The sequence below is a fragment of the Hemibagrus wyckioides genome, linkage group LG20 (assembly GCF_019097595.1).
Source record: "Hemibagrus wyckioides isolate EC202008001 linkage group LG20, SWU_Hwy_1.0, whole genome shotgun sequence".
Taxonomy (NCBI): Eukaryota; Metazoa; Chordata; class Actinopteri; order Siluriformes; family Bagridae; genus Hemibagrus; species Hemibagrus wyckioides.
In genome coordinates, this window is record NC_080729.1 from 12720489 (window position 1) to 12864667 (window position 144179).

A 144179-nucleotide genomic window follows, 5' to 3' on the forward strand; every position below is an offset into this window, starting at 1 on the left:
GGCTCATATCCATGCTGTCTGTCTCAGGTTAGTAAATGAAACAAACTCTTGTGCAGTCCCTGTAATTAAACCTCTCTTGCAGCAAATGTTATACCAGTACAAACAACTGTTTAAAAAAAGCAATTACTGATTGCCAGTATGAGCTCTAGTTTGTGATTAAAATTTTCCCAGGTACTTTTGTAGTATTTGACATTGGATGAATCATGCTGCCCTCCTGATATATCCAGGGTGATCTAACCAGCTGCCGTCTGCCAAAACACAGGCCAAGCTGTCAGTCTGGTAGATATTTGTATCTTTAGCTTGTATGCTACAGTGCATGTCAGCTTTCTAATTAAAGTGATGATCATGTACTGACAGGCACATAGGTGGCATCATATCTGTACACAACATCGAAACAGACGTCCATTTTCAAATTTATCCATATCCAGACTTTAAAAAAAATTACATCAGTTATAGTGGTACTAATCTGATTATATTTAGACATTTCGCATATGGCCAAAGGTTTATAGACACCTGACCATCACACCCATATGTAGTTCTTCCCCAAACTGTTACCACAAAGTTAGAAGTAAACAATTGTCTAGAATGTTTCTGAATGCTGTATCGTTACAATTTACATTCACTGGAACTCAGGGGCACAAACCTGTTCCAGCATGACAATGTCCCTGTGAACAAAGCAAGCTCCATGAAGAGATGATTTGCCAAAGTTGACCTCAACTCCATTGAACACCTGTGGGATAAATTGGTAAACCGACTGCACCCCAAACCCCCTGATCTGACATCAGTGCCTGACCTCAATAATGCCCTTGCAGTCACACTCCAAAATCTAGTGGAAATCCTTCAGTGGAGTGGAGTGGAGGATATTACAACAGCAAAGTGGGACTTAATCTGGAGTGTAAAGTCGGATGTTCGTAAACTTCTGGTCATATAGTTGACCATACAGTTGGTTGGTTCATTCTGGCTGTAGATGTTTAACTGATAAAGACAAACTGCATAATACGGTAAACTCCAGCCAAGCAATCCCTTAACTCAGTGTTCAAAACAAGCAAGTTTTATTCACTGGCTGATGTTTTTTTTTTGCAATCCAAAATAATTCCTCTGGAGCAGAATTTGGCTTTCTCCGTTTCTGAGCCACACTGTTATGTTATGTTGTTCTGAAATCCTAGATTGCTATAGAACAGCAGGTGTCACATCAGCAAATGCCAATTTCACTGCCCAGAAAAATTTACGCATGACACTGGATCTTGTTTTTTCTCTCACTATCCTTCCTTAACACATAAGCCTTAATTCATACACACACACTCACATTAAAATGCATTAAAGCAGAGAGAATATGTAGGTTGCTGTAGGCTGTGTCAAAGCCCAAGCGTTTACAAGGGCAATTCAAAAATAAAGCGAATGTGTGTCTGTGTGTATGTGTGTGTGTGAGTGAGAGAGAGAGAGAGAGAGAGAGAGAGCATCTCCAGTGGCTGTTCATGCACTCTCACTGACTGGGCTGAGAAGAGGGATGAACATTTATACAAACAAATCATCTCGGTGCGAGATTGCTCTCCCCGCACAGACCTGTTCCATTACCGGGTCGTGGCTAGCTGAATAATGCTCAATTACAGTATCATTAAAGTAGAGGAATGGACCTGCAAGGAATAAGGAATGGGGAACAGAGGGAAGTGATTGAAAGGAGAGAAAGCAAAGCCAGATGCTTGATTTAAGTGCCAGTGAGTGGGTTGGAAATACAGGTCTTATGAAACATAATGAGCTTTTTGGTTCAGAAACAACAACTCCTGGAACTGGATCAAGAAAAGGTGTTGGAGAACGTTCATATGATAAGAAATAATGGATTTTTGATTTACTAAACCATTAGTTTATGCCACTGTCATTTTATTCCAAGCACCTTGTGTTCTACATATAGGTCTCCACAAATGATCTTGCTGCACCTGTGCATTTGCTGAAGAGAAAGCTGAATATATACATTAAATATATTGTTGATAAACCATGAGATGGAGAATCTTGAAATTTGTCTACTAAATATCATGTATCTCAGTGGCGACTGAAATCTTAGTGTCTACTTTCACACTTGACTTGGGTTACAGGATTTAGTTGGAGACTATATTTTCACGCAAGGCTGATGATTGGAACATATTGTGGAATTAAGCTAATTTAGTGAAGGTCACTGAGTAACCCTCAACTGCTTGAACCTGTCTCAACTATAAGCCACTTTGGATAAAAGTGTCAGTAAAATCGTCAGGATTGAGACACTTAGGCAGATGCACACAACAACAAATCTAAGATGGCAGGTGAAGGTCAAGAAACATGCACAGGTCAGGCAATTAGCAAATAACACACTGTGGGCTAGACAAGAACTTGGTAACATCTAAAACAAGTGAGCTAAGTTTATACTTCACAGTGAATTCTAAGCATAAGCATATTTTAAATTCTGTGTTTGTGTGTGGATGATTGAACATGGAAATGAATGAGTGCTCTGGGGAGTGTAGTCAATGGTGGCCATGTTTGTAGGCCATGGTGCATGCTGTGAAATGGAGTTTATACCGTAGATAGCCGTGTAGTTAAAAACAAATATTAACATGTTTTGTCTGAGTACAAATAAAGAGGAAGTCATTTATAATATGTAATAATGTCAGTATGAATATGTAAACAGAAGTTCTAGGACCTTGTAGTTTTGCACCATTCTGTTATCCTATGCTGCATACCTGCACTATATTATATTGTATTTTTGCACCTAAACATTGATTGAGATTGAGCTATCGAGCTATCTCTTGCCTTAAGTGTCTAAAGGAATTATGGTGTCAAAACCAATGTTTTTTTTGTTTTTTTTTTAGTATTTGATGAAACTATTTAATGAATCCTACAGATCAGATCAGCTTTAGTATTCTTGAACCACTGCATATATGTTATATCAAATGAATTAAACAAACCCACCTGCTAGGGATTGATGAGATTGACTGATTAATTATTCTGCTATAATTGAAAAAACACTAAAGGGTGTATAGCTCCCACCATCCAGTCCGCCTGTCAATTCAAGGCCAATTCAATGGCCAATGTGGAAGTAGATTTCTGCAATTGACTGGTGCAATATTGCATTCAGGTGGAAAGGAAACACACATCCCTGTCTCCAGTTTCAGAAGTATTTCCTTTGAAAATGAAAGGTAGCTTGGAGTCAGAATGTGGGAGCAAATAAAGAGATTTCTTTTCTTTTTTTTTTCTAACCACTACATGTCTCATTGGCTAATGGAAGGCTCCACTGGAGAAAGGAGGTAAGAAGTGCAACCACTGAACTAAATCCACAAAGATATGAAGTATATAAAATAAGTGAAGTTTGGAAGAAAGGCTATGACTGAATCTCCACCTTCTTCCTAGTTCACTTCCTATGAATTCCCATTTCTTTCTCTTTCCACTACAATTGAAGTTTCTGCATGAGGGGGCTTCATACTGACAGCACTAGAAACAAGCGTTTCTATTCGTACCAAATATCTTCTTGTCTATCTCCAAAAAATACCTGCAAGTTGTAAAGCTTTCCAGTCCCTGCACCCATTTTGTAATTTGATATCATCACGTAGCATTACTATTCAGACTGCAGTAAACAGTTACTGCTCTACAGACGCCTCGGCTCGGTACATCCAATTCAGCAACCACATGCTCAAAAGGAGCAGCTCTGGGGAGTTCATCCAATTCCTCCTTCCAGTGCTTCCTATTTCTTCATGTCTCCTCTAAGGATTTTTAGCTCACACTCTGAGATTTCAGTGGAGGCTTCATTCACAAGCTCACTTATAGCTACATCCAGATCAAGCTATAGGACAATGGGAAAAATGCATAATTATGTTAAGTAGCCTTTATTTGTCACATATACACTATTTCACTGTGAAATTCTTTTTCACATATCAGATTCTTGGGGGTTGGGGTCAGAGCACAGGGTCAGCCATGATGCAGCACCCCTGGAACAGGGGGACATTGGGGGCCTTGCTCAAGGGCCCAACAGTCGTAGCTTGGTGGTGCTGAGGCTTGAACCCTAATCTTCCACTCAACAACCCAGAGCCTTAACCACTTGAGCTACCACAGCATATATCGATATAGAGTTTAATTAAGCAATCACGCCATCAACACAAGGAAAAGAGAGGTTATGGTACAAACCTGAGCAATGTTCTGATTAGATGTGTTTGAAAGGAAAATGATTTGGTGATATTATACCAGAGGTTTGAATGAATGTCTGACACAGTGTTCATGTATTCTCGAATAGATTCAAGAATATTCTTCTCTGAGGATGGACCTTCATCCAGGGTCTCCTGTAGTATCAGTCAGATAATTTTATGCAAGCTTTAATGCTGAAGACATTTATTTTGGAGTCGTTTATGAACATTGCAGCTATCTGGCAGACAGAAAGCAGGATTTTTATAAACAAAATGGATTTTCACAATTTCCCCATGACCTATTTCAAGGAGCAGAATATATATGAATGTATGAAGAAGTCTTGATATTGATAAGTGAACCAGTCATATCTCTGGGGAAGCGATCAATACAGCTGGGGACGAGGAAGCTGAAGCCTAGAGGAAGACTCCATGAACAGAAATTGAAAAATAACACTGCAAGGACATGGACATGGACACGAATCAGTATTCAGGGGATAATGACCTCTGGTGGTGAATGGAAGGGATTGTCAGAGATGCTGTGACGTTTTTTCATTCACATTGTGCATGAAACCAGAGATAAGGTTGCTTTAGGGAGTTGTATCTATTTTTTTAAAGGTATGGTGATTTTCTTTTGCCCAAGGAAGATTCATAGTGGTTAATAATGAGATTAATTCAAGCTTTAAATAATGATTGGATTATGGTGTAAAAATTTTGACTCTCAGGATTAAATTCTGGTGGCTCTGTGGTTATGATTCTAGCATACTGATCAGAGGCTCATGAGCTGAGACTCTGTTGCACCCATCAGCATGCCCTTGAGCAAGGACACTGTGTCAGAGCTAACATAGCACTCTGACCTGCAGGTCTCTAACAAACTAGGGTATGTGGAAATTGGGACGGTTACTGATTGCGGCTGTAATGTATTCGTGATAATAATGTCTGCCGGTATTTTCAGTAAAAAAGCCCAGTAGTAGTCAGTACAGTCACCACATTAGTAATATATGTTTAATAAATTAACATACTAAAGGTCCTTAATGTAAGGTACTCATTATTTTGTTATGATTCCAAATATTATTCCAAATTCTGCTGTGTTCTAGTTAAATTCCTGAAAAAAATGCAACTGTGGCTAACAATAAATTCAAGCTAGTAGTCATCCATATGCATGTATATAGTTTTTATTTTGGTTCCTTTTTTATTTTTTTTATTTGTTTATTTTTCTAAATAAATGGCTTTATTTTGGCATCGTTTTGTTTAAAAAAAATTTCCATTATTTTTGCTTATTAAAAGGAACATTTTTCTGCATCCTGAGTTAACGATGACAATCAAGCTCTCCTGATGACTTCTTGCACTCGCCTGTTGCTCTGCTATTATTACTGTTATCATATACAAATTTTAATACAGAGTTGAAACGTATTTCAACAAAAACAACACTGTTTGAAAAAAAAAATGATGAATAAAAAATATTGTATTGATAAGAACAAAACTCCTCCCACTTATTTAAGTGTTTCACTGTTTTTATTTTATTTTAGCTTTATTTATTTTACAAATGTAATAATTTCTTTGACCCTTTCTAAAATATGCCAAATAAATTACATATAAATAGATTTAAAATTGCAAAAAGTAATGGCATTGATTTCATCTTACAGATTCTTTGATTTTTAGAGCTGTTTTCATATAAACGGTTCATTGCACTCCAAAGGTTCATGGGACATGTACTGTACAGAACCACAGGCTTCTATATAAAACCCCAAGGAACCACTTTTAACAAGAGAGTACTATAGTGCTTCAGCGCATAACCCTGGTCATCCGTGTGTAGCCTGGTGAAACGCCCGTGAAAAAACATTAGTGAACAGCGTGGCACAAAAACAGCCTCTCTGTGCGATGAAGCAGTAATAATTATTAGCCTTGTTCATAGATGAATGATTTTTGCCTATCATCTAGGTGAGCACTCACATACAAAATCAGCTGGTAGCAATATAGCACCAGCTATAACAGTGGAAACACTATCACAATAACACTGTCATCAAGCAGTGACACGCAAAGAGAACGGGTGCCTAGGCTGAAAGCCAACGTGCTGATCTTTTGATGAAATCTGGGATCTTTACCGGTGACTTAACACCCAAACTCACACACTGAGCTGGTTCATCAAAATACACACCCGCTGGCTATCCCCGAATCTGTCTGTTATCGTCTCCATGACAGCAGGCGAAAGAGCCTGGAGACATTCAGACTCAACAGTAAAATGTCAGGGCATGACACTGGCCACCATTTTGCACGCACCAGCTGAAATATTGGGGTCGAGGTGATGTTTGGGATTAGAACTGCTCTGGCTGCCATTTTGATGGATGTTTGGACAATGTGCATTGGCACTTCATGAATAAATTGGAGAATGTCTCCTACCACATGTTTGAAATATTAAATGATATTTATGTTCTGCTCTTTTGGCAGCATTGCTGCAAACTGTTATAAAACTTGAAAAAATGGGATTTTTAAATGCAATTTTTTTTTCTGTCCTGTGCCTTATTTAATAAATCTAATATCTATTTATTCATCTCTATTATTTATATAGGAATTCAAAGAAAGTGATTTGACTAACAATGAAATAAATCTTAACATAACAATAATAACAGTGAAAAGCATCACTGTTCGTAGTTCTACCTAGAATAAATAAAACAGTGGTAGTATCTGTTTCGGCAAAATAAAAATGAACAGAAATAAATAAATAAAATACTGTATTATACAGGACAGTGTGTACATGTGGGTGTTTTTTTTTTCCTTCCTGTCTTTCACATAGTCTTTTCACAGTCTGACTCCTAAAAAAATTACATCAGGATCCTATTACCTGTCAATTTCCTAGTAAATCTTTTTTTTCCCCCCAAGATTCAGTGCTTGTTGAAGGGATAAAACCTAGCCTAGTGTGAACTTGTGTGTTTGTTTGTGCATCTGGGTCTCGAGCAGGGCCAAGGAGTCAGAAAGGGAGCTGGAGAATAGCATGATGTGTGAATGTGTGCTTTCCCACATGTATAGTATGTGCCTGTGTGTGTGCATTTGTTTGTTTGTTTGCATTATGGGCACTCAGTTTTTCTCCCCACAATGTTTATGCTAATTTTAGCGCAGAAGATATTGCTGATGTGTGGCTCAATAATTTTTAGTTGTTTAAGTGTGTGTGTGTGTGTCATGTGATTATGAGCTCTCTTGTAGTCTGGAACTGGCATAACACCCTAAGCCACATTCAGCCACCTTTAAATCCACCTTGCCAGTGCTGGGCCAACATTAGACAGTGTGTTGGGCCACCAAAGCCAACAGATTTTAAGCCACCTCTTTTGATTTTAAGCCACTGAGAGACTTTCATTCCTTTGGGTAAAAAAGAGCTAAACCAAGCTGTATAAAATGGAGGTCTTTGGATATCTAGGATATCTACCTAGAGTAAACATGGAAAAATATAAAATGTATGCATTTTTCATTAGAGATGACTGAAATGCTATTCTTCACATCACCATCCTCTGCTAACCGCCCAGATTTTCTTTGATTTAATGAAAAAGTAAAGAACTTAGAAGGCAGAATTTCTACATTATGTGATTATATGGGGTGATGAACAATATCAGGATTGTTTATTCAAGTGACAGTTTTTCTGGGAAAGAAAAATATAAATGGTTACAACTAGCCCTCTGTACCTTTTTACTTTTAAGTATTGAGCTTGAGAAGAGGTACAAAGTGGAATCATTAATGAAGAATTCGCCTTCAGGTGAGCTCCCACTTCATCCCACATCATGGAGTATTCTCTAAGGTATTACACAACAGTGAGATTTTAACAACCTTCTAGATTTTCTTGACTTTTTTCCTATCCTACTGTTTATCATGGGACTGACCCCGATACCAGAAGCCGGTCAAGGAACCGAACACACCTGCACATCTCAATCACAAGATCAATTTCATAGACCATTTCAACAGCTTCTTCATCCTAACCTTATTGCGGCTTGGAAGCTTGCAGTCGATCTGCTTTATGGCGTCACATATCTGCCTACGTATAACACACACCAGCAATAGAAGTGCCACCAATCGCCTGTCAGATCGATTGTTCACACCCCGAGAAATAAAACTGAGGAGATTAACAAACTCTTGCTCAATTTCTTCTCTGGACTCTGAGACTCCATTTCTCTAGGGCACACAGAGAGAACAGATAACACACAGATTTGACCAGTGGGAAAGCATGTCAACTAAATATCCTGGTTTTAAGCACTTGCTGGTGGCATGGCGATAACACACTGAAAAACTGAAAACGAGATCCTATAGAGAAATTCAGCCACTATTTTGAAAAGTAAAAAGGTAAGGCTACTACTTAATTTGGTAGTCTAGTTAAGAAGCTTTCTCAATTCCATTTGTCTATAATTGGTAGGTGGAGGTGTTATGGCTTAGTGGTTAGAACATGTTACCTCGCACCGCAAGGGTTGGGTGTTTGGTTCCCTCCCTGCAAGTGTAGACTATTTCCTCAGTTAAACTTCAGTTGTTCCCCACCATTCTAAAAACAAAAAAATATAATTAATATTCTAATTATTATTTGTAGATGTACTTAAATCTATTTATATACACACCCATCAGGCATAACATTATGCCCACCTACATAATATTGTGTTGGTCCCCTTTTGCTGCCAAAACAGCCCTGACCCATCATGCACTGTGTATTCTGACACCTTTCTATCAAAACCAGCATTAACTTCTTCAGCAACATGAGCAACAGTAGCTCATCTGTTGGATCAGATCACACGGGCCAGCCTTCGCTCTCCACGTGCATCAATGAGCCTTGGCCACCCATGACCCTGTCGCCGGTTCACCACTGTTCCTTTCTTGGACCACTTTTGATAGATACTGACTACTGTAGACCGGGAACACCCCACAAGAGCTGCAGTTTTGGAGATGATCTGATTATAAGTTAAAAGTCACTCAGATCCTTACACTTGCCCATTTTTCCTGCTTCTAACACATCAACTTTGAGTTGAGGACAAAATCTTCACTTGTTGCTTAATATATCCCACCCACTAACAGGTGCCATGATGAGGAGATAATCAGTCTTATTCACTTCACCTGACAGTGGTCATATATATATATATATATATATATATATATATATATATATATATATATATATATATATATGTGTATATATATATATATATATATATATATATATATATATATATATATATATATATATATATATATATATATACACTATATTGCCAAAAGTATTCGCTCACCCATCCAAATAATCAGAATCAGGTGTTCCAATCGCTCTCAGGAGCTCAGTGAATTCCAGCGTGGAACTGTGATAGGATGCCACCTGTGCAACAAATCCAGTCGTGAAATTTCCTCGCTCCTAAATATTCCACAGTCAACTGTCAGCTGTATTATAAGAACGTGGAAGTGTTTGGGAACGACAGCAACTCAGCCATGAAGTGGTAGGCCACGTAAACTGACGGACCGGGGTCAGCGGATGCTGAGGCGCATAGTGCGAAGAGGTCGCCAACTTTCTGCAGAGTCAATCACTACAGACCTCCAAACTTCATGTGGCCTTCAGATTAGCTCAAGAACAGTGCGCAGAGAGCTTCATGGAATGGGTTTCCATGGCCATGCAGCTGCATCCAAGCCATACATCACCAAGTGCAATGCAAAGCGTCGGATGCAGTGGTGTAAAGCACGCCGCCACTGGACTCTAGAGCAGTTCTCTGGAGTGACGAATCGCGCTTCTCCATCTGGCAATCTGATGGACGAGTCTGGGTTTGGCGGTTGCCAGGAGAACGGTACTTGTCTGACTGCATTGTGCCAAGTGTAAAGTTTGGTGGAGGGGGGATTATGGTGTGGGGTTGTTTTTCAGGAGCTGGGCTTGGCCCCTTAGTTCCAGTGAAAGGAACTCTGAATGCTTCAGCATACCAAGACATTTTGGACAATTCCATGCTCCCAACTTTGTGGGAACAGTTTGGAGCTGGCCCCTTCCTCTTCCAACATGACTGTGCACCAGTGCACAAAGCAAGGTCCATAAAGACATGGATGACAGAGTCTGGTGTGGATGAACTTGACTGGCCTGCACAGAGTCCTGACCTCAACCCGATAGAACACCTTTGGGATGAATTAGAGCGGAGACTGAGAGCCAGGCCTTCTCGTCCAACATCAGTGTGTGACCTCACAAATGCGCTTCTGGAAGAATGGTCAAAAATTCCCATAAACACACTCCTAAACCTTGTGGACAGCCTTCCCAGAAGAGTTGAAGCTGTTATAGCTGCAAAGGGTGGACCGATGTCATATTGAACCCTATGGATTAGGAATGGGATGTCACTTATGACTTGTTCATATGCAAGTCAAGGCAGGTGAGCGAATACTTTTGGCAATATAGTATATATATATATATATATATATATATATATATATATATATATATATATATATATATATATATATATATATATATATATATATATATATATATATATGTGTGTGTGTGTGTGTGTGTGTGTGTGTGTGTGTATGTGTGTGTGCTCTACATGTTCACCATTTTCTCCAGCCTCTTTAGGATTTTGCTGTTTCAGGGCTTTGTGGATTTTGCTAAACACATATTATTATTCTGTACACCCTGTATAATACAGTCACAATCCTATTATATGGACATAACAGTTGATTGCACAAATTTGCATACCTTTAATAAAAATTTGAAAAAATAATAAATCAGCATTTAAACTGAAGTTGTTTTGCACAGCTTATTATTTTACTTTTATTTTATTAGAAATCTAATTTCTTACTATATTTTTTGACATTCTATTACCTTCTAATAATCATTTGAATTCATGTTGTAATTTCTTATAAAGTTATAAAGTCCTGTAAAGTCTTCAAATGAAGTGTAAAGACTTACCTTTTTCTGAAATACTTAAACTAGCAAAAAAAAAAAAAAAAAACCCTCCCGATGGAGTCTTTAGACTGATGGTATTCTTAGTCCATGACCTAGTGAACCAGTATCAGGATGTATTCACTGAAAGAAATTTCAAAAAGCACTTCAAAAGTCACTCTGGGTAAGGGTGTCCACTGAATGCCGTGAATTTTATATTTAATTCATTTTGGGCAAAAATTTATTGTACAGAGTAAAGCAAGTATATTGACTTTACCAGTTTAGCATGACTCTGCTATACCTATATATGCTAGGTGTGGAGCTGTGTGTGTGCACTTTTTGATGTGGGTGTTTGTATGTGTGGTTTTTAGTGTACTCTAATGTATGCATAATTGCATGTGGGAGTGTGCCATGTGTGTTTGTGTGTGAGAGGGAGAAGGGCTAGGGATTGAGAAAGGGAGAATGAAAAAGGATGGTGTGTTCATGCAGGTGTCAATCAGGGTCAGGGATTCAGAAAGGGCTAGAATGGTGTGTTTGTGTGTGTGTGTTTGGGGTTAAAAGCTTGTGCCCTCCTGCACACTGCCGGCTGCTGGGTGCACTGATCCGCGACTGCTAGCTGCTTACACACAATAGGGGAAAGGGAATATTTACATGAAGCTCCAGGAGGCTGGAAAGCAAACAACGGCATTAGAGAATGCAAATCGGATATGCAGAGGTGAAAAATAAGGGCCGTGGAAGGCCAAGTTAACTTTCTGTCTGACGCTTTCAGGAAACGCAAGCTCGAGCTAGAAAATTCTGCCTAACAGCAGTGTTAGGAAATGCCTTGAGGATAAGAAAAGTCAAATAGTTTTGAGCTGACAAGAAGGCCACAGATAATCAAATAACCACTCTTTAAACCGTGGTGAGCAAAAAACCTTTGTCAATCCTTTATACGTCAGCTAAAACTTAGTATTTCCACCACTTGCATCTATGGGTGAAAGCTAAAAGATCATTGGTTGTTCAGAATATATTGTATACATTCATAAATGTTAGCAAATGACTGCATTTCTGCACACAGAGACTCAACACTTTCAGGAGAACCTTTTTAATATAATTAAATCCCAACCATTCGGTCCTCACTGTGACCCTGTGTGGGATGGATGGATTTTGACAAAATTGAACTTTATTTACGACTACTTTGACCTCAATGGCTTACCACACTCTGCACGTTCATCTTTCACAATTTAGTCCACGTTTCCCCTATTATTTTATTTTATTTTATTTTATTTTATTTATTTTTGCTCTTTGCTTCTCCTAAGTCTTTGGCCAAGAGTATTGACAGTATTCAGTCCAAGAAACTTCACTCAACTCAAGAAAATACATACTGCTTATTTGTGCTTTACTGAAATAGTCCGTTATTACGTCATTACCTGCTTGTACACCTGCAAATCCCTCATAAAAAATAAACACACATTTTCTGTGTGTGAAAATAATTGTTTCTTTATTTATCTTTATTTTGTAACTAAAATTTACAAGTCAACCAGCCAACCGACTGTCTATACCGACTGCCCATAACTTATATACGGCGGCGCCGTTCCCATAGTAACGACCTCCGCGTGGCACAAACATCAAGACCAACACGTGGACATCGAGGAACCGTCGAGGAAATAACTTGAATAAAACATCGGTGTCGGCTTGCATGTGAGCTAAATAAACTTAAAATAAATTAGGGTGCTTGCTTTTTGTGACAGTGTTCAGTGAAATAACACAGGGTACAGAGTAAAATAGTAGTTACTCTGAGACTAGTTCAGAGAATACGGGTCTATATGGAAAGCCAGAAGGGTCAACACTAGCGTTTCCTGCTTAAACTAATCTTTTTTTATTTGTTTTCCATATACCTAACTAGCTCTAAACTAACAGCTGAACATAAATACTGTGTTAATTTAACACTTTAGTTGTTTAAATAGTGTATACAGATTATACCATGGAAAAAGGTAGCCAACTTTGTGTAAAAGTTACACAGATGCTAAGGCCTAACAATAACGCTGTACTGGATTTCTTTTGTTAAGTAACAACAATTTGATTTTTTTTTTTTTCTAAAGGTAATTTAAAATATTATTTTTTTTTAGTAATTTATAAAGTGCTTGAATGCACTTTAGTTGTGTTTCGGGGATTTCTTCCAGGTACTCTGGAAGAAACGTGCATTGTAGGCTGATTGGCATCTCTAAATTGTCCGGTGTGTGTGTGTGTGCATGCAAGATTGTGCGATGCGGTGAGCTGGCACCCTGTCTCATGGCGTAGGCTCCAGTTTCCCCGCAAGACTGTGAAGGATTAGTGGTGTAGAAAATGGATGAATGTGATGGATGATTTATAATGTATCACTACTTAGTGATACATTTAGAGATGACACTACATTACCTTGAGACAGAAGGATGTGGATGAAGAAGTGGAATTTAAAAGAGCTTGTTTCCACTCTTGGAAATGTATGGAAAGACAGAAATGATTCAAAGAACATATATAGGTATTCATTTGTGAAAGTAATGACATGTTCATATAGACATTAAGTGCTTTTGACACAAGAAGGCAAATGCTTTTAAAGGAGTTCGAAGCCATTCAAAGATCATGTTATAAGGCAGCTGAAAAAAGTAGATGATGGCTAATAACTAAAGTAGCACGCAGCCATTATATTTTTCATTCTATGTAATGGTGTAATGTAAAAAAGACATAAAAAACCCCTAAGATTCTGAATCTGTGGTGTTTAGTGTTTTATTTATTATCTATAGTATCATTCATTCAGTTAACCATGTCTCTATAGAACTCTGGGAATTTTTGTTTCCTCATGAATGAATCTCATGTATGAATGTATCTTTATAAAAAGACTAATGACTTTGCTTTCATTGCTTTAGGTACCATGTTTGAAGCACAGAACATTGAAGTCAATGTAAACAGAGTGTGTGTGCCTGTCATGTCAGTGTTCCATGACGATGACAGAGAGAACCCCGTGACTGTGAAGCAGAAATGTGAGAGACTTCAGGAGTTATCACGTGCCCATATCCGTATCCTTAAGGAAAGTAAATTAAGATAAAAGTATGAAGTGAGTGCCATGTATGTATGTAAGTGTGTGCATTCATGCATTTGTTGCCATTGTCGTGGATAAATGTAGTTTAGCACAGTTTAGAGCTGAGATTAACCCAGGGTTATTGTCATTTTAAATCCCACATTTAACTCCTAGGTAATTTAGAAGTACTGCTTTTTACCCGGGGTTATGAAACCCTGCTCTGAAGCAAGATTAGCAGTGTTTTTGCAGTATTAAGCCTACATTGCACTGACAAATGCATAAAGTGTAAAATGATGTGGTGTTAGAATGTTAGATCATTAGCTGGATGCTAAATGATCACATGAAAACCAGGACAAAGAAACGCTTACCAAAAGCAGCTTGTTAGTAGCAGGTGGTAAAACACTAAGCTTCACAGAAGTGTGTGCCATGTCGAGGGGAAAATGCCTGACAATGAAAAATTTGTGGAAGCTGCATTGAAACAAATGCCTGGCTAATTAAAAAAATTCCAATAAATAACCAGGATTAATTGCTAACCCTGGGAAAGTATGAGCAGTGCGAAAAATAAAACAAGATAATCTAATATTAGGTTTAACCAGGGTTAAGAATAACCCAATGTTAATTATTTCATGTGTGAAAAGCCTTTTATTACTGTATTAGCACTGTATGCTACTGTTTCATGGATAAAGCGATCTAAATTGATAAATTTTCCTCTGATGTTTTCAATTTGTTTAAAGTTTTTTGGAGTAATGTGGGGCCTGTAAGTCCTGAGGTTTAGCAGGTTAATCCCGAACTGCGCTGGACTTCAGAAGTTTGTTTCCCTGATGATTTGATTTTCCTCAACCCATTTTGTATTAGCATGTTTAGTTGGGACCATGGAGAGTCTAAGTGAGGAAATTTCCCATCTACCTTTGCTGCAGAGACACAGCAGCTCTGTGCAGGTAGCTCAAACATGGTTCACAAATACCAGTAAAGATCACTATTCTGCTATAGTGGAATCAGCACTGGGTTTACCTAGCTTATACACTATCTATTCACTTTAATAGGAACACCTCTCCAGCTGCTCATTTATGCAGTTAGCCAATCATGTTGCAGTGGCACAATGCATAAAATGATGCAGATGCAGGTCAAGAGCTTAATGTCAAAATATCAAAATAACAAATGTGATCTTTGTGACTTTAACTATGGCATATTTCTGAGTATGTCAGGAATTGCTGATCTCCTAGATCTCACCCACAGCATTCTCTATAGTTTACTCAGAATGGTGCGAATAACCAAAAACATGTGCAGAGGGAATGGAAGCTGAAGCACCTTGTTGAAGAGAGAGATCAGAGGAGATTGACCAGACTGCTTTGAGCTGACAGGAAGTCTATAGTAACAGAAATAACACACGATGCATCAAACCCTCTGGAGGAAAGGCAACAACAGCAGGCCACATTAGGGTTCACTCCTGTCAGCCAAGAACAAGACTCTGATGATAGGCTCACAGACAGAACTTTATAAAAAAATCCAGGTGTATGTGAGTTTGGAGATTGGAATTTCCCCTAGTCATGAAGTTAACTAGTTTTTGCTCTGGTTTATTTTTTGCTAGCTAAAGTCATGATTACTCAGAGACTCGTTACGACTTTAGGAGCTGCACTGTATGTGTTGCATATTTATTACCACCATCATAAAAGAGAGTAATGACTATATGCTTTTCTTTGTCATTTAACGACGTTTTTTTTTTTTTTTTTTGCACTTTATTTTTAGGATTTAATTATGTGAAGCATCTGCAATACTAGACTCTGTGAATGAGCTGTTATAGGAACAGATGCAGGCACGTTAATATATACCTACTCTTTAGGTTACAATCACAAACATTCCAATTCATGCTATTATGGAAAATTAACACCCTTTGGTTTGAGAATCTGACCAGACTGTGGTATAATTATTGTAATCAACACACATTCTCTGTCCAAAAATTATTTGATTATCATTCTGGTGTAACGTCATAGCTCACACCACATGTATGCGGCTTAATATTCCAGCAATCTCTTCGTACACCCCTCTGCTCACTGATGCTGAGAGTTTCATAAAGTGGCAGTCCAGCAGATTTGGGTGTGGATCTGATGTTAGTAATAATTAGTAATTCTTCTTCTTCTTCTTCTTCTTCTTCTGCCTCTTCTTCTTCTTATTATTATTACCATCTTTGTACCATCTTGCTTTTAACAAAAACTACTCCTCCACCCACAAATTTAGTCCAATCCTCAACAGATTTGACACACATTGTCTTCCAAAAAAATCAATAGAATTTTAAACAAGTTTGTATATTCCAAACAGTTTGCCTATGATGTTGCATCAAATCTAAGGGCAAAGCTGCCAGTCAAGGAGTAAGGCTTTATCTCAGCATTAACTCTGATAAAATGTGGTAGGCACCCTAAGGGTCATGACCTGAGGACATGCAGCTAATTTATTGACAAAGCCACCTACTAGTAAAAAGTTACTTTACCATGCCAAAAATATTATATCTAACTGACATTATTATTAGTTCTTCTTCAAGTTGTGACCAATCTCACCTGATTTGTCTCACAGCATCTTCAGATCTATCAAATATCAGAGTAGCAACAGGCCCCAAATGTCACAGCAGTAGCTGCAGCTGTAGCAGCAAGATATTCATCTATACCTATTCTCTTACAGTCAGGGAAGTCACCACTGTCTGTAGTCAAAACACACCCATCATGAATGAACTATCACTATCTTAAATATTTAGCCTAAAATTATGGCTCTGTTTTTCTGTGATTGCACAGGCAACTATTTTTAACACATCTGTGAATATGTGGCTCATCATTTCTGGGTGTGTGGTCCCAGCTTATTATTATTATTATTATTATTATTATTATTGTATTTAAATACATAAATTAGAGCAAAGAACTAGTTAAAATAAACTGGGTAGTCTGTCCACTAATATTGCCATGATTAAATTATGAAGCCCTAGTTGGTCACAGCTCCACTGACAGCACTGCCATGGCACACACCATCCCCAGAACCACCAAAGCATCCTCACTCTGTATGCTGCACCATGGACCCATGGAACTACAGAGCTGTGAAAAAAAGTGCTACCCAAAGTGAGCACATATACAATGCCACAGAATGCCAATCAGGCCTGACATTGTTCGGAAACCCAGCAACAAACAGCGCAAACAGAATGTCAAAGGAGCAAAGCTAAGTAAACTTTCTTTCCAACAATGAAAGTAGCACACATGCCAAAAGTGTTCAGGCGCTGCATTTAGTTCATGGCAGGAGGACACACACTGTGCATGGCAGAGCATGGCCAGAGGAATTCTGCTGAACAAGCTCAGGCCTTGTTGGAATCTGGCAGTCCTGCCATGCGGCTTCGAAGGTCACCGGCATGATGCAAATAGGAGATGCACTTTTTGATTTTATTTTAGCTTGACCTTAACACTGCCTCACTGAGCTCCAAAATAAATGCATTAATTAATGAACATAATTAATAGTATAAAACTTGCACTTTCATTGCAAGTTTTTTTTTTCCCCACTGTTAAATGATTCGTTACCCACCATTATTATATGTAAATCTTCTTGGAATAACATAAAGAAACGCTCCTTAAAGGACCCTATTTTTACTCACAGAAGTACTGTGAGTAAATCCCAGATGTAAACTAAATTCTAACAGTGAACCCCTCTGAACTTTCTAGAGTATAACAGAATTTTAGATTGTTTGCACACAGGTCTGTTCACTTACAAAAGGTTTTAGAAAAATAAAATGAACAACAAATAAAAAAAAGATTCAAATTGCAATACTATATCGATTGTAAAAAATAAAATAAAGTAAGAATCAAATACGGCAAACTGATATGCTGGTTGTATATAAAGACTTTTTTATTGTGTTAAGTAAAGCTAAGTATTTCTCCGAAATAAAACTTTAAAAAATTTCAAGTCTTTTGCAGATTACCTCACACACACACACACACACAAACACAAACACCCCTAAGGCTTCACTGCTGTGCTTACTTGGCACTCTAAATGCAGCTCGGTTTCATTTCCCTCTGCATTCACAGCTGGAGAAAATGTCAGGATCCAAAGTAAATAAACACATTTTTTTTTAATTATAGTGAAGGATTTGGTGACAGTATTGGATAAACGGTGAATATGAGGATACCTGGTCTGTAATCACAAAGACCAGTTTCTTATATATATATATATATATATATATATGTATCTATGTACTGTATATATCACGTTTTGTTATACTCTATGGTTGTGTGTTTTTCCACTTGTGTGTTTGTTTCAGAGCAGCCGTGAAAATACGAAAGGCCCCCTGGAGTCTACAGCTAAAGGCAAGTATGAAGAAGCATTTGGCATTAATACTTCACCCAAAGTTATTAGTAAACACTAATACCTAAAATGCCGTCACACTATATGCATCATTCATCAGCCTATCATTCATTTTTGCTGATATTACTGTATCACTCTGTTGAACTCTCAGACCACTACTCTGAGGTAATTGCAATCATTCATCATGTAAAAATCAGCTAGGTATCAAAGAATGCTGCTGATGACAATGGCAGTTGTAGAGGTCCTCGAAGTATTAGAAATAACACACACACTGAAAATTTGTCTCGGTTCAGATGGGACATTCAGTCTGGTCTATACACACTCCTGCACTAAATCTTGAACTGAGTTTGCTTGATTTGTGTGTGTGTGTACTGTATGAGTTCTCGTTACAGAGATGAGAGAGAAGCCCCTCAGTATCCCCTGCTCAATTTCGTGCAAGAGTCACACGGTCACTGAAAAGGTTAGAGAATTGCAGACACTAGGCTCTGCATCAGCATGTGTCTGTGTGTGTGAGGGTGTGTGTGTGGGTCTGAATGCCTAATGCATTTTTTTTTAAATAAGTGGGTTAATAATTTGCAATTTCAGTGTTTTTATTCATTGCATTCATTCATACATTAATCCCTGCTTTTATTTGGTCCAGGGGTGTCCCAGGGGTCCATATTATGGGTCTATATAATGTAATTATACACTTCTCAGTAAAGTGATGTTTTAAATATTACTACTGTAGGGACTGTTACAAAAAATTGCAGCTCTGTTGGCTTTAAAAGTAATCATTAGGCATTATGTAACACTGGTAAAAGATATTTCTTGATTTTATATTTGGTCTGTTTCAATCCCATACTAGCCCTTTAGTATGTCTTCTGTGTGTGTGTGTGTGTGTGTGTGTGTGTGATGAAGGACATACCTAAGATGGTGGAGTTGTACCAGTGTCCACAGTTTAATGATGTTCCAGTACCTCTGCCACACAATACTGCATACAGAGCCATCGTCGCACGTGTCATACAGGCACAGCGCCACCTAGTGCACAAGGTGCTTCTCTGATTATATAACTTTATGAATCATATGTGTTCCAGCACGGAACTCATAAAAGCAATAAAAATGAAAACTAAATGGATCAATGACTATATATTGCAGTCAAGTTTTACAGAATTGTGCTACTATATAGTTTGTGTAGGGATCCAACAGATGACAGTTTTTGGTACAATACCTACTTTTAATATAACTTTTTCAATAGACAGAAGCAAAAAAAATGTAGTAAAGTATTCATTTGGCCAGAAAACTCCAAATAAATTCTTTTAAATGGATTTTTTTAAAAGATGATCATGTTGCCTTCAGAGGGCCACAGTGGCATAGTGGTTAACACATTTGCCTCGGAGGTTAGGGGTTTGGGGTTTGACTCCGTGTGTGGAGCATTTGCATGATCTCCCTCTGCTTCAGGGGTTTTCTTCTGGCACTCTGGTTTCTTTCACCTTTCCAAAGACATGTGCATTATGCTGATTGGCATCTCTAGAATGTCTGTAGTGTGTCTGGGTAATTGTGGCCTAAAATGGACTGGCAACCCATCCAGGGTGTCCAGAACATACTAGCCAGGTGATATATTTTAGCTGTTACCCAATCACCATGCTCTTTGGCATGTCTTTGCCAGTTCACCTTGATTGTGGATCGAGATGACAGCAAGAGCAGGTTCATAATTGGTGCACCGGTGGCAGGAGCTTCAGTCACAAAGCCTTCTCAGCTGGCTGTGTTTCAACGAAAACAGTGAAATCTGTATTTAGATCTACAGCAAATACATCAGTAAATAGACAGCTGCACATGTGAGAGTTCAGAGGTGCAAACACCACAGGAACTGGTTTATAGAGATGTGGAAAACAGTATTTGGTTCAGATTAATTATAATCCTGTGAAGAAAGGTTTCTGTCCTGATGGAAGTCTAATCCAGCATGACCACTCCTACATCCAGAGCCACGGGGCACACTGAATAATGACATATTAGACAGCTCTTCACCACTATCATAATGCAGCATAATGTTAGTGATTTATCTATTTCAGATGTCCTTATCACTGTATGTTTAATGCTGTAGTAAATGTCACAGAAAAAATATCATATAGTGTAGTTTTCAAAGTCCTTACCAGTGGCAGCAATTTCTGTTTATATTGCTCACTTGCTGTGTGTGTGTGTGTGTGTGTGTGTAAAATTGTGTTCTATAGCCCAGCTTAAAGGCTGTCTTCCATAACATTCTCTCTTCCCCCAATGTGGAAAGCTTCGTCATCAATTCGTTTTGGTGGCTCTTCCTGGAGAACTTTCAGGTAAGTTTTTTAAAAAAAAATGTATTTATATTTTTTTTATTTATTGGCTGAGAAAAGTTTGCAAGTATATTTTTAGGTCAAGGTTTTAATTTAAGGCAAGCGTGAGAAGTCAATTTTATGGCTTCCAGATTCTATGATTGGATAAGCATCAGCAATATGGTAATAAATCTTTCCCCACATGCATGTCAGAGCTAGAGGAGGCACCAGGGGACAGATTTCCTGCACTTTAGCTTTCTGCACCATCACCTGCGGCACTGTTTAGGACCGAAATTATCATTCTGAGTGACAGCCTATCTCAATTTCTCTTACTCTCCAATATCTCTCTCTCTCTCTCTCTCTCTCTCTCTCTCTCTTGCTCTTTCTGTTTTTCAGCCCGACAGGAAAGCACAGGATCGACTGTTTGGCTGGATTGCAGAGAATTACATCAGCATTCTGACCCAGCGCTTGTCCTCTAACAGTGGCACCATCTTTCTTCAGGTAGTCTACAGTACTATACTGAGCAAACTGTAATAACATGAATAACATTTACATTGTGCTGGGAGTGTATTTAAAATTGAGACATATTAAACAGTTTATTTGCTATATGGATATGATGTGATGTGTTGTATATGTGTTTTTTGAATGTTGTGTTAAAAAACAAAGTGAATAAAATGTACTGTTTTGAATTCAGTGAAATATGAAACAAGCTTAAAAGGTAAATAGTTCCTTATCGTAATCGTAATAATCGTATTGCCAAAATTATGCAAAATGTGCTTTTTTGTGTATAATTGTATTATTTATTATATAAAAATTGTACATATTGCATATTTTTGTATTTACTATTTATATGTGTAAAGTTTGGACACACCTTTTAATTCAATGATTTTTGTTTAGGGATTTATTTTCTACATTCTAGAACAATACTGGAGATTTCAAAACTATGAAATAACACACATGGACATAAGTAATCCATATGCAACAAAAAACAACAGTCAGTTGTTATTTTAAGACACGAAGGTCAGGTGTTCTGGAATAGTTCTTGTAAGAACAGTATTGTCAAGTGCATTTGCAAAACCCATCAAGCACCATGATGAAACTGGCTCACATGAAGACCATCCCAGTAAAGCAAGACCAAAATTTACCTCTGCTGCAGAGGAGAAGTTCATTTAGAGTTACCAGCCTCAGAAATCACCAATTAACAGCACCTCAGATTAGAGCCGTTATGAAGGCTTTACAGAGCATCAGTAGCAGACATATCTCAATATCAACTGTTCAAAGGACATTATTGTGGATTTCGGCCGCCTTCAGCATTGTTTTACAATGTAGAAAGAAATAAACATCAGGAAAGACCATGGAATTAGAAGATGTGTCCAAACTTTTGACTGGTAGTATATATATATATATATATATATATATATATATATATATATATATATATATATATATATATTATTTTATGGAGGATAAGGCTAAATGTAAAAAATAAAAAGTAAAAAACTATTATTTTCCCCCTTTCTTTTAATAGTAGGATCTGTTCTGACAAACTTATTGTATTAAAAGTGTTTAGCAATCCAGGTTAAATATTATGTACACATGAATTTGCCATTCAGAAAGACTTGGGCACCTTTCATAGATATAGTCAAACTTGATTGATTGGTTTTTCTCTGAATAGACACCTCTGCTCTCCAGGTTAAGGTTGTGTTATTCTGGTGGCACACTCTGGTGATGTAGATAATAGTGAGATGTGAGATGCTTTGTGGTGTTCCATTCTTTAGGATTTTCCCAGCATACTGAGTCAGATGCTGTTCTGCTGCTTCTCCTGCTGCTTTCCTCAGTCCTGCTGTTTCCGTGATCCAGCTTTCCTTACAGCTCTGTGCTCCACTGCCTACCAGTGGACCGGAGGTAAAACCAGAGCAGTTTTTGTTTTGTTTTCACAGTTTTTGTTTGGTAAAAGAATAACTTTTTTAAGTGCACTTTAATTTTTTTTAAATTAAATTAAATTTAATTTAATTTTATTCTCCATGCTCTGCCATTTATTTTCTAACATCAATAAAAAAAAAATCAGGGCAACACGGTGGCTTAGTGGTTCGCACGTTCGCCTCACATCTCCAGCGTCCTGGGTTCGAGTTTCGCTCCTGCTCACTGTGTGTGTGTGGTGTTTGCATGTTCTCCCTGTGCTTGGTGGGTTTCCTCCCTCAGTCCAAAGACATGCTTCTAGGCTTATTGGAGTCTCTAAATTGCCTGTAGTGTGTGTGTGTGTGCGCCCTGTGATGGGTTGGCACTCCATCCAGGGTGTATCTAAATTGCCTGTTGTGTGTGTGCCCTGCGATGGGTTGGCACTCCATCCCGGGTGTATCTAAATTGCCTGTTGTGTGTGTGCCCTGCGATGGGTTGGCACTCCATCCCGGGTGTATCTAAATTGCCTGTTGTGTGTGTGCCCTGCGATGGGTTGGCACTCCGTCCAGGGTGTATCCTGCCTTGATGCCCGATGACTCCTGAGATCCCTGTGACCTGAGTATAGATCAGATAAGCGGTACAGACAATGAAAAAAATTGAGTGTATACATTTATGTAATTTGCCTGGGAAGTGGCTTATATAACCCTAACCCTATGCTCGTTAGCTGTTTTTTAACAAGCTAGTAAGAAAGTAAAAAGTTAGCGTTCCTACTGAGACAGTACTATGTTTCTAAAATGTACACACTAAACAGTAGAGTACATAGTGCATAGGGTATGTGTACAGTATAGTGTTTAGTATGTCATTTGGGACGCAGTTTGAACTCTCGAATGGATAATAGATACATTTTCTTTTGCTACAAAGACAAGGGACAACAAATGCACTTGTGACTATCATTAAAAATCATTCGAAGTGAAACCTTGCATGTTTATTGTAGTGTTATATCTCGTCTTTTCAAGCAGCTGAATGGCTACCGAATATACAGATGTTTGAAAAATCAGTTGGAGAAAAGATTGAAATGTTAATAAAAACATTTGATCACATTTTATTTTCACAGTATATCAGCGACAGAAGAGCAGAGAAAATCGAGCTGTGCTGCTGAATTACTTACTCCCCTTAATTCTAGAATAGTTTCGAAGCAATAAATCAGGCTTAGATTTATCATGCGTGTCGAAAGGAAATGAAACGAGCTGCTGTTGTGTGAACTGTCGCACTGAGTATTGGAGTTCACAAGTATTTAGGTCAAAGGAGCTGTTATAGAATCTAGTGCCGTTTTGTCTCTATAGAGCATTGCATTTTGGTGTCAGTCTCTCACTCTTTCGGTCTCTCTAGGGCTCTGTCCTGCTCCTGAAGTCTATAAGCAATGGGACTTTGAAGCTCTGGAGGCAAATGAGACCAGGAACATTTTACAAAGAGAAAAAAAGAAGAAGGAGAATGGTATGTCATTTGCTCAAATCTGCTTCGACCCTGCAATGGAATAAAATGTCCACATGTTCTTAGGTCTTAAGTCTTAATCTTTATTGAGCTCTCAAAATCCATTGGCAGTGTTCAGCTGATTTCCTTATTAGTGTTTAAACACACAAGAAGTAAACTCTCTCTCTCTCTCTCTACCTCTCTCTCTCTCTCTCTCTCGTTCTAGTTTTTTCTTCTCTCCCTTCAACACAAGGGTGTAATGATACAGTGTTGTCGATCAATACAATATGCATGTAACTAGCACTGTACACATATGTAGCGTATCTTATCTGAAGCAACACTCTCATGTATTACGAGGTTTCTTTGATGAACATCTTTGTTACTCTCAAATGAGTGTTGTGATTATTTCATTGATTTACCAAATACACAAACTAACTACTTAGACTAACTACACAGAAATCTAATGAAATGCTTTCTACAAAAATCGAGCCAATAAACATGAAGGTAAAAAGACTTAAAAAAAAAAAAAAAAATACGTTGAAAAAATAAACCACACCATGCAGGACAATTTAAAAGTCTTTTGCAAGATGTCTTGTCCACTGGAGTGTTGTTGGCCACCTTGAGCATTTTTTCTCATCCAGCATCAGTCACTGGTAGCCCCACCCCTCATCTGTCAAATAAGCAAAGCTGCCAGTGTTGAGTGCATGTTGTCCGACATTTCACACTGTGATTTTTTTTTGGTTGAATAATTTCATCATCCTGATGCTTGAAGTGCACTTCCTCTTGTTGGAATTTTCAGTGTCAACAAACTACTACTACAATATTCTTACTACACTATGCTGTGGAATAGTGTATAAGTATGAGATTTGGGATGTACCTTACATTCTGGGAATTCATTTCAGGTGAAAAATATAGATTAGCTCTCCCTAGTAGAAATGTTATTAATGTGAGTTAAATATGCACATGGGTTGTTGTACATATTTCTAAATGTATTGTCAGTAGGACACACATGCCATACCAAGTCACAGAATCACCCACAGTATGTATATCTCTTTTTTATTAACAGACACATCGCTAAGTTCTATCAACAGTGTGTTTTCTAGCATCTTCTTAATTGAACCCTCCAGCAGCCTCACAGCTGTAAAAAAGAAAAGAATGGTCAGTGTTACACACACACACACACACACACACACACACAATGAGTACCATACATCACAGCAGAGTGTGTATGAGAAATGAATGAGAAATGTGTTTCAGAAGAGTCCGTGTGAGGTGAGTCAGGACAATGTGTTGTATTCCAATAACAAGATCACAACTTCGAGCCGCAGAAGCACCAGAGAAGGTGAGAGCAATGTGTGCACATAGAAACACACACACACACACGTACTGAGCCGTATTGGTAATTATAAGAAATCTAGCAAAGCAGCAACCTTTTATAAGCCATTAGTGTGAACACGCTGCCTCCAGCAGGCTCGCTTCAATACATTTCAATACATTTGTTGTGCTTCACACAATATCCACCAGGTGGCACACAGAACAACATACTGTAGCTCAACATGCAATAGCTAGGCCAAATCAGACTGCCCAGCCTCACATTTGTAATGAATAGTCCTGAATTTAAACATATATGAATTTAATTTTTAAATATACCTAGGCTTAAAGATTATTACATTATATATTTAGGATAGAATTAACAATATTCTGTGATAATTTCTTAACTGAATGTTTAATATCATGATTTCTACCAAAACCCAACAATAAAATATGGATTAAATGGATAAAATGTTTAGTAATACAGACATCGGGAAATCCATTTACATGTGACAGCATGAGTGTAATTTAGTGGATTGTTTATAATGATATTTGGCCGATTCACAGGACTGCTTTTTTTATTTACAATACTGAAAGAGCCAATGGGGTTGAATTCAGGTGTAACACAATATTAATTAGCTCTTCACAAACGTAATACGATTTCCCTGTCTCTGGGTGTGTCTCTGTGTTGTTCTGTATGTGCTTGCTGTTTATAGACTTTCTTAATCTTCAGTCACATTAATCTTGTGTTTCACCAGAGAAAGCAGCTTCACAAAACAACCCAGGCTCCGAGCTAAAAGCTGACCACAAGAACAACACATCAGCCCGAGAGGTAATGACAGTATTCCTAATGTTCACAATAGAAAAAGTACTAAATATCTATTATTATTATCATCACATTATCTCTATTCTCCACTCTACCTGTTTTGACATTCCCTCTCTCTGTTTCCTGCTTTTCGTTTTTTTTCCACTCTCTCTCTATTTTTTATTTTTATTTTAGATCATTAGTGCTAATGCTGCTTTATTAATATTTCTTCCTCAATTAATGAAAAATAATTGATTCTGAGATCAGTGAGCTTGATGGCGTTTTATATTGACTCTGCTGCATTAAATCAACTTCACAGACAAAGCTCCTCATTAACATGGTTCAAGTCTGTGTTAACTGTGATGCCATAATTATTCATTCATTAATTTATTAATTTATCTATAATATAAGATTATTACAAAAAGATGAATGAGTTTCATTATTTTTTTCTATAATATTTGTATTTAATAGAATATTATATTAATAAATATGACATTCATATTTCTTAATATAATATTATATTAAATTAAAATATAATATAAATATAATTAATATAATTTTATTTTGTTTTACTCAGCATTGACAAGATATCAGTGACGTGGGATTAGTCTTATTATTTTTATTCAAAGCAATATCAGGAATGTCTAGAAATAATCGCTTAAACCAGACAAACAAACGATATCTTCCTTGATAACTTCTCACTGTCTCTCTCCAGTCTATTTATTTTAGCTGTTTATAGCATGATAATAAAATGCAATATTACTTATGAATGATCAAAAGGATACATAGAACAACAATAATAATCTTTCTCCCTCTATGCAGTCTCATGCAGTGGATGGACACATTGAGGTGAAGCAGTGTCTGTTTAATGTGTGGGGAAACTCTCCTCTGATGCAGCACTACATGAACACAATGCAACTGCAGAGCAATGTGGGTTATAACGTTCTAGTCAGGAGAACCCAAATCCAAGCGCTGCCTCAATATCCTCATACACATGCCAGAATACCAGGATGCACACATTTATATAGACATAATTAAGTAGACAGACAGACCAGGGTCAAAAGTAGAGGAAGCTAAACAATCTTAGAGTTGTGTCTCAATTGGTGTACTACAAATATTCTCACGTTGATAAGAAAATTTAAACCATTACACTATGCACTCCCACATACACTTTCAACACACACATACACATTCACACCATCACGTTGAACACCTTCATACATTCAGCACTTTAATACAGAAGAAGAAGAAGCCTTTATTATTGCCATATAGCACAGTGGAATTAATTTCTTTAAATATCCCAGCTTTGGAGGTCAGGGTCAGAGCTCAGTAGCTAGACAGTGTTAGAGCTAAAACCCCAATCATCTGATCAACAGCCTAAAGCCTTAAGCACTTGAGACACTGCTGTTGTCTGGAAAACCTAATACACATTCAAAACCTCACACAATTAAAATGCCCACTCTCAGCACCTTAATACACACGGATTACACCCTCATACCAAGACTCCGAACACCTTAATGTATGCTCATGATGGCAGTAGATGCGTTCAAGACATTAATACACACTCAAAACCTCATTACCTCATTACATACGTTTACTGTTAAAAGACACACTCTCAACACATTAATTCATGCTCAAAACCTCATTACACAATCACTGTTGTAAAATACACACTCTCACCACCTTAATACACACTCAAAACCTCATTACACACTCACACCAACACTCTTACACTGTTAGTAGATGCATTCAGCACCTTAATACACTCGAAACCTCATTACACACAGGCACTGTTAAAATAAACAATCTTATTACACACTCAAAACATCATTACCCACTCACACTTAATGCTCACACTTAATGCGCACACTTAATGCACACTCACACTTAATAAACATTCAGAACATCATGGGATGTGGTAGCTTAGTGGTTAAGGTGTTGGCCTACTGTTTGGAAGGTTGTGAGTTTGAATCCCAGGTCCACCAACTCTCAGTTGTATAAAAATGAGATAAAGTGTAAGTCACTCTGTATAAGGGCTTCTGCCAAATGTCAGTGTAAACAGTTTAGTACATGCTCACGTTGTCAGCATACACATTCAGCACCTTAATACACACTCAAAACCTCATTACACTGTTACAATACAAACTCTCTACAGCTTAATACACACTGAAAACCTCCTGGTACATTCAGCACCTTAATAATTAAATAAACTCTCACAACAATAAAAGATCTGTTAACAATGAAATACCTAGACAATATACACACCCAAAACTTCATTATACACTCGCATTTATTAAAATGCAAACTCTGATTACAAAATCTGATTACATAATGGCACCATCAAAACACAAAGCCTTAAAACACACTCAAAACCTACAAAACTTTACAGACTCATTCAGCACCTTAGTAAACACTCAAAACTTCAATATACTGTACCCTCACGCTATCAATACACACACTCTTAACAACTCCTTACACACTATACTGCGCTACCCACACACACTCGCAACATACACACACTCTCAACACTCTTCACATACTACACACACTGGAAACATATACTCTCAACACTCTTCACACACTATACTGCACTATGGACACACACTGGCAACATAGACACACTCTCAAAACTCTTCACACACTATACTGTAGTATGGACACACACTGGCAACATACACACACTCGCAACACTCTTCACATACTATAATGTGCTCCACACACTGGAAACATACACACACTCTCAACACCTCACTACAAATTTAAACTGTCACCACTTCAGTAGACCTGAACACCTCATACACACCCGTCAACCCACACTTAAATCTCAAAGCCTTAATAGCCACTCAGACTCACAAAACACACCATTATTAAAATACAGACACTGGTCTAACCTTATAGCAATCCCAGTGTTAGGTTCACTGAAATTTATAATGAGTATCAGTGGCCAGCTCTTCATCTCCTGAGGATGATTATACATTTTTTCAATGATGCTGAGGCACTAAGTCTTATCTCTTAATAACTGTTGCCTAACTTGTGTGTATGCAGAGTGTGCTGCATGTCTGAATGCCACCTGTCTCTCCATCTTCCTTAACTCACTCACGGCAGACTCACCTACTTTCCGAGATGTTCTGAGGCAGACACGTCAGCGTTCCTCCTGCCAGCGGAGGGAACTGCGCGCTCTCTGGGAACAACATGCTCAGGAAATAAGCAGCATGCAGCAGAAACGGGAAGACGAACAAAATCAGCTTATCAGGTTAGAACTGGAGAGTTACTGAAACTCTAGAAAACCTGCATGTCTTTATACAATCATTAAGGAAGAAGAAAAAAGCAATAGAAGCCTGTCGGGATCTGGCCCTGATGGATAAGAATGGATAAGAACAGTCCGTGAATACGAACTTAAGAGAAAAATGACCTTCTTAGTTTATTAATGCAGTCGAATCCAGGTTGTGATATATTGCTTTCTTTTCAATTTCTTTCTAGAAAGCAAAAGAAAATCCTGTCTCAAAGAAGTGTGGTACATAAACTTTGTCAGCTGCTAGTGCCTCCATTCAAGGTCAGCTTTATTTGAGTTAAAAATGTCACTTTTGTACTTCAGGAGAAATTTTTATACAATGCTGTGAAACTGACCACACTTTTAGTCTTTAGTCAAATACCATGTGACAAAAATGGTAACTGTATTATTATCTAAGTTTGTGTTGCAGTTGTTACTTTCTCTCTCTTTGTGTGTGTGTGTGTGTGTGTGTGTCAGGGTGAAGAGGAAAGCAAAACACGCTCTGAGAAGTTGCTTGCATTTCGCACCATAATAGCTGGATTTGAATAAAATATGTTTCATCCACAGCATCTAATGCATACACATCACACTGGATAAGCTCTTTGAAGGAGAAATTAGCAAAATTTTTATCTCTTGTCTTTAATCAGCATGCTTTAATCCTGATAAATTTGTAAGAATCTAAGCTTTCTCATATAAAATGTATAGGATTATATTCAATGCTCATAGATATTCATTGAATTTGATAGCAGGGCAGCATGAGTAGGACTGTGATATATTGGGCAACCACTAGATGACAGTATAGGCTTTGACTTTAATCTAACTGTTCTCTTTACTGCTCTGCTCTCTTAATAGACTGACATTATATTGAAACACTGCATAGTGAAATCAATCAATTTAACAAACTTACTTATGGTCAAATCAATCTGTTTTATAGTTTAGTGCCATTTGGTTTAGATTTCCCAGGCATCTAGGTAAAACTGGAAAACCGGAATATTTTTGGATTAGTTCTTTAAAAATGGACAGCGGGAAAAATATGAACATGAAACACAGGCTCGAATGGTGTTCTTCAGCTTGCAAGCCTATATTACAGACAACACATTGGTCATTATGGCCAACAACTTGATTTCATGAGACAAAAGAACAATTATCCAAAAAGTTAGATCTCGTCCCCATGTGCACGTGCAATCTGTAGTCTGGAATTTATTTGGCGGATTTGGAGCACTGGCTCCTTACTTGCTGAGCAACCTTTTAGGTTATTGTTTGTGGATATAGATACTTATCTACAGTAGCTGTTTCCTCTAGCTTCTTCACAGGGTCCTTTGCTGTTGTTCTGGGATTGATTTGCACTTACTACTACTTTCATTTCTAGGAGACAGAATCCATCTCTTTCCTGAGCAGTGTGATGGCTGCGTGGTCCCTTGGTGTTTATACTGTTTGTACAGATGAACATGGTAGCTTACGACATTTGGCAATTACTACCAAGGATAAACCAGACGTCTGGATGTCCACATTTATTTTGGAGCTGATTTCTTTTGATTTTCCCATTATGTCAAGCAAAAGTACTTGCCAACGTTATAGTTTGCTAATATCACATCTGTGGAATGATTAAAAAATGAGTTTTAATGACTTTGGCCAAATTGTATGTAAACTTCTGACTTCACCTGGACATCTTACCTAAACTGTTTCCTTAAAGTTGGAGACTCAGTTGTACAGAATTACTAAACATGCTGTATTGCATTAAATAGAGGAACTTTTCATCTAATGCCCTTAAATTGTACCTGATAATAAGGTTTCTATTTTATTAATGGTCTTTAGAGTATTTTTTAGTGCAGCAAATTTTATTTTATAGTATTTATTATTATTATTATTATTATTATTATTATTTTTTTTTTTTTTTTTACAGTAAAGCACCCCTTCCCAAAAAGATTTCTCTAGATACTTCAACACTACATAGTTCTACACTTTAGATTTTTCAGCTGTGTAGTTCTGTTCGAGTTTAACAGTGTCAATTTATTCTCACATTCATTCATTCTCTTACCCTGACTCTTCCTGAAGTCTTTGTGAAGAATAATTGAGGGGTATACATTTTTTATCCTACCAGTGAGGTCAAGGCTTTCATACAGCTTTAAGTGAATCTGTGCGAATAAAAGAAAGCTCAGCTGATGCGAATAACCAGCACCACTGCTGAATTTAGACTGGAGAGGAAATAAAGTCTCAGAATAAGAGAAAGAAAGAGTGGAATGCCTTCCCCAAAGCCAGTGCTTCAACCGCAAATACAATGCAGCCATTTTTGAACTGCTGCCTGCTTGAAAAATGGTACGCTTCTTTTCTTCTTTTAGTCAATGAAACGTTTCCAACATGTGGAAGAAACTGAAATGCGGAATACTTGTGTTGACATTGGACTCCTGTTGGTATTATAACCCCTAATTCATCTCATGGAAGCAGAGAGATGTGCCTCAGTAGTTCCTGTGTTGAAAGGATCTCAGAAAATTAAATAAGAAGGATGATACACACATGCATTGAAATTTGTGGTGAACCGGGCTGTTAATGAAGAAATTTTCTTTAGGGGTTAAATGATGAAATATAGATTAAAACCAAAGTCTACACATCACAGCACAGGTTAAGGTAATAGGTCAATCAGTATTAATAATGCAGCAGCATGACATTATCAACCCAATTTTAAAATCTTGGTGTTATGGTGTTGGATTCTGGATAAAAGTTGTAAGGATGATTCATTCATCATCTGCAATCATTTTCAGTAAACCTGGTTAGAGTCGCTAGGGATCCCAGGAATATGAAATGAAGGGAAGAATACCGCCTGGTTGACCTGAGTACCAGACTATATCAGGGCATCATGCATGCACACACTGATACACACAGCTACATCCTGTGGCAATTTAGTACAACACTTGGGATGTTTCATGTCACAAGCAAGGGTTATCCACATACTGAAGAAAGCTGCTCTGGATCCCTCAGACATCAGCAACTACAGACTGGTATCACTTATCTCGTTTCTATTCTAAAATAGTCTGTCTGACTATCTCTTGCAGAATAACCTCCAAGATCCCAACCAGTCTAGCTTCAAAGCAGCACATTCCACAGAGACTGTCCTTTTGGCTGTCACTGAAAAACTACATGCTGTTAGATCAGCCAAGCTGTCATCTGTCCTCACCCTCCTTAACCATTCTGCAGCATTTGACACAATAACCACAAGACTCTCTCCACCCTCAGGAGTCTTGGTATTCGTGGAACAGAATGGGAATGGTTTGCTTCCTAGCTGGATGATCGCTTAGATCAGGTAACATGGAGGGGATTGACATTTGCTCCACACAGACTCTCCGTGTGTCCCACAAGGCTCAGTACTTAGTCCTCTCTGTTTCGCCCTCTATACTTACTCTCTTGGCAAAGTTATATCCTCACATGGGTTCTCATACCATGGCTTCTGCTCGGATCTCAGCATGTCTGGCAGACATTTCATCTTGGATGATAGCTCATCAGCTGAAACTCAATCCCAGGAAAACTGAACTGCTGGTCATCCCAGGTGATTCATCGCTAGCCCAGGATCTTGCGATATCTCTGAACAACTGATCTGTGTGATCTCCGCTTCGGCCACTGCTTGCAATCTTGGGGTAACTATGGACAATCAACTGTACTTTTCCTCCCATGTTAATAATGTCACACCTCGGTTTCTTCTGTACAACATCAGAAGGATTCTATCTGCACAGGCTGCTCAGGTGCTTGTTCAGTCTCTTGTCATTTTGAGACTGGACTACTGCAACTCTCTACTGGTAGGTCTAGCTCTGCATGCAATCTGTCCCCTACAAATGATGTAAAATGCAGCTTCATGGCTTGTTTTCAACCTGTCTAAGTTCTCCCACACCACCCCACTGCTGCACTCCCTCCACTGACTCCCGGGTAGCTGCACACATCAGATTCAAAACACTGATGCTTGCCTACAAAGCCAAGAATGGACCAGCACCATTTTACCTCAAAGCTCTTATTACTCTTCACACTGCACCTCGCTCCCTCCGATCCACTAGCACTGCGCGACTGGTCCCAACATCTCTCAGGGTAAGAAGTGGGTATACATTTAGACTCTTCTCTGTTGTCACCAAGATGGTAAAATGAACTATCCCTAGATGTCCATACAGCCAAGTCACTGACTGTCTTCAAACGACCGATGAAGACCTACCTCTTCCTGAAGCACTTAAACTATTTTCCCCAGTTTGTTTTATGTATTGTTGTATGTTGTATGTAAAAAAAAAAAACATAAACCAGACTCAGTTTTGTTTATGGTATCTTAAGTCTGTGACCAACTGAACCAGTGTTAATGTATTAATTGATAGAGACTTCAAAGCACTTTTGTACATCACTCTGGATAAGAGAGTCTGCCAAATGCCAGAAATGTAAATGTAAATGTCACAATTGCTGGAATGTCTATACAGCAATATACTACAGTACATTTTACCAAAGGACTATTATAAACATTGCAGCAATCCATGTAATACATGCCTAACTACATCCCCAACCCTTTTTCATTGCATCAGTTAAGCTTATTACAATTCAAGATAGATGTAAAGATATGATGGAGCCCTTGAGCGTTTAATGTAGAGTATATATAATTATATACAAGTTAGCAAATATATTTTGAAAATGGTTCCAGTTACTACATTAAAACTAAAATTAATTTAAATGAATTGTATTCATTTTTTTAAATTTAAATTGTATTTTATATATTTAGTTATTTGTAATTTATTGTTTACTAATTGGTGACTTCACACATTTGCATCCCACCTCTGTGATTCGGGGTTCCATTCCTATCTCCATCCCATGTGCACTCAGAGTTTGCAATATCAGAGGTTATCTCAGGATTCTGATTAAAAATGTGATTGTGCCCTGCAATGGGTTAGCACCCTGCACAGGGTTTTCCTTGAGTACCTGGTATAGGTGCTACAGAATATGAATGGATGTTGACTAAGTGGGTCCTGTCTTTATTAACTATAGGTATTATAAGTTAAGGAACCTTTATTTGTCACATATACATTACTGCACAGTGAAATTCATTTTTTGCAGGGCTGGGGTCAGAGTGCACCCCTGGAGCAGGCAAAGTTGGGGTCCCTGCTCAAGGGCCCAACAGTGGCAGCTTGGCAGTGCTGGGGTTTGAACCCTGATCTTCCATAACCACTTGAGCTACCACCACCTTCAGTACTTTGAAAATTGGTCAGGGACCTTCTTTTCTTGACAAGTTTGTATGCTTTAAGTGCAAATTAGAGGTGCATAATACCACAGGATTTCTTTTCAATCCAATACTGAGGTCAATACTTTGCTAGGTTTTCTTATGCCTATAGAAAGTAAGACCTGACTCTCTTGGCCCAGGAGAAGGGTCTGTAGAATATATCCTCAGTTGCTGAACTGGGAAATGTTCTGTTCACTAATGCTGGCACCATGACCATGAGCTTAAGTCCAAGAGATGAAGCATTGCTAAGGCCCTGACCATTAGCAAGCACCATTGTCTTCGTAGTAAGAAGGTCACTTTTATGAGAGCCAGAAAACAGCCCCAGCTGCAAGCCTGCTCACCACGGCATCAGATTGGCAGCGGGAGTTGAACTGGGCAAGTCGCTCATGTTCCCTTCCAATATTATGGCAACATCTCTGCAGCTCGACATGTTGGTTCTATCAGAGATGTCAAAACAACTGGCAGAGATAGAGTTGACAGTGCCCTGGGAAAACCACATTGAAGAGGTGAATGAGAGGAAGTGTGCCAAATTTCAGGAGCCAGTGGAAGAGTGCCGAAGGCAGGGATGACGGCCTTACTGTAAGCCAATAAAAGTAGGATGTAGAAGCTCACTTTGGAAAGACTTCACACTGTTTGGAATCACTGGGGCTGTTAAAAGAAAAGCCATCAAGTCCATAAGAAAGGTTGCCAAATGAGCCTCTAGATGGTTTTAGATCAGGATGGCTGATCTGTGGTCAAATGCTGCTGGTATGCAATCTGGTGTCTGATCTATCCCAGCTGGGTCAAGTGAGTGAGGGGCTCTGATATCAAAGACCTATAACACCAGATGACTTCAGGAAATTGACGAAAGATCCCAGTGCATCTAAGAATGTATCCGTTCATCAACATAGTTGGTTTTATGACATACCATTGAATGCTTGTTTCATTGTAGCATTATTATGTTCTGTAGAGTAATCAAGTTTAGTATACTTTAGTGAACTTTTTTTTTTCTACCCAATAGGGAGGCTGCATGTGTGTGGGCGTGTGTACTTTTTAGAGTTGAAAGGCTTTTCACTTGAAGACTGAGAGACAGAAAGCAAGAAACGATACCCAACAATAAAGCCATCTGTCAGAGGAACCAGCTTTGCACCTTTCTGAGAAACTAAAGCATTAGATGACAGATAAATAGCAGTCTATTGTGGAGGTGCCAAAGGAAAAAAAAAATAGAGGAAGACGCAGTCATACAGAATAAGGATCTGGCAAAAGGACAGTGCAATGTTAACGACAATAAATAAGATAAAATGAGCAGAAATTTGGAGAAAACAACAAGAAAGTGGAAATGAATAGACCAATTAATGTAAAAGCAATGAGCTCAAACATAGCCGTCTGTTAGACAGCAAAAACAGTAGAGCCTTGGCATCGGTTCTGGCACAGACGGCCCACACCCAGGAGATGGAACAGGTGAGCTCAGTGGGCATCACTCCCAGAAATGCCAAGAGCTATATTTGTCAAATTTGCAAGTGAGAATACTGATCTGGGATCTGTCTGTGTCTTCCATAGCCTAGTGAAATGTGACTGGGAGAACATAGTGTTATAGGGATTGTGAATGCTTTACCGTTAATTGAGAGAGAAATGTAAATGAGTAAATTTACACTTACAGGTCAGGCCTTTTTTCCCCCTCAAAACTGCTTAATATTGAGGCAAAATACAATCTAAGTAGAGAACTGAGCAGTTCAGGGATTTACAGTTTTGTGTCAAAATGGCAAAGTAAGTGTATAAATTGACAAGGTCCTCTAACAAAGTGGGTAAAAAATAACACTTTAATATACTGTATATAACGAGCAAGATAAAAAATGTACTCATATTCAGTAACTGCTTTAAACCTGTCAGGGTTGCAGTGGATCCAGAGTCTATCTCAGGAACACTGGGCTTGATACAGGACTACACCCTAGAGAACACCATGCACACATATGCACAGCTAGTTCATTGGATAACATGATACACACATACACATGCACAGCAAGCTTCAATTTAGCGTGAACAAATAGTTTTGGGAGGTCTTGGGGAATTTAGGGGAAACAAACATGACAGAGTGTATCCCAAAACTCTACATAAGCAGTAACCTGAGCTCAAGTTTCAAGCCGGAGACCCTGGAGCCATGAAACAGCAAACCTACCTACTGTGCATGTAGAATTTCCTCTGTATTTCAGATCACAGGTATTCAAACAGGTTCATATCTGGAGATTGAGATGGTCATTACATTACACTGCTTTAGTGTTGGTTGCATTTCTGTATTGATTTGAAAGTATGTTTGTTCCATGAGCTTGCTGAATGTTGATCTATGTCTGAACCTCTGATTTGAGCCAATGATCACTTTTCTGTGGTAAAATATTCTGGCAGAACGTTTAATAGCAGGCCCCAAAAGATCCCCTGAAACACTGTCAGTGATTGCTGTTTGGTGCAACCCCATGGTTTAGTCATTAGGGTCATTGTTTTTAACCTACTTGTGCGGTTTGTACTAATTCTAAAAAAAATGTAAATTAAATAAAGGTAATAGACATAATGAAAACTAAATTAAGCATCTTACTTTGCATTTAGATGAGCAGATGTGCCCCACAACAAAGTGGTCAGAAATTATGTTTTTAATGAAAGCTGACAATCTACAGCAAAAGGCAAAGTCATCATTGGCAGTGCAATAAAATTCAAGCACAGCAATGCAGCAAGAAGCAATAGAGTGGCAGCCATTGGTATGCTTCTTTTTCCCCTACCATGAAACATTATCTGTTTGTTTTTTTCTAATTCCAGCTTCTAGTTTGTCCTTCTATATTGCACTTGCCAGGTGCTATTAAGAAACTGCTGAAGTTAATTCAAGAGTGCCAGGCCAAAAAAAAATCTCTTCATGGTCTCTGAGTAGGGCTTTTCAAACCAGCTTCAGTCCTTCATGAAATTTAATCACAAGCTATCAAGCAATTCTTCAAGAAGAAAAATCCTGTCATTGCTTGAGAATTAAAAATAATCCACCCTGCAACGGCACTGATGTCTCTTAGTTCCTCCACACCAGCCGACACACCACCTGTTCCCTGTACCCCATCACCTTGCATCTCCTGCAAGCCATTGCTCATCTCTAAACTCACCCACATCAGCAAAACATCACTCGCAAGTTCCCCACCACATTTTTAGGAGCCTCATTCAACTCCTAAAAAGATTGAGGTGCTGAGATGACACTAATTCCCCGCAGTTATGCGTACCACTCTATTATTAATCTGTATTGTCCATCTTTGTCTTGGAAGACTGTATCATTTATATGGTCAGGTCCATAAATATTTAGACAGAGCTGTCTACCATTTTATATTGGAGTCTACCACAGTATGTTGGAGATGGATTGAATTAATGAATATAAGCTCAATGTACAGACTTTCAGCTTTAATTTGAAGATATTTACATTCAGATTCAATGAATAGCAGTTATAGGTCTCCCCTTAAAAAAAATAAAAATAAACATCAATAAGCATAAATTAAATTGAAATGTTCAAAGCTTTTTAAAACTTGTTTGCAGTCAGCGATGGACTGCCACACACTTGCTTCTGGACTTGCTTCTGGACTCTACACAACACACACATTATATATACATATTATATTTATTGATTGATTGATTGATATTCATTTATTTAATTTTTTTTCTATTTTATTGTAATACTACTATGTATATTTTTATTCAAATTGATTCTGTTTGTTTTCATGCCATGGACAGTCGAATTAAGCATTTCGCTACATAATGTGTATGGTTGTGGAAATGACAAATAAAATTTGAATTAGTTTCTTACCTGGCGATGCTCTGCGAGGTCTCCCCATAAGCCTCTACCACCAGGCCTGTACTACAACTGTCTACAGTTACAAATTGGTCCTGGGGCAGTTTTGCCTTCAACAAGTGAAATGCATGCTCAGTTCAGTTCATGTGATTGATCTGGCTGTTGCAGAACACTCCACTTCTTTGCCTTTAAAAAAAGTTTTGGGTTGATTTCAAAGCTTGCTTCAAGTTATTGTACATCTGCACTGTGATCTGAGTTTTGAAACATTTGGCTGAATCTAAACCGATAATATAGATCTATACAATTCAGAATTCATCCTGCTACTGTTATCAGCAGTCATATGAATAAATACAAGGGAAGATTCATTAGCAGCCATACATGCTTACACCATAAAAAGAGCTGGTGCGGTTCAGATCATGATTGTTTTCTTCCCTTCTCCATACTCTTTTCTTCTAATTATTTTGGGTAAAAGCTGAAATTTATCTCAATTTATATAATTTATTTTTTAAAGATGTTTTAGGCAAATTTGAATCTAGTATTTCTGTTTTTGAGGCTTATCAATGGCTAACATCTTGTGGTAAACTCTTTGAATTACTCTCTTGATTGTTGACTTTGACACAGATACACCTACCTCCTGGAGGGTGTTCTTGATTTAGCCAGCTGTTCTGAAGGATTTTTTTCACCAGGGGAAAGATTTCTTCTCTCATTTACCACAGCTATTTTTCATGGTCTTTTTGTTTTGTCTTTTCAGCCTAATAATTGCTTGCTTCATTGGAGGTAACAGCACTTTATATTCAGAGTTAATAGCAACAGATTCCAATGCAAATGTCACACTAGAAATCAACACTAGCCCCTTTATCTGCTTATTTGTAAGTGATATAGTGAGGGAATGACACAGAATTGGTCAAGGAACAGTTGAGCAGCCGATTGTCCAATTACATTTGGTTCCTTAATGGGGGGAATATTACTAGAAGTAGAAAAAGACATGTAATTTCTGTATCATTTAGACTCACATTAAAGCCTTAAAGTCTACACTTTGAGCTTATATTCAATAATAAATTTAAATTCCAATATTTGCAAGTCAATTTATTTGTATTGCGCTTTTAACAACGGGCATTGTCTCAAAGCAGCTTTACAAGAGTATAGAAATGTAGAAAAAATTATAAAGTTTAAAGGTAAGTTACTATTTATCCCTAACCTTTATCCCTAAGCAAGCCTGAGGTGACAGTGGAAAGGGAAAACTCCCTGTGATGATATAAAGAAGAAACCTTGAGAGGAACCAGGCTCAGATGGGAACCCATGCTCATTTGGATGACACTGGGCAGTATGTAACTGTAAATAATGTCCTTTCTTCAACATATATTGTTAGACTGTGAAAATAGCAGTAATTTTGTCAGTGTCTAAATATTTTTGAACTTGACTATAATTCGATTTACTGTTTAGTGACTAGTGTCTTGACTAGTGTTTGTAGCACTCCTAAGTTCTAGCACTTGCTCCATCTGGTGTGTTAGCTGTGCCTCTGAGAAACTACTTTTTGTGAGACTTGTGTTACCATTGGTTCCCTTAACGGCTGTTAATTTTATGGGGACATTATCGACTTGAACTATAAGAACGTCATGAGGGAACAGTGTTTACACTATAAAGTGCACCTGGTCTCATAAAATTGCCACATATTTCTTGTTTGTTATAGTATGCAGTTATACTAATCCGGGCATATGGCTTCTTTAAGATAGCTGCACCTTTATGGATGCACCACCATGTTTCACAAGACATAGACATCAGTTTAAGAGAACTTTAAAGAAGGTTTAAATGATGTTTAAAATATGTTTACAGAATATGAAATATGGCATGTCCACATGAAAGAAGAAATAATACACAAAAGTTGGTCTAAGAACTTCGTTATGAAGAGCATCTTTTAGATAAGCAAACTGGGGAGTGGGGTGGGGTGGGGCTGCTGGGTCTGTTATGGAAGCAGCAGGAATTTATTTTGCTGTACATTTGTCCCTTAACACTAAGAATCCACATTTACCCTGTGTTGAATCAGTTCTATCCTTAAAGATATCCTTATACAGGAATGGTCTCACCCAGCATGACCCTGTACTTGTCTACAGGACACGAGGACTCAGTGAAAGGTGATAGTCATTGCAGTCACCTTATGTCAACTGAACACCCATGGAAGACTTTGGACTTTGGTCAGACAGCACTCTACAATCATCTGCCATCTTCAGAACTCCTTCTGAGGGAATACGTTTTGGAAGAATGGTTTTCATCCCTCCATACTCTTACAGAGACTTGTAGAATCTATGTTAGGATGCACTGAAGCTATTCTAGCAGCTCATGGTGACCCAACAGCTTGTTGGTGTCATCTTTATTTCAGACATACAGTATAATGACTTTTAACATAATATGAAAATAAAAAAGCTTCTTTCTATTTTTTAAAATTCTATTTCCATTTTTTTCCCAAGTATGGCGTTTGTCATACTATTGTTTATCCCCTCTAGGTATTTTAAATACTATTCTTAATATATTTCATATATTTTTAGCACTGATTCCCATAGCGCAACACCTTATGATGGACATGCCACCTCCCACCTCCTTAAATGTACCACATTTACCGGGATAAAGCAGTTGCTAAAGCATTTGATTTAAATTTGGTTTTAATGTAGTTGTAGTAAAAGGAAAGAAGTCTACTTCCAGAATTTCCAGAATTCACCCCATGCATTCTCTTTCTCCTAAATTCATACATTTGAGAGACCACTAAGATATTTGGCATAACAGAATGGCAAATTAGTAAATTTAGAACTTTGATGCTTGTTAGAAGGGAATATATTTACATAGGAATGAATGAATCACCAGGTGTTAAATCTAGCTCTTCAAATAGGACACAAAATAGCGTGTCTGTGGTAGTAGATGTGCTGTATTAGCTAAACTGTATTCCAGGAAGATTTAGTGCACTTCACAATTATTTGCCATATTTACCATTTTCATCCCTGTAAGTTATGCCTTTTATGAAGATTTGATCACTAATTGTAACACAGCTATGCTGTGAATGTTCTTGCTAACTTGGAATGAGTGATCGCCATTTATCAACATACAAAGAAAAACTCATTTTACCAGAGGGTGTTTTGTTGTGTTCATGTTTAGCATTGAGTTTCTTTGTCATGTCACACTATACAGTGGTGGTTAATGACTCATAAAACATTAGCCACACTGGGCTTTAAGAATGTATAGTTCTTCATAACTGCTACCAGGGGCAAAATATACTAATAGAACAAAATGTGTTTTTTTTCTCATACAAATCTTCAAAGTAAATGTTGATATCGAACCATTTTTGCTCTCTGAGATGCCTCTGAACTGTGATTTCCATCTTACTGATGGAACAAAAGGACAGTGTACTGGTAAAAAGAGTTAAATGTGATGGGAATTTTTAGATTCGTTTGGACAAAATGAGTATGACACAGACATCTTCAAAATTGTATGATGTATATAATTGACAAGTTTTTTTTTTTTTTTTTTTCCAGGAACGTAAAACAGCAAATTGACAAATTTGCATCAAGTGTTTTTTTTTTGACACTCCATCCATGAACAGAAACGGTCTATTGGTGTTTATTGAAAAACAAAAAGAGAAATGGAATCACAAAAACAATAAAGCATATATCAGAACATCTTATAGATATTTGCATTTTTTTTTCTAGTTTAAATTTCATTTCACCGATGTCAGTCATATTTAACAATACAAGTGGCTATTTAGGGCCCAGGTTGTTAGAACAGGCATTCATGGGCTAGTGATCTGAATCGGCTGAACCCTTTACTTGACTTCACTGTTCTTAATACATGACATGCAATTATGTAATCCTGCTTTTTGAAAAAAAAGTGTATACATTTTTCTGTACCCATTATCCATGGCACCATTCTGCCATGCACCCCAGTGTGAGCTACTGTCTCCTTCAGTCCTTACTGATAGAATGATGAAGTATCCCAGGAGATCATCCCAGTTATTTGATAATTTTAGTGGTTTACAGGCTGAATATGTACAGTATACTGGTGCAAATGTCATGTCTAAATGAAGGTTAAGGTAGCACTAAAACATGACCATAAATTCACTGTTCTGCATATGACTGCATTTAACCAACAAATTTCTCCTTATATATTGGACCCTATTATCCACAATGCTATCTGATCAAATCCTGTCTTCACTTCGATCTAATTTTTTTCCTATCGGAGGGTTTATTAATACATATTTTTCAACATTTGTGTCCAATCTATCAGCCGCTTTATCACTGATGCTCTGCTACAGATCGTCAATCAAGTCGTGCTGCGGCTGCTGTGTTACTTAAGAGTCAACATGTCACAAAATATGTCACAAAAAGTGCAATATTTAAAAAAAAAAAAAAAAAGCTTTCAGGAAAGGAATGGAGCAACTGAAATGAGAGCTACACAGAGTGACTACACAGAGTTGTGCAAATAAATTTACATTTTTTTTTTGTTTATATTTTTTTTCCTTTACTTATTTTTCATTTCATTCATTTTGGAATGTGTCAGGGCTAGGACAAGAAATGAATAGTGGAGAAAAAAAAAGGGGATGTCCCAGCATGCAGTGGTTCTGAGCACATGGTCACTACAGGCTGCAGTAACTGCAGTATGCACAATCTGAACACAATCACGTCCACTGCTTGTCCTGTAGTGATGTCATCACCCTGCGCCATTATTACTTGTTCCCAGAACAAGGGTGTTCTGTCACAGGCACTGAAAGATGAGCATTCAATTTTATACTCTCTATCACATACACACACACTCACACACACACACCTCCAAGGGCCCTTGAGTACACATGCCCACACTGTCAAAGGCTCACACACACACACACTTCTTAATCTATCTATGTCCACAAACACACAGATCAAACTGAACTAGAGTGACTGTTTAAACCTGCTTGTGCAGTTATTATTTTGTCTTTATTTCAGTTTTGTGATAGTTTTAAACAAATTTGATCCCATTAGTTTTATTGTAGTTGCTTAATACCACTGCCGGACTGATATTAAAGCTGTTGTACATTGTGCAGTGCTGCATGTTCCTATATTGTTTATTTGTCCCGTGAGTTACATCTGACTGCTCACTTGTGCCGGCACAAAAGTAAAAACTTCCTGCTTGTATGACTATTTTGTTGCATCCTACGGGGTCCCAGGCCTGACACACACCTCTAGTATTGAGGTGTGAATACGCACACACACACACACACACACACACACACATTAGTGCTCCTACGAATCATATCATGTTCATATTTGTACCTGTTTAGAACAGATTCAAAACATCAGTTCATTCCAAATAATGAATTCATATTTGGTTACATCCCTAACACATGCATCTGAATATCTATCACCAAGACACACACACACACACACACATTTCAAACATCTACCTGTCCACAAACATTTCACCATCCAAACTGCTCAACCTCCTTCTCAACATTTTGTCTACAGAGTGTCATTCATAGACTTCCATGATCATTAAGGATCACTAACATTGCAGTGAGAGCACTACATAAACACCAACAACATTTTCCAACAGAGAAGTACAGAGGGTTCATGTAGTTCATTACTGAATCCTGCACATTGCTATCTTACTGAAGTACACAACAGTGCAGTGTTCAAAACTCCTTACGAATGCCATCTGTCCAAAAAAAAATAAAACAAAACATAAAAATAAAAAATGCTCAGAGATGATGGGGAAATTTGATTCGATCAAGACATTATCATACAGATTCACGTACAGCTTCTGTGAACTGATCAAACTTCTCGAAAATATTGTCACTTTTATTCTGCTGGTGTGTGAGCTTCAAAGCCAGAATATTGCTCTTTGTGTTTTATTCATAACTGTGGTAAATATAGGTAGTGTTTTATGCAAGCCTGAGCCTTGAAGCTGCAATTGGGGGAGACAAAAAAAAGATAATGACAATGATTATTAAAAGCATGAAAAAAGTGCGTGAGAGAAAAAAAAAGAAATGGTCGCTTATGATAAAAATGGTGCAAATATAAAATATTGCAGGTTTATTATTTGTAGAAGTCTAAAACTTCTCTGTTTTTTGACCTATTTGACATTTCAGGATTAGAGGGAATCCGGTAATAATAAATAAATTATCTAAATTTTTTTGAATGCGAACAAATAAGATACTTCCGCAGCTCTTATAGCACAGACTTTCAAATATATAGTTAAATCCTTACCTAGAGAATCATTTATCAGTTTTGAAATTGCGCAATATTTTTCACCAGAGAACTTCTAGGAGTGCAGGTATTCAAAACAGACATAAAGACCAGAAATAAAAGAATATTCTGTGTAGTGACAAAGAAGACCATTCATTTTGCACATTTTGCTATTGTTTGTAAGTTTCATATGCTTGTTATGATATTATTTTTGGCAACATATCTGCCCCCGCCCCTCCTCAGTCCATCCCCATCCCATACTGAGTCCTGATTGGCTGAAACAACAATTATCGCCTAAGCAGCACTGTGGCCAATGAGAGCAGGTAAATGGCGAAGCAAGGGAGGATCCGTCTTCCATCACCTTTCACTTGTTTCTTGTCCCCAGAAGTGTTGGGATAGACTCTCGGTCTGCGTGTGCTGCGAACCATAATTTGCTGGTTGTGGAAACACTGATCATCGTTACACATCCCACTTCCGGAGCCACTGATGTCATCACCTGGGTTAAATAAGAAAATAAATAAATAAACAAATAAATAAATTGTAAGATACATTGAAAAAGGAGTATGTGGTCAGTCAAATTTAAGACAACAGTTAAAAAAAATCTCATCAAAACTTGATTTCGTTGCTTAATTCCAAATTTTTTTTGATCCAAATACATTGTGAAGTCTCATGTGGATGTTAGCGCTGATGGAAATTATACTTGTGGTATTAAATTTAGGCAATTAAAACATGCATGGTAGAACAGTACAATGTTAATGTGATCAAATCCTGAAAACTAACAAAAACTAATTATATTAATGTTACTCAATTCAATCACGTGGAACAGATGTACACATGTGAATGAATTAAATTCATAGATCCACTGTAGCATCAAGAAGGCTGTCTATGCTATGTATTACAGCCAAAGAAATGATAAGGTTAAAATCAGAATTAGAACAATTTATAAAACATAGGCTGTTTTGATCTGACATACACAAAACACAGGACCATCAAAGCTGAGTTTTCATGCAATGACCTACTTTTCATACTCTCCACCAGTATTGTGTGGTCCAGTGCAAAGCTGCTGGCCCTGAAGACATGGCTTGGAATACAACTAGCTGTGGTCAATTTTTTGCTAGCCCAAGCAGTATTCCAATTGTCTTCAAGACAGCAATTGTGACAGTGCCATCTTTTGTCCTGTTGAGCCTAATACCAGATCAGAGACTGACAGTTTGCCATCTGAAATCCTGCCTGACCTCAACACTGGACCAGTATCAGCTTGCCTACCACCCCAAACAGGTCAACACCATCACCACACCACTCCACACTGACAACATTAACTCCTTCCTACGTTAGGTTACATTTGCTGTATTTGGCAGACCCCATTATCCAGAATGATATACAAAAACGATCTATAAACACACTGGTACTGGTTCACTAGTCATGGACTCATTTACGTTTATGGCATTATCCAGAGCAACTAAGATTTGATGTATTTTTTTTATACAGCTTAGCAGGGATTTTGTTGTGGGTTAAGGGCTTGCTCTTTGAGCTCCCCTTACTCACACATGTGACTTCAGCTCAGCCGTTAACACTGTTAACACTTTCAAACTGAGCTCCAAACTTACTGACCTTGCCATGAGCAACTCCGTCTGTAATTTGACCCCAGTGTTTTGTATCTTGTTTCACTGGGATTGTTAAAGAAGGAATGGATTTAATGCCCTTACTTCAAGATGACACATTGAGACATTGTTTAATAACAGGAAATAGGTAGCTAAGAAGATGAAAGATGCAAGAATGTATTATAGTATTAAATACATTTTGTTTGAAAGCTATATGTAGTCAAAAGACTGCTTTGAGACTGTTGTATCTCTGATATATTATAGAGATGCATCTTTATGATACAATAAAAACTGGAACGCATTTGAACGCATCTTTTCTTGCTGTCAATCTTTGTAAAAAATATTACGGAAAGCATAAACAGAGGATACACAGCATATACAGGCTTTCTCACTAACAGTAGCAGTCTTTTATGGTTGACAATCACATGTCCTCCGCCCTTGTCCTGAACACTTAGCCTTCTCCTCTTGTCTCTTTTAACCAATGACTGTAAACTCATTGATGCCTCAAACTCCATAATCAAGTTTCCAGAGCTAGGCCTGATCAGCGATGATGATGAGACAGCCTACAGAGAGGACATCAAGCAGCTGGCATATGTTGTGCTGACAACAACTCAACTCCCAGAAGGCCAAGGCATGTGTTCTTGGACTACCAGCAGACCAAAAGGAGCGACACACACCACTATCTAGATCAATTACATATATCACAGATGTTATCAACGGAGGGTGAAAGGCAAGATCAAGGTCATATCTCACTCCACCTATATACTGCTCACTCTTCTCTCTTTTGGGAAGTGCTTCAGGAGCCTCTGCTGCCATTTCAGCAGGCTAAGTAAAAGCTTCTTCCACTCAAACATGCTATACTCCTCACAATGCTGTTAATCTCCCATTCTCTTTGTTTACACATCATGCCATTTGCTGTATTTTACCTGCCATCCACCCTATTGGCATGGGGACAGGACGTTTGAGTAATAATAATAATAATAATAATAATAATAATAACAATAATAATAATTATAATAATATATAATAATAATAATAACAATAATAATAAAAATAACAATAATAATAATAATAATAATAATAATAATAATATATTATTATTATTATTATTATTATTATTGTTAATTTTTAAATAATATAATTTTATATCATTATATAATGTAAAATACTTGCTCAGAAAACTTGCCATCAAAGATTGCTGATAATACAGACATACAGTTTTACTGAAAATAACAGTGCTTTCCATCTTTTTGTTGAAAATAAAAATTACTTGAGGAATATTCTAAATGTTTCACAGGAGCAAATGTGTTATGTTTGAGAAACCAGGTTGAATAAATGTTCCAAGGTACAACTAAAATATAATTTTTCATTGTCCGGCATACAGATGACTCAAGCATGAGATGTACATAGATGAGATAAATGGATTCACATATGGCATCACATATAGTTCAACTAATTCACACATTTCATGCAAAAAAAAAAAAAAGATTTCTGATTATATTTCAAGGTAAATTGTAGTTATAGTGGGTGGGGTGGGCACAATGCTGTTTTCTAGGAGTAGATTTGAAGAGTAGGTTTTATTACTGTCTCAAGGTTGCTGTGGAGGACACCTTAGCGATATACATTATGCAGAAGCCAAGGATAACTCTGAAAGAGCTGAAGAGATCCACAGCTTTGATGAGAGAAGCTGTGCACAGGAACATAACATGGACACTACACAAAGCGAGTCTTCACAGAAGACTGGCAGGAATAATGCTAATCCAAAATACTAGTAAACATGTGCAGAAAGGTGCTCTGGTCTGATGAGACCAAAATGGAACTTTTTAAAATTAATACAAAGTGTTATATTTTGCCTGAAAGCATGATAACTTATGACCCTATATTAATCTGAAGCATGGTGTTGGTAGCATCAACAGCATTAATAGTTCTAACATAAACTAGTGACTTGAGTATATATTGTAGATTATTAAACTATATCATGAAATTATATGTATTATAGCTTTTTTTTTCTCCTGAGTTACACTATTTACCAATTCAAACCAACATAAAGTACTCAGTCCTCAGTAGTTTGGGTTGAACTGAACATGTGTGTGCCCTCATACTCACTGGCATCCTGGAATTCCACATCATTGCCGTTGATGGCGTTCTTCATTCGGCTCGTCATGATTTTGAGCTGCATGATCTGTTGTCGTATTATCATGTCGGGTTTGGTGATGTCAATCTCCACTTCAGGGTTGTTGATCTGGTTGGCCAGTCCATCTCCCATCACCTCTGGGAGATACCTAACATGTACAACATACACTATCAGGTTGTCCATTATGTTCTGTTAGCAATGCACATGCTATTGCTTTCAGTCTCTTTGGTATTTTGCAATCTTATAAATAAATGCAAAATCAAGCCAACTATGATCCATGCTATTTGGAAGAGATAGCATATATTCTAAATAAGCACAGATTTTATACAGATTTGGGCCAAGATGTGTCAGGAGATATCATCTTAAAACGCATTCCTCTATAGCCCTCTTCAATTCACGTGTGCTGAACATGAGAACAGCTATCATCGAATGTAATTACAAATGAGTCTACATCCAAGTTCAAAAAAAAAAAAGAATCCTGTGCTCGCAATTTCACTAGTTTAAGTAGTTTTTCACAAAAAAAGCACAAAATATTAAAAAATATTGAAAAATAAATCAAGAAAAATCAAGCATTTCTGTCACAAAAAATTAATAATAAATAAATGAAGGAATGAATGAATAAATAAATAGTTTCAATAGTTATAAAATGAACCAAACTTTCATGCTATGTTGGTAAGAACATACCTATCTACGGCCATTCCGTTCCAGCATTTGTTCTCATCGGTGCCTTTTGCCTCTCGGTCCACACACAGTTTATTGGGCAACTGAATCCAGTACTGCATCATGTTCCTTATCTTGCGGGATATATCTGATAACTGAACAAAACAGAGGAACAAGTAAGAAAGTAATCTAAATGTCTGATTGCTCAAATGCACTCTAGTGTCTCTACTTATACGAGTCTCTCTAGCTTGCTACATATATATATATATATATATATATATATATATATATATATATATATATATATATAGTTGTAGCCTGAATAAACCCTCACCAGTTTTTCCACACTTGTTGCTGAAGTCCTGCTCACGTCATCTACAAAGTTTTCAACTCTCTTTTTTGGCTCCTCTGGGTTGGGGTTCTCTGGAGGTATACCACACGCCTGGAACACCTGACACACAAAATACACAAATCAGGACGTCTTTCAGACAATTACAAAGTTTCTAATAACATTTAATGTTCTAATGATTAATAGTAAGCAATAGTAAAATAAGAATAATAATAATATTATTTAAAAATGTAAAAGATCAAAATGGTGTGATGGTGGTTGAAGAATTGGGGGAATAGAATATAAACAACTCACCATAGTAATATTAAACATCAGCAAAAAATATTTTTATATTTTTTATATACACTTTTTTCTATACTATTCATACTATTTACTTGACAATATTTTTTGTTTACAGACCAAATGTTATGTATACAGACCAAACTATGCTTTAATGACATACAAAAGTTGCAGATTTTACTCACTCGCAAGTCTACTTTTTAGTATTTCTAGTCTTGTTAGTTCTACACTACAAAAAAATGACATCGCAAAAAAAAATTTGTTTAATTTATTTATTTTAGAGCCAAAATTCTAGATGATCTGGACTTATGTGAGGTCAGTGAAAATTAGCTCATTTCCATTCACACAACTTTCTAAAATGTTTTGCATTTGTTGTGTGTATCACTCAGTAGGACCCATACCTTGTTGTTGAAAGTGTTCAGGTTGTCCTGCATGTAAATGATGGCATCAGCAATGCGTTTAGGCAGAGACAAAATGGCTGCATCCAGGTTGTAGGTTCTGCTTAGCCGATCAGCCACCATTAGCATAGCATCTAAACATACACGCACACACAGAACCAACACTTTACTTAAAAACAGCTGCCATTCCACAACTCTCCTATCACCTTAACTACTTATGTGAGTTTACATATTTAGTTTTAAAGTTTCTTTAACTTTTCTTTAACCCACAGTTCATCACTCATTCACTTTTAGTTCGTCAGCAACTCAGACCCCACTCACCTGCAAGGTTTTTCCACTCTGTGTCCAAGTCTGCCTGATTGGCAAGACAGCCTTTCATCACATTTCTGCAGTATGGGGCACATGGTTTAGCCCAGGCCATTTCTCTACAGTGAGGACAGTAGGTCTGCTTCATCAGGGCACGTGCACACTCATGACTGAGAGGCGCCTGAGAGAGAGAGAGAGAGAGAGAGAGAGATGCATCTTAATTTTAATAAATAAATAAATAAAATAAATGTGTTCAGAGTAAATTGAGCAGTGATGAATTAACACAGAAGTTCTATGTCTATTTTAATTTTTTTTTTTACTCACATATAAAACATGTAAAAAAACCTTTACATTTTGTATTCGCAACTTGTCTATATATAGCAAACCTCTATTACCCAAATAACAGGTATTTTAACACATAAGAAAACAAATACATTGCATCTTAAGTACTGTCAGTCTGACAGAGGTTGCATAATTAGGCACAAACGCCTTATGTTCAAAAAGACCTCTTAAATAAGACAAAGCTAATAGTAAACTGCCATCATCATGTGGTCACTCAGCAGGTTCACCTGACTCTTTATGTCCCGGAGTGTCCATATACCCGTTATCTTCTGCTTTCCATTTAGTTTTACTGTCACAGCTAGAATTCCACTCTGATTCCACTCTGATCAAAATCCACAAAAAGAAATAACACACATGACTTCGTTTTGCATCGGACCATATCACACCACCCTGAATTATTTTCGTATAACCGCAGAGTGGTATTCTGTTTATACCACAGTAATTTGCCACTGATTCCAATGTTTCATCTATTAATGAATGACACATGATTCCTTTTTATGGTTTATAGTTAAGATTTAATGTACACAAGTTGCCACTTATGGTACATTAACAATAATCAGTCCTTTATTAGTTATCATCAAAACTACTTTTCTCTTCCTACTAAGCGTTAAAAATCCACCCCACACCACCATCTTTCCTCCTCTCTCTCTCTCTCTCTCTCTCTTATCTCAAAATAATAAAAAATGCTTGTCATATTACTGAGAGTATAATTTAACAAGCAATGCACACGGTAACTTCTTAAATGATAAATAAATGTCTCCTTCACCACATCACTGAATATACATTGCCCTATGTTAAACAAGTTTTTTTTAAATCTCTTAGTTAATATTAGTCTTAGATTAAGTGCAAGTACCTGTATATGAGATGTTACTGCAGCAATAATATTAGTATTAGCAGAAGCCTGTTAATAGGAACTTATTAATACATTGCAATATAAATTGTTCATGTTACAACTGGAATTACTGTCCAATATGTGCTGTTATACTAAAATTATAATCACCTTCTGACAAATCAGATCGAAGAATTCACCTGAGCTGTGGTGTAGACCCTTTGCAGTATAAGAGCATTCCTATTAATATCTTTCTAATAATGTCTCACTCTCTTTTGAGCTGTATGTGCAATTCTGCTGCCTGATGTAATGCCGGTGGCAGATTCTGACACACTTTTACTGCTGAGGTTCATCTTGCACTCCGGACCTGCCTGACTCATGCTGATGCTCTAGTTCTGTTCTGTTTGGAGCCTCTGCACTTGTTCTGAACTGGTTAGAAAGTCAATTGTTAAAAGTGCTATCCAAATAAAATCTACCGAAATGATCTGCATCACAGAGTCACATAAGTAGTGTAATAGAAACTCCTACAGACTGACACATGAAGTGAACAGCACAAAAGATCACAAGATTTGGTGTATTTTCAGTACCAATCAGTCAAAAGAGAAATGTAATTGTATATAATTATAAAAAATGGTGACTTGCCACACTTCCATCATTTAAGGGGGAAGAAAAGAGACTTGATTTGATTGGACAACACCCAACTAATGATGTACTCACTCTTACACAAGCCATTTTTAAAATGACAAGATTACAAGTGTGTGTTATGGTCACAGTTACAGCAGCAGTTTTACTCTGTTACCTAGTGAGCAAAATTCCCCATGCTGAAATATACACTATAATATAATAAACACTGTAAAAGATTTCACACACACACACACACACGTTAATTCAATACTGTAACAAAATATTTAGCAGCGCTCATTTTGTTCGCTCATCCATCCATCCATCCATCCATCCATCCATCCAGCCAGCCATTCTTCCTCTGTATCTGCTATCCTACACAAGGTTGCAGGGAACCTGGGCTCTATCCCAGGGGACTCAGGGCACAAGGCAGGGGTCAGCTGGGACAGTGTGCCAGTCCATCAGAGGGCACAACTGTACACACACTCCTACACCCATTCACACACAACAGACAATTCAGAGTGTTGATTCAGACTACCACAGATGAGTTTGGACTAGAGAAGAACCCGGAGTATGTGGGTGGAGATGGGAATCAAACCTGAATTTATTATTTTATTAGTAGGAATTTAATAATTATTTAAACAAGTAAAGCTGCATGTAAATTATCATTACATGGCCTCATACTTGACTGAAGATGTTGCATGTGGGGAAAGTCATTTTGGCTCTTTTAAGTTTTCACATTGGCAACATTTAGATTAAAAATATTTCTTAAAAGTAAATACAAACATAAAGAAAATAATAATAATAATAATAATAATAATAATAATAATAATAATAATAATAATAATAATAACAATATTACACTACATAGTACAGGAACATATTATACAGGTAAAACATTTATATTTTATTCCGGTAATCATTAGAAGAATTGAAAATAGAACATTATGGTTTTTTCCCCCATCAAACTTAAGAAAACAAGTGTAATTGTTTCAGGAAATGATCTTTTTCTCAACGACCTGGCACTAAATTGTTTTGTAATGGCTGTAATTTCCGTAGTCAAGGCACATCAGTTTCACATCTTCACTTCAGAACAGGCCAGTATCCAGGAACAAAACAACTTTTTAGACCTAAAAGGAGCTAATCAGGAATCCTACAAGCTTCGATACTGACCTTCATTTCCTTCAACAAGAGTCACTCATGCTGTTTAAGTAAAGCTTCTCTGTAACTTTACAGCTAAAGGACAGGCCTCTTATTAGCTGATCACAGTAACAGCTGCGCTCATGTCTATATCTGCTTTTTGATCTGGTTTTTGATGTGATTGTGTTGCACTGAGCAAAGAGAGTTCGACTCTGTCCACAGGCAAGAAATCAGTAAAGCCAGACTTTAATACAAACTTCAAAAAGGTATTGATCGGTCTGTATCTACATGAAAGATACCACAAAAGCCAGCTCATATTAAATGTTATTATTGGTATGTTCTATCCCTCATAATAGACAGAGTTGAGTGTTAGTGTTGTTTAACAAAGAAAAACATGTAATTGTTGATGTAGTGAATTTGTTTTGTTAGGAGACATTTATAGAAGTAGTATACTTTTTAAAGCATTTTGGAAACAACCTCATCCAGAGCGACCTACATTTATCTTATTTATACAATTAAGGATCAAGGGCCTTGCTTAGTGGCTCAGGGTTGGGACGGGATTTGATCTTGGAATCTTCTAAGCAAAGTCTAAGAAGTATTTTTTGTCTCATTAAATTCTAAAATGAAAAATGTAATGTAAAGGGATATGCACATGTAATGTAAGGGATGTAAGGTAATAACTATGACCTTAAATATAGAAATAAAATGGATCACTGAAGCCTGATTAACAGACTTCATAAAGAAACATGGATAACCTAAAGATTTCCACTTCCTGAAAATAATTTATGTTAAGGTTTCATTCTTGTTTCAGTGGATAATCTCACTTAAATACTATCATAAAGATGCTCATCTCAGTACTCTCGTTCACAATTCACTCATACTGAACATCCTGTCAGTACTGTTTAACTTTAGAGTGTACAAAGAAATGATTCCCACTATCTGGTGTCACCTTCCTGAGTCTGGTTTCTCTCAAGGTTTTTCCTCATATCACTCACTATGCCAGTAAAGTTACTCTGTGTTAGTATTTACTGTTAAAAGTGCTATACAAATGCAGTAGAAATGAATATGCATCATAAACTACCCCGGTAAATAAAACTGATTCTTGATTAGCTCTTGATTAGTTCTCGCTAGGAATGTCGATGAGGCATTGAATTCAAATGTAACTGTAACAAATTACACTTTCAGTTGTCAGCCTCAAGAAACTGCATCGCTTATTATCCATCTATTGATTTTGTTCCTGGCATCAGCATCACCCCAACACACTACAGCAAGTTTTTTGGCTATAACATGAGCAAGAATCCAAAAATGCTATGATATGTAAACAACATCAGTTTTCTTTATCAATTTGACCTATTTATCACATCATAACCTCAAAAAGCCACATAGCAACGTCATGGTTATGCTGAAATAGGAACTCGATTACATTACCCAAAAGCCACCACATGTCACATGATTACACCCGTTTTTAAGTTCCTGTGTTTCAGCGTTTCATTGTTTTTTAATTTTTTATGTCACATTCTGTTTGTTGCTCAATGGCCATAGTTGGTTTTTTTTTGACTGTTTAGTTTTGATATTTTATTTTGTGCTTCGCAGTGGGTGTGTTTCTTTTTATTTCTGTCAAAAACATCTGCACTTGCATCCGCTGCCTCTATGAATATCTGACAAGCACAGGTGTTAAAATGATAAGACAAAATGTCTAGATTTCTCTGTCTAATAAACTGATAAGGAAATCGGTATCAGCTTGTAGTGGTTTCTTTCACAAAAAAAAGCTGTTTTATTAATTAAAAACTACACCACCTAGACTACAACTAATTTAAATTTCCTTGTCACTGGATTCCACTGTATTATCATGCACCTGTCACGTAAACTCCACTCCTCTATTCTAGAAACCAGTGTTTCACCTAAAGAGCCTCTTTGTCCCTGTCAAGCCTGACTCATTTCAGAAACTGCCAGCTCTTAAATGTCACATCATTATAGCCATCAGCAAGAACTCATAATGAGCAAAGACTGTGTATGTTGTCCAGAGCCCAGAAGGATACGAACTTTACAGGTGCTACACACATTCATTAGATATTAGACAGGCATAATCTCTGTTTGGATCCAACAAAATGTCCCTCGGAGGCATTCAAACTGTGTAATACTCATGATTTACAACTGCTTTACACAGAAGATGTGCGTCAGCGCCTTCTATTATGTCTGACAGAGGAACAAAAGAGCTGGTTGGCATGCATAAGTACAGGGATCTGATTATGAGTCCTTTGTGAACGGAGCGAGTTGCAAGTCCATATTTTAAAGAGAAGAGTAATAAAGACAGAAAGGAAGTTGTCAGGGAGAAAAAGGATAAGATGCTTGCGAGCAATGTTAGCAGTTAGGGAAAAATGGAAAAAGAAAGAAATGAGGATGGTGTTGCCAGCTGTAATTCTAAATGCAGACTTTTAACAATTAATTATTAACAACTGCTCAATATTAACAATTAACATGCTTATTCTGATGTCATTATTGTTTCCATAGTAACAACCCTTCCCCCAGGATGCAGTGAGGGATGGTACTTAAGTGGGGTATTTAAATACTTGCAAAGTATTTGTTCCTTTATTTAAACCTATTATTTATTATTTCTATTTTTGCAGACTTTATCCAGTTACATCACTATATTTCAAGCAAAATATTCTACTTTCATGCCACTATTTTCTGCAAAATTTCAGTGGTTCCTTATCACACTGATGTAGGAGAAAACTGGACTTTTGATGCTGCTGTAAATAGACAATGAATTAGGAATTAGGATTAGTTCACAAATCTAAGTGCTGTCAGGTTTTGGTCTGCGATCAGATAGGTCACTAAAAACTGATCATCGGAAGAATATAATTTAGACACTTTTGACACTTAAGTCCAATAAATATTGAGTACTTTGGCACTTTAACTCAAATAGAGATATAAATAGAGGACATCTACTTTATTCTAATCTATTTTGTTTTACTTAAGTACAAGATTTTTGTACCACTGGGCAAATAAGGCTAATAATAAATGAATGAAAGAAATATTGTTATTGAATATTTAAAATGTATAGTATTAACTCTGGTAAAGTTTTCTTTAAAGAGACATTAATGCAACATTTTAGGAAGGAGTGTCAGAGCTTTGTACTGGTCAGTTTTCCATCACAAGAATTTTTTGGTAACAAGATGACAAATGCATGTTCTTTTAACTTTTATGAGAGAGATAAAAGAGGGTGATGGGGGGGAAAAACCCTTTATAGATGCTTTAATGTAATTGATAACAGGAACTAACTCATACAGCAATAAAAGTAACTATAAATGGTTAACAAGTGTTGTTAACTTCAATGAATGTAGTATAATAAGAATAAAATACCTCTAACTCAGGACACGCTGTTGTAAGAAAATAATTAACTTGCTGTATAAGCAACACCACATCATGTTAGGCCACATCACACCACCCCATGGTTTAGTTCCAGATATCTCAGTTCATTTGCTTGATTGTTTCTCCTTACAAGGCAGCGTAACGCTCAGAGCAAAGCCCCCTTCTGCAAACATAAGCCCACCAAAATCAGGTGTCTCTAGTGTGATTGATAGGGAAGATTGACCCAGAGACAACAGCCAATTCTGTTCTCATGGATTTTCAGCAACAGATAGCCATGTTATTTGTCTTGATAATTTTGAACTGGCAATCTAAACCTGATAGGTTGAATATTTAGCTTATAAATATTTATAATCATTTTTGTTACTATTTTATTATCATTTTATTACGGCTCTGCCTATTTTCATAATTTTATTCTAATTATGTATTTTATTGTGGTCAGTGGGAACTACCCAAATAAAAATGAGCGTGTTTATACAGAATGAATAAGGAACGATGCAAACTGAGAAAGACAAGAAGTGTAGGAGAAAGAGCAAGAAAGAACATGTTCATCAAGGGAATTTATGCCAAGTGTATCTGACTCAATGGATCCTTGCAAAGCTGGAGGGAAAAAAAAAAAAACAGAAGGTCACACAATACAGACTGATAAATCCAGGGGGCTAGAAATTAAGATGCATTCACCAGGTATACATTGTTTCAGATAACTAGCTTGTGCTGCCATGCTGAAAGGTTGTCAATGGATGAAGTGTAAACAAATCTGCATAACAAGTTACTGAAACAATAAGTAATGTAAATGCTGTTGTATGACTGTTTAAACATTAAGAGTGACTTAGAGAAGTGTTCCTGTATTGTCCAATGTTACTAGAAATTCAGTTATGTGAGTAACATTGAATAGAATACAACAGAATTGTATAAATGATATAAATGTAAGTTGACTTGGATAAGGCCATTTGTCAAATGCTGTAAATATGTGTGTGTGTGTGTGAATATGTACAGTATATGTATACATACACACTCATACATTAGCTTGTGCTCTGTGTTCACACAATTTCCAATTTCTGAAATTCAAGAAATCCTGGGACCATTATTTTTTAATTGATCATTAATTTAATTGTTCTTTCACAACAGCATGACTTCATATTATAGCATCCAGCATGAACACAATGAGCTTAATTGAATTGCTAGTTAGAAGCTTGTCTTGAGGTGTTATGGGTAATGCAGGTTAATTAAGTTATGTGACATGAGACAAGGTGAATGTGATTACAACAAGTGCCACGGGCATAGAGTACACACACACACACCCACACTGATGTCTAAAGATTATGAATATATTTAAACAGCAATTTATCAAAGGCGGATTAATAAATCTGACTGAGAACTCAGAGAAGCCATTTAATACAGCATTTCTGTCAAAGCTTGGAAGCGATTTCTAATTGGTCGTTATAAATGGTAAGACTTTTGTGGATTATAGACTGTAGACTGCAATTCAAATCAGCATCATTGACACTGTCGATGTGAAAAACGCACTGATGAAAATAATCACAGTGACATTTATTTAATACCGACACAATGCGCCTTTAGCAAAATTACTGCTGTTAGAGCACAGTATTGAAATATTTAATTGTCATCGCTCACAAAGAGATGAAAGATGATCAAACCCATTCAGGCAGAGAAATCAATGAGTAACATACTGTAACTGCTTCAGCTGCAGCATTGTTCTGTGTTTCTTCATGATCTTTTCATTTTAGGAAACAAGAACAATTAATCTGTATGTGGTATTCAAGGTAGGGTCGTTCCGTGAGTTTTGGTAAAATTATATATTATTTTTTGATAAAATTGAAATCTTTTTAGTGGTGGTTTTCTAAGTAATGTTTCAGGAAAGCCGCTAACTCTAGCATTCAATATTTTCTGTTTTTTTTTTTTACAAATTGGTTGAAATCACAGATAAGTAAAACAGCTATTGTGTTTTTTCCCCCCAGTTCCCCAGTCTCACAGGAAAAAAATGCTTCTCAACATTCTGGCACAAGCATAAATTACATCAAACTTTCACTTGAATTCTCTACAAGCCACGTTCTGCACCAATGTAATTTAACCAAGCTAACCATCTCCCACTATGCTATTTGAAAAAGATCAATACGCAATTAATACAATGTTAAAATGTGTAAATGTCTTAGGCTGCTCAGAATATAGACTTTCTGCACTCTTTCTTTTTCTCTGTAAGACAGGGCTGGCACTGATATTCAAAAGTAGGGCATCATTTCGACACAAAATAGTACTACAATTATTTGTCACTAGCTAACTAATGTTAACTGCGTCGCACTCAACAAGGGTCATAAGCTATCACTAGTTTATTAGAGCTAATAGAGTAACAGATGAATGCATTCTGTACATGCCCTAAATTTATTTGTATTCAAATTCTTTACATCTTTCGATAATCTTAATGAAAAACAGAGACTAAGTTGGTTCATCAACTGCAAACACTTTGTCCATAAAAACCTTCATTCAATAAGGGTCATGTTGGCAAGCTTGGCAGAGACGTGTCCTCTCTAAAGACATTTGCTATAGTAATTAGAAAGAAATATGAACAAACTCCTCTCTCTCTCTATTGAGAGCATGTGGCCTAGTTACAAGGACATGAAGAAAGCATTGCCTTAAAGAAGAACCAAAGACCTGGGAAGAAAGCAAGGAGAGGCGGATTGCTGTTGGAAGAAGACATCCAGCTGTGCTCTGTCTCCTTTTACTGCTTTTTTTCCTCCTTGAAACTTTTCCTCCTGTCCTTTCCTTTTTGCTACTCTACGGAAGGATTGTCAAAACTTGTCCATTTAATCTTTATCTTATTCCTCCCTTTTGTTTATATCTTTTCACTCATCATCTGACAGATGTGTGAGAGAGCAGATCCTTCCTTCTAATGTGAAACTCATTTAGTGGCTTACTGACTGAAACTGGCATCAAATTAGAGAGAGAGAGGGGAGAAAAGGGTGGGGGTGTAAGAAGGAGAGCGAGAGCGAGAGAGAGAGAGAGAGAGAGAGAGAGAGAGAGAGAGAGAGAGAGAGAGAGAGAGAGGGGATTTGCTTTATGACTGAGAGGAGAAAAACAAGACATGGAAGTATCTACATTTGTATATTAACAATTAACATGATCTTTGGTTGTGTAAAAGCTGTGGTATGTCCTTCATGTCCTTCATCTGACAATTTCACTTTGTTTCACTTTGTTTCCTAGATTACTCACAGTGCAGTTCTAAATATTTTAGACACCTTTAATGACTTTGTTTTGAAATAGAGCCTAGTGAAAAATCTACCAACTTTTTGCAGACATTAGTGACTGTCTACTCTAAATGGTTCTCTAGCTACAGCTGCTGGTTACTTGAGTTAAAAAAGCAGGCTTGTTCAACTCAGCAGGTTAGCGCAATCCACCGATCACCTTTGTTCACCATCAACCAATCACTGAACATTGTTCTCCAATGACTAAGCACTGATCACTTTTGTTCGCCATTGACGAATCACTGATCACTGTTGTTCTTTGTCAACCAATCACTGATCACTGTTGTTCCCCATTAACTAATCACTGATCACCATTGTTCCCATCAATCACTGATCACCATTTTCCCCCACCGACTAATCACTGAACACCATTGTCCCCCATCTAGTAACAGCGTTCAATGTTGTTCCCACTCTTTTTAAATACATTTACATTTAGCAAAAACGAGTTATATAATTCGTAAGAGTTTCCAGAATCTTGCCAGAAGTTGTTTTGTATTTAGTATTTTGTAAATGGTGCTTAGACCAAAGATAATTCATCAAATTACAATTCATTCTTTTCTATTCTGACAAATTTATTCTCTTCTCAGTGTCTTAAGAAAATCTCCTTCAATTTGACATGGAAATGAACCAGATGAACTGATAGTCTAAGATATCATCTGATGATTCCTTCTGACTTCTTTAATCTCTAGCTAAAAAAAGAGTGGTGCGGCAGCACTTTAAGTTTTCCTTTAATGTGTTCAGTTTTCTCACCACTTCTCTCAAATTTTCAGGCTAATACTGCCATCAGTATTATCTCACACAATACGGCTCCACTGTATTCTGGAGTCCAGCTTTAGTAGTATCCATTGTTCTATGTGTGCAGCAGTGGTGTAAGTGTTTAAGGCTCTGGGTTGTTGTTTGGAACGTCAGGGTTCAAGCCCCAGCTCTACGAAGCTGCCACTGTTTGGGCTTTCAGCAAGTCTCACCCTTGCTTTGCCATGGCTTGACCCTGTCCTCTATCCCCATCTTGCTAAGATGGAGTATGCAAAGAAAGGAATTTCATTGTGCTGTAATGTATCTGTGACAAAATAATGGCTTCTTTTTCTTCATAACTGGTTTTCTCATGAGTAGGGCTGTGACTGTGATAGTCTGTGACTTTGGTAGCCAAATCACTGCAGTGGCTGAGCTGCATTACTGGAAGATTCTGCACACTCTGTCATTAAGAGGTGCTTCTTCTCCATTTTAATCTTTATTTTATTTGTTTCTGCTCTTTGTAAGCTACGTATTTATGGATTTCAGAAAAATCAGCTGTGTTGCATATGCACTTTGCATGCATTTATAACACATAAGTACAAATCAAATCAGCACCTGTAATGGTCAGGAGATGCTGCCTGAAGTGAAGCTCAAACCTGGATCTATATGATAGTCTCAATCACCCGCATTACAGAGAACCAGACCCATATGCAGGATAAAACTGATGCGCTGCTTTATTATTAACTAAAAAACTAAAACTTTATTAACTGACAACAAGACTTGAACAAGATACAAAACAAACAAACAAACCATGATTAACAAAAACATGACTACCACATGGATACACAAAAACATCACACCATACTGCACAAACCCAAAACAGTGACTGACAAAGACAGGTACAAAAGGGCTGGTATATATACGGCAGAACATTTCGGTAAATGAGAAATAGGTGACATGGTGGGAAAGTGGAACAATAGGAATAGCGTGACACAGCACACATGGGAATAACACATAAACAAAGAGCAGGCCATGATGAAACACCTGCAAGCACCCCCTGTAGTGGTCTGGCAGGGAACTATCCCAGTAGCTCCTGACAGCATCATGAAAACTTTTCTAGGCCTTTAGTCTGACCTGTGTAAATTTAGCAAATGAGGCTTGGAACACTAAAGCTCTTGTTCATATGCTTTTGTAGTGAACAGCAAAACCTGACCATTATCTCTTATGCTTGAAGACAAAAAAAAAAAAACAGATCTGTTTTAGCACTTCCACATGACATCAGAACAGCAGACATTGAACTTCTCAGTGGTACAAGAAAGACTCAAGACAGAATCACTGATCACAATACAGATACTTCAATATGAACATATATAATGTGCATCAGAGTGGAATTCTGCTTTAACGTGTACACTGTTCATATACTCTATTGTAGTAGTGACTACTTATAAACATTTGCATTCATTTCACACTGATAATTTAATGCAGCATTTCTTCCACACTGAATATTTCATTAAAAGAGGGCACTAGCAATGAGAATATTAAGCATGGTACAGAACACGGAACTAAATTAAAAATATAGGGCATGTGGTTACTCCCTGTGGTGTCTTATTCACATGTGCTGAGGCGAAACACCTACACACTCATTCGCACATTCACACTGTGAAAAGGTGTCATCTCTAATGTATCTTCTTTTCACATTTCTCTCGTGACCTCCGTTTCTGGGTTTATTTGCCTGGGTCACGCAGACAAGAACACAGCCTCGTGCACACCTCTATACAACCAATGGAGTGAGGATTGCTCTCTTGTTCGTTCTCTCTCTCTGAACAAGGCTAACCTTACATTTTAATGGAGGTCATAGTTAAAGCCACTATTCATTCATCACACAGATATCCTCTCATCTTCTTTTGTCTCTTATATAAATTATTTTGCCGCTCCCTGCCCCCCTGCACCACCAACATCCCCATGACCTCAGTGAAAAGACCTGCCTGATTTGCATTTCTTCAGAACGTCACAGTTGAGTAATGAGAAATGGAGCTGATGTCCTGAACTCAGCTGAATTGAGCAGAATATTTTATCAACATACAAGGAAAACAAGACTGAAAATTAAACGCAGGCCAATATAATTGTATCCTGGTACACTAATCAAAAAAATAAAATAAAATAAAAATAAATAAATAAATAAATAAATAAATAAATAAATAATAATAATAATAATAATAATAATAATAATAATAATAATAATAATAATAATAATGAATTAAACATGGTGTTGATATTGTTAACCTGGTAGCAAGTATATTAAAAGAGGTTTATCCTGCTAACACTGGGCCTCATTTATCTGGATAGATCTGTCGAAATATATTTCAATTGTTTGCAGGAGCAAATGTACAACAAAAGCACTCAGAAAAGTCCATGAGAACTCATAAGAGACCTCCTGAGATTCAATAATGACTCACTAATGTGCATCTCGATTGATAGATCTTATAATCAGCATCAGTTGTTGCAAAGAAAGACACAGATTACACTGTCAAGTTTAAATAGGTTTGTGGCAGAGTGGGTGTGGTCAGGTGAGGGCTGTGAATAGGAGGAGGATTTATGGGAAACAAGCATGTTATTAAACGAACAGGAGTGTGACTAATCATTAAGTGCATTTATAGACTCTTTGTGTTACAGCGAGTGTCTTTGTACAATGAGAGTCATCATCTGCTTCGCTCACAAGGTTGTATTCACATAAAAACCACATAAATAGATATCTAGAAATAAAATCAGTGCCACTCTCACCAAAACTGGAAACCAATGACTTACCAAACTGCTCAAAAGTCTCAAAAAGCACAAATTTTGGGGAAATGTGATCATTTTATATTCATGTCTTGAAAGAAATAAATCCAAAACGAATCCATTATTTAAGGCTAATAAATTTAACTTTTTCATGAACACAAAGAAATGAAAAACTACAAGAAACAGGACTAAAAACGGTTCATGTCTTTGGTAGCTGAAGTGCTGAGCTGCATTACTAGAAGATTCAGCACACTCTGTCCTTAAGAGGGGCCACTTCTCCTTTTAGTTTTTGCTTTACTTGTCTCTGTTCTCTGTCTTCATTGCCATTAATAAAAACTAAAAACAAAACTAAACACATGAGTACAAAGCAAATCGACATCAGAGAAACTTTTCTTTCTTTAGTTTGGTTATGTAAATTGATTAAATGGATAATAAGTGAAGCTCTGTGTGAAATCACATCATAGTTCAGTAACAAATCCAGGTATAACAAGCTGATTATATGCGGAATCAAAAAAAACTGTCTGTGAAGGTTTCAAATGTGTGTGTGTGTGTGTTCACCACACACCGGTCCCTAACCTCATCAGGAAAGCAGACTCAGTGACATTTGGATGTTAGGTAACAGCAGCAGTAGTTCTTCTCACATTCTCAGGCTTGCCATTTGACTGTGATTAGCATATTGATTAAAGGCCACGGAATATGCACTGAATATACCACACTAAAGTCTGAATAGTAATGCTTGAGGGAAACTGTATTATACTTCATTATTGTGTCCAAAATGTAACAAATACCGCCTACTCACTACTCAGGCCATATTAAACATAAGGAAGACATCCAATACAGTCTGAATCAAATATCTGTATGTTATACTGTCTGTGAAGATCAGTCAGTCTGCAGGAACACATGGAAAAATTGGTTGCAGTGGAGGAGAGGAAGAATCTGGCGCATAAACATGAGTAGATGTAATTTTCTGCGTTGGCGTATTCACTGAATATTTGCTGTATTAACTCTACCTGGTATGTAATTACTTTAAGCGCTCTAGCATAACTGTATCCACTCTTTCATTAGAACACCACCACCGGTGAGTATTATGCTGTTTCTAAGGTTCACTTAATGCCACTTTTAAGGAAATTGAGTAAAAAATAATGAACATGATATTTGGGAAAGCGTGCAAGCGATATGAAATCAGTTTGCTATTTTGTATTTTCGAACGCAATGAAGTAATCTAACAAGACTCATATGATTAAAATATTATAATAGTACGTAGTATGTATTTCTAAAATGAATATAAATCTATATATAAAAATTTATTTGGCTGTTGTAACAAAGCACATTTACAGAAATAATCAATATATGTACACACACATATATATATATAGACTGAAAACAGAACCCATCCTCACCTGGGTGACATCAGAGTGTGATGCTAGCAGCATTATCCTGCTCCTCCTGGTCTCAACTGCTTTTATAGGAGGGTTAGCATGGATCCCACACAATTTAACTAAAAAGGTTATTTCCATCATGTCAAACTAAATTGTTTTTCCATAACTAAACAAAATTAACCTGACCACAGCATTTACTTTTTCTTTTTTAAGAATAAACATTCCATCTTTGCAATTTAAGAAGAAGAATTTTGATTGAAATTTAATTTTGGCACATACTGTATGCATACAGTATTTTTTTTACGCCTATCCCGGCTTGTTAGGAAGCTGTGGATCAGACCAGATCACAGGGTCAGATATGATATAATGGATACATGGAGCAAAGTATTGCTCAAGGGCCCAACAGTGGCAGCTGGACAGTGCAAGCGTTTGATCCACTGACCGTCACCCAGAGCCTTATCCACTAAGCCACCAATGCCCTGGGAATTTGGTCACTACTGCTGTGGGAATTTGGTCACTTGCCAATTCCCATCCACCAGCCAGCTCTTGTTCTGAGACATGAAGTCGGCCAAATGCATCTTTTCAAGCTGCTGCTCATGCTGCTTCACAGGGCAGTGTAGCACACTTCCACATACATGAGCTCACAGATTCCCATGATTGGCCAGTGTCTCTGTGACTGACAGAAAAGAAAGTATGCCATCACTCCCTCAATGCTCCCTTGCCTTCTGGGCATTCACACTCCCAACAAAAAAAGCATTTGAAAAATGTTAGCAAATTTACATTAACATTAGCTATTTAAAAGTGCAGGCATAGAAAATTTCAAGGACTTTTTAGGAGAACTTCAGAACTGTGGACATCCTGAATGGAATGCAGTGCTGCTAATCACTGTTTTGATGGGTTCTGACTTGAATGAATTCATTATTACTGTCTATACATTTCATGAATTTTCAGATGGCTTACAAATACACTAAGGTCTATCATCAAGTTTGCCCACATTAGCTAGCTAGTCAGTGCTAGCATTGTTGATTGCAATGAAGTGATTAGAGTGTGCTAAAACTGTATGAGCTCAAAATTTACTCAAATGTAATTGTTTATCATCTTTTTGTCTGGTTTAAACAAAATGTTTATCGTACAAGGATCAACGGCAAGGTCATTCACATTTACTGCAGATCAATAATGATAAAGCCTTGGTCTGATCTGGAAAAACATCTTCCGCTCCTCCTCTATTTATATGTTATTAAAGTCATTTGCTTTAAAACAAGAGCTTGGTGACTGGGGACTATTTGAAAAAAATATAAAAAGTAAAAAACAGTAAAATTCCAATTAGGAATAATTAATAGGAAAAACCCTATTACCCACAACCTTGCAATCCTCTTCCAAAATAGATCAATTTAGAGTAAAAGCCACAAACCTGGCAACCTTACTACATAACTGTTCTTAATATAATGAGTATAGATAAACTAAAACAAAAAATACACATGTAGCTCCTGTTATTAAAAGTCATATGCAGCACAGTTGCCTGTAGTTGGAAAATATACAAGAGGACGTTCTTGTCTACAGCGTGCTCTCAAGCCTAAAAATGTCTAGGATGTATGTTCATCTACAGCTTGTTTGAGTGTGTTATGAATACAGCAAAAAACACTGTGAAAGAGGTAAGAGATGGCAGGATGCCAGAGACAAAAAAGGGATTTAAAAGGAATTAAAAGACGGATAAGAGAAGACAAGTCCAGACTGAATGCTCAAGCAGCTGCTCAAGACACACTGAATCAAGAACAAAAAAGAGATCAGGGCAAAAATAATAATATGTGCTCCCAGAGCAAATGAGGACAAAATGGACAGGGAAAGTGAAGACAAAATGAAGGAAAATCCAGCAGGAAGAGAGCAGACAGAGAGTGACAGGAAGAATAAGTGAGGTCTTAGTCTTAGTCCTGTTACTTTGCACATGCGTGTTTGCCCTAATATTCATCTCTTTAACTATTTAACTATGGATGCCCTATTGATCCAGGCTTTAGAATTTATAACAATATAATGATAAGAAATAGCTTTTAGTTATCCAATAACCCATATAACAAGAATAATGTTAAACACATACATACACACACACACACACTCATACACACACACACACACAAAAAGTCACTTGTTATAAGCTGCCCCCTTCCTACAGATGCAGTGCATAGAGAATGAATTGAAAAACCTTATAATGGAAGTCTAAGAGCAGTTGGTGGGGCATTAATTCACCAGCCAAAAGTAATTTAAGCTTTAAATCTGTATAATCTGTGCTTTCAGGAAGTGGAACTTCATTTTTGTGGTTATGTCTAAGTAAATATAGAACAAAGAAATGCCCCATTTTCTGTCTGATCACATGAAAGAAGAAAGCAACTGAGGGAGAATATATACATATATATATATATATATATATATATATATATATATATATATATATATATATATATATATATATATATATATACATATATATATATATATATATATATATTTCAGGCATAACATTATGACCACCTGCCTAATATTGTGTTGGTCCCCCTTTTGCTGCCAAAACAGCCCTGATCTGTCATGCACTGTGTATTCTGACACCTTTCTATCAGAACCAGCATTAACCTCTTCAGCAATTTGAGCAACAGTAGCTCGTCTGTTGGATCAGATCACATGGACCAGTCTTCGCTCCCCACATGCATCAATAAGCCTTGGCCGGCCAAGACCCTATTGTTGGTTCACCACTGTTCCTTCCTTGGATCACTTTTGATAATATATTTATATTATATGCCAAATATATATATATATATATATATTATATTTGGCATATAATATAAATATATTATCAATATATATATATAATATATATATATATATACATATATATATATATATATATATATATATATTATATGTCAAAAAATGTGTAGATATAGCATTTACCAATTGCCTGATTTTCTGTAGTTGGATACACTTTCAAATTCTAACCACATGTTTCAGGTAGAGTTAATTTTGAAAAACTCTCACACTCACTTAACTGTACAACAGATATTCACACATAGTGTAGAATTAAACCATATCCTGTGGGCATATTTTTGATACAGACCTTAGTACATTTCTGTAGGTCACTCTTGATAAGACAACTGCTAAATTCTGTAAGTGTAAATGTTTATATCAAACGTAATGATTAATTGAAAATACCAAATTCACCTTTGGTTATAGTGTTTTTAGCAAGGGTAGGAAAAGCAACACCCCAGACACTCCCCAATCCAGAAGTGGGCATGGCTCTACATACCTGAGAGACTTTTCTCACCACTTCCCCAGCAACGACGAGCCCATGAACAAATGATCTGGCAGCCACAATGGTGCGTGTGACCTTGAGCTTCAACTCTCGTACTGTTTCTCCAAATGGACGCAGCGTCTCTGCTTGCTTCGCCACACACTCCAGATAATCTTCGCTCATGCTGTAGCGTCCATTCATTCCTCGCACCAACCTCTCGAGCAGCCGTGCCCAGAAGTCGTTCAGTGACTCCTCCAGGTTCATTTTGGAGCCACGGTAGTAGCGCCTCAGATCTGAATAGAGATCCTGGAACACCTGGGCGTTCTGGGAGAAGAGCAAGCCGAAGGTGGACTGCAATGATTTATGGAGAGACGTTTCAGAATCGTTCAGCAGATCTTGGAAATAACCTGCAATAAACACACATACAGTACACAAGTTACTTATAATGGAAAGAATTAGCAGTTTTAAAATGACCTTAAATCACTGTTTTGGACCACTCCTGTCCTGTCATTGGTTTGTTACCTGTCTGTGTTCTCCTGTTCTGTGTTGGTCACTCATTATTTGTCCTTCAACTATTTTATTATCACTATATCATTTAATTTCTTTTTTTTTTTTGGCTCATTGGCCTTTTGGTTTTAAGCTGCATTTGGGCTCCTGTAGAAAGCAGACTGTTTCAGCTATAGACAACTTAATCTTATGATATGGACATGTCTTATCATACAGACAACTACAGGAATCAGCTCAGTCAGGTAGTTCAGAATTAGTGAAAAAACAGGTTACACCAATGGCACACACACACACACACACACAATGAGTAAAAACAATCAGTGTGAACTGAAGCCTTGGAAGATTGTGATAAGCTCAGTTTGTGACCCAGAGTGTGAGTATCTAACCCAAGAGAGAGAGAGAGAGAGAGAGAGACAGAGAGAGAGAGAGAGATAGTTCTGTTTATTGATGCTGACTAAAGTAAAGGAACAGATATATGGTTTGTATCCTATATATCCTATGTATTTTCTCGAGTTGACTTAAACTTGCACACTGGCAACTGATATTAAGTAATAGGAAAACAAAAGAAGTATAATGTAATAATGTCCAAAAGTACACTAGTTTTACTTAAATATGCCACGAATCTGATTTTTCTAATCAAATAGTTATTGAATACAGAATCACATGTTAAAATCATTTAACACCTCGATTCTGTAATTCTGCCTCTCCCTCTGGTGTTCCCCTCAACTTGGGTATAATCAGGCCATAGCATAGTAGTTATACTCATGGATAGTGAAGGTTATTGATTGTGAAAATGTGTGCACTGAGGTCGTTTTAGTTCCCTACAGTTCACACTAATGACAGTTATGGATAATTTACAAACATGAATTATGTAATAACGTTTTTAATCTGAGCCTGAGGTTCAGGTTGACATAATAAATTGAGCTTGTGTGTGTGTGTGTGTGTTGATGAGAAATCAGCAGTAAATTTGTTATTGTATGAAACATAAGATGTTCCAAAAGAAATCACAAATCAACGAGATGAATGATAACACACATCCCAAAACACTAATCATTTCTTTTCATCAGTTAACTGCACTCAAAACAATTAAGGAACCAGGTCACAGGAAACACATTCCAAATCTGTGTCAGAGTTAATCTCCTCTCTCTAATACTCATCTTAATATCACCTGACACTGCACTGTGAGCTCACTATAATACAGTTAAAATACTGACTGGCTAAGCATGTCCTGACACAATTATTCATTACACAAAATATTTTAAAAATGACCCAGTAGCTCCCATATAATAACATTTCTTGCTAATTTCTTTCCGCTCCTTATAATGGTTTTCCCAAGCCATTTATTTCACTTTTACAGGCAACCAAATTAAATTGTTGGACATACACTCAAAAATTTCACTCGAGAGTGGGAAAAAGGGAGGTTGTTTGTGTGAAAGGTTGTTTGTGCATTTATCTGTTTGTTTGTTTGGATAGTTGATTGTTTGTTAGGTTGTTTGTTTGTGAGGTTGGTTTCCTTGGGAGGGGACCTACTTGGTTGGTCGGTCGGTTGTTTGGGAGATTTGTTGTTTGCTTAGTGGGTTGTTTAATTGGTTGTTTGATTTCTCTCAAACAAGAGAAAATCAGGTTAATGTTTTTTAACCAAAATGAAATTTGAACTAAAATCTAAACATGCCTGACTGGTTTAATAGACTGTTTTAATGCCTGACTGAATGATGGATGTCAATAGCCTTATTTATTGTGGGTGATTTGAATTAAATTTCAATTTCTGGTAATGGGCAGCAAAGCCGAGAGAATTTTCACTTTAGTTAAACGTGAATACTAAAATATAGTCCAACATAGATTCAAGTGAAAAACACCATAAAATGTCCTAGATGTTGGGCAATCATGAACAACTTGCTCTTCACTACATATTCTACAAGTCTCTGGAACTGTACTAGAGTGATAAGCAAACGATTAAGTGATGCACAAGAGAGTTTAGTTTTTACAAAAGATATCCCATCAGTTGTTTTTTTTTGACAATTATGAGTCATTTCTAGGTATTCATTTATGCTGAGATTTGGTGACTGTAAAGGTTATAACCTAGAATTTATGTAATTTTCATAGTCATCAAACCACTTAGTGAGAAATTGGGTGGGGACAAAGACATTTTGGAAAAGACCACTTACATCAGTCATCTTCTAAGATGATAAGTGGACCCAGACCCTGCTAGCAAAAAAATGCCCCATATCAAATTTTACACCTGTCTGTGTAAAATTTGACCACATAAAATCAATTACACCAATGCACATTTGCTAATTGCTTTAAGAAAAAAATGCTATATATGCTTCATGGATGTGACCAAAAGTCTACTACAAAGAAAAAATAATCCCAAAAAGCTCAAAATCCCAAATCACCCCAATGTACAAAGCAACAAATCCAGATCCATCAGATCTAACAAACTTGGAACAGAAATTAACAAGAAATAGAGCACATGTGAACGAAAGGTTGGAAACGCCAAAGACAATCAACCTTGCTCAATGTGTTTTTTTGCTTCTCTATCCTAAATTGGCTAAAATAAATCCCAAGTGAAGTAAAAAATCAGGCCATGGAAAGGTTGATTATTGGTTGGGGGCATTACTGTTGGTGTGACAGGTGGTAAAATACCCAGTACAAGCAGGCAGCATCAACAGTAATGGTTTAGCAAATGGTCTGAGACAAATGCATTTGCTTTTTTCCCCCTTTCATGGAAATTTCAAGCAAATTCAGCACCTTTTAAATGTCAGCAACACCATTTGGGATTGTGTGTGATCTTGACATACATAGCCACACAAACTCTAAGGAGGATGACTTATAAAAGATGGTGAGGCCAGTGAACGCAGGACAATAGTGCAATTAACACCAGAATAAATGATAAGACCTAAAGATCAGGTTTCAATACTAATGAGGCATTTGCCCAAATCTCGTATTTCAGAATTTCCAAGTAATATATAACTTGAAAAAAAAGTTACAAACCTAGCTACAAACCAAATTAATGCATCATCGATCCTAAGTTTAGCAAGTGCTTGCAAATCAACAACTTAACTCAGGATATGTATAAATTTAAATGTGCAATTTAACTTTTAATTAATTATTATACAAAATTTCATGAACATGTATCTCTACTTTCCACTTTCTTTTAAGTATTTTCATGAGCAAAGCATTTCAATTTACCTTGTGGTTAAATCCATATGGTTTTTAGCAATCATAGCGGTTAAATCAATAGGTTATTTATTTATTTATTTATCTATTTGTTTGGTTGGTTGTTTGATTGGACACCACATTTTAAAGTAACGTGTCTGGTCCTTCTGGATGATCAAACTGATCATTACAATAACTACAGACTGCTTACATGCTCAGAATGTATGGTGTAACATGTCTGAATATGTTATTTTCTTATTTCTCTCTGAATTTCTAATTTTGTTATTTTCTGTAAAAACTAGAGTCTGGATACAATAATGTGATAACATTCTCGTGTATGGCACAAAAGAAAAGAAAAGCCTGATAAAAGCTTGCTCAGGTTTTTTAATTAAAAGCTGTCCAGTGAGAGAGTTTTATCACAGAACAGACATTTTATTAAACACAGCAGTCTAAGGAACTGAGTGAATACGGACATTTAAAAAAAAAAAAAAAAGCATTTTTCATCTGTTTTTTTCATGAGCTATTATGTATAAGCTACACTATGAGCTACACTTTGGAGACACGTTCCCAGTGTCTAAAGTCTATGGAAGAATGGAAAATTCTGGATGTGATAAGGGAAGTATGTATTGTTTAGAATTTACAGCTTAACATGGTAATGTTATTGTAAATGCCATTGTTATACTGCTAAATTTGGCCATGCTCTCTGGATGGAAGAGAAGGCATACCTCTCTCCCTGTCAATCACTGGGTTGGAACGGGAAAGTGATCAAACAGATGTAACCCACATAAAATGCTATTATTTAAACTAGAGATGTATTTGTGGCTACATTATTCTGAACAAAGTCTTAAAACCCATTATAAAATGATAACGCAGTCTTGTCACATTGTTTGTGGCTACGCAATTACAGTAGGCACACCTGCATGCCTCAAGGAATGAGTGTTCTCCTGAAGTCTGGCTGAAACACAGCACCAGAGATATGCAGTACATGCTGAATCTGTCAGTCTCTATGTTCCACACTTACACATACACCTTCTCTCTGCTTCAAGACACATCTTAACAAATAAGGTTAAATCTTCCCCAAGTGTTTAAAACGGTGTACATGGACAGGATGTTTTTCCTTCTCTTTTACTCCATTTTTGCCACAACTGATAGATGGGGAGCATTGTGTACATTTTTGTCACAAAAACGCTGGAAAAACTATCAGAACGTTTCAGCAAAACACACTGCAGTGTTATTTTTCTTAAATGTTTTTCCTAGTAAATAAATGACTCACTGGCATGCAGTTTACACTTAAAGTAAAAATAACATTACTGCTTTAATTACTAGCATCTGTGTTCAAGAAATATAAACAGATAAAAACATAACCATGACTTGCTAGAATACATCATACGAATCTATGAATACAGTACAGGGATTTTGACACTTGAAATAGTTAACCCTGGGTCATTGTAAACTGCAGGGATACAGCATCCTGAGTTATCTTGTTTCATGCTTCACACTGTTCATACTTCACCCAGGGTTAATGAGGATATTAGTCATGGCTATTCGTAATCTGACGTTTTACACTGTGCATTCCTAAACCCTGGGTTAATGGTCTTGTTTGCATATGTGCAGTGTCAACAAAAATGATTGGATAAATACAGCATGCAACTGCTTTAAATAACGGCTCGTCCTGTGGAAAAAATACAGGTCTGTCATTCCGCAGCCTGAGCAGGTACGGTTATCTTTCACAGCTTTATAATCTTTTTTTGGACTTTAGCCGTTGTCATGTAGTTGACCAGGCGTTCACTGATACCCGACATCTGCTTATTTTTCAGTGTCTGGTTTTTTTCCTCCTCCTTACGGCCCGCACTTCAGTTTTAATTGTTACAATACAATGCAGCGTTAACAGTGCAAAGGTATTACTAACCCTGCTTCATAGCAGGGTTTTATAATATGGTGATGACCTCGCTTCTCAATTTCGAGTGAGAAACGCTCCTAGAATTCCCCAGAATTAAATGCAGGGTTTTCTTTTACATAATGATATTAAATAAAATATACATTCAAAGACCAAATTAGAAGGAAGTCTATTCTAAATCTGGGTAACACTGTTCTTTTGGGGATGCTTTTTAATGAAGCTCTTTGTTGTTCTTATGTAGCACCATGGTCCTGGGGAAACATTGTTTTAATTCACTATGTACTGTGTCAGCTATATATGGTTGAAATGACAATAAAAGCTTCTTGAATTAACGATTGATTATATAAGTTACTGTAGCCTGGCTGTCAGTTTCAACAAGCACATCCATTCTCCTTTGACCTCTCAAATTAACAAGGTGTCTCCACCCGCAGAACTACTTACTGGGTGCTTACTGGGTGGGGTTTTCTCTTTTTGTAGTGCATGTGTTTTCTCCAGACAATGTTCTGTAGTGTAAAATCTATAGACAGTAATCTGTGTTTGATTTTAATATTAAATAAAGATCTTCAGCCCTGCTTACATGCTGCTGCTTTATGACAGACTCATCATCAGATTCCTAATAAATTGGCCAGTGAGTGTTGATGGTTTTATAAAAATATTTTGTCAAACATTTTTTATGGTTCTGCATTAAAATAGACTGCACACCTATACCTCAGTTGTGGAGCATTAAAAATGAATATATTATATAAATATTGAGTATGTCCTGTAGTTATTTTCTTATTTATATACTAAAAAGAAAATGTATTAATAATAAGAATTGGTTAAAAAAAAAAACAAAGTAAAGTAATTTAGAGAAAAAGTAAGTGAAAAGAAAAAGAGAAAATGAAAAATGATAAAGGAGATGCACTTGCACATCTCTCGAGCTCCTTCTTCTTCCCTCCCTTTATCCTTCCTTCGTTGCCCATCCATCTTAGTGACAGGCGTGATGGTCTAATGGCATCAGTGGCATTGTATCAGGACAAGCTCGTCCATTAATTTGCGGACAAGTCTATGATGGAGAGACATGCAAGGTGGAGAGATGGGAGAGCGAGATAGAGATAGAGCAGGATAGCAGAGGGCCTGCCATAAAAGGAGATGTTGTGCTGATATGAACAAAATGACTCAGAAGATGTGCACAGTGAAACAACAGCTACACTCTTACTAACTGCCTTGTTTTCGGAGAGCACAAGTGCATTTTGCATTGTTATCTAATTGAATACAACAACAAATAATATTATTACTGCTATCAACTTGAGTAAAATTTAAAACTTGGAAATATTTACATGAATTTCAGAGTTTCTTAATATTTAGTACATCCGCTTTATAGACAGTGTGTACTCAAGCTGGAACAGATGCCACAGGTTTGTGCAGCACCTTATGATCCATTTCAGATCAAATCCATCAGAGTATCATCTGAACACATGCTTCACTAGGAGAGACATGATATCTATCTATCTATCTATCTATCTATCTATCTATCTATCTATCTATCTATCTATCTATCTATCTATCTATCTATCTATCTATCTATCTATCTATCCATCCATCCATCCATCCATCCATCCATCCATCCATCCATCCATCCATTAAATATTTATAAAATCTTTTGTTTTAAATACATTAAACCTTCTGCTTGTGTGATGTGACTGCAGTTAGTGGGACCAACACATCATGTACTGGTGAAAGTCCCAAAAATAGAACTGTTATTTATTACATTCATTTAAATAAAGTTAAACATTGAAATGTTGGAAATAATTAGAATAAAACATGTTGTGAAGCATGTTTTTATCAGCAGTCTGTCATCCATGTTTGCTTTTCTGGCTTGCCCTCTGAGCTGCATCGTGATTGAAGCTGCATTTTTGAAAGTGTTTCCAAAATGTTTTACCTTGCCTGTATAGTACATTTTCTTCTAAAAGTGCATTTCACTCTCTCACTCTCTTCATCTTCCCTAGTCACTCCATCCGCTTTATCTGTTTCTATTTTATCTCTTTTCGTTTATATTTTCTACCCATGTGTTCTTTTCTCTCTCGCTCTGCCTTTTAAATCTTGCCCTCCATGTTCTTCTGCATTGCTTGATCTCTCCCTCCACTTGCTTCATAATTTAATGTAACCTTTAATAATTCCTGATGAAACACTAGTAAAATGTTATAAAGAATTTTTTAAAATAAAATTCTAAGAGTTTTAACCTGAAATCCTAACATATCTTTAAATAATGCTTGATATTTGATACTTTTATGCACAATATACAGTACTTAATTTACAAGAGTTTTTTTTAATGAATTAATGAATGAATTATTATTATTTCCTTTATGTCAACAAGAAACTTTAGTATAATGTCCACACTACTTCTATTAAGAATTATACTTAAAAATTACACTGATACTATAATAAAATATCAAGGAGTCACCGGCTTGATCCTAAGATAGCATTACTGTCTGTGTGGAGTTTTCAAGTTCTCATTTCACCTCCCAAAAACATGCAAGTAAATGGACTGGAAGATGAATTACCCCTAGGTGTGAATGAGTGCACATGGTGCTTTGTGAAGAACTGGCACTCTGAATCATGATGTGTCCTTTCCCTATGCCCAGTTTTCCTGGGAAAAGCTCTGTGACCCAAACCTGGATAAAGCAGCTACTTGATGGATGGATCGGTGAATACATGCATGCATAAATTATGAGCGCGTCTTTATAGAAGTTACCACAATCACAAGGCTGTAACTCTCACAGTTGTTTTTCTAATATAATAAAATTTTATTAGTGCATTTTTTATACTAGGCACACACATGCACAATTAGGTTGGAAAGCATTAGATGCCTCTATAATCTGATTTAAACATCACTGAGTTTATGTGATGTGATACAAGTTGACATTATGCAAATTCATTGATCAAACTTGTAAAAGTTAAGGTTGGGGTTAGGGGCAGAATTAGAGCTTGTATATTTGCTTGCAGGCATTTTTCAAGAGTTTTAAAAAGCATAAAGTAGATCTGCACCTAATTCCTTTAATGAATAAAATATTAAATCTTCAGCCAAGATTGTCACAATGGAGAGGCTTAGACAGATGCAAAGGCAGGAAGACAGTTTTACTGAAAAGTCGGCAAACGGTCAGCAAACGGCAAACTAAAATACTTAAATCAGGAAAAAGAAAAAAACAGAAAAAATGTGAGAAAAAAATCCCAATACGGCATGGTAAAGTCAGAGTCAACAGTTTAATTCAGAAAGTTTGTGTGAATGGATGGAAAAGTGTGTGTGTGTGTGTGTGTGTGTGTATAATTGGCCACAGGTGTGTGTGATTAGAACCCTGGAGGCTGTGAATGTGCTCGATGGTGTGTGAAGCTAGGGCCTGATGGCATATCTCTGCAACATTTTTGTAATGATATATGACTGATTTCAGTCATAAATTTCACATCACTGGTTTAGTAGTAGAGTAGACAACGTACAACAGTTTGCGTCATCATTTTTGTACAAGTGTGGAACTTTGGAACACAGCATTTATATACCCTGACTAAATCTTTGTCTCCGTGATAACAGTACATTGGATGATATACTGTATTTAAATAGTTGTTCATTCGATCTGCATATTTTGATTTGGCACCTGTGCATCACTGGGATCTACCACATGGGCCTCCTGAGAAGGGTGTTCTGGTTGGCCAAGGTTATCTCCGACATAGAGTTTTCGGGTCTGATTGATGATCCCTATCCAAACATCAGATGCTACTACACATAGAGGAAGATGAGGCCTTCCCAAGCTGCCTCCCTCCAGAGGCCAACAAAGTGGCCTTCCATGCAGAGCTCCCTCCACAAGTCTCTGAGTGTATCTGGGAGGAATCTGTCACATATTTCCACCTCATTTCCATACTCTGTACAGAGGTGCTCAGTGAGCATAGCATGATCTTCGATGTTGTCAAGCCTTTGTTTACTTTGCACGTGAGTGTTGTTTTGGTTCACGTCTTGTCTCTGCCCTTGCGTTGTCACTGGTTGTCTCCCTTGTGTTTCCAGATCAACTGTTTTCAGTTTGCCCCTTGATTTGTTTGTGTATTTAAACCCTTGTGTTTCTCTGTACATTGCAAAGCATTGTTCAGTGTTGACCGAGTCTGACATTACAAGGCCTTTTTTTCTTTGTTGTGCCTCTCTGGTTCTTTATCTTGTTCTGTCCCATAGTTTGTTTTTGGATCACCCCTGTCATTGCCATTTACTGATCTCTGACCTGTGTATAGTTACTGATTCTGATACACATTTTAGATTTCTTGGCCTACTTTTTAAATAAAACTTCGATTCTGTCTCAGCTTACAAGACAATTATCAATTCATCACTGGATATCATGAGTGTTATAAGGTGTAGAGATGATGATATTGTTATGTCGTAAGTTAAGTAGAATTCTGAAGCCATATTTTATAACAAATCTTGGTAAGGACTCCAGTTTTTAGACCTCGTTTCAATGGTATGTGTGCTAAGCATTCTTTTCAATGAATCTGATTTTATCTGAAAGATTTCCAAACCCATTTTATGATAAAAAACTACTTGCAAAATGACTTTTGTTTAAGGCTAAAATCAACATAACAGCTCTGGACTCTGAAACATGTGCGTCACTTCAGATGCACCTTTTAACATACACAACTTAGCGGAAGGCCATCATAAGAGTGACTGATGTTTATTATTGTTGGTGTTAGTGACATGAGGGTGTGAATTACAATTTGTGTGTGTGTGAAAGAAACCATGTGTAGGGTGTCTAGAGTGTGAGTGTTGTGGAAAGAGGGAAATGTGGGGTTATTTGAAATATTGAGGTAGAGATAGAAAAGTACTGTACTATAGTTTAAATAGTGTCATTTTAAATCCAGTTATCTGTCTCTTTCTTGTGATCTTGTCCTTTTCCAATAAACACTTTTTAAGATAGATTACTGCAAGAAAAGCCTACTACTGAGAGCAGAACTAAAGAAGGAAATGTCCTACATACAGTTGTGACAAAGCCAAATCAAAGTTCCAGGTGCTTCAACTCAGCTTTAACTAGTTAACTAGTTTTATCTGTGAAGTAACAGAAAGTGCCTTTGTAAAATGTCCACTTTGCTTTTGTCATCAATGTCTTCCACATTCCTCAGGGAAGCATCACTAAATGAAGTGTTACTGCTTGCCAGAAACCACATAATTAACTGTTGTGGACGTATGTTTTACAGATTCGGCAAGGACGATAAGTATAGACTTGCACGATCCCCAATCTTTGCCTTAGTCTTCTCACACGTGTAGCAGTGTGTGTAAATGACTTTTATTTTGTAGTTAAAAAATGATGACGATAAAAAAACAAAGATTTCAGAGGATGTATAATTGCTAATGCTCTGAAGAAATGAAGTAGAGTGGTAAATCATAACAGCTTTGAAGAAGTGTGAGCAGTTGCAAAGTGATCTTGCAGCCATGACTCCCTATCCCTTGACCAGCTCATCTCCCTTGCCATAAGGCTAGACAATCTGCTCTGGGAACAGCATCATTTCAGAAGCTATTAGGCTACCACTTCTTTTCCCCAAACCGGATCCCCAGAGCTCATGGAAATTGCCTGATGCATCAGCCCGTGGAAGAAAATCAAGGGGTGCTTGAAAGCTACCTTGTGCCTGTACAGCAAGTGTAAGGATTTGAGTAAGCCATCTCTCCAAGTATAAGCAAGAGATAGATATTCTCAGGGCTCAGAGGAGATCTAAAAATGAAAAAAGGCATTGTTAGTACAATCACTGATATCATATGATCATTATGAAACCATGACTGTATTCTTGAAACTGTAGCCTGGTCACCTGAGTGCAAGGATTACTTCTGTTGGCTAAAATTGTGGCCATTCTGTTAGGTGTTTTAACACTTTGCTTTTTGCTCTTTGTTTATCCACCTAGCAAAGACCCAGAATAACCCCAGATACATCTAGCCACTGCGATGGACTGGCGACCTGTCCAGGGTGTACCCCTGCCTTTCGCCTTATGTGTGCTGGGATAGGCTCCAGCAGACCCCCGTGACCCTAGGAGTCCTAGGAATAAGTGGGTATAGACAATGAATGAATAAATAGACATCTAGCCATCAATTTCACATGTATCTTCTAACATCTAACAAGATGTTAGCCATATGTCCATAGTGTAGTGGTTCAGGCTGTAGTCCAGAGGCTCCAGGTTGTTGCTCAGAAGATCAGGGGTTCAAGCCCCAGTACTACTAACCTACCACTGTTGAGCCTTTGAGCAAGACCCTTAACCCTCTCTGCTCCAGGAATACTCCAGGCAGACCCTATGCCCTGACCCCAACTCCCTAAGGTATATGTGACAAATAAAGGCTACTTCCTCTAGTCACAAACATACCAGGCCTGCTAGTTGATCAGATTTTTGGGGAAAACACCAAGGGAGAACCAAAACCAACAGGAAAAAGTAGCGAACAAAGGAAAATTGACTCCAGTCCCAATCTTGTGTATTGGCAGTCTGGTAACATATCAGGCTCACCACTGAAGAGTACTGGAAACATACTCAACCACACTAATGGCTGCTTGCAGGAGAACCTGACACAGCAGGGAGAATGAAGGGAGAACAGAAGGGACTTCAATTCCAGTATTCACCATGGTAGAAGCTAGTTAACTTAATAAGCTCAGGAACTAAGCAAACTGAGTGACTGAGCTAAGGCTTTAAATGGTAATGAGGGAAAATCAATTTGAAGGCAGTGAGTGCAATGGATTATCATAACGTTCTTCAGAAAACACTAGGAATGTATGAAAAATACACACACCATGACAGACAAGATAATATGAGCTCATCACTTGTAGATTATCTGTAGCCCTGGGCAAAGTGGTTAGGACCCAAAAAACCCCAGGACCCCCCCAAAAATAACTTTATAAACAAGAAAAGGTAAAATAACAAAAGATTGTCCATAGCTGGACTTTGTCTTTCATGTTTGAATTCAAAACTGAAAATGTCACGACAGGAAGCAGTTTTAGCCTGGCCTTAGTGTTACACTCTCTCTCACACACACACACACACACACACCAAGTCCAAAAGCAGATTCTCTGGTCTAGCCCTCCAATCCACATCCATAGCCATGGAAAATAATCACTGCCCAAACATCTTAACCACAAGCTTGGCACTTGTGTGTATATGTGTTGGCTGTATTCAAGAAGGTATGTGTGTGTGTGTGTGTGTGTGTGTGTGTGTGTGTGCGTGTGAGAGAGAGAGAGAGATCCCTTCTCTTTACTTCCCATAGTGTCAAGCATGAGACATCACACTTAAGCAGTGGAGAAAGGGACACACACACACACTCACACATTTGGTATTCAAAAATATAAAAATACAAGCCACACAAACGTATGTACACACTGGCACACTGTGTCTGTTAGACAGAAAGAATACATTTTTCTGACCTCAGACAGGTGGGCTGAAACCTCCACTGTGTGTGTATGTGTGTGTGAGAGAGAGAGACAGAGACAGAGAGAGAGACAGGGGGGGGGGGACTAAGGATGGGAAGGAAGAAAAACTTTAACTGTACACCACTCACACTATGAATACAAACACTGTGGACAAACTTTGTGTGTTTCTCAGCTTCACAATTCAATTTCAATTCAGATGCAGATATGTTGTTCATATGTTTTTATTTTGTTTTCAGCTATTTTTTGGTTTCTGAATGCTTCCTGATCCTTGTTTTATACGGACCAATTTTATTTCAATTTCCATTTAATGCAAAGAAATTAAAATGCCTAAACCGATCAATACTCCTGTGTGTGTGTGTGTGTGTGTGCATACATCTCTTCTCCAATCTCTACAAACAGCATAAATGACACCTTCGCTCCCACACACAACACATTCTTACTTTCAGTCTCTCTGGCTGTCTGTCCTTCTGTCCAAACAGACCAAACATAGCGAACGGTGTACATGATGTCTTCACACAGCACACACACAGGCCATCTGTCAAATTTGATTTGGAAGCCTCATCAAAGCCTCTCTAAGCAGCAACAGGCATACTGCTAAACCTCATTAAGTGAAGGATCTGTATCAACAGTCTATCAGTAGCACACACTACTCTCCTCAATATACTGCTGTTTGTGGAGGCCTTTTGTAGTGCCCTTTGCCTCTGTCTAAGCATACACACACTGAACACAGAAGGAAATTGTAGGCTCAGATTTCATAAGCCACCATATAAAGTTCGTAACATTTACAAACGGATCACGTCCACTGATAAAAAAAAAAAAAAAAAAAAAAAAAAAAAGACCAATAAACTTAGTTATTACCTTTGGCAGGTTATTACTGCAGTTATTCCCAATTTAATTTAATTCCTTTTGTAAACAGACAATAAAAAATGGAAGTGCTATTTTCTGAAATCCCATAGCAAGGAACCCATCATCGAATCTAGGCCATAACTTTCAGCTTCAAGATGCTTCAGGAACAAGTCAGGCTCACTGGCGACTTACCATCAAAGCTTTTGTACTGGCTGTTGAGGGTGACTTGTAAAGCTTGCCCAGAATCTTTCACCTGGTCCACAAATTCAATCCTGCTCAGGTTGGACAGAGTCTCCTCTATCAAACTTGTACAGCAGGTGTAGCCTTGTGGACACACTCGCAAATGCTCACCTAAAAAGATATAGATAAAGAGAGAGGGGGAGAAGAGAAATATTTCATTAGCCTTATCTAGCAAGAGTGTTTCTGATTCAACAGCATTTGGACTTAATCCCAATGAATCTGTAAACAAATTCTTCAAGAGCACTGCTCATGCTTTGTTCAAGTTCTCCTTGTACTTTTGTTTACTATTTGCTTTTGTTTGTGTTTTGGTCCATTCTTTGCTCTGTCATGTCACTGGCCTGTTTCCTGACTGTGTTCACCTGTTCTGTGTTAGTTTAAAAAATATAATAAATATAAAAAATAGCTGTACTTTCATGATAGAGCATGACAAAAAATGTATAGAGATGTATAAAGATGGATATATATATATATATATATACACACATAACCAGGCATAACATTATGACCACCTGCCTGATATTGTGTCAGTCCCCTTTTTGCTGTCAAAACAGCCCTAATCCATCATGCACTGTGTATTCTGACACCTTTTTATCAGAACCAGCATTAACTTCTTCAGCAGTTTGAGCAGCAGTAGCTCGTCTGTTGGATCGGATCACATGGACCAGCCTTCGCTCCCCACATGCATCAGTGAGCCTTGGCCATCCATGACCCTGTCGCTGGTTCACCACTGTTCTTTCCTTGGACCTCTTTTGATAGATACTGACCACTGCAGACCCGGGAACACCCCACAAGAGCTGCAGTTTTGGAGATGCTCTGATCCAGTCATCTAGCCATCACAATTTGGCCCTTTGTCAAACTCGCTCAAATCCTTACGCTTGTCCATTTTTCCAGCTTCTAACACATCAACTTTGAGGACAAAACTTAAATAAGTAAGTAAGTAAGTAAGTAAATATATAAATAAATAAATAAATAAGCTACAAACAATAATAACATATAAATTAATAAAAATAAAAATAATAATAATAAGAAGAAGAATAAAAATAATAATAATTATTATTATTATTATTATTAGAGAGAGAGAAAGAGAGAGAGAGATGCACAGTAAGAGAAATATTGTGTATTGTTGATGTCAGTCCTCACTCTACTGCACACTTATGGTTTTATGAAAGCAGTCACATTGCCAGCTTAAAGTAATAACAGTGATTCACACACAGAGTGAATTGAAATAAGTGGGTTAAAATGTCTGGTTTTATAAAATGTATCTTCATGAGGCATTGCCAATGTTTTTTCTTCATCTATTCCAATAGAGACTATGTGTATGTTCTCTGTGCCTGCCAGTCTGGGTGTGTCACAGTCCCTAAAATACCAAAATAGCATGTGGCACATAGGTTTCTCTCTCTGTCTGTTTGTGTGTGTGTGTGTGTGTGTGTGTGTGTCAGCAGGAACTAACACAATCTGTCAGGAGCAGGATGCATGCTGTAAGGAGCTGGGCTGCTCACCACCCCTACCTCAAGTGTCACTGAACCAAGGATGAGAGAGAGAGAGAGTATTTCTGCAATCCTGGGGGTCAACAGTAATCCCTCTTTCAACAGATGGTAAAAAATTAGAAGTAATTTAATGCAAGACCACTAACCCAGATCTTTACCCAAAGCCAAACTCTTGACAGATGTTATATCCAAAAGATCATACATTTGCTCTAAATGATGATGGAAGACTTTTATAGGAGTGCACCTTAAACAAGCAGTAATGCAAAGCCAGTTACACACGTAACAAACGTAATGAAGAAACATCTTTACATCACATGATACTGATTTCTTTAATCAAACATATTCTGAAAGTGATATTACTCTGATGAGTAGAAAGGATCTGCTAGCTAACTGAAGTAAACAAAGTAAACTACTTATCAACACAAGAGCTAGGGAAAAAAATATTAAGAAACATAAAGAAAGAGGAAGAAAGAATAAAAAAAAAAAAAGAAACATTAGTCAGTGACCTCAAATTAAAAGCCTTTAACATGACTGACTGAATGAGAACCCAGGACACTGGATCCGTGTGTGTGTATATGTGTGTGTGTGTGTTATTGTGTGTCTAAGCACTGTGGAAAAGAGACGTAAGTGCCGTTGACACACTCACCAGAAGAGACCAGAGCTAGAGTAATTCCCCCAGCATTAAGCTATCAGAGCTCTCTCGGGAGGAACAACCCTATTATGAGCCAATTGGGAAACATAAAATGGGGACAGAATGAGATAAACTTTGAGAGAGAGAGAGAGAGAGAGAGAGAGCGAAGAGAGAAATGTTAAGATGTCTATTTATAGTCTGGAAGGAAGGAAAAAGTCTATAACGGATTTTGAAGTCACAGAGAGCATGTTTCCTTTACTGGCCCACAGTTAATAATAACCAACAGTAATCACACATTCCTACACACTTACATGGCATCTCATCAACACACCAACAGCCTCAGTAACATTATAACAACTTCTTTTTTTTTAGTGGCTTCTTACACACACAAAGCAATTTTTTACTGAATTGTTTCCACAGTTCAATACAATGCATTACAATAACACCTGTAGATCAAATAAAGTACCAATATACACAAAGTGGACACTTTAATGCAAATCTAAATGTTAGTCTCTACACTGATATCCAAGAACTGTTTCCTTAGTTTTTGAATAGTTTAGCCCAAGTTTAGACACCATATTTGTTTCAATTATTTTCTTTACTTTTTCTACAAAATTGAAATATTTCAGAAAAAAATCTTTGCATGCCAGCAACATAAGCATAATAAAGGTGTGAAGCCAAGGGCTCCAAAAAACTGGTGGCACATTCTCTAAAATGTAAAACCTACCAGATAAATTGCACAAATAGTTTACTGTCCTTTACAGTATATTTGTTTCAGTGTAGGAATTTTTCATTGCATTTATTAAAGCTATCTTTGCTTTGTGCCTAAGACCTTTCCACAGAAAATATCCAATGTATAGTTTACATAAAAATAGTACATTTCTCAACAAAATGTGATTTCATAACTTATACTAAACTTTATTTTTAGTTTCTTAATTATTAGATCAAATTATTTAGAGCACGCATAATCCATTCACACAGTATAACATAAACCATTCACATAGTGAAATCGCACGAGGACGTTGGTCCTAATGGGAATTATAACTATAGTATTAAATTTATGGAAATTAAACACGCATACCAGAATAGTAATAGAATAGGTAATGTGTCTAAACATCAGTGTTGTGGATTCAATGTGTTACTAAACATCAGTTGATTCTCAGGTCAGGTGTGAGCTTGGTGTTTGATTTTATCCAGGGCTTTGAAAACACACACTCCGTCATGTTGGATGTACGGAAACGAATTGTGTTAATGCTTCTCGGTTCAATCACATGGAGGCGATATATGCATTTGAATTAAGTAAATTGTTTTGTTTTTTGGGGGTTTTTTTTCAGTGTACAGAGCAACTGTTGGTGAACTTTTAAACTTAATAAAAATATTGTATTGTCATGACTTGAATTTATGTGGGAATGGGATCCTTATGTGTGGGCACAACTTAGTCATGTGACTTAGTCAAGATAATTATAAGTATAAGAAATGAGATAATTAACTTGTGGCCATGACTTGGTACCATGAGGAAAGAAGATAATTAAATTAAATCTTATTAAGGCACTAAGTGCAATTAAACTCAACTCTCAATAAGAGTGCTTGTGCTTGATGAAGCAAATCATGTATTATGAGACAAAGAACAAGGATGAACTAAGTGTTCAAAAATAGATTACTTCATGCACTATAGATGGATTCCCGGCATCAGAAACACACAGATTTACACAGTCGTTCACGGCAAGAAGCAATTTTACGGTAAACACATTGATTTACAGTATGTGACTGCATGTGACAACAAACTGCTTCTGATGTTGAAGGCAAACGGAGACTGAACATCTGACTGCGCTGGTTTGAAGATCAGGCCTGTGGATTTTTTTTATTGACCACTGCCTAAGTGTGTACGTGAATGTCTGGCTGCTGGGAAAGCAGTTAGGGTGGAGTCTAGGAGAACTTGGAGAGTGTTTACAGATGAAAACAGCTGACAACATCAAGCAGCTGTGTTGTAGGTTGAGAACTTCCTGTTAAACTCCAAAGCAAGTGGCCACGCACTAAGCACCGATGACCCTGCAGTTCCGTAACGTGATATGGGTTTTATAAATAGTTTCCGCGAGTCTGCCAGTCTCAGACTTCTAGTTCTGCACTGGATGACCCCTGATGTAACTTACTTCCTTAAAGAGTACCTACAAAACAACCATACTTCCTTAAAGACTACCTATAAAACAGTGGCACTTTTCTAAGAATGGTATCGTTTAAATCGCTCCCATTTTTTCTAATAGCTTCATTTAAGACTACAACACCAAAAAAAAAAGCCTGCCCTTAAAACCTCTTATACCGTAATTCCTTAATTTTAAAATCGCTGGTTTTCCTTGGAAAACAACCCCAAATTTCGAAACCTTTCTTTAAAATCCCATTTCTTGTTACAGTTTAATTGTCTGCCTCCTCAAATCATGTCCTTAAACTACTACACACATGAACCTGAAAACACTGCACACTTATTCCTAAGTATAATTATCCCCATTACATAAAGCAGCATAATATGGTTTGATATGGATTCATGGGGTGACATGCTTTATTTATGTTCAGTCAATAATTACTGAATAAATGAATTAATTCATGTGAACTAAATGCTGCCAAACATCAGAGCTGACTTTTTTTTTTTCTTTTTCGAAATACCCAGAATCTGACTCAGATTGTAACCACAGCAGGATCATTCCGGAAATTGTCCAACCAAATTATAGGGAAAATGGTGGCTCTTTTATGCTGTGGAGGGATTTTTTCCTGCTATGGTTTTTGTCCCTTTTTAGTGAGAGGACACTGCAAAATCAGTTAAAAAAAACATTTCTGACCCCACCACCAGCCCGTGAATACTGTTATGTAATTCAGTTGATGTTTTTTTTTTTAATTCCTTTAATCTTTGCTTGAATTTTCTTTATAATTCTATCTTGCTTCTATTGATACCACCACTGTAGTACACACTGTATCTTCTCTCTGAATAACACTGTGCTCAATGCAACAAAGAAAGCTAGATAGATAGATAGATAGATAGATAGATAGATAGATAGATAGATAGATAGATAGATAGATAGATAGATAGATAGATAGATAGATGGTGAAATAAACTATGTGTGTGTGTGTGTGTGTGTATTCCACATGTATAATATCAAATATAACACTGCCTTGTCATGTCTTTGCTGTCTTGCTTTTCTGTATCGCTGTCACAGCTGTCTGTCATGTATACAGTACATGTCCACTACAGATGATCCTGAAGATATTATTAACAATTAAGCTATCAGGTAGCACTTCACTTATGCTGACATAGACATCGGTGTCATATTCAGGCACTCACACTAATAATCGAGCATCCAAGAATTGATTGATGCAGTAAGCTTTATTAAATGATGCCAGTACAAAACAAGTCTCATAATAGTTAATAGTTCTAGTAATTTGTGGATAATTAGTTTGACTGTCAACAAGAAAAATGACAACGTTGGGGCCTTAAGCAACACTTGCATCTTTTGGGTTTTGAACTGAATTCTTCTGCTAGATGTGACTTATAAATAGAGACAAAAATAGGATAATATAAGGATGTATAGGATTAATAATTAATAATAGGATTAATTATTTAAAATAACCTGTATATTAAATAGCACCTTTAAGAATGTCAGGTAATAGAGTGCAGTAAAAAAAAAAAACATTCATTATTTAATAAGAGAATGTTGTAAGTCTTAAAACTGTGAAAGACTAGTAGCTTTAATGAGTTTTATTAATAATTCATGATTTTATTAATTTAAAATGTATTTTTTATTAATTTGAATATTTGCACTGCAAAAAAAGGTTTTAAACATTTTGTATTAACATTTGTTTGTTAAACTAAAGAAAAAAAATACAATAAAAGTAACTAAATGGGATTTAGGTAGACATGAACTGAGATTTCTTTGGACGATGTGGACGATGGAGACAATAAAATACAAATTTATACTTTTTTAACTTTTAACTGTGGTTAAAAGGAATAAGTAAACTGAATTAAAAAATAAAACCTTATACATTTTCAAAATTCTTGGATATATTGACCACCACACATTTTCATCTAAGCTTAAGCCAAATTCTAATTTACAAGCAAGTTGGACTTCATACAAGAAAAATGCTATGCAAGGCAGCACAAGCTCAAGGGTCCTGGACTCGATCCTGAGCTTGGGCTACTGTTTGTACAGAGTTTTGCATTCTCTCACTGTGGTATCTAGGGTTTTCTCTGGGTTCTCATGTTTCCTTTCACTGACCAAAAAACTGCAGACAGTTTGACTGTTCTAAATTGCCCCTTTATGTAAATGAGCATGTTCATGTGTGGTGCTCAGAGATGGACTGGAATCCAATCTGGGGTTAGTTTTCCTGCTTTGCACGCAATATTATCACGATTGGCTATGGATACACTGTGACTCCAACCAGTATAAAGCGATTAATAATGAATGAATGAATGAATGAATGAATACATGAAGTCCAAAACGAACTATGACCACTTCAACATCCACTCAACCGTTCTTAAATTTTCACTGTGTGATCATTTATGAGGTTAGGTGTGTTCTATTTCTACACTATATGTAATATAAACATGCTGACAAAAGTATATCAAAGAAAAAAGTCCATTATTTTTATATGTTTAGATACACATACATAAGCAGACACCTATAAGTGACTGAGGGCTTAGGATGTGGTATAGTGTAAAGAGTACACTCTGCATAGCAGTGTAATAATCTCATGAAAATTGTCTCCAAAATTGTCTAGACGCCTCAGTAGGGTATATGGCATGCAAATAAAAAGTGAGAAAAAAGAAAAAGTTTCTTTCCATGTACCAAAGTCTGATTAATCATTATACACTAATTCCTGCTCATTGCAGTGCTGGATAATGGTGTTGTTTAATGTTTGACTCATCTAAAATGGTTCAAACTAATCCTGTCACTGATACACAATGTTCAAGAATTTCAGATTGAAAGGGGAAGTCCTCAATCTGTGTTAAATCTCGTTCCACACGGCTAACACCAAGCATGTGTGACGCAGATGCACTAAATTGCACTGCCCTACATCTACAATCTGTTTGTCTGTGTGTGTGTGTGTGTACCGGTGTGTGTGTTTGTGTCTGTGCATGTACAATGGCTGTCCCCATTTCAGAAAAATTGCATAGATAAACAGAAAATCCACGACAAGTAAAACACACACACACACACACACACATACACACACACAGCGGTAGAGCCATTTGTTAGTTGTCTAGACAGATGCTGACACCATCAGGTATTTTAGGAAAGGGCACACATGATGGCTGGGCTAAAACAGGACCAAAATTTATAACCAAAGCCACTATTACGGGGAAGAGCAAATACAGCGCACATGTACACACACATGCACACAAAGACACAATCATAGCAATAAAGTGCAGATTAAAAGACAACTTCCTAACAGTTTTGTGTTATCTCACGTGCTACAGTAGGTTTGATTTAGAAGTGTAAAGTAATGAGATGTATCTGTTTAATGCTCTGAATTGTAATGTCTGTATTTGGATTTAAAGCCAAAGTGGGTGTGGCCTACAGCAGAAGGATTTTTTTTTCTTCCTTCCTTCCTTCCTTCCTTCCTTCCTTCCTTCCTTCCTTCCTTCCTTCCTTCCATCCTCTCGCTGCATTCCTTCCTTCCTCTCTCTTCCTTCCTTCCTTCCTTCCTTCCTTCCTTCCTTCCTTCCTCTCGCTTCCTTCCTTCCTTCCTTCCTTCCTTCCTCTTGCTTCCTTCCTTCCTTCCTTCCTCTCTCTTCATTCCTTCCTTGCTATGCTGCTGAAACACTGCAGATGAAACAGTTAAGGGCTTTGCTCAGGTGCCCAACTTTTGGGAACCCTCAACCTTCTGATCAGTAACTCAAAGCCAAACTGTTGATCCACCATGTCCCAAAAAACCTGTAGCACCTGGTATTCCCAGGCAGTCTCCCATCTAAATCCTATATGCTTGGCTCTGCTTAGCTTTACAGATCAACCAACATCAGGTGTTCTCAGAGTGCTATGGCCAAAATAGGTCTAACACATATGTTTTTTAACCCACTGTGTTATTATTTTGTATTTTCTAAGAAATTGTTCGGTTCTATTTCCCAAAACATAAACACAGTAGCCACCATTTCCCAGGCCAGATTTAGTTGAGCTCTAGTTTTGAGACTGTGTGCTCAATCACATGTGTACTGTATGACAGTAAAAAGCATTTCTTTCATGAGAATGTTTTGTTGTTCGTTGTCTGTGGAAACACTCTAACCCCTCAACCAGATGCCCTGTGAATCCTTCTGTTAAGTCTAATTCCTATTTGTATCCGTTTTATTCCTTGAGAATAATGTATTTGTTTTCGGTTAAATGCCTAGTCTGCATGCAATTAAGTGAAGAGCAATAAATTCACCAACATCACTCAGCTGTCTATAAATCATCTTTTTGTGTTGTTCCAATCAGCCAAGCAACATGGAAATGAGTCAAACACCTTTTTCAGATAAAGCAAAATTGATCAGAACATTTTCTACAAATGATGTCAATGTCTGAATCATGCTGATGAAAATGAACTGCAACACTTCATCCTCTTCATCACTTGCATTATGAGCATAAAGTTGATGGAAACATGAAGATGAAAGAGAGAGAGAAAGAAAGAGGGGGGGGGGGGGTTAACACAGTGAAGTGCTTCTGTCTGAAAAACATAGGAACAGCCTACATGCACACACACACACACTCAGAAATGTTCTGGGAAAAGGAGAGGCTCGACGTGTGGAAGGAAAGAGTGATGAATGACTGATGGACAACAGATGAGCGATGATGAAAGGATGGATAGACAGATGAATGGGTGGTGTATGCAGTAGGGGAGAGAAAAGGGTGCAGCATTAAATGTTGGCCAAACAGGATCACTTGTACCAGCAAGGATTACAGCAAGAATCACATGACCTACAGAGCACAGATGTGTTTGTAAGGACTAGTGTGTGTGTGTGTGTGTGTGTGTGTGAGAGAGAGAGAGAGAGAGAGAGAGAGAGAGAGAGAGAAAGAAACACCCAGGATGCATAGAAGACACCTGAGGTAGCAACTTTCAAGTGTTTTTCCCTACAGACACACATACACACACCCACACACAGATTTCTGATCAAAGCCATCAAAGCAACTGTTCTCTCGTTCTCTTTACATGTACCCTGAAGTTAGTCTTTCAACTTCTTGCACTAGAAACATCCAAAACGTTTTGCCCTTAACCCAACAAATACCTGTGTGTGGTGTGTGTGTGGTGCATCTTATTTGTCTGCATAGAGTGTGTGTTTGTGACATGAACTCGCTTTGTTGCTGTGAGGGAGAGAACAGACTGTGAGCCATAGAAAAGGACACACACACACATGCATACAGATTCCATAGAATATTTATTCATTTAGTAATATATTATTGATGTATCTGTAAAGTTTCTTTAAAAAAAGTTTTTAGTATTGGCACCCCAACAATGAATATTTGATAAAGCCTTTCCTAGGGGGGAAAAAATAAAAAAAAAGTTGTACTGGTCCCATATGACTTGATCATTGATTAATTTACAGTAATGAATAATAAAGTGGCCAGTCAGTTGATTATGAGCGCACAATGAAGCAGCAGGTAGTGTTTTTGCCCCAAAGCTCCCAGGTCTGTCTGTTTTCACTGCTCCTGTTTTTGAAGCCATCTGAAACATTGTTCTGTTTTATTGCTGTTCAGAAATTTCAAGTTTTCACTTTTTTGTGTTTTGAGGACTTGTCTAGGTGAGACTGACCAGCATCTGCTTCAAGCGCGCTTCAGGCAGTGTGTTACAGACAGAAAAGAGGAAAGATACTGAAAAGAACGAAAGGGCAGAAATGAAGAAGGAAACTGTGGTGTGCATGCCTTTTTGTGAAAGCGAATATGGACACCCCTGTGCGAGAGAGAGAGACTGAATAGATGGCTTGGGTGATAGATGAATGCATGAGGTGTGGACAAGGAATGCAAGGCTCTTTCTTCCCCTTCCCCTGTCTGTAATCCCTCTTTCACGTCCATGCTCAAAGGAACTTTTCATAAGAGGAAAAGTGAAAAACGGTCGTTTCTTCTATGGTCATTTGCAACCTGTGGGCCAACAGCAACCCTATTCTCCTGTCTCACTCTGTCTAATTCTCTCACGCCATGCACAATTTCACTCCGCCTTCTATATTTTCTTTTCCTCTATTTGCAATTCAGTATCATCTTTATTTTGAAAAAAAAAAAAAAAAAATCCACCTCTTTTCTCCAGATGTGTCTATGCGCTGACTTTTTCACCTTGTGGAAATTTTATTTATTACCAACAGCCCTTTTTTTTAATCCATTAGATATTTGCTGGCTAGTCGAGTCCATAACCCTGACCTCACATGCACTAATTATGTATTAATAATAGACTTTGCCAACATGGGCTGAACCACATACATTTTTTGCTTTATTAGTCACTTTAATCCTAATAAGTCTGATATTTTATTTTTTGTTTTTTTTAACGGAACTTTAAGGCACAATACTTCATACTTTAAATGGAATGCTAATGCTAATGCTAATAATAATAATAATTATTATTATTATTATTATCATTATTATTATTATAGAACATCTGCCTGGGAGAAATTTGTGTTGTGTTGTGCTTTCTGCAGAAATTTATTATAGTCTGTTAGTTTATAAAGAATCTGATATTAGTATATGGTGTATTTCTTCAGCCAGAGATTAAATCAGGTCGAAAATATTTCTCTGCTGGATAAAGCATTGGAACAGCAACTGCAGTGTCTCACCGAGCTTAAGATCAAAATTTAGTTTATACAACATGCTTTTGGGCCAAACTAAACTTAACCTTCAGTAAAAAGAAAAAAAAAAAAAGAGATAAATTCTGTCTCTCTGGAGTAAAAAGAGAAGGGAAGAAGTCACTGTCCCAATTGTAATAAATTTAAAATGTTAAGATTTAGTACCAAAATTTTATATCACAAGAGTTATTTCCAATCAGGGTTTGCAATTGTTAGTTAGAAAAATAAATAAATAATCTACATAACTGTGACATTGAGACACTATATTATATATTATAATATAATTCCATACTATTCTGCATATGCCTGTTGAATTTCGCATCAACAGGCATAATAGTATAGAGCATGGTTTCTCATATCTTGCCCTGGAGGCCCAATGCACTGCAGAGTTTAGCTCTAACCCTGATCAAACTCCTCTACTGATCCTGAAGACACTGATTAACATGCTCAGGTGTGTTTGATTAAGGTTAGAGCTAAACTCTGCAGGAAAGTGGATCTCGTGAGCCAGATTTGAGGATCCCTGGTATAGAGTTTTGTATTTTCTATGCTTTTAACTCATAGATATGGTTATGCTAAAATCAGTGCTGAACAACATTACCCATCAGCCCCAGCGTGCCCAGGGTGTCACCTGACCATGCCACATGTCTCACTGATCACTCACACCTGGATGTTTTTGCCTTGTGTCCTTTGGTCACTGTATTTGGTTTACCTGTCTCTACTTTCCTTACTATAAAGCTGTGCACTTACATCCTCCCTGACACTCATGAGCTAATCTGCTCATCAGCCTTTCAAGAGGTGAGCCGAGTTCAATCACTGCTCTCTACAGGACCAATTTATACTCTTTTAGAAGCAAGTTAAACTTCTCAAGATGTCAATTTGAGGCTGATGTACTGCATTTTAACTCTACTGAAAAATATGCACCACAAGAGCACTTTGGCAGTGTGATTATCTGCAATATGGTCTGAGATTTTGAGTGGCAGTTTTATCTGTTTTAAGCATTCTCTATAAAATATTTGAGTCAAAGTGACAGTAGAAAATTAATAGAATTTAAGTTCACAGTCTGGTGCACTTTAGTAACTCTTTCCCTCTTGGAGGTGATTTTTTTTTTTTTTTTTTTACTCATGCAATACTTCAGATTAATGCCAGCCGCTAAAGTGGGTGGAGTTTGCAGGTGCTTCAGGGTTTCCTCCTCTCATCCAAAGACATGCGTTGTATGATAAATATTCATCTCTAAATTGTCTGTGGTGTGTGTGTGTGTGTGTGTGTATGTATGTGTGATTGTGCCCTGCAAAGTGTTGACACCCCATCCATGGAGTCCCCTGGGAAATGATGGATGACTGGATAATATATGAGGTGTATTTGAGAGAAAAAAACACACACAAGTGGAATAGAGCTGGAATATATGTCCAAACTTTCCCTCCATAGAACATTTGTCTTTGATTTGATATGAACTTGTTAAATGTACTCAAATTGTCAAAGCCTCAGTAAGAAGCCATATGTCATAGATGCACATTAGCCAAATGGTAACCAAATGTTAGTAAATAGAGTAAATGGGCTGTAAAATATTGACTTTTTGGCTCGGAACATGTGCATCTGTCTTGTGAAAATGCTTGGTATATGGGTTACATATAAAAATGGGTTTCATAACAGGCAAAAGAAAAAAAAAAAACCTCATATATATGCCACAGGGAACATTTGCCCTTTCTTAAGTAAGTCACAATAAATAAGTGCAGAATTCCAAATGACAACATTGCAGTTATGTTATGTCAAAATGTATACAGTTTACACACAAAAGAAGTACATGTGATTTTTCTGTTTCCTTTATAACCCCATGTACTTAAGTTCACATGACTGAATCACTGACATCAACTGGCCCAACCCTGTTGATGATGTCAGGTCATTCTGTTTATCAGTACCAGCTGGACTTAATGAGTAAAAGCTTCTTTCTTCAACCCACCTGAAGAATGTATCCCAGAAATGGTACATGTGCAGTTAGATGTAAGTACGTGTCTTTGTGTGTGATCATGCTTTTAAGAAGTTAAAAAAGGTTACATCATCTCACTCTTGCCCTTTAACACAAAGCACTCATTGTACAGTGTTGCTCTATCTCTCTCTTTCTCTCTCTCAGGGTCTGTGTTGTTCCCTCCCTGTATATCCTTTGCCCTCACCTCTTCTCTGCTCTTTCATCCCCCGTCTCTTATCCTTTTCTTATCCTCCCTATCATCATCATCATCATCATTTTCATCTTTTTCCCTGTTTGCTGTCTTTCTCCTCTCTCTCCATAGCTAAAGAATGGAAAGCCTCATTTTTAATTAACTTGCTTTCTGTCAGGCTGCTTGTGTTCTGTGCCAAAAACCATGTCACATTCTGGCTCTTTCTCTCACATACAAGTTTGTCTTTCTCTTATAATTTATCCATGCCAATATGCTTTACCACAGTCACATCTGAGTTTTAGCTTAACTTATAATGGCTTAATGGAAAAGTCCAGAATTATCTCCTTTATTTCACTTTAACTTTTCCTACATACTATAAAAAATTAAACACTTTCTGGGACATTTATTGACCTCTAGAAATTTGTACTGATTCCAGAGGAAGGCATTTTGTGGGTTGTCATATGAACAATCCTTATATGTGAAGCTATGACTGTTATCCTGCAACCCTGCACTACAGTTTACATACCTGAAGGGTACATGAACAGAATGCTTTCTTTTTTTTCTGTTTAACCATTGTAGATCTTGTTGCATTAGCATCCTGGCTCCTCAGTGTGGAATGTGCTTCCTCTGCCAGTCTTCATGGCTTTCTTTCTTCAGTTCTTCCACAAACATCTAAAGACCTAGACTTTGTGACTTTTCAAAAGATATCTAGTCCAACTTTTTTTTTGTTTGTCTTTGTCTGCAGAGTCATTTATTGTGGTTATGAATGTGCTTACATTTGAAATCATCCTATATAGGTAAGTCCTTAGAGCTGCAATTTCATAACATATCATCGTTTCAGAATTTAACATAATTCATATGAAAGCTCAAAGTTAGGTGGTGTGTTAACGTTCATACTTTTTCTTCTGACTTCATTTCATCTTATCACAAGCAATCCCCCAGCCCAATGTTGTGGTTCCCACAGCACCAGTATCCAATATCTTTGGTTTATTTAGTCCTAATTCACCTAGTTATACTATGCACAAAAAGTATGTATTCACTTTGTGGAGAAATAGTACATGCTTTTGAGTGTAGTAATGAGGGACATACTAACCCATGTAAACGAAGATAATGTTGTTGTGTAGTTACACTTTTGTGGACAAGCTCCTCATTGCATTTTAGCTTTTCTTTATTCATTATATTATTCACTATGTAATTTACCATTCTCTTGATTTATTCTCCAACATTTCCACCATGTTTGCAGGGTGAATTCAACTAAATAATCTGTCTCAAATCTCCTCCTTTCCGCAATATTAGCTGAAAATGTTAGCACGGATCCACACTTTCCAAAGCCTACTGAAATGAGCAGACCATCTGGATACCTTTTGGACACTCATTTTAACCTACTACGATTTGGGATGTACTAATTCTAATCTCAGATCCTATTTAGGATGGATAATAGATGAATTGGGATTTGTGATTGGCTGGAATTCCTACTCATTTCCAACTGAGCCTTGTTTCACCTCATTTGCTGGTGTAGATACAGTCCCATTCATTTGTTTCTGAAGTCTTATCATGCATCCTTGCCAGTAGTCTTTGAAAATAAAACGCTTTATTTTCTTAGCCCTGGTATTTGAGTGCTCCTGTATAATAGATTTTCTTGGTTTGATCATGACTCATGCTATGAACTGTGACTTTTTTGGATTTCCTTCAATAAACACTTTAATCTTGCCAATCAGCTCCTTGTTACACCATGTCAGTTGTGCATATTTGTATGAACTGGTTAAAAGTTTGACTTTGCCAGTTAACTAAATGAAAATGTATGAAGTGAGGAGCACTAGACACGTTTGATGAATAGGTTTTGTACACATATGCAGTGTCTAGGTGTGACTAACAGCTACTTCATTCAGAAGACATTTTTAGCAGTAAATCACGGTTGTTAAAAAAAGAAAAGAAAGTAACATTTTATTTTCTGTCATGTCAGTGTCTGCTTCAATCAAATCCAGCAACTCATGATTCTCAGAACAAAAGATATTCATCAAGCTACGAGAGCACTAATGAAAAGATTTTTTTTTTTTTTTTTTTTTTGCATTTTTCTCTAATTTAATACCTACATTTCAAATTATATTATTGACACCATCTTGAGTAAAAAAGAATTCCAGAGTTGATTGATACATCCAAATTAAGCTTATGGTACATTTGATACATTATAGAATAAACCTTTAGTACATAGCAGTTAACATGGTTGATATCGCAAATTTACTTACATTTAAATAAGAAAAAATTGTGTATTCAAACTATTGAAATGTAATTTCTGTGTGCAAAATTTAAAAACATCTATTTCCATGTATTTTATATGATAAAGGAAAATAATCCCAGATTTTAATGTGTTGGTTTTTTTTTGTGATTGGACTTAGACTTTTGGACCCCAATATAACAAGGAACACAAAGACTTGTGGGATAATGCGTACACACACACACACACAGACTCATGCTTGTCTGGACAGGCTCAGATCTAAATTATAGGCTGACAAGGTTCTTGAGTTTAAAGAAAACATACCACTGATATAACCAAACACCAACCAGAACTGGGTCAGTGTATGTTGCTCTTTATGTATTTTTACATCAAATCATTTGGAATAAATTCGAACTAAAATATTCATGAATCCAAATATGAAAAATGCTCACTGAAGTACGTTTCAGTATGAACTGACCTTTAAGTCCGAGTAGGCTACTCTACAGGGTATTATTTGGTTTGAAGTGTACTCTTGGAACTGTATTCTGTTCATGAAAGGTGAGATAAAATTAGGATCAACAAATGCTGAACTAAATTCTGGGTCAATCAAATATTTTTAAATCATAGCACATGCTTACTTTTCTAGCTGCAGTGTTTATTCTCCTTAGCTGTCCTGCTCCTGTTATTTTTGGAAAAGCATGTAGTCAAAATGATCAAGTAACAATGACGATCTTTAATCTACCCTTCCTGCTACTAGCTACCTAATACATTGCTGATATACCTCCAGGTCATTCATGATCATTCCAGGTCATTCATGATCATTGATTTTTGCTCTAAAATGATGTAATCTGAATTAGTGAAAAACATTTTAAATTAAATTGGCTTGTTTTGAATACATTCTTAACAAGGATGAATGCAACATACACAGACCAAACCGCCTGCTTGCCTACACACACACACACAAACACAGATCCTGGAAGAAATAAAGAATGAAGAAAAATGAGTTTGGAGAACGGACTGTAGCTGAACACAGCTGCAGCTCATCTCCTGAGCTCAGGTATATGGCAGAGCAGGATTTCAACAAGCTCTAGCAAACACACACACACACACACACACTATGTTTAGTGCATCATTTACCTCCTTCCTTAACTCCAGCTGTTTAAAAATACCTTACTGTTAAAATGACAGGGTCATGCTTTGTGAAATTTGTGTGTTAGACCTGAACTCATTCACTCACTCACTCTCTCTCTCTCTGCAGGTGCTGACAGGCCTCTAATGTCACTGTTTTAATACTTCAGAGCATCTATTGTGTCAGCACAGCTGTAGGGAGATTCTTTCTATAAACACACTGTTCCTCTTTTCATAGATGAGGTCACTGTGCCCTATCTCAAATGTTCTATGCACTGTGCTAAGGCATGTTTGTTAAATAGGAAGAATGTCTCACTGCACTTGCATGACGCAAACACTGAGAAGTGTTGAAAGGGACATTTAACAATGAATACCATAACCATAGCCATGACTAGTCAGTGCTTATAGCATGCTTAGGTAATGTTATAGTGAGAACACATTCAGTTCTTACAGCTCTCACATCATGAGTGTGACTTAATATGCAGCTGATAAAGTGAAATGCTTGGATAAATTCTGGAAGAGTGAATAATGTGCTATTAAGTGTGAAATCATTTGTTAATTGTTTTAATTAATTAGAATAATTATGAAAACAAAAAACACCAATTTCTGCATCTGGGTGATGTATACATTTTTATAGCCTTGTAATAATAATAACAATAATAATGATAATACAACATTTGCTATAATCTGATTTATAGGCTGTTAACAAGAGATTGGGTTTTGTGGCTTTGTTGAAACTGAATGTTCGGAAGATGATAGGACTACACTTGGCTAACCCAACAGCATGTTTACAAAAAAATGCTACTTTTATTTGGGGGAAAATAAGATTTCTGTCCTGAACGTTTGTGTGTGTGTGTGTGTTTGAGAAAGCCAGTAGATATGCAATGAGACAGTGCTGGAATCCACAGCATGGCCTTTAACAGCACTTTTGTGTAGTTTGTCAGGCCTCCTTTCCCCAGCCATCACTCAGGAGCAATCTCTCTCTCTCTCTCTCTCTCTCTCCCCCCATCTCAGTTTTATCCTTTCTGTTCTTTGCTCATGTTCTGCCCCATTTCTCTCTCTTTCTCTGCTCTTTTCCCAATTTACTTCAATTTCAGAGTATTAAAAAATAATACACTCAGAAGAAAAAGGTGGAAAGTAACTCCTACTTTTCTACTCTGTCAGTAAGCGGCCATGCTCAGTAAAAATGCCACGCCACCAGCTGTCTCTGCACATCTGATGGTGTGTAGCAAAATCTGTGTGCGCACATATGTGTGTGTGGAAGCCCTGTCTGCGGGCCATCATACTGATAAATGCTGAAAATAATCCCCTCTCCCTGGGATTAAATTTAGCTCAGTCATGATGCTCATACTTGCATTGATTTCCCAGTTTCTAAACATTTTAGAGACAGCAGGCAGCAGTTTTGGGGAAAGCAAGCATGGAGACCTAACTCAGAAACCTATGGACTTACACACTTTGTTTGCCTGCTGGTAAAGTAAAACCTATTTTATTTCCACATTCATGTCAATTATAAATACATGGCCTACTTAACCTATCTATTAAATGTACAACCCAGGTGGCTTTCATTTCCAACAGAGTCAGCTTGTCCATTTGGGGAAAGGGATAATGTTTTAAATAGAAACCTTTTTAATACCGAAAAAAGTAACCACACAGATGGGATCAGAGCTTGCTCTACCTAATAATAATCCTAATAATTATACACACACATATATATATTTATATATGTGTTTTATATATATATATATATATATACACACACACACACACACACACACACACACACACAATTCCATACATAAAAGATTAAAAACCTTTGCCCGAGCAATATATAGATGTGACTTCTGTGCATTCTGTAATTGTTTTCTGAGAAAAGGAAAATAAATATTATTCTGATGTTCCCATTGCATATATTTTGGCCAACATTATTAAACTGTCTTAATGCTGAAAGGATTTCTAAATAATTCAAAAGCCTATAAAATTCTAGCTCTAGAGCCAGGGGTTTTTTTTTACAGTTTAAAACTTTATCCTAGAATAATGCCATCAGTACCTTATATTAAAAAATAAAGCATTCTCACTGCTAGCTAAAAAAAAGTATTATTCAACACTAAACTTTTCAGACACCCACATTTTACACAAATAAACATGCCAAATAAATTTGGAATAAATATCACAGTTTGAAACATCAGTTTTAAGAAACCATACATATAATTTAACAAAGTAATGTGGATTTTGTCTCCATATTTGGTCATTGGTCAATTTCCACCCACAAACTTGCAACTCCTCTAGCTAGCTACTAAGCAGGGAGAGTGAATGCTAGCACTTCCAACAACACACTGCAGCTTTTCAAACTACTGCTCATTCTCCCAAAAGAAGAAAGAAAGAAGCTACCCTCTTCCACATACATGAGCTCATGGAGTCTAGTGATTGGCCAGTCTCATATAAGTGACAGTGGAGAGAGAGAGTTTGCCATGCCTTCCATACAGAGAGCACAGTTTTTCTCGGTTTCTTAGGCACTATTGCATCACTAGGATTGAAATTTTGCAATCTCCTGTTGATACGACCTTGTGGAAATGATTTTATTTCTTTTTTACTTGCTTAGGAGATCTGTCTGCCAACATCACATTGAATAAAGAGCCATAAAGAGTTTGTGCTCTTTTCACTTTTAGTCGTAAACATACCAGACATTTCAGGACAGCATGTTGTTTTCAGAACTGTGAGTAAATGTCAAGATTTCACCATGTGAAGGGTTTTCCCAGGCCTTCACACATATTACCACTAATATAGCAGCTGTATTTTTTAAGAACTGAGCACTTTTCCTCTGTCACTGCTCTTTTTTTAGTGCTTCTACTTTTTAAAAAAAAAAAAAATAAAATAAAATTTATGTATTTTAGCACTTTTATTTTTTTACCTCATAACCAGATCTGACAAAATTATCTGGCAATAAAATTCAGAATAAAAGTAAATTAATGAAACAGGAATATGTACAAAACCTTTTCCTTTGTAATGATGCAGCCTAGTTTAAATCACCATCACTATTTACAGAGAATATCTCATCGCAGATGTTTAACATGACTGCCAACTATAGACAGTAAGGTTAAGCATTCAGAACACCTGGAGCATACCAGGGCAAATACACTATACATAAAAGGGAGAAAAAAAAACATCCCTATATAAAGTCAGCAGCTATACTTAAGCAAGACCTTGAAGCTCAGGCTTGTGCTAAGATCCATGCTGGAAAACCACAAATTGTTTAGTACACACCCAAGTTCGCAAACACACTGTCTGTCTGAGCTTTCCATCTGTCAGCTGATTAAAATTGGAGAGAGGAGATGATTTAGCCTCCTGTCACCTTGGCACACTTCATTTCTAACGCCCTGTTAGTGCGTCAGGCAAACAAGCTTATATTCGCGGGCCAAATCTGAGACTGGTCAAGCTGTGGGTATGTGTGTTTGGAGTTTTAGGGTGGGGTGGTAAAGGCTAAGTGCATGTAGGCTACATCAGCATGTTTCCATGTATGTCTGTGTGGGCTTGATTCAAACTAATTCCGACACAGCAAAAGCAAATCGAGCAAATCTTTTAATTTCAGTTTGACTTCGCTGGCACGGATAACAAGCAGTAATCAGCTCTGGGATAAATCACATGGGTGGAGAGGATGACGGATTTGTGCAGTAGGAATGATGAAGCAGAAATGATCGTAGCCTACACTAGTCACATCTCTCAGAGTCTCACTTCAAGACCCGAGTGTCTATCCAGCACATAAACAGAAGAAATAATCGCATATTTCAGCTAAAGTCAACATCAGTCAGAAAGCTGGCTGTTTATGTAGCAAAACAAAACATGAAAATTGGGATCAGGAGGGACATTTAAACTAAGACCATGAGTGAGATGGAAAGAAAATAAAAAAAGAGAAGAAAGTAAGACTAATGTAATGACAGCCCTCAATGTTATATTGAGAAACAAAACAGTTTAAGCATGTTATTGTTTCTATAGTAACAGCTCATCCACCTTGTTCAGTGGATGTGGCACATAATCAAAGACTAATGATGTATATAATATGATAGATATAAAAAAAAAGTAAAGTGTATAACTCGTTCCTTATGTTATAAACAGTCAAAAGTTTTCCAGAAAGTTTGCAGGACAGAGCAGTTCATGCATTCCAGTTTCTCTGTAAAATGACAGGCAGAGAGAGAGAGAGAGAGAAGCAATGACTGTTTATCACAGCTTAATGAGAGTGAGAACAGGAACTAACTTGACTCTCAGATATTCCACAGCATTAATTCTAACTATAAACTGTTAAAATGTGTGACATTCATTATTAAATGAAATACTGTTATCACTGCCAAATAAAGCCATGCAGTTATAGGAAAATTCGAGGCCATAAGTACGTTTTTTTGGTATTCATCAATACCGATATTGATACTCGAAGATGATGCTAGCAATGAACTCTTCATGCTGAGTTTTACATCTTATGTCATTTGAAATGGACAAGACTGGCCGACGAAAAAGAAAGTGTGCTTGTGTCAGTTCTCAGTATTTGCCGAGCTGAAGTGGTCTCATGTGTGACAGTAGCTCTGCATACTCGCTTCACTGCTCCATGTTCACAAATACTTTTGCTGTTACACAATGCAAGATGCTGTTAAATGCCATACAGATGTCTTATTAGGCTATTATTGTTGTTTTTTGGAAGATGCTGTATCTCCTCTGAAATACTATGGTAGTGTCACATGGAATGAGATGTTGATATTGGTGTAAATAAGTATTCGAGTATACGCATGACAAATTTTTTTTAAACAAATCCTAAAGTAAGTTACTGAATATAATTGAGTGAAAGTCAGACACATTAGATATACATTCTGTGACTTTAGTATTATACAGTTCTATCCGAGTAAAGAATGAATGGTAGATAGAATCCGCCTGTTTCGTGTTGGGGATAAACTCATGGTGGCCTATAATTTATCTAGACACTTCAGTTACATCTGCATCCAACAAGCTGTCATGAACACATCAGATGTTTTTTCCTCCAGGACCGGATTTGTGTTTCTATGAACTGTCATGCTGTAATCATTCTTTGGCAAGGAAGAACATTAACATGGTTCAAGTCCAAAGTAAAACAAGAAAATGTTTCTTGTGTGATGTTTTTTTTTTCCTTTATTGGTTTGAATTTGTAAAGAACAATCAAATACAAATAATACAAAATATAATACATAAGAATTGATTTAGCTATAAATGTTCTTTTTCTCAGACTTTTTGGAGTTTAAATCAACAATTATTATTATTAAGTTATTATTATTATTATTATTATTATTATTATTATTATTATTATTATTATTATGCTGGGAATTGGAAATTATATACATAATATAGACTCACCATCAACTTTCTATTTCTGTTTCTCTTTGTTTACTATCCCAACTCCTGCCAGGTTTCCCCCACATGGATTTGCGATTCAATTTTGTTGAGCGATGTAATGGGGCAGGGACTTGTCAAGACGGAGACCTTGTTTTACAACCAAAAGGACAGATTCAATTTACACGCCAGGCTAAATTTAAGACCAGGCCCAAACAGACACACTGGGACTGTGTCAGTAAGATCACAGCACGTAAAACTGAAAGGGTCTCTTATAACCGGCCGTTACTGTAGTTACGTCCTTGGCTAACATCCAAAGGCACAGGGACACATGTGAGTCACCTTGTGCCAAACAGAGAAGTGTTGAAAGGCCTCTAAAGATTTCACATAAATGACATATTTATTATATTCACATAAATGAAATGATATTTTACGCACAAACACAAGGAATAATAAGAAATATCATGCTGCATTGATGATGGCTCTCAAAGCTACTTGTTTGAAAAAGACTTTTTAATTAGTGGGTATAGATGCAAAATTTCATTTCATCTGAAATCTATTAAATCTGTCTCTTTCGTTTTCCGGTAGCTGTATTACACCTCAATATTTAGTGTCTATGGTGTTTGTTATACAGCATTAAAAATTTCCAGTGTGATTTAATTATCAAAAATAACTACAAAACCATAATTTCTAACATACAACCATTGGTTTAGGACCAGGTTCTTCATCATTTAATGATTTTAACACATTATTGAAGAATTTTAGACATCCAGATCATGTTTCAAGTTTCGTAATATAAAGTCAGAGCAACAAACTTGTGTTTTAATCTTGAAAACATCTGAGGGCTTCAGGCTTCAAAAGGATGTTTGGGTCGTTAAGTGGTTCAGAAATGATTGTAACGGCAATCTAACATCTAAAATTCGCAATTTATTCTGCTGGACTGCAATTTTATGTCATCTTTACTCCTACTTCCTATCATTCAAAAAGTGATTTTTATGCTGGGAACACAGGGCCAGTAAGATACTTAGCAACAAAGCTGCTCTTTTGAGCACTATGTCTACCCAATACCATGTGAAATTTGTCTCAATATCAAGAACAACTTGATGAAAATTACATCATAAGAAATGCTCTCATGCTGCTGAGATAAAAGACCATCTCAGTCAGAAGGCAGCTTCCCTCTGAGCTCTCTTGTTTTGGCTGAATTTAAAGTATGATAAAGTCCTTCTAATGTATGAAAAAATTCTGTTAATTGTTAGTCTTTTTCCTTAGATTGTTAGTTATATATGTGTTCAATATTGTTCTGTCCAAAATGACCTAGAGAATGTAAAGCAAACTCTCAGCTAAATTAGAATTAAAGCTAGATTATGTTATCTTAGCTACTGTAGCTCAGCAGCCACATTATTCGGGAAAAAAAACACAGTCGTGTCTATCATGAGACATTAAGCAGCAGGAACCTAATTCATTTATGCTACAAAATCAAACACCAAATAAACAATTATATGCAGGGCACTAAAAACTGATGGATGTGATGCCTGACAATGTTGCTTAACAGCTAAAATTCCGAACAAAATGCTCCACCCAGAACATCCCATTTTAATTTATTCGAAATATGGCCTTTCAACAAAAATCGCATCCAACTGGAGCACATTTCCGATGCACGCGTTTGATATGGGTTAATGAAGCATGCAGGGAAGCTTTGGTCTAAGGGTGGGAAATAGTGCTGGAGTTGCAAGTGATGCATGTGGTATATAATCATATACTGAGACCAGAGGGATTTAGTGCATTTCTGGGAAGCAGGAGAGCGAGACAGAAAAGGACAGGGAAAAAAAAGAAATAAAGGTACAGGGAGAGTTAGGGAGAGACGAAATGAAGTGGAAAGAGGACATTTGGAGACCTTGGACTGTCACTGAAAAGAGAATGTAATGTTCCACATTTACAATCATTAAAAAGAACATTTCTCTGTAGATATTTTTTTTTCTTCTTGCTAGATAGAAAGAGCTCCACTCTTCTGTTCCTTCAATGTTGCCTCAAAATATATTAAGACACAAACAGTTACGAAGCAGTCCAACCTGCTTCATTCTACTTTATATTCTGCCTCCTTCTTACAAACACACATACAGTGACCCACGAATGCAGACAGCTGCACACACAAAACAGATTCCCCTCAAACCTCTCAAAAACAAAGAAAGGCTTGATTAAGCCATCTAAAATATTCATGATGCCATCTTAGCCTGTTAGACACCAAGAATGGCAGGGGGAGAGGGAGAGGGAGAGGAAAAAATGAGAAAGCAACAACAACAGAAAAAAAAGATGTTCCAGTATCACCCACGTACATAACGCACATCTGCATACACAGTCACAAAATCTGTGCCACAGATTAGCTGTTAGCTTCACAGACATAGAGACAGGAAATTAAGTACCACTGGAGCATTTAGCACTTGTCAAGATTTGGAAATCTTCCAAAGTCTCTGATGAAAGGCTATTGAATATCTCACATCCTTATCCACTTATTCTCACAATCTCTCTCTCTTTCTCTCTGTCTGTCTCTTTCTCACACACACACACCCCGAGACTCTCTTACCTTCGCACATACTGCCTCAATCACTTCAACTCTCACTCAGATCTTATATTAGTGATTAGGGAAAGAGCACACATTATGACAACAAACTGCACACATAAACAGTGTGAATGGAAGTGCATAAACCCAATGCACTCATTAGATGCATTTTCAAAAACCCCCTAATTAGGATTATTTAATGTAGGTGTCAATACACAGACTGCCAGGGTCATCAGTGGAACATCCATAAATGGCAAAGGGTCAAAACTCGAAATAAGGAACTAGGTAACAAGGGCACTAGCAAAAGAAGTATGGTAATGTTAAAACATTCAGTGAGATGTTGCGAAGCCAATGCAACACAGAGGGTATTACTACACACAGTAATCAGAAGAAAGAAGAAACAGATGATTATAATGAAGGAAACAAATCAATGACATGACAATGGTGGAGACAGAACCAAAACAGGAAACAAAACACAGACACAATGTCCGTGACCATGGGAACAGCGATATGCAGGAGGGAAAGAGTGTGTCATGTTGATTAATTTCATTTGTTAATAATAATTTGGAATTTATTCTCATGATTACCAGTTTGTATGCAGGTGAGTTTATACATTCTTCTTGGATAAATTACACTTATCTTTAATATCCATTTTTTCAGTTTTGATCTTACATTTTAGACTATGTGAACTCATAAATTGGTACGCTTAGATAGAGCCTAAACACTGCTATAGATTAGCATAGCTTGGTAAATCTAGATGTAAACCTTTTAAAGTTGCATTAAGGGCTATTCAGTACTCCTTTGACTTCATGATGCTTAGGTGAGGTAAATTTACTGTAGCAGTAAAATCAAACGAAGAAAGGGAAACAGTGCAAAAATAAGAGTGTAAGCTTGAGAGACACAGAAAAACAACACTTGCAAACCTTGGATGGACATTTGTTTGGCCAACATAATACTGCACATACACACAAAGTGGGGCTTGCTAATTATCCCAATATCTCTAATTGACTTTGAAACTAACTAACTAACTAAAAAATCAAGAACCAACAATACTCCAAAGGCAATGTGAAATTCTTATGTGGTTAAGTAACTGAATAGCAATAAGCAACATGATGCTTACGTGAGGTAAATTTACATTCATACTGTCATCCATTCCTTTTCTGTGTTGCTTGTTCTTAACACAGTCACAGGGAACCTGGAGGCTACCCCAGGGGAATGAGGGCACAAGCTGCACTACACGCTGGAATGGGTGCCACATTGCAGGGCACAATCCCCGGCGTACCTAAGGTACCTGGAGGAATCCCCCGAAGCACAGGGAGAACATGCAGACTCCATGCACACAGGGTGGAGACTCCCAACCCTGGAGGTGCGAGACAAACTAAGCCACCGTGCCCCCCTTTGCATTGTCATGTCATGTTTAAATGTTTACTTACGCTAGATACTGAAACTATGTTGTCAATGAATTTTTAAAGTCACTACCAAATGTTCTTATTTTGCAAAAGTTATATCATCTGCTTATAATCTTACTGGTGATAGCACAATAGCTCAAGATCCTCTTTTGTAATCAGTTCTTGTTTTTTTTAAACCCAGGTCTTTCTTTTTCATACATCAATATCCTGGTCCAGGATGTAGTAGATTCTGGGAAAATGGAGCACGAGCTGGAATTCAACCCTGGATGTTTCCACTCGTTCACACCCAGAGGTAATTTATATCTAATTTGCCAGGTCCAACTACCAACACCTACCAAACCGGTGAAACTGAGAGTAACGCAGAGAACATGTGAAACACCAGACAGTAACCCTAGCCACCCTTTTTGTCTTTTACATTTTTTAAGGGAATCTTGTAGACTCAGCATAATTTGTCCAGTATTCTGTTTTACAGTGTCGATCAGTTGATCAGTAATTTGGTGATTAGTGACATTATTTAAATGGCCATGTCATTAACACAGTTTTATTTCCAGGCTTTGTAGCCATCACCTCAACAATCACTGCATAAATATAGAATAATAATAATAGTAATATAAGCTCACTACTACAAGATGGATGTAATCCTCAGTATCCATCAGTCCATTTATTCAACAGATTTATTCAGATTTATTCAATCTTGAATCTTGAATCTTGAGCAGTTAAAGTTAAAGCCTTGCTGGTATGCGGCTTTTCTTAAACTTTGCTTTCCAGGCATGGAATCTGTGCTCTGAGGCTGGGAAATAGCACCAGAGATGCAAGTGGTTGCATGTGGTATATAATCATATACTCAGATCGGAGGTATTTACTGTGTCCAAGGGAGCAGTAAAATCAAAAGAAGAGAGGGAAACAATGCAAAATTAAAGTATGAGCTTGAGAGAAACAGAAAAACACTTGCAAACCTTGGACTGATATGGATTTGGCCAGCATAACACCGCACATACACACAAAGTGGGGCTTGCTAATTATTCCAATATCTCTAATTGACTTTGAAACTAACTAAAAAAAAAATCAAGTGCCAACAATACTCCAAAGGCAATGTGGAATTCTTATGTGGTTAAGTAACTGAATCAACACTGCCTTGAAATTTATTATACTGAGCACATTCTTTCTCAGGCCTGTGCATGTGTTGATCATAAACCTTTAAAAATGACAGTAATGGTTTGGCTTTATTTTACAAGGGCTTTGGTTTACAATAAACCCTTATTCTGATGTTGCTTGTAAGCTGCATCATGGTCTTCCGAGAATCCCAGCATAAACCCATGATGCCTGCACAGCTGGCTCCAAGTGGCTGCTGACCAAACTCCCACGTTTCCAATTTAGCAGTTAAGCAAACAGCACAGATGGAGCCCCAGCACAATCCCACAATTACAAATCTGTAAGAATTTTTAATAAGTAACTCATAGGAATAGTCATGAATGGTGAAATGTAGTCACAACGAAGCACAATGAACATTTAGAAAGGTACAGGAATAGGGATTCGGGGCAGCCTGCCAGAAGCTACTTTTAAATGTACAAGATCAGCTTTGTTTAGAATGATAGAAAGAACATTTGGTTAGCATTGAATTGAAACAACACTTTTGGCTAAACTATATTGAGTAGTAACATTTACTTAATAAACAACTTATGTACTTTGTAAGTAACTTATTAGTCAACGTTCTTAGTATATAAAATGTAGTTGTTTTCTTTTTGTATCATAAATGTATTTACTATTAATTTAAAAAAAAATTATTTATTTATTATTTATTTTTGTATTTTTGCTTTGACTGCTATATCCATCTCTCAACCTTAACAGTTCTATAGAGCCTCTCTCTCTCTCTCTCTCATTATATATATATATATATATATAGAGAGAGAGAGAGAGAGAGAGAGAGATTAACACTATTTGCTGAACAGCTCCAGTGCAATGGCATGTTCATATTCATAACACATCTATACACATGCTGTCCAGCAAAGTTTGTCCTACTTATTTTCTCTTTGTATACCTCTCCTTCCTTATCTTCTGATAGTGCTTAGAATTGCATCCATGTGTGTGTGTCCTCATCCCAACTCCTTATCTTCTAATTCTCATCTAAAGAAGCTTAACTTAAAGTCTACCGAGTTAAAATGAGGATGTCGACAACATCAGGCCAAACTTCCACTACCAATCAAAAGCATAAACAAGTAAATAAACGATTTAACTTTTGACCAGCATGCAATATTTCCCTCTCAAACAATATCTCCCAGTTAAATTTTCTCTCTCATGGAGTACATATCATTTTAAAAGCAGTCAGGTTTTTTTTTTTTCTGAGTCTTGTCGTTCTATCTTTCTCCATTTCACTGACCACTGCATAAAACCTAAAACGAGTACAAGACTGCTTTCAAGGTCTAAAATGGAAACGTGTTCAGCTTGCTTTCTACTGACGGCTTGTTCACTTCATCGAATTTAAAATGTGCCCTGTAAGGCTGTTATTACTGCAAGTTCACCGGCTGTGTCGTGTGGACCTCAGTGCTGATCTTTTTATGTGGTGGACAAAAATAGCAGTTAAAAGCAGGACTATAACACTTTACACAGCAGTTCGAGATCAGGACAGTTTTTACACAGAGGACACAAGGGCTCGTGATTAACGCCATAACAGTACCAGCCTTTTTGTGCAGGATGCATTGGGCTTTATGAGAGGGGTGGGGGTATAAACAGAGAATGAGAAAATATGAGAGATATGATTTGAAACACATGGAGTGTAAAAATAGTAAATAAGTGGGTTATGGAAAGAAATGAACATATCAGTTTACATTTTTCTGGCCCAGAAATAGACCCCACCCTAACGAAAACTGAACTGCACTCTGAGGCTTCTCCTTAAAAGGTCAGCAAAAAGGTAAGTTTCACACCTTATTAATGTTTACATGTGAATCCCAGACAGCTTAAAAAGTTACAAACTGCTCCTTTAACTCAGATCTCAGCTTCTAAGTATGCCCTTGCTTAGTATTAAATGATTTCTACACCTTTAAATCATTACTGAAATTTTCCCTCAATGACCACCATTGAGATGTTCCATACAAATGTACAATTATTTTTGTGTGTGTGTGTGTGTGTGTGTGTGTGAAACAGACAAGACTGATATCAGTATAATATAGTATAATAAGTGCAGTCTGAAAAGAAGAGAATATGAGACACAGGACAGCTGTAAACAGAGAGAGAGGAAAAAGTAAAGGAGAGAAAGGGGGAGGATATGAGAGAAAGACAGCATGAATGAAGAGAAAGAGACAGTTAGGTACTGAGCCAGCATTAAATATTGATGGGGAGAATCTAGCAGTCTCACTCTCCATCCTGCTGTCAGCTGTTAGTGATTGATCAAACGACACCGTAAATCCAGTTAAATCCACACACTCACACACACACACACACACACACACACGCACACACACACACACCCTGGTCAATGCTGCACACACTTTCTTTGTCTCTTTCCTCCTATCCTTTTACCTTGCATATATCTCTTCGTCCTCTCTCATTTTTCGCTTTTTCTTTCATTCAGACCTCAACATCTTTTGATCCTCTGATCGCAGAATGCTTTTTTTTTTATTTTCTCCTTTCTTTTGATACATCTATTGCTTGTACTCTCTCTCTCTCTCTCTCTCTCTCTCTCTCTCTCTTTAGACTGATGGAAATAATAGCAGATCCTTTAAAAGTCACCTTGATTAGTCACAGTTCTGTGTCCTCTGGCATGGCAGTGAATCACCATTCTCAAGTCCAGCCTCCACATGCTAGTCCTGCTAAATTGCTTTCAGCTACACACACACACAGTTGATCTGCCTGACACTATGTCTGTTATTTACTTGAAAAAAAAAAAAAAAAATCTAAATCAGAATGTTATCATGGCCATTGCTGACTACATTCTCACAAATAAAGTAGTATGTTTAAAGGATTAGAAGAAGATTCATAGACTAGACCACAAAATAAATTAACCCACCACGAATAACTCAACATTACTGACCTGTAACGTTTTGCTAATCGCTCCCAGAACCCCATTCAAATTCGAAGTATTCCTAAAATGCATCTCATATAACTCTATTTTGGATCATGCCTGTGTAGTTGCAATGCACTTCACTCGAATCAAATGAGACAAGTGCTGGATATGAAACTTCTCAAGGGTGCCGTTTGTATTAGACAGGTGGTGTAATGTCTCTAGGATAGCCTTCAGCTTCAACTTCAGCTGCAATGAAATATTGTTAGTGTTTCAGGCCACACAATGCACAACAGATGAAGCACATACACAAACTGAAACACAAAATACACAATGGACTTAGTGAGGGTCTGGGAAAGAAATCTTAGTGCAACATCTGTGATGATTAAAGGAAGATATAAAAAACAGGTGTTTCACTGCTTGCGCTTCTGTATGGAGATAAGACTTCTGAGATATTGATAGTGAAAACTGCTGATTTAAGACAAAATGAGAAAGATTAAATCCTAATAGCTTGGTTATATCAGTAAAACCCAAGCCTATTCATCCATTCATCCTCTCCTTCAGTCTTTATTATTCTGTTTCCATTTGCAGTGATGGAAGAAAGACAATGGTATCATCGTTCTCCAAGATATCAATAGCTAAACTAAAAAAAAAACTAAAATAGTGTAGCACAAGCTACCCAATGTGGGTCCCTTGATTTACAAATAAGGTCATGAGAGAAACTTACAATAAAAGTCCCCAAGATATTACAAATATTGGTCTTATAACAAAGACAGTTTTAATAAAGCTTCCAATTTGGATTTAAAATCTTTTTTTTTTTTTGCTATTTTGACCCACTAGCATAGGAGACCAGCAATACAAATGGACAAATATCTCAGTCCATCAACCCATGCTAGTTTCTCAATAACACAAGACACTGACTGAGTGTAATAAAGGATTTGAAGAAAAAATACAATTACTAAATATACATCTACCATCCACTTTATTAGGATGTGCACATGTGGCAGCAGCTCTACTGTACCATGCAAAAAATGATTTAAATAAAAAAAATCAAATGCAAATACAGATCAACAGCTTCAGTAAATGTTTACATAAAACATCAGAATGGGGAAAATACAAGTGGAACTCTGTGACTTTAACCATGGTATGGATGTTAGTGCCAGATGGGCTGGTTTAAGTATTTCAGATGCTGTTGTTCTCCTGAGATTTTCACACATAAAGTCTCCAGAGTACACAAAAAAAAGGTGTGAAAAAAAAAAAAAAAAATCTTGTAGGTCTGCAGACTGAAACACCTTATTGATGAGTGAGCTCAAAGGAGAATGACCAGCCTGGTTTGAGCTGACAGGAAGTCTATAGTAACTCAAATAATCTTTACAACTATGGTGAACAGAAAAGCATCTCAGAACACACAACATATTAAACCTAGAGGTGTATGAGCTACAACAGCAGAAGACTACATCAGGTTCCACTCCTGTCAGTCAAGAACAAGAATATGAACCACAGAAGTTTTTTTTGTTTTTGTGAAAATCCCAGGAGATCAGCAGTTTCTGAAAAAATCTGTAAAACGTGGTACCCACATCTATAAAGTTACAGAGACACCTTGTTCCTCAATTCTGATGTGAACCTTAACTGAACTCTTGCTGCAAGTTTTTTGCATTGTGCTGCTGCTACTTGATTGGCTGATTGCATAACATGCATGAATGTACAGGTTTACAGGTGCCACAATTAAAGGTGATGACTGTATATAGATTTAAAAAACTTGACAGTTTCTTTGAACTGATGCAAGCTTTTTGCAAAGCTGAACTCAGCTCCCTCACCTACATCATTACCAAGCACCTGGATCCAATCCTAGTGAAAGCAAGAAAGATATCTTTGGTTTTATTTATGTTACACATGTTACAGACATTCAATAAAATAACTAAATGTTACAATGGTCTTAAATTTTAAATCTGGAATATAAAAATGTAAGGTAGTCAATGTGCTTGGGTTCTGCTTTTTCTCACTTTCCAGTGAATCAGTACTTTATGGAGTTGTGTGAGAGTACACTAATGCTTCCTTTATATTCTAAGACTGGTTCAATCATTAGTTCATTCAGCACCAGTAATCTTTATCCTGGTCAAGTTCACAGTAGATCCAGATTGGATCCCAATCATGGGATCACTGGGAGTGATGCAAGTCCATCATGTACAGTGCACGTTAAAGAAAATTGTGAAACTCTCCATAGACGGTAAACAAAGCTCACAATCAAACCAGGAACCCCAGTTATGTATATGATGCTACATGCTGTGCAATTGTGCTGTCTAATACAGATTAAAAAATATATACATAAAATAATGTCAAATATAAGTTTTTTTTTCCCAGCAAGCTGTTTTAAATAAAATGTGGCTTGTTTCAATACCAAGCTTTTAAACCAATCTAAGAAAACAAAGTGATAGAATTCACCACTTCCAGTATCTGACAACAAAAAAATGATAGAATTCACCACTTCCAGTATCTGACAACAAAAAAATGATAGAATTCACCACTTCCAGCATCTGAAGACAATCTACCTGCCTCTCTACTTTTTCATCTAAAATAGTTTTTGGAATGGAAAAAGGGAAAACCTCTATTTCACCATTTGTCTACAAACAAAATGTGTTCCAAGACGTATCATGGACCAAGACAGAAATTCAAGCAAAGCAAAGTCAACAGTAAAATATTTTGAAAAGTACCAAATTTTCCCATGAGCCTCCTGGCCATCAGACTTCATTTCATGAACGCAGTGCATATCATCTGGCAGAGTTAGAACAGTTATGTCAAAAAGAATGGGCAAAGGTTTGCCAAGCAATCTGTCAGAGTTAGAGCAGAGATGTCAGGAAATATGTGTGGGGCAGTGGATCATTTCAGGACAACTGAGAAAACATTGCTCTGAGGATATGAAGGCTTAGAGGCCATTATAAAGGCAAAGGACTTTTGCCTTTACACTGGCACGCCGCACTACTTGATCAGGAGATTTCAGTAAGAGCTTAGCAGCTGATGGTAGCTTAAAGACAAATTTCTGTTTAAAATAAATTGGCTTTGCTCTTTTTCCTAAAACTCATTAAATGTAGAAGTCTCTTTAATGTGCATGAATACAATGCTGTAATACCATAATCACAGTACAGGTCTTCAAAATTCTGAATGTTAAACAGTATATCAGTATATCTTTGGTGTACTTACTTCCTGGTATGCATGGTATACTATATACGTTTGGAAGAGATTCTTGAATCTGTACTGAATGGCAATTTACTTGGTATTTGCATCTGTTAATCCACATGCTGCACAACCCAGTTTACAGAATGTTCTTTCAGATGTAGCTTGCAATAGCAGGGAAAAAAACTGATTTTACCCAACAGCTCTAAGCTAGTATTTTGGTTTCTTCCTCATCACTTAACATTAGTTATTAATTATAGGTCTGTTCATTAACCTAAGAAAATTAATTAACAAGGCAAAACTAAAATGATTATATTTGACAAAAACAATTCACAACAAAATGGCAAATGATTACCAGATTGATGTTCTAATTACCATTGCCTTCTCTTTTATCGTTCCTTGAAGACATGCCTCATTTATGTTACTAGCTGTCAGGGATGTGGTCTTGTGTGGGTTGGAACCAGGAAGTGAGGGGTCAGAAACAGTGGTTCTGTAATCACTTAAGTGTACACACCTGTTTCTTGTTCCCTTGCTGCATATTTTTTCCCTATTGCCCCTCAGTAGGTAGTTGGAAGCCAGAGCATAAGCCTGTGTTCACATGCTGAGCCTGTATGAGACTATATGGCTTACAGGGTGGTTAAAATGTTGTGATTTATTGATTTATATTTGGTATTTGTTTTCCACGTTTCCTTACCTCTGCTCGCTAAACAGTGAAAATAAAAATAGTACAGATGCTTCTGTCTGTGTTCTCCTGGGCTATTGCTATAGAGTTATCATGCATACCTTCATATTTTGATGATCTGAAGTTAGCTAGTAAGAGAAATGAGAACAATAAGAAAAAATAAGAATTTAAATTAACAAATGATTACATTTTGAGGTTAGTAATAGTTAGTTATTTATTTACTAGTGTGTCTATGAATTGCATAAGACCGGCCACTTAGCACAATACACCAGAGCATCACACCCATATGTGGGCCTTCCACAAAATGGAACTAGACAAATGTACAGATAGCTCTGCATTACAGTTTCCATACACTGGAACTAGGGAGCCTAGTCCAAAACATTTTCCAGCATGATAATGCCCCTGTACATGAAGACATGCTTTGCCAAGGTTGGTTTGGAAGAACTACACCAGTGGACTGCACAAAGTTCTGACCTCAACCTCTCTGAATATCTGAAATTTTAACTGCACCCTAGGCCTCCTCTTCCAACTTTAGCGCCTGACCTTACTAATGCTTTTATAGCTGAACTGGCAAATCCTCACAGACACTTGAAATCAACAGGAAACCTCCACATTCTCTACATGTATTGTGTCCTTCAAAGTTGGCGGTAGCCTCCTCTCGCCCTTTTCTACCTTGGTGAGTTTGTTTCTGTATATTACTAACCTATATTTGCTATCACTCTCCTTGTTGTTTGCTGTGTTTTCTCTATGAGCTTGAATCTTGTAGTTTTTACTCTCACTGCTGGGTTGGCTTCACCCTACTAGCCAACAGTCATGGTTGAGTTCTTTTCAGCCCCACTATTACACAATGTTTATTATCCAATTTGGTATTAGTTGGAATGGAGAGAAAAAGGTTCAAAATCACAAAGCCACCTTTAGTTCACTAAAACCTGGTTCTGCCTCTCACAAACCTTAGGCTGGGAGAATCATGCCTTAAGAACCCCTGGTAGGCATAAAAGGTCAGGCCCTAGACAGACTCCTAGACACCTACTACACCTCTAACATTGCTCCTCTAGAATTGTGAAAACTTTGCTTGTTGGACAGCAACTACATTGGATTGGTAGACTAGGGTTAGGGTTCAATGGCTTCTGATTTGTTGCAGGGATACAAACTATACTTCCACCTCCAGCTGTCCACCGTTTCAGCACTCAAGGCTTTGTCAATATCAGACCGCAACAAAGTTATTGATGTGGCCTAAGAATCTGTTACCTTTAAGACAAAGGTCAAAGAGTCAAAGAGGTAAATGCCACAGTCAAAAACAAGGAGTTCTACCACACCTGGATAGAAAGAATTATACTTTTTGTCCAGTTCTTGATTTGAGAGGATTCAAGTTTCCCAGACTTTCTGTAGGTTAAGCTTGTCATATGCACATGACATATACACATGACTGTTTCACATCAGTAAATGTTTATCTTTGCCTCCTCTGATATCCAGTGGCATCAAGGTACTGATATATTTGGATGAGTGACTCACATATATTACAGCACTCTTACTCGCACAGAGAATGCTAGCCACCTCAACTTGTGATGGATATTAATAGGTTTGCCAATTAAATTCTGTGAGGCGGTCATGTGTAATACTGGCATCTGCTAAGGATACTTGAATTGACTATGGCAGTCACAGAGGACTGCTGGTGCAGCCTAGGACTGCTGGTTCTACAGGCTTTCCAAGAATTTTTTCAGAAATCGCTGGGCAAGGTATAGGTTGTCAGCACATTGCCTCTTCTCAGAATCCACTAACTTTTCTTCTCTAACACACATTCCTACCATATTATACTTTACCATGTTACAATTCAGCAAGTCCTGCTGTCCCATATGGATAGCAGGTTTTGTCACCTTCAGCCATGTCTCCTGGGTCAACTAGTCTAGATCCTGAGACTAAATAGACCTATCAGTGCAGAACCTGTCTAATGCAAGGGTCCCAAGCACAAGGTCCTTCTATGATCATAGATAGGTGTATCGCAAATAGTGTTCATCTTGTTGTCTTGATCTGGTGCATTACATACATAATAAGTCACATAATAAGTCTTCATCTATGATAAAAGTGTATGTGGCAGGCATCATGTATTATAGGACCATAAATGGTATCTCTCTGGGCTCTCACAGGTGTTTTAATGCCTTTTTACTAAATATGCAAGCTGCCTCTATGTGCCATTATTCCCTTGTGATCTGGCATGAGAGGTTTCCTTTGTGAATTGCTTAACACCTATCACCTACCAATCAACTGGCATGTCATTTTGCAAGCATTCACTTTAAACAAGTGGGAATTTCATGCTCTAGTGATTAACTCAGCTCATATTCATTGCTGTTCTAATGACTCTGGGGTGACCTTGTGGTTGAATCTGGGATAATTGCCCAAAGTCAAATCACCCAACTTTCAATGAAATTGAGCCCTAAGGTATTGTGTGGATCAGACAGCGACGAATCCAATCCTCAGGCTAATTACTCATAAGGGAGTCATAAGGGGCTCCCTTGTTTAAGCAGAGAAAAGCACACTGGGTGGTGGATGTCATCACCATGCCCTACACATGCACATGGGTTAGACACTCATACTGTATTATGACATGCTGCCCAATGAGGAGCTTTTCAACATTATACACAAGCATGCCACTCTAGGAGGTCCAAGCTGCTGCCTTCTGAGCCTCAGCATACAAGTTTTCTGGGTTTAACAATACCTCTCCAAGGCATGTGAGTTTAGCAGTCACCTCTGAGCATTCTGGTACTCATTACATTGTCCAGGTGATTCTAACTGTAACAAAATGTTAGTTCCAGTTATATGTTCTCTTTGACATGGATCTGTCAACTATTCCAGCAGTGATATCATCAATATGTGAATCTTTGTCCTTTACCTTTAGAAGAGCTTTAAACTGATATAGAGGGATCAAAAGTTTAAATTAAAATGTTATAAATAACGGCAAGAATATAAATACCTATGCATGAATTACTCAATGTCACAACTATGCCACTTGAAATTGTCTGACAGACACAATAAATTATAAATGCCCTTTTATACACATCCTACATCCTACCAACTCTGAGGTAAGTCAGATCTGTGATCTCTGAAGCCCACATGTTTAAAAGCTTTCATATGACTTTGAATGCTTTTCAAGAACTCCATATTTCCCCAGTTTCATGCATAAATGGCAAAATGTGTCACCATGAATTGTTTAACAGAAATATACAGTATCTACCAAATACTCCAAGCTGATTTAAGATTAATCTGTCACCGAGAAAAAATAAATGATTAATACAGGCTCTCTGCCAACAATTACACAAAACATGGCACTATCTATAAATCAGTCTGTGTCCAGCATCAGTAACACTAATTTACACATTTTGCCCTCATAAAAATGTCGGACTCCAGCGTTAATGTGTCTGACTGATATACACTCGATTAATCAGTGTGATTGAGGGCATCTTAAAAAAAGCAGGCTTCAATTTACGATATCCACTAGTGGATGCTGCTTTTACAAGTATAATCCCATCATCCCATAAGTGCCTGGCAGCTAATGGTTCATTTTCCTCTATAAATCTTGTGTTGTTTTATCACAAATGAAAAGATTTGCTGGCATCAGCTTTCATGGCACATGTTGGAAGCACACCACTAATAATCCAGCAGGGTGTCAGAACAGGTGTCAGGTGACTGTGTGTGTGTGTGTGTGTGTGTGTGACTGCTACAAAATGACTATGGTCCAGTTTCTGTATGAAGCCAACTGGAATGTCAGCCATACTGGTATCACACTAGCAACACTGGTATCTCAATATCACATCATAACGTACAGTCATATTTCCTATGGAGAATCAAACCAGCCCATGAACAGACACAGCAGCTTCAAATGGGTGACATTCAATGTGCATTATGATGAACTCATCAAGAGTGCAACAATCAAGAAATAAACATTAATAACAAAGGAAGTGATTATATAATATAAAATATGGTTACTGAGCATATTACAGAGCATTGTCATTTTGTGCTGCCAACTTAATCTGCTAGAACTTGCTTCTACTAAAGCATCATGTGTTCTCCCTCACTTATAAATATATGAAACAATACGAAATAATAAATGTTAGTTGTAAGAGTTACAAAACGGAAAATCGTAGGTGCTTTTTTTAAAGGTGCACTGAAAACACTCTCCTCCGGCATGTATCATTTATTTAGGATTCTGCTGAGATTTTACAAAAGCCTCCACCAGTAAGGCTGTTTTGTGCGCTGCGTCCGTTTTGTTCAAAGCTTTAGAGTTGTACAGGTCCCTGACTCACTCACCAGAGATTTGCGCCTGCGGAACACCACTCATGGAGAAGCCCTTGGTGTTGTAGAATTGTCGGAAAGCCGCGCAGCTCCGAGATTTACCGCTCGCGCTTTCTGCGCTCACCGCTCCGGCCAGGACGCACAACACGAGCGCTAAGCGCACATCCATCCCGCACTTCAGATCCGATAAAAAAAAACACACACACAATCAGATAGACGCGTTTTGTGTGAATTCTTGTCCGTCTGAAGATGTCCACGCGTTCAAATTGGCATTCAAGTTCTCTTTCTATCGCTGCTTTTTGTTGCAAAACTGAGAGGCACTGGGGAAAAAATAACGCCTACGCTGCCGGTCTGGTGAGCAATTGCCTTTACTCCGTGCCTGTGATTTGACTACACTTGCGCACCCGCTCCGGTATCTTTATTTAGACAGGTCTTCAATAACGTTTTAAAAAGGAAACTGAATAACGAAACTGATTCGCTCTTGGTCCGGTCCAGACTCAGTGTGCTGCTTCCCCTGCGCTCTCGGGCCGGACAAATGCATAGACAACGCACCGTCAGCCGGCAAAGCACGGGGCATCGAGCTCGCGCGCCTCTAGAGGACGTTACCTCAAAACCTCTTCTTGTAGGAGCCAAAAAGAACGGATTTAGCTTCCAGCTTCCGGTGCCATAGATGCGCTCACTAAACCCGGGACACATTGATCTTCTGAGATCCCTATAGATATACTGACCTTGGTTGTTTTTTTGTTTGTTTGTTTTTTAATAACCAACACATAAGCTTAGAGTTTTTGAGTGTTAATAAAAGTATTTTTTTTGTGTGTGTGAAATGCAAAATATAGTAATCTGGTTTTGGGCCTAAGTCTTAGACCTAGTAAGTCTTACGTTACCATATAAAAGATACAATGTACTCTAGATGGTACTACCATAGTGACAAAGAGATGTAGTTTATATATATATATAGTATATATATATATATATATATATGTAGTGTATATATAATATATTATGACACAATTAAAAACATTACAATATAATTTATTTATTTATTTATTTAATCTTAATTAATTACTGTAAAAGAAACAGCCTTCAAATGCTCAATGAATAAAGCTAGATACAAGAAAACAAATAAATTATACAAATTTATATTTATAAGTATTTTTGAAGTTTTTTCTTTTCTCAAATAAATACTAACGCTCCAAAATAATATTTTAAATGAATGAAACAAAATGTCATTCTTAAAAGGCTTCCCATTCATTTGTTCTCAGTTCCCAGTACCTTTTCCCTGTGATTACTTTTACCACTGTCTGTTGAAATGCTGTATGTAAATTCCCTTTGTTTTCCATTTTTATCTTGGGAAAAAGTCTAGTGACAGCTGGTGGTTATCATGTAAGAAATATATATAACATATTATTTGGCTTTAAGTACATATACATTTATATGATTTAGTCACAGGTCATATCCTGAGTCAAAGGTAACTGAGCATGTCATTGACTGCTTATGTGAACAATTTGAATCTCTGTGAATGTGAACAATGGCTACAGCAGTCTACTGGACCATTCAGACAGGAAACACTGCATTGCCATAAAAGGTTCCAAGCAACAGTTAGGCTCTAAGTATAATAAGGCCGGAAATGAGAAATGAGATCTTTTGATAATGATGAAAACTCTGTGTGTGTGTGTGTGTGTGTGTGTGTGTGTGTGCGTGCATTTGTGTGTGTGTGTGAGAGAGAGGCAGAGAGAGAGAGAGAGAGACTGGTAATAAACAGTTGCACTCTTAATGACACACTTTAAAGCTAAAGGAATGAAGGAAATCACATAGACCTACATTTCTAGAACACAGCTATCTTGGTTGCCAAGAATATTAGTGTCTGTGATGCATGCCCATATGTGTGTTCACGAAATTGTTTCAGAAAACAATTTTAAGGCTCTGGAATGATTTGCTTTTAGAACCAAGTACATAGTTTCACCAAAGATGCATAAGTTTTCACAGCTCAAAACATAACTTTGTGTGAAAATATTTGTGAAAATAAATAAAAAAAAGTAGTGAGCCAAATGGAGTTTGCTCTATGCACGCAAAGATTTATTTAGCAGAGTTTTTCAGATGAATTGTGCAAATGTACGCTCTGTTTGCAAATTAGGATCACCCTTAGGTTTAGACTCACTAAATGTGGGACACTATGAAAAATCTTATTCTTTTACGTCATCTAGGTTTTTCTTAATTGTTTAAAATGACAGCTCATGGTAAATATGGAATCACAAAGTGTTCCATTTTCTACAGCTCATACTTGCGTACATCAAGTCTCTCTCCACAATGTTTTGCATAAATCCTTTTTCTGGACAATGAATGCTACATGTTGAACAGAACATAAGGGTTAAACATATCCCATAGTCAGGGGAGCAGCAGGTAGTTCAGGGTTCTCAAAATGATCCTCAGCTCAGGTTACACTCTGCATGTCTGTGAGGGTCCCTCTATAAAATATGACAGTAGGTGGATTGACTGTGCTCATTTGCCCCTAGGAATGAATAAGTGAATGTATGTGTCTGCATGGTACCCTGCATCCCATTTAAGGTGGATTTCCAAGTTGTACCTAGAGTTTCTGGGATAGGCTCCAGTGCAACTCTGATCAGGAAAGAATCTTGAATGAATAATTTGCAATCACAAAAATCATTTTAATATGCTTTGTATAGTTAAGGGTTATTTGAAAATATTACCCTTTCTGGTAAGAAAACACTGGTGTATGGTTCTACATGGAACCCATTAGAGACGAACGAAGAAAAGGTTGTGGATTTTAATGTTTTACGAGTGTATTTAAAGGATATTCCAATTTTTAGTAGTTCTGTATAGTAGCCCCAAATACACACTACCATACTCCTAGTAGTTAATATATTAAGTAGTCCACCTAGTATGTATATAGTATCTGGTAAGTAAGTCGTATCTAGTAATTCAGTAAGTCACTTATTGTTTGCATAATATTTTGAGGCCATATTAACCTAACTTAATGTGCTGTTTAAACTTATCATTTAGCAAGGTAGCATGCTATTTTTGACATTTGGAACAAGGCCCTCCCGGCCTCCCTCCATCCGGCCATGTGGGTGGTTACGAGACAAAACAACAGCTGATTCATCTAAACCTTCTGATTGGTCATCACTGCATGGGCAGCATGGACACTGACTCACTCAAGCCCGCTCAGCTGGTCGTGAGAGTGTGGGCATTCACAGAGACTGTGGTGTCAGGAGACAATGTTCCTAATATAGCCAAGGGCAGCAGTGCACACATTTATCACTTTAATCATGTGATTTAAAGAAACTGAAATTGCTGAAACAGTGTTTTAGATATTGTTTCCACTGTATAAGACCAGTGGAAAGGACATAAACAATTGGAGGTTGTAACACAGTAGCACTTCAGTCAGCTTCTAGGTTGTAAGCATATGACATACTGCAAAGTGCAATGAAGCATTCACTCACATGTTTGTCACCTTACAAGTAAAAATCTCTAGATTCTAAGAAGCGGAAAAACAGAATTAACTGGACAACATGAATCATTGCCTAAATATGTTCAAAAGCTGTCATTTATTCCAAGCCCAGATGCGAGATAGAGTATGGAACTAGCGCAAATAAAATACATACTTAATCTATTTTGTACAGAAAATTGAAGAGAAGTTAACAGGAAGTTTGTTGGGTCACAAACATGACGGAGTTTCCCCTGACATGTACACTTTTCTCAGGACCCCCTGTGTGAAACATTCCCAGTTTAGGGCTCAAAATGGTTCCTGCTGTAAGGATTAGATCACTCACACTTCCAGAAGTTTCCAAAGGCTACATATTTATTCCAGACAGGCCTATTGAAGTTTCATTAGACTTGACCATGAAAGCCTCCCCCATAATAAGGAACATATGTATATGTGTGTGTGTGTGTGTGTGTGTGTTTGTGTGTGTGTGTGTGTGTTGTTAATAGTGTAGGAGACACATGGACATTTTACTAGCATCCGCATGCCACTGTTTTGGACCTGTTCTCTCAACACACATGATGGTAAAGCAACAGCGCACAGCGATGTACATTGTGTCGAACACAGTTTTGCTGTAACACAAATTAAAGCTGCCATTTACAACATGGAGAGAATTGTGTATATACCTGTTAATATCTGTACTGGGAGCTTGCCACAGAGAACTGGAATCCAGAATCTGTGCACTCCTATGTTTAAAGCAACAGTTTAAACCACGTTACTGTAAATTATCTTAATGCAGAAAATCTGTTAAGAATGGGCCTTTTGGCATAATTGTTTCATGTGTTAAAATAAAAGGATCCACAATCCTCTAATGTTCTTTCGTTTTTTTTTTTTACACACACACTCGCACACATACACGCCAAAGGGATGTAAATCGATTACAAACACATTATCCAGATTGAAAAGATAATGTATTCTAAACACACACAAATAGAGATATGAATAGGCCATGCATCATCTTCATCATTGCTATTATTATTATTATTGTTGTTTTTATTTATATCTGTTTTAGAATGCTTCAGGGTATCTGGTTGCGAGTATAAGTGTACAAAACAATAAGAATGTGGGAGGTTTTTATGTAGTGTGAGCATGCAGTCTGATTTAATGCTCAAATAAAGAGCATTTACATTAATATGGTGTTCTTAAGTAACTCTTCAGGGTCCAGTGGTTTAAATTAAGGTACTAGTTTGTTTAGATTTTATGAAATAGAGACAACAAATATCATTAGCTATATTGTTCAGATATGTTGTGAACCTTACAGAACTGAGTGAGGAGACTTCACAGGCTAAGCTGCAGAACCTGGTACTTCATGGGATGTGGTAGCTTAGTGGTTAAGGTGATGGACTACTGTTCAGAAGGTTGTGAGTTTGAATCTGAGGTCCACCAAGCTGCCACTGCTGGGCCCTTGAGCAAGTATGTAAATGTAATAAATGTAAGTTGCTCTGGATGAGGGTGTCTGCCGAAATGCCAGAAATTCTAGCATTGGGCTTCATAGTATTGGGCTAACATGTGCACTCACTATATAATTCACTTTCAGCCAAATAAAATAGAGTTTGTGTGGCTTCAGGGTTTCTTCACGGTACCCCAGTCTACAGACATGTGTTGTAAGCTGATCTGCATCTCTAAATTTTCTGTACTGTGTGAATGAGTGTATGCATGTGAGTGTCCCCTGACTCATACCCCATCTTCCCCTGGGAGAGACTCTAGGCTCCTTGCAACCCTGTGTAGGATAAACGGTTTTGAAAATGCATTTTTCAGTTAAGATAAGAACATAAGCTTTGGTAAATAATAATAATAATAATAAACAACAACAATAAAAAAAAATAAAAATAATTGTGAATTAATATGATGTCTAATGTTCCGTTCATGTCTTTAATTGAAAAATGTCCACTTTTTCTCCATTTTCATCACCATCTCCTCTCAGTTCTTGGACTCCATCAGTCATGTCCAAATATAAGAGGTGGCTTTGATATGAAGTACATTCTTAGTGTACGTAAACTATAGTGTTCCTAGTGTTTCTGTTTCAAGTGGCTTTTCTCTCTCCAACAGACCAGTCTTCAGTATCAGTTATAACAAGACGCCAGAAACACATTTATCTTTGGACAATAAAGATGATCCTGTCAACATAACCCATGCTCGGTGGCTCTGGAAACATATGTGAGAGAAGTATAATAATATATTTTGGCAACATAATATATACTGTATGTGTCATATCAGCCTAAGACATAAAACCTCCCTGCTAGATGAGGATCCTCTCCCATGAGTATTGAACCACTTCATGCACTCTTCTTCTTTTCACAGTATATAAAACAAACTCAGACTAATATTTATGGTGAAGTCTTGCCAACTCTTGAAAGTGTGTAGTTTATGAGACTTGTATTCAGTAATTGCCTGTACATGTGTTTTGTACTGGATTCATGCTTGATTGTTTTGGACATTTGCCCTCCTTACAACTTCAACTTGAAAATTTGGATTTTTAAAAAAAAACCCAAAAAAAAACCCTCCAACACTTGGATCCACAAACATCTGCAGAGGCACAGCCAAACCTAAAACAAACAAGGCAGATAATGTACTCTGTAATTTGTCAGTGCAGTCTAAATTTGTGACATAATACTAAGTAGTAAAATCAGTATCATAATATACCATCATTCTCAGCATGTATATTGGTTTAATTAGCTTTAATTAGGCTTTCTACACTTGAAATAGTTAACCCTGGGTCATTGTAGACCCCAGGTTAACAGAATCCTGGGATATTTTGTTTCACATTTAATCCTGGCTATTTATAATCTGATGCAGATTTCTAAACCCTTGGTTAATGTTCTTATTTGCGATGTCAACAACCATGATTGGATAAATACAGCGCATGGCCGCTTTAAATAAAGACTTGTCTCATGCTTTTTTTCAGTAAGGAAAAAAGGACTGGCCTCTCATTCTGGCACCTGAGCATATATTGCTATCTTTCACAGGTTTCTAATCATTTTTGACCTTTTTAAATTTGTCACATTGTTGACCAGGTGATAATTTCCGCTAATTTTTCAGTGTCACATATTTTCACCCACGCTATGCCATATACTTCCATGATGTTTCATATTTGTCAAATGTAATGCTGTGCAGTTTTTTGTTATATATTGCTACAGCCTAGTTTTCATGTAAGGCAAATGCGGTTCAATTTCTGATTGCATCTAGCCTCAACATTCTAACATTTTGCTGCACAATGTGGAGTTAACACCACAAAGTGTTGCTAACCCTGCTTCGGAGCAGTATTTCATAACCCTGGATAAAAAGCAGTGCTGACCCCACTTACCAGTGTGAAGCATTCCTTAACTCTGGGTTTAGCTCAGTGTGATGAAAAATCCTTTTTATTATGTACCTGAGACTGGGGTTCTTCAAACTGACCTATATTGCATGTCCAAAAACTGGAACAGAAAAGAAACTATTGAGTAAGCAACATCATAAGCGTATACAGTTACAAATATTTCCCTATTTGTTTGATGCATGTACATAATATTATAACTGTACTGCTGCACTTTAATACTGTAAAAGTCTTAAGCATCGCTCTAAAGTTTTTTCTCATAAACACCATCTATTTTTTTCTTATTGTAATTTAGATTTGGTAATCTGGGCTCATGGGTCTGTCTGAGGCATTCCATCCATTTCCTCCCAGTCATGGCAGCATTCTGGTCCAAGACATTTAGACTACTCAAGTGTTTAAGAGAAGTGCATGGCACATTTAGAGTCAGAATTAATGCGGTTAAACACTGAATGATTATGCGAGTACTGCTTATTTGTTTAGGTCTCAAATGGCACAGAATTTGTCCTTGATTTTACACAACCACCTTCTCACTATTGGCAGCCCACAGTCCACATGTTTGGCTCCAGATGTTTTGTTAATGTGGGAAACTGTGGCTTTCTGTTGCTTGTCCAGTTAGAGGAGGTAACAAACACATTTTTCAGTATAACAGACTGGAAGGAGAAAGAAAAAAATGGAAACGATATTAAGGCTACTGTATCCAGCCATACTAAATAATAAAAGTGTGAATGTAGAATAATATGCAATGTTTGATTCAAATTAACCTTCATTCTATTTTCTCCTGAGTTATTTCCTAGGTTTTGATAACCTTGCCATTGTTTTTTCCTACCTCTATCTTCTGTTTTCTTTCCACAATCCTGCTTTTCCTAAGCATCAGCTAGTCTCATATCTTCTCCTCCTTTTCATATCTTTTAGCTCTTGCTTCTCAGCATTCTTCCTCTTCTACAATTTCTTCTCCTCTTCCTTTTTCAAGCTTCTCTGTCTCCTTTTTTTCTCTCCTCATTTTCATCCACTTTATTTTTTTTCATGTTTATATTTTATTAAGGAATAAAGCTCAGATCCTCAGGCCCCTACTCATCAACGTTTGGGCATATAAGAACAAACAAATCTTTATTTTGGCTTGGATATTGTTGTTATAATTGTTATTAATAGTGAAATTAGAAGAAAAGCTGTTTTCTTCATTTCCTTTAAGAATACGCCACAGAGAAGAGCATAATCAGTAGTGTACAACACACACACACGAAGAGGGTATAAAAGGAAAAACCATTTTGATGGAATGTTTGGACTTTCACACACACCAAAACCTCAGACAGACAGAATTAGACATGTACAAACACCCACACACACACACATTTCAAGCTATGATTCTTATAATTGATAGAGATGCTCCAGAGATTTGGCTCTTCTTCTCATTGTCCTGAGGGGGCAGTATGACGTTTTAGGCCTAATCTTAGATTTATTGCACTAATCTCTCGATTACATGCCTTAAACATACACCCCGGGACTTTTCCCATACAAATAAAAAGAGATTTATGTCAGTTTAAGTTTAGAACCCAATCTAAACAGAATCAAATATACAACCTGTTATTGCAACAGTAACAGCCAACAGGGAGGGTTGATTGCTTACATGTGAAAGGTATTTGTGCTTCAGTATAACAGCAAAAAAAATAAAAAAGAAAAGAAAAAATAAACATCCCAGCACCACCATTACCCCCAGCCTCTTTAGGATAGATATCCATCTTTTACCATGTAACATTTTGTCTTGTCTTTTTTATTAGTAAAACACCAAATGTACTCAGGTCAGATGTTTCTCAGTCCCCTACTAGGCTATCTTAATTATTTTCCCACAGTCTGTGTGTGTGTGTGTCTTGTTCAAGACAACTCTCTGCAGCTTTACTGGCCAAAGAGCGTCATCTGTCTGCTTTTTTTTCTGCCTTTTTCTTTCTTCACCACATTTTCTGGCATGCAGCATGAACAGAGTCTCCAAAGTGATTTAGAAAGACTGTGGAGAAAGATATAGAACAAAAGACAACGAAAAAACAATCTGAGCTGTTTGCAGTCTCTCAGGACAAATATCTTACCCTTATGTAATAAGCAGTGACAGACAATAATCTCTGTTGGACCTGTGTGTGTGTGTCAATTAAAAAAATAGTACACGAAGGGTGAGTTCACTCAAGAGTTCAAAATGTTCACACACCTACAGTAAATCAAAGAAAAACCAAATATTGTCTCTGAAAGTCAGATTTTTTTAAATTTAGAGCTTATTTTTTATTAGAACAGCTGTATGAAGTCACATGAGCTAACTTGTATATAAGAGGTTATAAACAATTAAGAATGTGTTAAACAGAAAGAGTAGGAGTTTATATTTCTCAGGACCTCATGTGTGTGAAATATTGCTGAAATCATCCAATCAATACTGAGCTGATGATCAATTCATTGGTTTTAAAGTAAAAAAAATGTGGTTAGCATTAGAAATCTGAAGAAAAGTGATTGGCTAACGAGGCACTACAAAAACATTTCGGGAGAAACCATTCTTTTAAAAGCTAATAAAAGTCACACAAACTTATATGATTATTTATTCACAGATGCTAAACTTTTTCAGAAGCTAAACTTTGTGAGTAGGATGCACATACTGATAAAGTTCATTTTATTGATCATCAGTAACTGCGGTATCCAGGTCAGAGTTGGAGTGCATCTAGAGCGTATCCCAAGACCACTGGGTGAGATCTCAAGTCTCATTCATTAATGATAATAAAGATTCTTTCATAGTATGCAGTTGTGGAAAAGCGCTCACTCACTATTTGCTATTACCATAGTAACCTCTGGCTTGATTATATACACAGCCATAACATTATGAGCACTGAGAGGTGAAGTGAATAACACTGATTATCTCCTCATCATGGCACCTGTTAGTGGGTGGGATATATTAGGCAGCAAGTGAACATTTTGTCCTCAAAGTTGATGTGTTAGAAGCAGGAAAAATGGTCAAGCGTAAGGATTTGAGTGAGTCAGATCAAGGGGCCAAATTGTGATGGCTAGACGACTGGATCAGAGCATCTCCAAAACTGCAGCTCTTGTGGGGTGTTCCCGGTCTGCAGTGGTCAGTATCTATCAAAAGTGGTCTAAGGAAAGAACAGTGGTGAACCGGCAACAGGGTCATGGGCGACCGAGGCTCATTGATGCACGTGGGGCGTGACAACTCAAACTGCTGAAGAAGTTAATGCTGGTTCTGATAGAAAGGTGTGAGAATACATAGTGCATGATGGGTCGGGGCTGTTTTGGCAGCAAAAGGGGGACCAATACAATATTAGGCAGGTGGGATCATAATGTTATGCCTGATTGGTATAGATAGAGATCTAAATCTAACTTCATATCAGAATTTTTGTAAAGCTGCTTTGTGAAAATGTCCATTGTTAAAAGTATTATAATAAAACATAGTATAGTATGGTAGTGTAGTATATAAGTATAGTATATAAATAAAACATAAATGAGAGAGCATGGCAGCTTAATATTAGAGTATTTGCCTTGCACTTCCAGAGTTGCAGGTTCGATTCCTGCCTCTGCCCTGAGTTCAGGGGTTCATCTGTGTACTCCAATTTCCTCCCTCAGTCCAGTAAAATGTGTTGATTACCACTTCTAAATTGACCACGAATGGTGTGAGTGTGTATCCAGTTATGCTCTGCTAAGTTAGTAACCTTACACTGATAAGTGGGCTCCCCTACTTTGTGCCCTGAATCCCCTGGGATAGGCCTCAGACTCTGAGGATAAGGTATAAGGGACAAGGTGTAGGATAAGGGATCCAAAATATGGATGGATGTAAAAATTCCATTGAATACAAAATGCTCCCTGGCTGGGAGGCTAATTCATTGCAGGGCACTATACACACAGGCATAGACATATTAGACACAGTCACACACCTATTAAGGCAGCCAACTCATTAATCTACATGTTTTTAAGAGATGGGATGAAACCCACACCTGTATGTAGAAATTCAACACAGACAATAAGTCTGTGACCCTGCAACTGCAAATTGATAATAAGACTTCCTGCACCATTGTGATGACATTGATAACTCTGAGCTTTTCAAATTGTGTGTGTGTGTGTGTGTGTGTGTGCTTGTATGTGCGTGTTTGATTCCAGACACGGAGGCTGACCTCTCTCAGCATCGATCCTTTGCCACCTCTGCCCTGCGGGGTGAGCGGCTCTCTGGTGTTTCAGCATGTTTAAACACAGCAGATCAATGAGCCCTCTAACACACCCCCTACACATATGTTGGATGTGTACACACACGCACACACACACACACCACACAAATCTATTCGTTAAAAAAAGAAATAACAAGCTGAAATGCATGCACATTTACGCACACCACTCCAAAATCCCATTAGTCACATATTAACATAAGAAAAAATAATAATGTGCATATATAGAGGGATGGATGGATGGATGAATGGATGGATGGATTGCTGACAGAATAGAAAGGGCAACATGTAAGTGGAAGGTATCTTGGGAAAATAAGATGGATTCGGGTGAGGGAGGGATGAGATTTTTATATTTGCAAAAATCTAACCAGAGAACTGTCCATAGTTGATTGGATGGGGTCACAAGTTTCTTTTCGCTGCTGCAGGTGTAAATACTTCGGCAAGACAGAGCAACAGACTTGCACTGCCCGGGGCGAGGTCGATTTTGCCAGACATTGCAGAGGCATGGACTTCGTCACATTTACAGCTTGTAATGTTCTCCTGTAGCCTGATAAAAAGCATGTAAGCAAAATGTTTTTCATTTTTATTCATCTAGTCCACAGTACACTGCAGTATTTCAGAACGATTTAGCTCCTTAAAGGGCAGCTCAACCATACTTTTCCCTTTAAATCTGAATAATAATAATAATAATAATAGTAGTAGTAATAATAATCTGTTTAATGTGATCCAATGAGTAAGAATGAACAAATATTTTTTTTTCATTGTGTATCTGTTAAAGGGTTAATAATGCAATTAGTCATGTGGCCAAACACAAACCCACACATGCAAACACATTATTGTGGAGATAATCCTGCAGAAAACCTTCTCTTGATTTAAATATATAACTAAGCAGGATTCAAAATTGCCCTCACTTTATTATGCGAACAGGCGTTTAATAAGTGACAGTTTCACATATCTATCCAAAAATAACGGAAAATATGAGCTGTGGAGTCAATGAATTAAACACGATTTAATTGTATAAAGTGGATTTCAGACATAGCGATTATCTGTGATTAAATGAATAAGATGCTGGTTAATGATTGAGATCAAATGACACAGCCCCCCCCCCCCACACACACACACAGTCAGCTGTAATTCATTCTGTCAGCAAAAATAAAATAAGAGATCGTTGGCTTTCAATGTCATAATCATAAAATGCTGAAGAAAGCACAGCTAATGTGCAGAGGCTTATTTGCCGTACAGTATCAATGAAGGCATAGAATTTCTATTTATTTATTTAATTTTATTTTTTTACCTGCAACATTTGGCTGCAGGTGTCACAGACTCCAGTTTTGACCCTTACCATGTGTTCTGTCTCGTCATGTCAAAGTCTTAGATGTGTTAATAATGGGAGTTGATCGATGGAAAGAAAAATGCTTAAACAGATATTACACGGGGGAAAAAACAACAATGAAAATAAACCAAAGCAAACTGCTGCACTTGCCTGGTGTCATTTTTGAAATAAAACACAATTGTTTCCCCCGATTCCTTAAAAATGTAGCTGACATAGCAAAAAGGATCCCAATCATATGATCTTCATTTAAATGCAGGGTACAAAGTTTCCTTGTTTTGGTTCATGTGAGAAGAAGAAATTCTGATGTGTAGTGACATAAGAAAGTACTCTGTAACAACTCAAGTTAAAACATGGGAAATTACTACATTTTTCTCAGAATTGGGTGGCTGCACTGCCTGAACCTCTGTGGATCTTTTTTCTAAAAATGTTGTTTAGTGACTCAGATTTTTTGTTGATTGATTGGTTTATTGATTGATTGATGACTGACCCACTGGAAATAAAACATGCTTGATTTGACTCCAGGAGTAGGATTTATTGATTGGTGTCAATTCCAGCTATGGCGCCACAAAGTCCAAAATATGGGCGTTCTCCTATGGGATTCAGTGTTATTACACTGCACAGTGACCGCTCTTCATTTCCCTTCTGTTTATTTCACCTCACGTAATCTGGTATGCTTTAATGACTCACTCCAGGCCAATACATCAGACCACAGCAAGTGTTCTCCTTTCATGCAAGTGAGAGAGTGTGAAAGAGAGTGCAACAGATAGACTTTATCATACGATTGAAGTCGATGGAATATATAGTGGGTTATTAGTGGATTTTTAATGTTCCTCAAAATTTTCACATCAGCATCATCATTATCCTCATCATTATCACCACCACCACCTTTATTGCTTTAAAAAATAAAACTCACAACTATACATTCATATGAATTAACATGAGCCAGCTTTATAAAGATCTGAATGCTTAAGTTCGGAGTGCCTTCCATCCATCCATTTTCAGTACTGCTTATCCTACAAAGGGTCACTAAGAGCCTTGGCGCTACCCCTCGAACACCCCAGACAGGGTGCCAACCCACTGCATAGCACAATCTTACACCCATTCACACACTACAGACAATTTAGAGATGCCAATCAGCCTACAACAGGGAGGAAACTGTAGTACCAGAGGAAACCCATGTAGCATGGGTGGAACATGCAAACTCTGCACACACAGGGTACAAACCCTCAACCCTGAAGTTGCAAGGGGAACATGCTAACAACTAAGCCACTGTAACCCCTCAGTGTCTCCATCAAAGCAATTGTAAGTAACCATGTTGCTTTCTGGCATCTTTCTCCTTTTTCACTTACCGTACTTACCTGTTAAATTGACATTATTAACATGGTTATCCTAATCATCATTATCATGATCATCTAACTGTGCATCTAACTTTGTACCTGCCTGATAGTAGAAAAACATGATTGGACTAGTCTGAAGTAAATATAAGTGAGAAAAATCATGTAGTTAATGGATAAGTTTACTAGAACAGCTCTTCCCTTTTTCTGCCATGAGTACTGTCTCTGCCCCACCTGAGAAATAGCTAGCATGTCACCCACACAGAAGAGAGATAATGCAAACATGAAAGACATTCCATTCAAGGCACCTCAACCTGAAAGGCACATATCACACACTTAGGAGTCAATGCCAGTTTCTAAATTTAAGATCATTTCTTTAGAAATTTACAATTGCAGTATTTAGCAAACACCCTTATTTAGAGAGGCTTACAGGAATGTCATTCAACCAGCAGGATGCCCATACAGAGAAGAGTTGAGCCATGCTAGGGAGTCTGGCTTTTCTTTGGCTTTGTTTTAAATTTGATGTGGGCAAGTACTGGAGGCCACTGGAAGAAAATATCGCAACTGTCAGGTGGCATGCAGAGGAACACCTGCCTGGAGTGACTGTCAGTAGATCAATCTCAAGATGAAAAGGGACTGAACAAGCTGCTGAGTGCCCTCTGTGAATAGAAATTATTTTTAAGTTTGAAAGTGACCTATGTCATTCAGAAACTCGGGGTCTGTTGTTTCAATTCTCCATCAAATCTGTTCTTCATTACATATCAAACAGTATCAAAGAGGCACTAATAACAGACCAGCATGTCATCAGATTCAAAGAATACCTTGGGCTGACACACTCTCATCTCATCACCAAGAAAAACTTCACCTGATTACTGGAATACTGAAACCTACATTATATCTGCATCCATCCTCCTCTAGATTGTCCAGTCCTAGTCACTTTGAAAACATTGAAACAAATCCTAATGTTTTAATATGTGTTTCAATACTAAAGGCTTTGTCTCTGACTAAGGCCCCAGTTTAACTCCCAAGTCTGGAAAGCCTGTATGAAAAAAACTGAGGGATTCATGCTACCATCCCCAAACTACTGGTCAGCTGAAAAGAGGGGAAAAATGGGTGAACATTGTTTAATAACACTCAGGAAAATCCCTCCCTCATACCTGAGACAGATTTTGACTGGAACTTTCTATTCCACTCAGCCACACTGCTTACAGCTTACCCCCATTTCAGTGGGTGGTAGCTTATGAACTTTCAACCTATACTTGTAATGCTGTCACTGCCAGAGGATAGCTGGTTTAAAAAAAAAAGTGTGGAGGTCTGTCAAAACACCAACTAATGACCAGAACAAGCCTAAAGGCAAAGAATTGGTCATGCATCATGAAGCTACCATATCTGTGTATGAACCAAGGGAAAGGATGTGGCTTTCCACAAAAGTCCTTCATGTATTGCAAGGCTGTAGAAAGCGTATGGACAGATACATGGGTCTGTTTAACACATCAGTTAGGTGGCATATAAGCATGGCTTGCCACAACAATATCCATGTGTCAATGAGTCCATGTCCTTTCCATTTATCAATCCTGAAAGCCATGACAGCTGCTTCCTTGAATGGAGAAACTCAAACAATCTGCCCCATTTGCATGCACTATCAAGGAGAGCCTAGATTCTAGAAAAGACAAGACAAGGCATACAATACATAATAAAATAAGAATAAATGGTCCCAAAGAGAAGTATTAGGATCCAGCTCAAGACAAACTTGTCATACTGAAACCCAACATCATCATGCATTTTTTTTTAGATTTAAGTGCATGGCTCTTTTTTAACATAATCATAAAACAAATAAACATGTTTTTACTTCCTTGAAAAGTGTAATATAAGTTGGATGACAGCTTGAGGGCTAGAAAGAAAGAGAGAGAGCAACAGACCACAGTTTGTTTGTATGATTCCAAATAAAACAGTTGGGGGAAAATAGGCTGTAAAAGTGCTAGTCCACTGTGGCCCAGTGGATGTTTTAGAGCACAGACATCATCCGCTGTCTCCATTAAAGCAGGGTTTAAAGGGACACACTGCAGCAGGTAATGAAGCTTAAAGATCTTCTCAACCTCAAATGCACCCTGCACCAAGCAATCACTAATGTTACCCTCATAAATGACACATTTTACTGACCAAAAAGATTTATGAGCACACACACACACACACACACACACACAAAATCATTGGTGACTCCTGCTTCTTGTGATTGCGATCCGTAATAGGACTTCTTCATAGCCAGTCAGATATAAATCAGACATATTGTGGCAGAAGATCTCATCTCATCTCATAATTCAGTGTGTGTGTCTGTGTGTGTGTGTGTGGTAGTAACAGTTCTTTACCTTTCCAACTGCCACATCACCTACAATGCATGAGTGCTGCTGGAGTTAGCACTGTCATATATTCTTCTCCTGTATCCACCCAACCCAATACCTTCATCCTCTCATCTCCTTATGGGACTATCTCTCTATATTTCTGTCCATTCATCTGAGCCCTGATGTAAGGCAGAGCAAAACAGAAATCATTTACCTTTTGCAACTGTGGTACTGTGTGTATGTTTGCTATGAAATGATAACACTTTCTAAATGATAACAATTTCTAAATGACATTTCCTTCATGATATCTAATGCCCTATTCTCTATTTCTTTGCAATGTGATGAAGATTTACAACATATCTTATAGGTTCAATTCTCAGGCATTCCTCAGCTCTGTTTAGTTTGGTCTAGCTAGCTTGCATTTAGCAAACCATTAAGCTGATCTCATTTTCCATTAAGACATCACCAGCTTCCCTCTAAATGTCGAATTTCTTCTGTTACTATTGTTTTCCAGTAAACAATAGACAAAGAAGCAGTTGTGTTTTTGTGAGAAAGATGTGGTTGTTTAGGCTAAATACGACTGTGAGTGCAAAGAGGCCAGCAGGGAAATATCATCCATTCCTAACAACACTTAACAATGGAGAAGACATTTGCAAAGGGGGTGTGTGCTCCTAATGTTATAACTTATTTTATGAGTCATGCAGCACTTCACATGTGAATGTGGCTGCAATGGATTCCTGCTGTGAATTAGGACACTGCACATATACACATATCACATGTGAAACTGGTGTTGTAAAATAAAATAAACAAAAAGCAGAATTTTCATAGGATTTAACTTCAACCGAACAATGAACATAACATTTATTTATAAATGATGGCCCATGGAACTGTTCTGACTTTTAATTACATTGAGGAAATATGGTATTCTGTATTTCCTTGTTTCCACTCTTTACTGATGTCAATTCAATTCAATTTCATTTGTATAGCACTTTTAATAATTGACATTGTCTCAAAGCAGCTGTAAGGAAATTATAAACATACAGAATAAAAATGACAAAGTTTGAAATTAAATTAATATTTATTCCTAATGAGCACGCATGAGGCAACAGTGGCAAGGGAAAAAAACCCTGGAGGAAGAAACCTTGAGAGGAACCAGACTTTAAAAAGGAACCCATCCTCCTTTGGGTGACATTGGAGGGTGAGATTATAAATAATGTCCTTTCTAACACTGTCAAGTGAATTGTTATGTTATTGTTTGTTGTTATCATTATGTATAGAAGCATACATGCTTGGCTTTAATTATACATTTAATTATACAAATACACAGAACCTCTCTGTGGGGGTGAGATACTTGGATATATTGTGATGTTGCACTTTAATATACTACATCTCATATGAAAGGAATATAATATACAAGTGCTAGTTGTATATTATGCAGCTAATGAGCAGAGGTTGAGAACACAACTACATGATCAGGAGATAAAAATGAGATGGCCCTGTATTTCTCCTTAGGCTGTTCACATCCATTTCTCTTCTGCTGTACTATGATTTGCTAGGCTGAACAACTAATGAGAAACTTCTGCAGCCTTTCAGCCTAGGGTTAGTCAGTTTGACAAGGGACAACTAATGAACACAGCAGGACACACTGTAAAAATGACAGGCGATGGTTGGCCATCATCATTGATGTCCAACAGCCAAATGTCAGGGCCCCCAGGACACTCTCCCAGGATAGAAGGTATTGTGTGATATATATTCAGGCAACCTACACAGGGAAATAAAACTGTCGCCAACTTTATTAAGAGGAAATTTGGATTAATACAACATGTTCCTTGTTGTTAATTTTCTATACATAATATAAAAAATTTGGAGTACTGGAACACTGATATTACTTTTTGCTTCTTATTACTTAAAAGCAATGCAGTATGACTCAGGCAGGTTGATATTTGACAGGTCAAAAGTGAGCTTAGCACTATTACACTGATAAATGCATCCGTGCAATGTGTGCGTAGCCCCAGCTATATCCCCCTGTCTCTTCACTCAGATTAGGTTAATCTTTGATCAACTTTGATGCTGCACACCACCTGCCTGTCAGAAAACACAGCAAAGTAGGTCAGAGTTTAGTTGTGAACTAAATCTGATTTATATATAGCCAGAAATAACAGTGACATGATGTCAAGTGGCAAATGGATAAATCTGTAATCTTGCTCTTAATGTTTCTGTAGTCAAAATTTCAGTTTTAATGAAAAAGGCAGATTTATTTGAAATTCATACATACAAAGGGAAAATGCATAGTATGTTGTAGGATGACTGAATGACAAGCTGCTCAGTGCAATGTTATTGCTTCCAGTGTGTAAGATAAAGTATTTTTAAACAGTAGTTTATGGGTTTATGGCCAGTGCAAGTATGACTCTGATTGTGAGACAAGATAACTAGCGTTATTATAATAGCAGTAGCAGAACCAAATTCTGTGAGACTACGTTGGTCTTTTCTGTAAATACTATGACTTAAGGAATTCTATGCAAGGACATGAGCTCTGTTTGAAAAGCATTCACGGTGCTATACATCAAACACAGAAGGCTGCATTTGGTTTATTGGTTTATCCACTTCTAGTGTTAATGTAACGTGTCAAAACATCAGAAAAGTCGCACAAACCACACCCAATTCAAGTAAACAAAACACATTAAATTTCAACATGGCTGGTTTATATTTGATGCAGTACAAAAAAATTTAATTGCTTCAACACTGCCAACACAATTAGAATCGTGACCTTTTGAGATAGAAGGCTGGATGAGTTAATAGGCATAACTTAGATTTGGAAAGTATTGGGGACAGGAAAAAATAAAACTTTGTGTTTTCAAAAAGACCCTAGGGCATTTCGCACCAAAATGGTTTCAGTCATTAGTATAAAGTTTTTCTCGGATAAATATATGAACTTCAATCATAACCGCCAGTTTTAATCTATTCTAGCTTTGTAAACACTTCTAGCCATAATTGAATGGTTTTGGAACTTTTGCACTCTTCTTATAACCTGTATCATGTAATATTTTCTTGCCCAAGCTTGACCTTACTGTGTTGAGTGCAAAATATTTAGTAATTCTTCTTCTGTCATTTGTAAAAGTTTAGTTTTTGACAAATGTAGACTATTAGGCATTCTGACCACAAAGCTTGTAGCATTTGAGGTGTGCATCCAGACATTACAGAGGACCTGAAATAGTGAGAACAGTAGTACAGTTTCAGTAGAGGAACTGCCTTAGGCAGGGACACTGAGCCCCCAACTACAGCACCAGATTGTTCAAAGTGAGGCAAATGGGTGACATCCCAATGGTATAGTCACAAAGCCAGGACCAACACAAAAGCTCACCCACTGGAGCCCCATTCCTCTCCTATTCCTTTGCCAAGCAGCTCTCATTTTGAGTAAGAGTGAGACAACTGCAGAGAAGCCTGTTGAAAGCACTCTATAAGATAATTTTATAATCTTGGTGGACCTGGGATTCAAACTTACAAGCTTCTGATCACTAGGCTAATGCCTTCCAACATGTGCATGTAGAGTTTGCATATGTTTTGGGGTTTTCTATTGGGTACTCCAACTTCCTCCCCAGTCCAAAGACATGTTGGCATCTCTAAGTCTGTGGTCTGTGATTATGCCTTGTAATGGGTTGGTACCCCATCCAGGTTGTCCCTTTCCTTGTGCTCCCTGCGAGTTCCCTGGGATAGGCTCCAGGTTCCCCTCAACCCTGCGTAGAAAAAGTGGTACATAAAATACATGAATAAATGGTATCAATCCGACTCAGGAAGGAGCTGCTCTCATTTCTTGCAACATAACTCATAGTCTTAGGGAGATGACCGGTACAGTTTTATTTGGTGCCTAAGTTAGTGAGTATCAGTTTACTGGTGATTATCCAGAGCCAGGCCAGGCAGCAGTCAAAAAGATTAAAACTACTGTCTGTTAGCTGCTGTGAGTCATCACTAAAGTTCCAGCATGTTGTGTCTGTTTCCTGAGTTAAACCAAAACAAAAATGCAGACGTTCTCAGAAAGTTTATAGCAGATCATACCAGAAGCACAGCCAACAGTAACAGTGCATCATTGAAAATCTATTCTACTAATGACCCCAAAAGCACTGAATGGCACAGCACCTGAGCAGACTTTTCGGCTAGTATAAGTATATTTTAGAAATAATCAAAATAATCTATGGACATAAGGGTTGTGGGCATAAAGAATAGGAGCAGTAAACTGCAAATTTTTAGTGCTATCTTCCTACATCTTCTTATGCAATCACACAGGTTTGCCGACAGTGGGTTAACACCTGTGCTTCATTTCAGTTAGCCCTCACTTGGAGTAGAAATGAGTATTTAAATCGATGTAGATTAAGCTGTGAATGGTCCCATATGGACACTCTAACAGGACAACATGTTTAATCACGATGATGGACTGTCCCACATTCTTGAGCCTCAATGACATCACAGAAGTGGGACGATGAAGTTAACCATACCAAAGTCTCTAAAGTAAAATCTGTCCACTTTGATGCCATCTGGGTAGTGCCTCTGGGCAGTAATATTCCAGGCCTAGAATACCAGTACAATACATTCACTAAAAACTTTTTTTCTGGTATCTTCAGATGCATGCTGGTTTCTCCAAAACAAGTGGGACAAATTCTTGACAGCATCAGTCCTTTTATGGGCTATTTCTATGGAAATGGAGATCATCAGAAGAAAAAATAGGCTGAATACCAAATGGCTTCCTGCTTCCCTCGCACTTTATAGGGCAAAACATAAACTCCCCTTCACCTTACGTAGTGCGCTGTATTCTGGATAGGAAGTCATTTCGCATTCACCCGACAGCTTAGTAGCTAGCTGTCCTTAGCTAGCTAAGGTAAAGTTTACATTTTACATACAGCTTCTCAGTCACTGCTGATGTTCAAGTGGAGATCAAATCAAGGATTCATCTCACTGTTTGTAATCACCATGACATGATGGATGGATCTTCAGTCTGGGAATCAAATCACTCCAGGCTTGCTTTTTCCTAATACCATTCTGTGTATCTTCCAAAATTCATGTCTGTTTGCTTTTGAAAGACAGATGGCAACTTTTTTTTTGTGCTGTGCAGTGCAAATGAGGCTAAAAGATACCAGAAAGCCATTAACTCTCTCTTCTGGAAAGTCTTGAGCTTGCTATACTCTCAGTCTTCAGAGACACTATTGTTGCCTTATCTTAAGTTTCATGCAAGTTATATGTGAAAATTCTTACAAATTTGCAATCATAAGACCATGCCAGGTTTAGGTCCATCTGCTCCCTGTCAATGCTTTCTGACTGTTTGCACACATTCCTGGAAGAAAACTTGAGGCAACACTTTGGTTTTGGTTTAATGTTCATCAGACTTTGATTCAACTTTCTGGGGAAAAAAATACGTCTTAATTGGGCATAAATAGAAAACCTAAATTGGCTGCACTACTTGGACTCTTCCGAAATGCATGCCAGCATTTCTGCCTGCCAAGAACTAGCTGTCCCTTCCCTTTGAGCAGTGGGATTAGTTAATTGGTCCATGATCCTCACTTTTATTGGTATCTGGACCGTATGTAGAGGGAAAGCATTTTGTTTAAAAAAAAAAAAAAAAAAAAGTCTGGAAAACTATTTTAAAAGGACTATGACAGAAATCAATGTTCAGATCCATAAACATCTGTCAGAACTTTTTAGAGACAATCACATTTAACAAAGTACAGCTCATCAAACTGGCCAAAAAATAGTTCCCAGAAGGCTGCTGGAGATCATCAGCTCCAATGTAGGGTCCATTTCAAACCAGTCAAGAGACATTGTAAAGGAATTTGGGACAGCTTTTTAGGAATCAAATAATCATAGAGGTGATGAGCTGAAATTTTTGGTTGAATTAATTTGGGTCTTGAATCTGGGAACTAATTTTAGGTTCAGTGAGATTGTAAGACTTATTAAGATTGGGAAAGAACATATCTTCCAACTCTGAAAATCAATTTCCTGTCTAATCTTAGCTAGGTTAAGAAATTGCCAATATTTATCACACTTGATTTAAATCTTAGGATAAGCTGATTTGCTCAAATGTATTGGACCCAGGATGGTTGCACAGTTGCAAATTCATTAACATCGAAACAACGTCAGGTTAGTATATACATATATATGTATATATATATACATAGAGAGAGAGAGAGAGAGAGAGAGAGAGAGAGAAAATAAAGAAATGAAAATAATGGAGATTAAGTGATATTCAGTGAAAAGAGGAAAGTATGATATTTACTACAGTTTAAAAATTATGATATTCACTACAGTTTTATTCTTCCTTCTAGTTCACTAAGGGCTTCTGTTAATCCTGACCTCTTACGCAACCTGGCACATGCTAATTCACCCTTTTTTATTGGAAAACATAATAATATTAATAATAATAATTGCTCAGCAAGTACTCCACCCTAATTATTTTTCCTCTCTGTATTTAAATCACAGTAACCATCTCTAAGGAATGTGCTGATGTCTTTTATTCACTTTTTCAATAATGAGCCACTTTTAAAAACCTCTGTCTGGGGTTAGTAGGAGTGGGCCTCATAATGAACACCAGATACCACTACTCTGCAGTCAAGATCCTGGAGGCTGATCAACACTCAGAAAATCAATAGTACTTCTGAATGGCTCCAATTAGCTCATTAAAGACCCACAGTGAGCAGTGGCCAGGAAAGAGAAAAGAGCCATTGCAACATAATTGGGCACCATTATTAACGAGGAACCTCAGGGTAGAAATTCCTTGCCCATTGAGGTCAATTGGAGTCAGCCCTTTTAGCCCTGTGTGAAGTAAAGCTTTTCTCCCTCACCTCACGCACAAGGTGAAACTCCTGAGATAATTATACATCTCTTTAGGAGCTGAATGAACTCTTAAAGTGATTATAAAGCTTTCTATCACATCTTTGTGGTTGGTATCTCTGGCTCAACCCTGTGTTGCATGTCCCAGCATGCTTTTTGTCAATTTCTCCATATGATATGCACATCGCCTACATCAGATGAGCAGTTGAACTAAGCATTTCATCCACATATTGTAAATGTTATGTTTGTGGGGGCATTTTATTGGCATGGTCTAGCATCAATTGCCCCCTTATTGAAGCTGCAATTCAGTAAAAAGTTACTCTGACTGACCACCTTTATCACATTTTCATATCTCGATGGGAGTGGTCTCTTCAAGGATGACTCAACTCCCATCCACTTGGCAAGAGGACTCACTGAATGGGCTGATGAACATGAAAATAATGTAAATCATATGCTATGGTCTTCACAGTCACCAAGTCCTAACTGCACAGCTATGAGAGATTTTGGACTGTTTTGTTAGACAGTGCTCTCCATTACAATAATCAAAAACACAAATTGAGTGAAACATGGTGTCTTTCCCTCCAATACAGTTTCAAATACTTGTAGAATCTATTCCAAGGCACACTTAAGCTGTTCTGGCAGATTGTGGTGGCCCAACATCTTACCAAACATATTGTTTTTTCTGCTTTATCACCCATCTGTAACTAGAACATGTAAATCGAGTGTTTGGCTACATAAAATCTGTTTGAATGTAGCAAATAAGAAATTAGTAGTAGTATTTTTTGTCTACTAAATACACTCAGAATCAGCTTCTTCTGACATATGTTGCAGTTTTATAAAGGAAACTAAATTAGATCACAGTGCATTCTTGTTAATAGATACACTTGTGGACACTTGACCATCCCAACCATATGTGCCCATTTAAAAACCAAGGGCATTAACACAGAGTTGGTTATAATACCCTTTGCTATTATAATAGCCTATACTTTTGTGGGAAGCATGCCAAAAGATTTTGAAACATGACGGTGGGTATGTGTGCTCATTCAGCTTCAAGTGCTTCAGTTGGCTCAGGCACTGATGTCAAGTGAGAAGCCCTATGTATAGCCCATTTTCCCCAAATGAATTTGGTGGGGTTAAAGTCTAGGCTTTCTCCACTCAAGTTCTCCCACATCAGTTTTGGCAAACTTTGGTCTTTATGAAGTTTGCTATGTGTATAGGGGCATTGTCATGAAAAAACATGTTCAAGTAAAATCATACTACTGATGCATTATAGACAATGATAGATAGATAGATAGATAGATAGATAGATAGATAGATAGATAGATAGATAGATAGATCCC

General features: G+C 37.3%; 2 protein-coding genes across 2 annotated transcripts; one reads left to right on the forward strand and one right to left on the reverse strand.

The window, feature by feature from the left end:
* The first annotated feature begins 12610 nt into the window (after positions 1 to 12610).
* On the forward strand, positions 12611 to 30028 carry LOC131370789 (protein FAM227A-like). Its single transcript, XM_058418303.1, has 16 exons — positions 12611 to 12693; positions 13899 to 14048; positions 14906 to 14988; positions 18339 to 18425; positions 19280 to 19411; positions 20590 to 20688; positions 21061 to 21165; positions 22443 to 22569; positions 23953 to 24057; positions 25100 to 25191; positions 25291 to 25375; positions 26103 to 26176; positions 26972 to 27129; positions 29250 to 29402; positions 29630 to 29702; positions 29898 to 30028. The coding sequence occupies exons 2-16, from the start codon at positions 13904 to 13906 to the stop codon at positions 29967 to 29969; spliced, it is 1590 nt and encodes a 529-aa protein (XP_058274286.1). The 5' UTR covers positions 12611 to 12693; positions 13899 to 13903; the 3' UTR covers positions 29970 to 30028.
* An 11881-nt stretch (positions 30029 to 41909) lies between these two features.
* gpc1b (glypican 1b) lies at positions 41910 to 120585 on the reverse strand. Its single transcript, XM_058418433.1, has 9 exons — positions 120019 to 120585; positions 82108 to 82266; positions 68116 to 68507; positions 50389 to 50554; positions 50071 to 50201; positions 49376 to 49492; positions 49066 to 49196; positions 48354 to 48529; positions 41910 to 45142 (listed from the first exon to the last, which is right to left on the reverse strand). The coding sequence occupies exons 1-9, from the start codon at positions 120170 to 120172 to the stop codon at positions 44934 to 44936; spliced, it is 1635 nt and encodes a 544-aa protein (XP_058274416.1). The 5' UTR covers positions 120173 to 120585; the 3' UTR covers positions 41910 to 44933.
* Positions 120586 to 144179: the final 23594 nt, after the last annotated feature.

Coding starts and splice junctions, on each gene's coding strand:
- gpc1b (XM_058418433.1), bottom strand. CDS start 120,172: ATGGATGTGCGCTTAGCGCTCGTGTTGTGCGTCCTGGCCGGAGCGGTG. Junction 50,555..68,115: donor TGGTGAGAAAAGTCTCTCAG/GTATGTAGAGCC, acceptor TCTCTCTCTCAG/GCGCCTCTCAGTCATGAGTG. Junction 45,143..48,353: donor TGTGGAATTCCAGGATGCCA/GTGAGTATGAGG, acceptor TATTTAACCCAG/GTGATGACATCAGTGGCTCC.
- LOC131370789 (XM_058418303.1), top strand. CDS start 13,904: ATGTTTGAAGCACAGAACATTGAAGTCAATGTAAACAGAGTGTGTGTG. Junction 25,192..25,290: donor CTGTAAAAAAGAAAAGAATG/GTCAGTGTTACA, acceptor AATGTGTTTCAG/AAGAGTCCGTGTGAGGTGAG. Junction 26,177..26,971: donor ACAACACATCAGCCCGAGAG/GTAATGACAGTA, acceptor CCCTCTATGCAG/TCTCATGCAGTGGATGGACA.